The following is a 139332-nucleotide window of genomic DNA, read 5'->3' as shown; positions in this document are numbered from 1 at the left end:
TGTGCCTGAAGAGCCACAGTTCAGTTCAGTTCAGTCGCTCAGTTGTGTCCGACTCTTTGTGACCCCATGGACTGCAGCACGCCAGGCCTCCCTGTCCATCACCAACTCCCAGAGTTCACTCAAACCCATGTCCATCGAGTCTGTGATGCCATCCAGCCATCTCATCCTCTGTCGTCCCCTTCTCCTCCTGCCCCCACTCCCTCCCAGCATCAGGGTCTTTTCAAATGAGTCAGCTCTTCACATCAGGTGACCAAAGTATTGGAGTTTCAGCTTCAGCATCAGTCCTTCCAATGAACACCCAGGACTGACCTCCTTTAGGATGGACTGGTTGGATCTCCTTGCAGTCCAAGGGACTCTCAAGAGTCTTCTCCAACACCACAGTTCAAAAGCATCAGTTCTTTAGCGCTCAGCTTTCTTTATAGTCCAACTCTCACATCCATACATGACCACCGGAAAAACCATAGCCTTGACCAGACAGACATTTGTTGGCAAAGTAATGTCTCTGCTTTTTACTATGCTGTCTAGGTTGGTCATAACTTTCCTTCCAATGAGTAAGCATCTTTTAATTTCATGGCTGCAATCACCATCTGAAGTGATTTTGTAGCCTCCAAAAATAAAATCAGCCACTGTTTCCCCATCTATTTGCCATGAAGTGATGGGAATGGCATGATCTTAAGATGCCATGAACTTAGTTTTCTGAATGTTAAGCTTTAAGCCAGCTTTTTCACTCTCCTTTTTCACTTTCATCAAGAGGCTCTTTAGTTCTTCACTTTCTGCCATAAGGGTGGTGTCATCTGCATATCTGAGGTTAATGGTATTTCTCCTGGCAATCTTGATTGCTGCAAGCAGCCATCTGTCCCCCAGGAGGGATGACCTCTCTGGGTGGGCCCCTGCCTCCCTGGACTCCTGCCTGATGGAGGGAGGCGTCCATGCTCCCTGGCCTCCCTGGGGCCTGGAAGAGAGGACGGTGTCCGCTGGAGACGTGTGAGCCCTTCCAGTGCCCCCTCAGGTCCTGCCCCCTCCCCCAGGTGAGTCCTTGAAGCCCCCACCTTGTCACGTGCAAAGGACCAGCCCCCACCAGGAGGCAGACGCAGGCACTGTCTGCCACTACGGTTACTCAGACACCACCGGGAGCAGCCCACCCACGGGGCTCCGGGCTGCAGGCCTCCGTCGTCAGGATGACCGCTCCCCTGACACCTGCAGCTGAGTAACCACGCGGATGGGATGGGGCGGGCCAGCTCTCAGGCGCTGCAGCTTCTTGCTTCCGAGGAACCGCAGCGGCTCCCGCACCACTGTATCCTTTTCTTGCTCCTCCTGAGCTTCTGTGGTTCACTCTGCATGTCTTCCGGCCTGTTTTCCAGTCACCAGCTGTGTCTAAACTATTCTTAAACTGTTCGCTCAGTTTTCAAGTTTTGCTTACTATAAATTTTTAAATGTAGTCTGGGAAATTCCTTTCTCATAATTTTTAATTCTCTGCTAAATTCTTCATCTCATCTTCTGGACTTTTTTATCCTTAAACGATGCTGCAAATCCTGTTCTGAGGTCTATCTCTGAGCAGCACTGGTCTGGAACTCCGGGGTTGCCCTTTCTACTGCCTGTCGTCTCTCCCATTTACACCCCTGCGTGTCTGGTTACTTCCTTTTTGTCTGACTTTCTATTTGCAGTGTTTTGGAAGGAAATTTTGAGGCCAGAACGATGTCATGCTCCTCCAGAGAAAAGATGAGCACGAGTGCCGGCAGCCTTAACAGACAAGGCAGGGACCTTCCCGGTGATCCAGTGGCTAAGACGCCCGTGCTTCCCCTGCAGGGACCTGGGCCTCACCCCGGTCAGGGAACTGAGATCCGGCATGCCGCACGGTGTGGCCAAAAGGGTAAAAAAGAAAAAAGATGAGGCAGCCAGCTAGGAATCGGACGTGATTTTTATCGACTTTCTCTCCACTCACTGTCGTCTCCGAGAGACCGCATCGCAGGCGTGAGTTCTCAAGCTGCGGGCTTCTCCTGCGGCAGCTGGTAGCACAGAGACGGCTCTGAGCCTGCGGACGTCAGAGCAGTAGCCACGTCTCATGATGCCAGGTGCTCCCACCTGGGAAACGCCACCCGATGCCCGGGGTGCTGGAGCCGCTCTCCGTGGGTGAGGTAGCGGGGGACGTAGCTGGGGACGCCGTGTTTCTGCTTCCTGGCAGCCTGGTGGGGGATGGACTGTCCTGAGAGAGGACAGCCACCCCTCCAGGACAGGAGCGAGATCGTCCCTGGAGGAGCTGGGGACCAGCGCAGATGAGGTCTCAGCTCCCACCGTTCAGCACTGGGTGCAATCCCAGGGGTTCAGCCTGATAAGGAGCCGCTCAGGCCTGACCTGGGTGCCCTTCTCTCCAGGCTCTGCGCTGACTCAGAGCCCCCGCCTCTCACGCTCAAGGCTGGTGAGCGCTGGGCCGGAGGGCCCACCAACAGAGGAAGCAAAGCTAGTCTCCCCGTCGGAGCCGGGAGCTGCCTACGAGCTATGGGACCCGCCACCCACCATGCAGGAAGGGTGCTTCCCCGGATGCCAGACGTTCGTGCGGAACCCAAGACAGCCAGGCAGGAGGGGCCACCCGTGTCTCTGAGAACATCCGGAGCCCTGGGGGTCAGTGCTGGGCTCTGGGCTCGGCCCCTGCCTTCCAGGGCGCCCACATCCTTCCAGTCTGCTCGTTTCCATCACGACTTCTGCGCTGTTGGCCCCAGGGATCCCCAGAGCAGAACTCTCTGCCTCTCTCCTTCAGACAGCAGCCTGTCCTGCCAGAAAATATTGCATCACGCTGGGTTAGGTCTGCTGAGAAAATCTCAAAAAGCCACTATGGGGCTCCAGATCTCTCTCAACACTTGACTTACTTACAAAAATCAGAAGTGTGTGAAGAGCCAGCTGCAGGGAGGGCTGGAGCACCAGGGCGCAGAGGGCATCTCACGTCCTGCAGAGTGATGGAGGTTTTTAACGTAACATGAAAAACCTGATGCCTTCCTGATGGCCTGGATATTTCTAGCCGGAAACGCACGCTTGGTCTCGGACCTGCCACCTGGCACACTTGTGTCTGTGTATCAAGTTGACCTTTCTTGATGCTTCGAATGGGACTGGGAGGCCCGGTCCGGGTGCTGAGAGTGGGCCCACACGCCATCCTGCCCCAGACACAGCTGTCCTCTGGACACTCCAGAAGGTGACCCCCCGAACCCACACAGCGTCCCCAGCAAAGACGAGGCTTCAGAACCATCCAGCCTGCGTCCACCCTCGCTGAAGGCTGTCCGTGAGTCAGTACCTCCAGGGCCCCATCCAGGGCTCTCGGCTGGGACGTCCCTGGGAAGATCTCCTGAGATGCGGTATCCCCCCTTTGTTAGACACTCGGACAGGAGGGGCTTCCCCGGGAGGTCCGGAGGTGAAGCATATGCAGTTCTACTGCAGGGTCACGGGTTTGATCCCCGGTGGATCCTGGCGCCCGCCGTGTCTCCCTGAGCCCCCGTGTGGGGGTTCCCGGCCCAGGCCCACCCCACTGCTGCCTTCCCAGCTCTTCTCCACAGGCCCCCCACAGCCACTGACCCACTGACCCTACGAATGCGTCACTGTCCAGCCTCCTCCGGGCACCGGCCTGGAAGGCCTGGGAGGGCGGCGTACCTTCCAGGGCTGCAGAGTCAGAGGACCCGCTGTGGGACGCACCCGCGTGGCTGCAGACAGGGTCTGGGCTGTGGGGGTCAGCCCCACCCAGGGGGCGGGACTTCAAGGCCTGAATACGGGGGTTGGAGGCCACTGGAGCCCACCACAGAGGTCGTGCCGCGTGGGTCTATTTCATAGAGCTTGAGATCAGACAGGACTCCCCTCCGGGAACAGTGTTTACAGAAGCTCTGCCTCTGAGGGTTGGGGGCGTCACTGGGGGGTGGTGGTGAGTGTCCATGCCCTGAACCGGCCGACCCTGCAGGCCCACAGACAGGCGTGAAAGCCCAGCTGGACACTCAGCATCCCTGCGCTTCCCTGCTGTGAGTGAGTTACACGTCGGTTAGACATGGTAATCAGAGCCCGTGGCCTGGTGAACGCCCAGGACAGGGGCGCTGGGGCTGGCAGCCTCGCAAGGACCCCTGGCCTTCCTGGCCCTGCGGTGTGAGGAGGGTCTGTCCACATCAGTGGAGAGCCGTGAGCTCAGGGCCCTCCTGCAGGTGGTACCTGGGGGCCATGTGGGGAGGCTCTGAGACCCAAAGATGCCGGCCAGACCCCCCTGCTGCTCCACATCCAGACGCCCACCTCCCACCCCAGCCAACTCCCGACCCCACCCCAGACCCGATCCAGAACCACCCAGAACCTTCCAGAACTCCAGACCCCACATCCGTCTTTGGTTTGTAAAGCCTGGGCTTTGGGGGTCTCCGGGGGCTCAGCCCCACCTTCCCAGCCCCTTCGTTCTCCAACTGACACGGTTGGTGGGAATCCAGCGTGAACACAGCGAGGTAATCCCTGGGCCTTCAGACAGGTGGCCAGGGACAGGATCTCGTCCCGAGAGAGGGCAGGCCTCAGGGGTCACAGAGGGTGCCCGGCTGCCTCGTGATGCCCCATCACAGGGAGGGTCGCCAGCCCCATCGCTTCCCCGCCTCACCCCACATCCTCCTCCTCACCCCGAGGAGACTGAGCGTGGGGTTGCAGGGCAGGGTGGGAAAATACGGGTCACGGGGACGGGGAGGTCTCCGAGCCCAGAGCAGAGGGGTCGGAGGATGGGCAGTGAGGCTGCAGCCGCCTGCATGAGCCTGTGGTTCTGAGGGTCCCAGCAGGTCGGCATGTCCCATGTGGGATGTGGTCCCATGTGCACATGTGGAAGGACGCCGGGTCAGTGGGCGGGGGCAGTGGGGAATGTGGGGCTCACTCTGCCCAGAGGAGGCAGCCGTCCTGAGCGGTCACCTCTCCGATGCCGAGCAGGCTCCCCGAAGTGTGGGGGTCTGGGTGTCCTGCAGCCACACGGCGGCTCAGAGACGGGTCCTCCGCCCATGCTGGAGGCGGGGGTCTGCGTGGAGGTCCTGCTCCCTTCGAGGCCCGGCCTCGTCCCCCCTGACGGCCGCTGTGGCTCCGGTCCTTGCCTGTGTCTTCACGTGGCCCCCCGTGTGTCGCTAATCCCTCCTGCCTCCCTCCTGAGGATGCCGGCTGCGCGCTCAGGGCTGACCAGTTAATCCGGGATAATCTCCTCGTCCAGGGTCTTTACGTTGGTCACATCTGCTGAGTCACAGTCCTGCTATTTGAGGAAAGGTCACATTCACGGCTTCCGGGGACCGGGGCGCGGATGCGATGGGCTGGCGGCTCCCAGCCGTGAACCATGGGAAGACAGCTCTGCACGGCGTCAGGAGCCCCCGGGGCCGCCGGAGGACACTAGGTGGCCTCCAACTCCCCAGGGAGGCTGGAGGGTGAGGTTTGGATCGTGGGCTCCAAGGGGAGGAGGAGGCCAGAGCCCAGTCAAGGTGAAGGCCCGGGATCAGCCTGGACGGGAGTTCCACCTCGGCCCCTGGGCCCTGGGGACCCCCAGTGACCCGACCATTCTCCCTGGAATAGATCCTACTCCACGTCTAGTTCTCGGCTGTGTGTCGAGGGCTGGGGGCCTGATTCCCGGAAGCCCTGGGCTGTGTGGGCCCTTCACAAGAGGCCCAAGTGGGGTTCCTGACCACACCACGTGGAGCCCAGGTTAGGGCCGGGCTGTGGGTGACGGTGCCCATTCAAGGGTAAGGGATAAAACCTGGAGGCCGTGGAGACTCAGGGGTCCCCTCTGGGGGACCCCAGCTCTGCAGCGGGAAGAGGCGGCCAGAGAGGGGAAGGCCCGGGGAGCCGACCTGCCCCCACCAGGCCCATCCCTGGCCAGCGGAGCTTCACACTCTACCGGAGCTCCTGTCTGCTGACTACTGACCACAGGAATCTGAGTGGTGGCGTCCGGGAATCTTGGGGCCACCGGGATGAGCTGCACTGGTTTCTGAGGGGGTCGCCTGCACCATGAGCCCCCAGGATCGTGTTCCTGAAAAGCAAGAAGGGTTTCAGATGCAGGAAAGCCACATGACAACCTGGTCCTGGCTCCAGCTCCAGCGCCCATGGAGACAAGATCCCCGGATGAGGATGGTTAATCTTTGAAACACATGTTCTCACCCGTGGGTCCTGGATCTCACATTTCTAGCAACATATTTACTTTATTATCAGAGTCTTAAAGCACACCTTCCCTCTCATCGCCTCTGGGCACGGCCACCTGAGGCCTTGGAAACAGGAAGAGCCTTGTGACAAGGGTGTGCCGGGAGCCTGAAAGCTGCCAGCCCCAGGTCACAAAGGACAAGTGGCCACGAGCCGCGGTAGGAGCCCTCAAGACTCTCTCCTTCCCCGAAGGAAGCCTCGCCTTCTCTCAAATCCACCTGACCCTTTATTTATAAAGTGTGAGTGGCTCTACAACTTCCAGGCTGTGTTTTTCCCCCATATGTTAGTGAAACACAACAGAAAGATTAAGTTCCAAAACACAGAGATACTTAACTCACTGGAGGGCAATACCATGTTCAGGAGGGGACATGTTGTGTGACGTGTCAATTCTATAAATTCATTGTGATCCTAATCAGAATTTCAACACAATCAGGCCCCACTCACATAGAAGAGCAAACTACAGCAGTGACTGAGAAATACTTGAAGTGTTTCCGCTTCGAAAGAAGAAACATTATGAAACTGCGCAGTATCAGCTCAGGCCAAACCAAATAAACCCAGGAAGCAGATCGTGTACGTGTAAGAGTATACTGTGTGGTTGATGTGGCTTCCAGATCCGTGGAGAAAAGACCAGTCATTTGGTCAATCACATTTGGAAAAATGACTGTTTCTTTAGGGGAAAAAAAGCATAAAGATTGCATCCCAAAGACAAATGCCAAAAACTTTAAGGTGTGAACATTGGAAAACTACACTTGTATCAGAAGCAAATAAAAAGCAGCGGGTTTACAACCTTTGAGAGTTAGGACCATCTTTTATCAGATGCTAAAAACACATACACAGCAAATAGGATGATTGAAAAGTGGACCACCTCAAAGTTTGAGGCTTCTCAGTTACACAACAGATTAAGTACACAGACCAGGATGTCTGGGGACTTAAACAATGAGACTCATGACCCAGAAACTGTAAAAACTTGGACAATCCAAACAGAACAGACAACAGGAAGACAGGTCAGAAGCAGACTCTCAGAGGAGGAAGTCGTGATGTAAGCACTGAGAAGACACTCGGACTCTCCAGGAAGTACCACATGAGTTAAGACCACACCGGCCCAGGCTGCAGTCACGGGGTCTTTACTCAGGGCGGGGGTGGTCTGTGGCCGACCCCTTGTTGCTCCCATGGAGTCCCTGATGCCGAGCTGGGGCCTGGCCTTCCAGGACAGGTCATCTCCCAGCTCCCCTGCACCCGTGCGGCCACGTGGCTGGTCGTGGCTCATGAGCCGAGGGGAGGCTGTGCACCCCTAGGCTGGTGGCGTGGGGGGTCTGCACCCACATCTTCCTTGTTACTGGTTGGTTTCTTGGGGGGACAGGCAGGCTGGAGCTTGAGCTCAAAGTGGACCCGCTGGTTGATGACGGTGGAGCCATGAACAGAGTGGGGACAGGACCCCACCCACCCCGACCATGAGCCGGCCCAGCAGCCGCGCCAGCCCTGTCCACCCGGCTTCGATTTTACAGCCCCGCTGTTTGTAGCTTTCAGTCCACAGCCGCTGAAGTGAACCCTCGCTGCGGGGAGTGCACATTTGTCCCCCAGTGGAACCCCCACACACACTTTCCTCTATGATCCTTGGAAGGTCCCATGTGGAGCCATCCCTGAAAATAGCCCCTCGGGGAGACAGCCAGGCTACCCACGGTCCAGAGACCACACTCAGGAGACGGCACTGGCTGTCGGGGGCAGGAGCTGATGACCGGTGGCACGTCCGTCAGGCTGAGGCCGCCGTCAGGGTGAGTGACGGATGCTGGGCTGGTTTCATCCTAAAGGGTTACGGGGGTGTCGATGTTGCCTCTGGCGCAGGGCCCCACATGGGGTCTCTGGATGGACCAGCTCGTGTCAGCCTAGGTGGGAAGGAGCCATCAAGCGGGGCCGCTCTCGCCCAGGAGGCCTCCTCGGAGATGCTGGGCGCCAGCCACTCCGGGCCCCCCGTCTCCCGGCTCTGCTGGACGAGCCTCGGGGCGTGGCCCCGGCCGCCTTCCACACGGAGGGTGAGCGCGCAGGGGGGCTCCAGCTGCTCCTTTTGCTTCCATCCCTCGTTCCTGGCAGCAGCGATGGTCAGGATGGAGTATCCATCTGTCTCCTCACTGGAGCAGGGGAAGGCCGGGTCCCTGCTGCACTCCCAGGGGCATTTCAAGGCTGGACAGCCTGGTAATTTCATTAAACTGACACAAGAGAGTTCATGAATTCAAACAGGCTCATCTGTCTCACAGAGCGACTCACCGACGCTTCTTAACTTGTCAGGAGCTCAGCGGCCAGAGCCGCCCCACCGGTGGGTCAGGGCCTGAGGCTGGCAGGCGCTGGGCTGGCTGTCACCACCATCGCCAGGGGGGCCACACCCCCGGGACTCGGCTGGAGCCGGCCAGACCCTGCCTCGCCAGCCGAAGCCTGGCCATCTGTCGTGGAGCCAGGACTGCGTCCGGTGAGAAACCCGGGCCAGCGTGGAGGCAGGTGCGGGTTTGGAGGGAGAAGCTTGCTCAAGCAACCGAAGGTGCACGAGCACCCAGGGGATAGCCGGAGCAAAGCTCCCCGGAGCGCGCCCGTGATCACAGGTCACAGGACAGGCTTCTGGAAGACACGTGCTTGCTCTCGCTGGGCGGTGGAGGCAAGCGGGCATGCCGACCGTTTCACTAAATCGTCGTCGTTAAAACAGCACCTATTCCCCTGCATTTACCACTCGACTCCTCCTTTCTCCCCAGCCAGGATGTCGGCAGGACACTCTCCCCCAGAGCAGTGCGGGACAGCGGTTGGGGGGGCGGTCTGTGTGACCCCCACAGGGCTGCTCCCACGCTGCTTGGTCCTGCCTGCCCGCCCGGCGTGTCTAGTTATGAACAGAAGCTGGAAGCCAAGGATGGAGGTCTCCCTCACGTCGTGCCCACCCAGCCTGGGCTTCTGCCCCACGCCCCCCGGGGACGCTGTTCAGTTCTCACGTCCCAGCGGAGGCTGTAGGAGAAACGGGCCAGGAAGGAGAGGAGTGTTTAAAAGTAAGAAGCTTTTAAGGAGCTCTGGGCCATTCATGTTTTGAAGGAAATGAGGGTGAAGCTGCCAAAACGCCCAGAGGCTGGCCTGGGCCGGGCACGGCAGGAGGGACTCACATCACCCACTACCCGGGGCTGGGGCAATGCCGTCCCGGCTTCACATAGCAGAAGGTGTGTGCCAGCCATGGCCTCATCAAACATCTGCCCTTGACGCGTGAGGAAAACTCCGAGCCAAGAGGAGACATTGATTCATCACTTAGCAAATAAGGCAATCGATTGAAACAGGTCTGCCTTCACCAGGAGCCCTTTGAAAGGACAGCAGTGTAAAGTCCTGGTTGGTTGTGAAATGCTTGTTGAGGCGGTATGCACGCATTTAAGGGGAGCTGTTTATATAGCATTACTATCTCTTAAAGACAATGTGTGACACGTGACCGCCAAGTCGTATTTAATCCCGTATGTTCTGCGGCCGTGCCAGCATAACCAGAACCCCAAACCAGCATGTTCACAGGCCCCACCGTCTGGCCGCCCCCCGGCCCCTCCGGGCCCTGTCCCTGCCGACACGGCTCAGCCAAGCCAGGACGCAGGCTGGCGCGGGCTCCCAACGCCGCACCCCTGAGACCCGCCCCGTGTCGAGCACGTCTGCAGGTCCTTCACACATCTTGCTGTGCTCACCCACCACGTTCTCCATCCACTGTGCTCTTAACGGGCACTGGCGCTGGGTCCAGTCTGGGGCCGCGGACGCCGACGCTGCTGTGGTCTGTCGGGTACACGCCTCGGAGCGGCATCGCGGGTCCCCGTGTGCTCCTGAGCGAAGCCTCAGGGGGGATCCACGGTCTTCCAGCTCCAGCCGCTCCACCCTGGGACCATCACTTACTATTTCTGCTCTTCCATTTCAGCCATCCCCGTGTGGAGCAGAAATTGTGGATTTTGGTGTAAGTGAAGCGTCCCCGCGTGTGTTTGTTCTGGAAGCCCAGTGTTTTTCTTTTTGGAGTCCCACGCTGCGTCACTTATTGCAACTTTAAGTCCCCTGGGACTTCCCTGGTGGTCCAGTGGCTAAGACTCCAAGCTCCCGATGCAAAGAGCCCAGGACTGATTCCTGATCGGGGAACTACAGTCTACATGCTGCAACTAAGACCTGCCAAAATAAATAAATCATTGTTGTTGTTCAGTTGCTAAGTCGTGTCCTACTCTTTGTGACCCTGTGGACTATAGCACACCAGGCTTCCCTGTCCTTCACTATCTCCCAGAGTTTGCTCAGGTTCATGTCCATTGAGTCGGTGATGCCATCCATCCATCTCATCCTCTGTCGTCCCCTTCTCCTCCTGCCTTCAGTCTTTCCCAGCTTCAGGGTCTTTTCCAATGAGTCAGTTCTTCACATCAGGTAGCCAAAGTGTTGGAGCTTCAGCCTCAGCATCAGTCCTTCCAATGAACACCCAGGACTGATCTCCTTTAGGATGGACTGGTTGGATCTCCTTACTGTCCAAGGGACTCTCAAGAGTCTTCTCCAACACCACAGTTCAAAAGCATCAATTCTTCAGCACTCAGCTCTCTTTATAGTCCAACTCTCACATCCATACATGACCACTGGAAAACCTATAACTTTGACTATATGGACTACTGTTGGCAAAGTGAAGTCTTTGCTTTTTACTCTGTCTAGGTTGGTCATAGCTTTCCTTCCAAGGAGCAAGCATCTTTTAACTACATGACTGTAGTCACCAACCACAGTGATTTTGGAGCCCAAGAAAATAAAATATGCTACTGTTTCCACTTTCCCCCTGTCTAATTGCCATGAACTAAATAAGTCCTCTGTCCAGGAGCAGTAGTTCTCCAACTTTGTTCTTCCTCAAGATTATGCCTGTTGCTGGCCTTAACTGATGGCTCAGTGGATACCAATTGGCCTGCCAATGCAGGAGACGTGGGTTCCATCCCTGGTCCAGGAAGACCCTCCATGCCTTAGTACAGCTAAGTCCGCTTCCCACAGCTACTCACCACACAGCTACACACTAGAACCCACCCACTGCAACTACTGAAGCCTGCCCACCTACCGCCCGTGCTCCACAATGGGAAAAGCAACCACAGTGAGAAGCCCTCGTACCACAAGAAGGAGGAGCCCCCGCTCAGAGCAACTGGAGAAAGCCTGTGAAGGTGAAAGCCGCTCAGTCGTGTCCGACTCCTCGCGACCCCGTGGCCCATACAGTCCATGGGATTCTCCAGACCAGAATACTGGAGTGGGTGGCCTGTCCCTTCTCCAGCGGATCTTCCCAACCCAGGAATTGAACCGCGGTCTCCTGCATTGCAGGTGGACACTTTACCAGCTAAGCTATCAGGGAAGCCAAAAAGAGAAAGCCTGCACAGCAACAAAGACCCCGAGCAACCAAAATAAATAAATAAGATTATGTCTACTACTGACTCTCAACATTTCAGTATATTTTTCAGAAATATTTCATCGGTGTCACATACATGAAATCTGCTAAGATTTTCATCAGTATTATAGTTAGCCTATAAATCACCCTGGAGAGAATTTATATCTTTAAATATGAAGAATCCAATTCATGAACATGGTATTTCTCTCTATTCTTTAGGATTTAAAATTTTTTCTGAATAATGTGTTAATTTTTGTATAAGATTTTGAGTATACTTGATTAGATTTTTCTTGGTTGCTTTTAGTGCAGTTTCAAATATTTAAAAGCTTTTTTTCTAACTGTTTCTGCTAGTATACAGAAAGACAACAGATTTTTAAATAATTCCTAAACCTCATTTTGTATAACACTTAAGTTTACAGAAAAATCACACAGAAAGTACACAGAGTTCTCATGTACTCTGCTCCCACTGACCTACAGCTTCCTATTACGAATACCCTGCATCATGTGGAGCCTCGGTCACACGTGATGGGCCAGGACTGACGCACTGTGATTCGCCGAAGCCCGTGGTTCACACCGGGGTCTGCCTGGTGCTGTGTGCTCTATGAGTTTGGACAAATGCACAGTGACCTGCACACAGAGTGGTCTCCTCGCCCTGAACCTCCACTGCTTCCCGCAGCTCGCCCCGTCCCCACAGGCCCTGGCAGCCACTGATGCTTTTATGTTCCCACGGTTTGCCTTCTCCAGCACGTCCTAGAGTTGGCATCATGCAGTGTGTAGCCTTTCCAGACTGGCTTCTCTCAGTAACACGCATTCAGGGTTCCCCCATGTCTTTTTATGGCTTAATAGCTCATTTTTAAAAGCAGTGAATAATATCCCACTGTCTGGATGGACTACAGTTTATCCATCACCTACTGGCAGAAACTGTCCTTGGAAACACTTAGTTACTGATCTTTTGCCATCTGTTGTCTAATGTAAAAAAAGCAGGCTGTGTTTCTCTAAAGGGAACCTCTAATTCAGACTCCGATCAAAAAACCCAGGTCCCCAGTCACCCCGATGGTTACGTCTTAGCGACACAGCAGCTGTCAGTCACACGGCCCCTCTGAACCGCTCTTCATCTCCCATAAAACTCCTTCCAGGTGTGAGAGGTCGTTGCTGAGCCAGGAAAGATGCCGGGATTCTTGGCCTTCGGAGAAGAGGAATTCAATCTGGGGCCAGTGACGAGGCTTGATCACTCAGAGCTTCTGTGTAATAAAGTTTTGTTAAAGTATAAAAGAGAGAGAGAACGCTTCTGACATAGACATCAGAAGTAGCAGAAAGAGTCCCCCTGCTCGTCTTTAGCCGAGTGTTACAGAGCTACCGGCAGTCTGCTAATTAGAGAAAGAAACGGTCTCAAAACTCAGAGAGGCACCAGGCCCTCACCCACAACATTCTGAGATAACGTGGGCACCAGGGGAGTCGTCCTGGGCCATCAAACGATTAACATGAGTCTCGAGGAAAGGCAGGTTTCCAAGCAAATGCAGTCTCACTAACACGGCTAAAGAGCAAGGTATGAGTAAAACATACTGGTTTGCCAAGTTGGTTCTGAGTCTTTAAGTGGAACCAACTTGAAGACAGAGTCTAGGGTAAACATATAGCACATTAACATAGCTTAAGACAAACATCTCCATGAGAAAAACGCACTGGTTAGCTCAAGGTTTGAGAAAAGTTAAGTTCAGGTGGAGCCAGGTGTCATAGGGAAGGGGAAAAAATCTAACACCTGCTTGTTTCCTCCTGCCCTTAAGATAGAGAGAAAAAATGTCTGACCTTTGCAGCCTGCTTCCTCAGCTTGGAGACCCCTGGCCTTCCTGCCTGTTACCCTCTCAGGGCGGCTTTCCCTACTCTGAGCCGGGTGCTACTCTCAGTACGGACCACATCCCTGCCAGCCCTGAACACACGTGTTGGTCAGCAAGAAGAACAGGGAGAAAGTGGGCAGGAGCCAAGTGGGTGCCCGGACACAGCCCTCCGCTGATTAGACGAGGCCCACCTGGGGAGGTGCACAGACTCACCTGTTCTCACCCAGAAACACCCAGAATAAAGTCGGACCGAACATCTGGCCACTCGGTGACCCAGTTACGTCACACTGCGTGATGGTTCACGGGAAGTTCTGGCTTCCATCTGGACGCTGTGCTGGTGGCGGAGGAGGAGCTCGAGGTTCCTACAGAGGCCACTGCAGCCGCCCCAATGGGACGCAGCCGCTCGCGTGTCTGAGGCTCCAGCTGGCTTCCTCCAGTTCCTCCGGGGCTTCTCCTCCTGGTGCCCACTGGCACGGATCTGAGGTGGAGCTTGTTCAATTGTTGTTCCATCACTCAGTCGTGTCCAACTCTTTGCGACCGCATGGATGGCAGTACGCCAGGCTTCCCTGTCCATCACCAACTCCCAGAGCATGCTCAAACTCATGTATGCTGAGTCGGTGATGCCCTCCAGCCATCTCATCCTCTGTTGTCCCCTTTTCCGCCTGCCTTCAATCTTTCCCAGCATCAGGGTCTTTTCCAATGAGTCAGCTCTTTGCATCAGGTGGCCAAAGTACTGGAGCTTCAGCTTCAGCATCAGTGGGGGGCTTACAGGGGGAAAACTTAGAGGCCTCCAGTGCCAGCCTCCTAATAGTCCCTCCCTACCTTCTGGGGAAAGTTGGCCTAAGGAATATTTCTGAAATAAACAGACAGCCCAGGAAAGGGGCCAGGCCGCAGCCACCTCTGAGCATGACACGGTGCCCCTGAAACCCCAGGTCTGAGCACTTGAGGGGATTTCTCTCCCATGAGTCACGCTCCCTCACCCGTGAAACAGCTGATGACCCCCCACCCTGCTGTCAGGTCTCCAAGGTAATGTGTACAGCAGCTTGCAGACTCCAACAGTTTGCTGTTGCCAACTTTATCATTATGATGAAAAACTTCATCAATAGATCTAAGAAAGAAATGAAAAATGTTATTCAAGCCAAACTGAGAATTATAACCTAAGAACAGTCTCTCTGGGACTTCCCTGGTGGTCCAGTGGTTAAGAGTCCGCCTTGCTAAGCAGGAGACAATGGGTTTGATCCTTGGTCGGGGAACTAAGATCCCACATGCATCCAGGCAACTAAGCCCACGTGCCTCAACTACTGAGCCTGCGAGCTCTGGAACACGTGCCTCACAACTAGAGTCTGTGCGGCTCAACAAAATATCCCACTTGTGCAACAAAAACCCAAGGCAGCCAAATAAATAAATACATAAAAGGATCAGGCTTGATCCGCGCCAGGACAGGGGCAGAGCTGCCAGCCTGAGTTCTAGGAAGATAGCCCTGGACACTGCCCTTTCGTGCAAGGGATGCCCGGGAAGCCAGTGAACAAAGAGAGACACCTGCTGCCCAGATTTTAAGTTTGTGGGTGGACCATCACCTTCACAGAGAACGCTCCCGAATAGAAGGGATAAACTTTCGAGCATGTTTCCCCGGGGTGGGGGTGGGGTATCCATCACGGGCAGGTCTGGGAAGTAGCCCCTAGCCACCTCCTCTGCCTCCACCAGCAGCACCCCCAGATCTGAGGTTTAGGGTCTGCCCAGTTCATCTGAAACCCCACTCCGTGTGGCCCAGCCTGAAGCCCGGGGCCTCTCCCACCAGGGAGGACAGCCCAGGCCTGGTCAGGGGTCACCGGGGCCCCTCAGGCATGGAGCCCTGGGCGCTACCTTCCCAGCAGAGCAGGTCAAGCCACTAAACGGGTGCCGTTTCTAGCCCAAGGGCAGGACCAGAGCTGGGGGGTGGCCTCCTCCCCACGCCCCACACGCTGGACGCACCCACATCCTGGGCGTGGTCAGCACACAGCCGGGCACTGCTAGTTCCCAGGGGTCAACTGACCTCTGACAGCCAAGTTCCTGTTTGCGGCACAGACACTGGGGGTGGGGATGGGAAGGCCTCTCTCCAGGGACCCACAGCCCCTCCCCCACAGTCCCACAGCCCCGCCCCAAGCCCGCAGCCCCGCCCCCACAGCCCCACAGCCCCGCCCCCAAGCCCACAGCCCCGCCCCCAAATCCGCAGCCCCGCCCCCACAGCCCCACAGCCCCGCCCCAAGCCCGCAGCCCCGCCCCCACAGCCCCACAGCCCCGCCCCCAAGCCCACAGCCCCGCCCCCAAACCCACAGCCCCGCCCCCAAACCCACAGCCCCGCCCCCACAGCCCCACAGCCCCGCCCCCACAGCCCCACAGCCCCGCCCCCAAGCCCACAGCCCCGCCCCCAAACCCGCAGCCCCGCCCCCACATCCCCACAGCCCCGCCCCCACAGACCCACAGCCTCTCCCCCAAAGCCCCTCTCCCAAACCCACAACCCCTCCCCCAAACCCACAGCCCCACAGCCCCGCCCCCACAGACCCACACCCCCCCAAACCCGCAGCCCCTCCCCCACAGCCCCGCCCCCAAACCCACAGCCCCACGGCCCCTCTGGAGCCGAAAGGCCACACCGACCCACGCAAAGGCCCCTGGCCCCGTCCGCAGACAGGCTTCAGGCCGCTCCTAGAGGAAGCCTGTGGTGACAGTGAGCGCCTGCTGGGAAAAGAACTACAGAAGCACCGATTCTGGGGCCTCTGTCCAGAAACGGCCCCAACACCCCACAGGGAGCGCCGCACTGCCTCCCAGCTCCGCGGGGCGCAGGCGGCTCAGAGGCCCGGGGGGCGCGGACCGCGCTCTGCGGGCGTGGCGTGGAGGCGGGTGCGGAGCGCCGGCTGAGACAGCGGCACGTGGCCTCACCGCCGCGCGGTCTGGATGCCGCACACCCGCTGCACGTGAGGGTCTTGCCTCGTGCCCGCCCACACCCGCTCCCACCTGGACACAGACCCTGCTGTTCAAGGCCCCCTCTGCCCGTCTTTGGTGCGGGTCAGCCACCTGCTGCCAGCCAGGACCCTGCCTGTCCCCAGGGGCCCCTGGAGGCCCTCCCGTGGCCGTGCAGGGCTGGCCCCCAGGGCTGTTAGGCTTTGCGGCCATGCAACCTCTGCTGTGATCGCTCACCCCCTGACGACGAGCGGAAAACGGCCTCATCCCAGCAAAACCTCGCTTGTGAGGTGTGACCTATGAGGCTGTCTCTGCACGGACGCCCAGCCGCCACGCCCGCCCCCCTAGCTCCACCCGAGGCCTGTGGGCCCTTGCTCACCACCAACCTCCCACAGCGACTTCTTCCTGGGGGCAGCCCCCCTGTGCAGGTCACACTGTATCTGACCCCCAGGTCACAGTCGGAGCTCATCAGGAACGTGCTTCTGTGTCCCAGGATGGGGAGCTGAGGTGCAGGAAGGGGGTGTGGAGGGGTGGGGTGGAAGCCAGAGCTCTGTCTGTTGCAGATGTGTTGGGTCGGATGCAACATGTTGAGCAGGATGCGACGGCCACACCTGCCTACAGTTTGGAAGTAAAATGAGCCCCTTCTGCAGACACTAAAGAACCCGTCCATAATGCAAGAGACACAGGTTCAATCCCTGGGTCGAAATAAAATGACCCCTTCCCCAGATGGTAAAGAACCTGCCTGCAATGCAGGAGACCCAGGTTCAAACCCTGGGTCAAAGTAAAATAACCCCTTCCTCAGATAGTAAAGAACCTGCCTGCAATGCAGGAGACCCAGGTTCTATCTGTGGGTCAAGAAGACCTCCTGCAGAAGGGAATGACTACCCACTCCAGCATTCTTGCCTGGAGAATCCCTTGGACAGAGGAGTCTGACAGGCTACAGTCCATGGCGTTGCAAAGGGTCAGACACAACTGACAGACTAACACTTTCACTTTTCGCCCAGCTTGGGGCTGTCCGGTTAGACGGCCTGCGTGTGATTTCCTCACGGGCCTCAGTCACTGGCCCTGACCACATCCTTGCAGGTACATGACCCTCAGGTAACCTCATTCCATCGAGAGCACAGGGAAAGGTGGCCGACCTGCACAGTCGTAGACACGGGTGGAGTGGCTGCCCCGCCCTTTGCCCCCTGGCGGTCCTGGTTCAACACAGACCCTGTGGGTCCTCCCTGCTCCCCCTCCTACACCCAAAAGCCCACCCTGTCCTGGACGCCCCACGAGCAGAATCACAGGCAGGCAACTCCGAGAGGAATGACAAGGAAGATCACCCTGGAAGCAGGTGAAACGTTGTGGGGAACCAAAGCTGGCACTGTGGACAGGCTGGGGGTGTTTGTATCTCAACATGCTTCCCGCAGGGAACATCGGAGAGCCGTTTTCAGGAGGGAGCTTCGGATTCCAGGGCTCAGAGCACGGAACTCTGAGCAGCCAGATTCAGAGCTGGAGCTGGTTCTGCCAAGATCAGCCCGGGAGGGGCGAGGGGGCACGGTGAGCTTATGGTGATCTTCCCCCACCCCCCAGTGCTCCCGCCACATGGACACACCCGGCCCACCCACCCCACCCCGTTGCACACGCCCCTTCCACTTCCGGCCGGCGCCCTCGTGAGCAGAGACGGGATGCTCTCAGCTGCCCCCAGGACGCTGCCCCTCCGTCCCATCCCTAGGTGTGAAACCTAGACCACAACGGGAGACCACAGCGCGCTTCCCACAAGCAGCGGGGCGGGCCTGGCTTTCGGCAGCACTGTGTTGGTTTTTAAAAAATAGGAAACTTTACGGAGCTGTTACTGCACAGTTGTATCATCCTTGTTTTGACAGAAAGGACAGCTTTCAAAGTATCTTGTCCTATTTAACTGAAAGCCTCCCACGCTAGACCGTCCTGGAGAAAGTCGCAGCCACATGGATGCCACACGGGGCGGTCAGAAAGGAGTGGCCGGCAGGTAAATCAGAAGCGATGGGGCCTCAAGCCCATGGGGGTGTTCTCACCAGCCCCCCGGGCTCTGCCTTCCGGGGAGCCTTGAAAGCACGGTGAAAATCCTCACAGACGTCAGGGCGGGAGGGCCCGGCTCTGTAACCCCGCAGAGGAGGACACCGAGGAGTGGGTCCCCAGCCTGGGTCAGGGGCTCAGGGAGCCCACCTGGCCTGCGCCCAGGTCCGGAGGCTGGGTCTGCAGGGCTGCTGCTCTGCACGTGGACTGCGCATCATCCCCCGCCTCCACAGGCTCCTGTCCTCCCATGGAGCCCACCCACCTCTGGAACACCCACCTGAAAACCACTCAGAGCCGTCCTGCAGCCGCCCACCCTCAGAGAGGCGGGAAGGGGTGAAAGTAACTTGGGATGAAAAGAGAAGAAGGAAGGAAGGAGGAGGGGGGGAGGGGAGAGGAGACGTTGGCAGACAAGCCTCAGCACGCCCCAGCCCTGGCTGACCGCCCGCAGCTAGCTCTGCCCCACGCGGTCCGGCCGGGCATCACTCTGAGGACAGGGTCCCAGCGGAGCAGAGGAAGAACGCCCTCTCTTCTTGCTGCCCCACCGAGTTGACAAGGGGGCCCAGCAGCCTCCGCCCCAAGAGAAGCGCTGTCCCCTCCTGAGAACCGAGCTTCATTGACTGGACATCCGGGCCGCCCAGAGAGGCCGGACGGTGGCCGACAAGACCCCTGTGTTCTAAGGCCGGTCATAGCAGGACCCCATCCGGGAGCCAGCCGCAGCCCACCCGCTCAGCCCCACGTGTCCGCCGCTGGCGCCCTCCCGGCTCTAGAACCCTCCAGACACGCCCGCGCCATCCGGTGAGGAACAACAGAGCTTCCTCCGCAGCCCTCATGGTGGGCTGTGCCTGGGACCCACCGCGGGCGGCAGTCTCACCTGCGCGGGGCGGGGCGGCGCGGGGCGGGTCCCCCGCGGGCGGGTCCCTCCCTCCCGGGCGGGTGAAGAGCAGGAGGCCCAAGCTCACTCAGCAGGTGGCTGAGGTCCAGGCATCCCGGGACACCCTCCTCTCGGGGTCAGCAGACACCCGCTTCCCTCCACGCACATCCAAACAGCAGAGGTTTCAAAGACAAAAGAGGACTGAGAACTGAATGCCGCGGTCACACAAAATCCGCAGGGCTGGAGCTCTGCGCCGGCCACGCCCCGGCCCCGAGTCTGGGGGCCTGTCACGGCTGGCACACGAGTGCCCCCTCCCTGAAAACTCCACACTGACGGAGCGCCTCGGGAAGGAAAAGAAAGGTGGTCGTGAATTCCTCGGTGCTGGAGGCAGTCACGGGGCAGGGTCCCCTCCTCGGGGTCACCCGGTGAACCAGAAGAGTGTGCCCCCCGGCCCCGCCGGGCTGACCTAATTACGGGGCTTCCTCTCGGTCCATCTGCAGTCCGTCCCCGCAGCCCAGGCCGGCCGTTGCGAGGGCAACAGAGGCTTTTTGTTGAGCCTCGGTTTCCAGGGCTGAGCGGGGCTCCCACACTGAGGGTCTCGCTCCGCAGACCGTGGCCGCCTGGCAGGCATCCAGCGGGGGACAGAGGGGTCTGTGTGCCATGCTGGGTCAGCATCACAGCCCAGCCTCGGCGGGAAGGCGGGGCAGCCGTTCCCAAAGCCCTGGCTTGTGTGAATGAGGTTCCTTTTCCCTAAGTTGCCAAAATGTCGTCCACACTGAAAGCTCACTGCCAGCCAGGGTCACCGCAGTTCCATCTAAAATTAAAATACCGCGGAACCAGGAGCTGGTTTTCTTCCTCTCCTTCAACAAGGCCACATGGAATAACCGAGACCAAACCCTCCCCGTCGGAATCACATTTGGCTGAGAACCGTCTGTGCCAAGTGTCAGCCTGAAATAATCCATCTGCTGACATTACAAACCCCGTGGAAGGCCGGGGACCACAGAGGTGCTGACGCCACCAGAAGCACAGCCCCGGGGAAATGAGATGAGCGTTCCCTTCAGTTTTGCTCTGAAAGGGAAAGAGCTTGGCCACAGAGCTGCATGCAGACGCTGCGAGCCATCCGACAGCCTGCCGTCAGCATCTTACCTTCAAACAGAAAATAAGATCCGAGGGCGGAGAGTGAAAGTATGAGACACCATAGTTTCAGTGTCAAAAGACGGAAGCTCAGCGCCTAGAGGTCACATTCCTCGCTCCACACGCACCACGGGTGTTCTCAGCACCCGCCCTGGCCCGGGGCCCAGCCTCATGCCGCCCACCCCCACCTCCCATCCTGTCCCCACTCTCACCGCCCCCGCCCGCAACCCGGGTCACTATGTCCCTTCAACTTTCAAAGCGGTGCCTCACCACCTGCCTGTCTACTCGTCGGGGTCCACTCCGTGTCTTAGAAGGCCCCCGAGTCCCATCCCAAGAGCTGCTGGAACTCCTGGCGCCCTGCCCTTCCTCTTCAGTCCTAACCCTGTGACGGTTTGGTGCTTCTGGAAAAGAGGACAGTCCCGCTCGGCTCCAGCGCCCAGGCTCTGCCCGGCGGGCCCCGGCGCCAGCGCTCCGGGTTCCCCGCCTGCGGCTCAGGGCTCCCCGCCAGCACCTTCCCTCACCACCACCCTCTTAGAGGGACCCTCGCGTCTCACAGTTCCCAAACCAGGCGCTTCTCGGCCAAGGGCTCCCCTGTGTGTTCCTGCATCGCACGCAGGGCGCGTGCGTCTCCGCCGACCGGGTGTCTGCGTGCTGGCTCCCGAGGGGCCTTCCTCCCTCCGAGCTCCACAGCCCTGCTGGCTGGTCGGTCCCCAGCACCGCCCCGCCAGCCCCTCTCACGCCACCTCCTGGGGTGCGTCTCCCGCGTGTCCACCGAGCTCCAGCATCTCCTCATCTCTCCTGCCCCGTGGGTTCCCCCTCCAGGCAGGGTCTGTGCTGGGCTCTCCCCGCTCACTTTTCTTTCTCAGAGCCACGTAGACAGTCTTTACGTTATCAAACAGTGCGGACCCTTTTCCAGTGATGCTCACTGTCACTATTTTTTTTTTTTTTTGCCATGTTGTGGCTTTTATTTTCAGCAGGTTTACAGTGAAACTTTTAACATGCTGTCTTTTTTAATAGTCTGTTTTTACTTATTCATTTGGCAGTGCCAGGTCTTAGCTGCGGTGTGTGGCATCTCGTTCCCCAGCTGGGGACAGAACTTGGGCCCTCTGTGCTGGGAGCGGGAGCCTTAACCACTGGCCCAGCAGGGACGTCGCTAGAATGTACGACTTTGTCTCAGTGCACTGGTGTTGCTTTGGCTGGTGCTTCTCCTGGACTTATTCAGAAATCCTCCCCTACCGAAAAGTCAGGAAGGTAATCTCCAGCTTTTTAACTTCGAGGTGAGTAGTGGAGTGGTGTTAGTCACTCAGTCTTGCCTGACTCTTTGCAACCCCCCATGGACTGCAGCCCACCAGGCTCCTCTGTCCATGGGATTTTCCAGGCAAGGATACTGGGGTGGGCTGCCATTTCCTTCTCTGGTGGATCTTCGCAACCCAGGGGTTGAACCTGGGTCTCCTGCAAGCAGGCAGATTCTTTACTGACTGAGCGACCAGGGTCACACTCGCCACAGCTGGTCACTTATCCACTTGTGAATAAGCATAAGGAGAAGGCGATGGCAGCCCACTCCAGTGCTCTTGCCTGGAGAATCCCATGGACAGAGGAGCCTGGTTGGCTGCAGTCCATGGGGCTGGTACGAGTCCGACACGACTGAGCGACTTCACTTTCACTTTTCACTTTCACGCATTGGAGAAGGAAATGGCAACCCACTCCAGCGTTCCTGCCTGGAGAATCCCAGGGACGGGGGAGCCTGGTGGGCTGCCGTCTGTGGGGTCGCACAGAGTCGGACACGACTGAAGCGACTTAGCAGCAGCAGAATATACATAAAGTTCACCGTTTCAACCACGGCGAAGTGGACAGTTCCGGGGCGTTTTGTGTGTTCTCAGCCCGGCACCACCACCACAGGCTCTCTCTTCAGCCCCGCTCACGCGTCTTCTAATCCATTTCTTCAGCGCGCCTGGCCGAGCGTCTCCCGAGGGCCTGGCAGACGCTGGAACAGCCGGTCAAGGACACACACACGCCTCCCTGTCCGCAGGGGCCCACCCCCCGAGGGCCCCCGTCAGTTGTGGGAAGCAGATGCTCGGAGGACCCGGACGGCCCCCGAGGGTCGGAGATTTGTCTCCCCACAGCTGTGAGGTGGAGTGTGGGGCCATCCCCCCAGCCACGCGGGGAGTCGTGGCAGCCGCTGACGTCTCAAGGAGCCTCCCCCAGAGAGGAGCTGGTTAGAGCCGCTGGTGACAAAATCTGCTCCCCGCTCTCAGCAGGCATCCAGTGCAGGTTCCTGATTTTCTGGAGCAGAGATGAGAAGCAGATGAGCTGGTGAGGAGGCCCTGGGCAGGCAGGGATGGCCACCGGGCCCGCGCTGAAGGACTCACCCCGAGGGCACAGGCGGGCAGTGGCAGTCCCCTGGCCAGCGCTGAAGGGCTCACCCCGAGGGCAGACGGCTGGTTGGTTGGAGACTGGCTTCCAGGGTGTCGACGTACCCTGGCGGGAGGGCCAGCTGCCGGGACAGCCTGGCCCTGGGATCCCGGGACGGGGACCGTGGGGCCGGCGGCGGACGCCCCGGGCACCTCTCCACCTGCAGCTGGCGCATGCCCACAGCACAGTGCCCTTGGCAGAGCCGGGCAGAGGCAGACTCGGCCTGTGGGGAGGCCGCCCGGCTCAAGACGCACCCTGGGCAGAAGCGTGGTGTCAGGGGATGACTCAGGACCAGCTCAGGGCGCCAAGGAAGAGCCCCAGCTGGCCAGCCCCCTCGCCCACACCTGGCCCGGTCCCAACATCACTCCATCCGCCCTCAGGCGCCACTGTTTTTAATGGGTCTTCTACGCAGCGGCGCGAGACCCGTTAGATGTTGGAGACAAAGCTATGGAAAGATGCCCCCGCAGCAGTGGCCTTGCACAGCCCGTCCCACCGGGAGAGGCTGTCCAGGGTCCCCGGGGCCCTTCACATGCCCGCTCTCAGGACTGGGAATAGGTGGCCGCTCTGTGTCTCCTGGGGCCTGGAGTTCATGCAACTGTAGGCCCTTTCTTAGAGATTCCCAGCTGGTGCTAGCAGTGAAAAAACATGCCTGCCAGTGCAGGAGACGTAAGAGACGCAGGTTCAATACGTGAGTCGGGGAGATCCCCTGGAGAAGGGAGTGGCAACCCACTCCAGAATTCTTACCTGGAGAATCCCATGGATGGAGGAGCCTGAGTCCCTTGGACTGCAAGGAGATTGAACCAGTCCATCCTAAAGGAAATCAGTACTGAATATTCATTGGAAGGATTGCTGCTGAGGCTGGAGCTCCAATCCTTTGGCCCCCTGATGGGAAGAGCGGACCCATTGCAAAAGACCCTGATGCTGGGAAAGACTGAAGGCAGGAGGAGAAGGGGATAACAGAAGATGAGGTGGTTGGATGGCATCACTGACCCAATGGGCATGAGTTTGAATAAACTCCAGGAGATTGTGAAGGACAGCGAAGCCTGGCGTGCTGCAGTCCATGGGGTCGCAAGGAGTCAGACACAACTGAGCAACTGAATAACAATGCACTTTCTTTAAGGAAAAAAGTGTAAAATTATAACAATAGATTAGGGGTGACACTGAACATTTGTTAAAAGTGAGCAAAGGAAGAGTGGCGCGTCACAAACATTTTAAAGCCGCAGGACAAGGTCTGAATGAAGGAGGAGCCTCCCATCCTGGGCCACAGGCCCTCCATCCCACTGGGGCACCCCCGGGCCACAGAGGCCCCGAGACCAGCCAGGCCACGGTCACAACAGTTCAGGGAAGCTTCCTTCTGCCTCGCGTGTCCTGGGGAAGGGCTGCCCTCTGACCTCAGCTGTGCGACCTTCTCACCTGGTCTCAGATTCCAGCTCGGCCAGGTCCCGGGTGCCCGCGGGCAGCAGAGAGTGCCTGCTTGGATCTTCGTCCTTGGGGGGCATCACAGAGGCCCGCATGGGTCTGGGGATGGGGAGTGAGGAGGTCCTGCAGCAAGCGGGACCTCACCCGGGGAGGGGGCACCCCCCAGGGCCCCCAAACTGCAGAGGATGCTCTGGAAGAGGAGGGGAGAGGGGCCCTGATGTCTGAGGGTGACGGTGCCCGGCATCCTGGGTACGGACGGTGTCCCGGGCCAATGGACACGAGCGCCTCCTGGGGAGGCTGTGCCAGTGGGGTGGGCCCCGGGCAGAGGCCAGATCCTCGGTTCAGCCAGGATCCTTCCTGGCTGAAGGAGGAGGAAGAGGGCTTGCTTCTCCGACTCAGGCGCGCCCTCACCGTGTGGACAGTTAACGCGAAGCTGTCAGCGCAGGACAGCATTGTCGTCACGGCAGGGAAGACCTCTGACCCCCTGCAGCCCCCTCACGTGCTCCGAGGCCCACTCCCCTCTGCCCACCGGGGACCCCGGCCCCTACGAGGCTTTCAGGTCCTTCCTCTCAATCTCCTCAAGCTCAGTCCCCAAGGGAGGGATGGATCCCTGGGTCTGGCGCCAGCAGCCGGCTTGGAGGTAACCCCGTGTCCCCCATGTCTGCCCGCTCCATCTTCCTCTCTGGGGCTGTGTCTTCTCTGTGAACCCCGTCATCCGCCCTGTATCATTCCATCCGTGTCCCGCAGCCAGACCAGACCTCCGAGCATCCCTTTCAGGCCTGGCGGAGAGGAAGCTCACTGGCTCTGAGGATCTGAAAGGGACCAGAGGCAACCTGAGTGTCCCTGACGGTAACGAAGCGGTGATGTGGTGACACAGAGGATGAGATTGTGGCAGAAACGTGCGGATCCAAGACGCCGTGGGCTGTTGCACAGTCGATCGAAAGAGAACCTGCAACACGAATGAAATGGTAACATGTCCACAGACTTCGTCTTCGATGGAATCTCTTGTCACTAGAAACTCTTTACTGCTGAGCTAAAAGAGCTTTTTTAAGGATTAAGAGAAAGATTTAGGTTGGAGCCTAAGAAATGTGTCGTGTGCAGCACGGAGGCGCTGACAAGCAAAGAGGGAATGGCAAGGATGTCACAAGGGTGGACACAGCTCGGCCCCTCTCACGGGGGCTCTACATTTGAACTTCGGAGACACTACAGGACACTCTAACGCCCCCTGCGGCCCCAGGGGCCCCGTCCCCGGCCCGTCACCCGATGACAGGCTCCCTGCAGGAAGCCCTCGGGCCCAGGAGGTGGCCCCTCTCCAAGCCCTGCCCCTGAGGATGTAACTGCTTAGGCAACAGCAAGCCCCTGCTCTACATCCTTGGAATTCAAACTCACTGGGCACCCTCTGGGGGTGTGGGGAGCCCCACTGCATTTCCCAGCTCGGGAACCCCGTTTCACACTTCACGCCTGTGAGGTTCGGCAGTGACTGCAGAAACGCCTGGGGGAGCTGGCCGGGGCTGCACCTGCCCGCACTTCAGAGGCAGGGCCTGTCACCACGGCCCCGTCTGGATCCTGCAGGGATTCTTCACGGATGATCAGGCACGTGGGACGCGGGTCCTTAACCCCGGGTCACGCTGCGCGCCCCGACGCGCTGCATGCCAGGAGTGAGAAAAGGCTGTAAACCGTTTGGCTGAAGTCACTTCATGAATCATCAACGTGACGGTTTAGAACAGTAAGCGACTCGTGAACACTTCATGAGTCCCTGTGCTGCTGTGCCCGGCGTTTCCCCAGATTTCCTGTTAAAAAGGAAAAAGACAGAGGACCTTACTGCCCACCTCGCTGGATTCAGGGTCACGTGATTTCAGACGTGGAGGCGGCTCTGGACACCCCGCCCCGCGCCACCTCCCCCCGCCCCCCGGGGTCACTTCCTCGGAGCAGGACCATTCACTTAGTGATTTCCTCCTCCGTGAGCCTCCCAGCAGTCATCACAGAGCAGGCAAGCGGAGAGGCAACCCTCCCCACACCCAGCCCCAGAGAGCAGGGCCGGAGCCAGGATCCAGGCAGACGGAGCACAGCATCCGTCAGTCACACGTGTGAGCCAACGGCTGAGAGTAAAAGTCCACGTCCCATTCAGAGACAGGAAACCAGCACGATCTAAGCTGATAATCAGTTCAGTTCAGTTGCTCAGTCGTGTCCGACTCTTTGCGACCCCATGCACTGCAGCACACCAGGCCTCCCTGTCCATCACCAACTCCCGGAGTTTGCTCAAACTCATGTCCATCGAGTTGGTGATGCCATCCAGCCATCTTATCCTCTGTCGTCCCTTCTCCTTCTGCCTTCAATCTTTCCCAGCATCAGGGTCTTTTCCAATGAGTCAGTTCTTTGAATCAGGTGGCCAAAGTATTGGAGTTTCAGCTTCAACATCAGTCCTTTCAATGAACACCCAGGACTGATCTCCTTTAGGATGGACTGGTTGGGTCTCCTTGCAGTCCAAGGGACTCTCAAGAGTCTTCTCCAACACCACAGTTCAAAAGCATCAATTTTTCGGTGCTCAGCTTTCTTTATAGTCCAACTCTCACATCCATACATGACTACTGGAAAAACCATAGCTTTGATTAGACGGACCTTTATTGGGAAAGTAATGTCTCTGCTTTTTAATATGCTAACTGCTTCCCTGGTAGCTCAGACAGTAAGGCATCTGCCTTCAATGCAGGCGACCTGGGTTCGATCCCCGGGTTGGGAAGATCCTCTGGAGAAGGAAATGGCAACCCACTCCAGTACTCTTGCCTGGAAAATTCCATGGATGGAGAAGGCTGGTAGGCTACAGTCCATGGGAACGCAAAGAGTCGGAAACAACTGAGCAATTTCACTTCACTTCAGGTTGGTCATAACTTTTCTTCCAAGGAGCAAGTGTGTTTTAATTTCATGGCTGCAGTCACTATCTGCAGTGATTTTGGAGCCCTCCAAAATAATAATAATATGAATAACTTTATAAAAAGACGACAGAACATCAACCCAAATGATTTCTGAGAGGCTACGGTGTAGACACGGACCATGGTAATGAGCACTGGGCAGCTCCCAAGCCAAACACAGGCCATGATCTTCCACCTTACGAGAAAAAAACGTCCACGTGGTCGGTGCAATGCATGAGAAAGACTGGGCTTCAGGCTTAGGTGCGGGGGTGGCTCCAGCTTCTGCCGACCCTAACAGCACCGTTAACCACCAGCTTCCCTGGAGCACAGCCTTTGCCGAGCTTCCACATGAAGACGCTACTTGCAGAAAGAGCCCTGAGACACAGCCTCTCACGGACCCCGTCCGCTTGTCCGAGGCTCCCCTCGTGGCAGAGGCCTGCACCCCAACTCTCGGGCAGTGGGAGGCCGGGCTGGCAGCCTCGTTTCCGAAGCCTGGGTTGGCGAGGAGAGCCACACGTCTAAGTCCCGTCCCTGTGCTCACGTGCTGGGGATGGGCGTCCAGAGCAACGCGTGCGTGTCGCACGATGACAAACCCAAACTGAAAACAGAGCCTGGAGGGCACCTGGGCAGGGCGGCACCCGCGGGACCCCGTGCGGACGTGGAGGAGTCATTTGCTCAGAGAGAAGGTGGGAGATGCCCAGGGGCAAGCCCCGCGCCGCGTCTCCTGTGGGAGCAGAGACTCTCTCCTAAACAGACGGCGTCAGCGCCGCTTCCCCCGCGGTGGAGTCAGTAGCAAAAGTCACATCTGACTTCCCACAAAACCCCTTCTGCGTCTAGGACCCGACTCTCAGAGAACTGGGGCCGACTCCCTAAGCTTCACGAGGTGCTGGACGCTGTGTTTTCCTCGCCTGATCGAGACAAACCTGCCGAGGATGCAGCAGCTGCTCCTGCCCCCCTGAGCGCCCACTGCTACGTGACAGGAGCGCCGGGGCTGGCAGGCCAGCCTGACGGGACCTCGGGGGCCTCAGAGGTCCTGCTGCGCCAGGCGCCTTCCAGCCCCTTCCAGCTGCCCTCGCTCGGGCCTCACAGAACCCCGCAGAAGGGTCCAACCTCATCCCTACTTCACAGACGAGGAAGGATGGGTAGGCAGGGTGGGGGGTCCTCCCCAGGTCAGGGCAGACCCCACGCTGCTGTCTCTTCACAGCAGAGAATGTAACACCTGTGATTGAAAAACACTGGGGACTTGTGCCAGCTTGTCCCCACAGTGGAGTCACCTCTGGTTACGAGAGGATTTCCGGGATAATCCTTTAATTCTGAATCTGGGTGGGGGGAGGTGACTCGCTGAGACCGAGGCCAGAAGGCAACCCTGCCCGTGTCGGGAGGGTCTGCCCTGGCCGAGCAGACGGACGCAGCCGGCTGCTGGGGAAGCCTCCTGTGCAGCCCGAGGACGACGACAGCAGAAGGACTGGGTTTGCAGCACATGTTCTAGACGGAGGCCACGCTCGAATCACAAGACGACACGGAATAAGTGCGGCTTCAACTCTGACTAAACGCACTTTCCGGCAACCCGGGCTGCTCGCCCGGTCACACGCTCAAAGCCCTGACTCAGAAGTCCTTCTCAAACACGGGAGTCACTTTCCACCTCTTGTCTCAGGAGCCGCACCCTCTAATGAGTCTTGGCGATCAAGAGGCTCATAGAAGCCCTCTGCTCCAGGTCAAGTTCCCAGCTTAGCAATTTAAGTGCTGAGGATGGGAACCCGGATCCCGCTGTGACCGACACTCCAATGTCAAGGAGCCAGCTCGGGAGATGTTCTGGGACCAAGTGCTTCCGCTCAGCAGGACGCCCTGTTTGCTGAAGCAAGAGCCTCTTGTACCAAGTGAAGTCCAGGGCTGCCATGGGCGCCAGTGCACTGGAGAGGGGAGTGCAGAGGGTGGTGTGTGCAGGTACATGCATGCACAGGTACAGGCATGCGCAGGTACAGGCATGCACAGGTACAGGCATGCGCAGGTACAGGCATGCACAGGTACAGGCATGCACAGGTACAGGCATGCGCAGGTACAGGCATGCGCAGGTACAGGCGTGCGCAGGTACAGGCATGTGCAGGTACAGGCGTGCGCAGGTACAGGCGTGCGCAGGTACAGGCGTGTACAGGTACAGGCGTGTGCAGGTACAGGCGTGCGCAGGTACAGGCATGCACAGGTACAGGTGTGCGCAGGTACAGGCCTACACAGGTACAAGTACAGGCGTGTACAGGTACAGGCGTGCGCAGGTACAGTCGTGCACAGGTACAGGCGTGTACAGGTACAGTCGTGCGCAGGTACAGGCATGCACAGGTACAGGCCTACACAGGTACAAGTACAGGCGTGTACAGGTACAGGCGTGCGCAGGTACAGGCGTGCGCAGGTACAGGCATGCGCAGGTACAGGCGTGCGCAGGTACAGGCGTGCGCAGGTACAGGCATGCACAGGTACAGGCCTACACAGGTACAAGTACAGGCGTGTACAGGTACAGGCGTGCGCAGGTACAGGCGTGCGCAGGTACAGGCATGCACAGGTACAGGCGTGCACAGGTACAGGCGTGTGCAGGTACAGGCGTGCGCAGGTACAGGCATGCACAGGTACAGGCGTGCACAGGTACAGGCGTGTGCAGGTACAGGCATGCGCAGGTACAGGTTGTGAGCAGCACGTGCAGGGTGCACCTGTGCCCACTCCTCCAGGCTGACAAGGGAATACGGCTCCACCACCTGTGCAAGAGGCCTTGCTGAGCACCGGACACCCCACACTCATGTGCCCGCGAGAGGAGTACAGGGAGGGCGGGGGACGGCTTGCATGAACCCCACCTCCACCCACCGGGCCTGAGTGGACGGTGTCCTCACCTCCCGACTCACTGCTCTCCTCCTGGGCCTCTTTCCAGACTTCCTCAAGAGTCCACTCCTCCTCCAAGAACTCCCTGACCCTCCAGCAGGAGATGCTTCTCCCTTCCTCAAGTTTCTGGACCTTTCCGGCACCTCTTTCCCCCATGCACCTGCTGGGCCCACCTGTGACAATGCAGGTGTTACCCCCGGCTGGGGGCAGACCCACATTCACACTCCAGGCTCCCCCTCCCAGGCAGAGCTTGGGACCTACTATGTGCTAGTTAGATCAAGAGTATGAAGATACATGTCACTGCACCTTCCAGAAGAAACTTTCCAGGTCTCCAAGTGAGACTATTCTCTTTCAAACAATATTATATAGCCAAAATATCTCAGGAGCTGAGAGCAAAGGAGGCATATTTCTTTGAGAAATATCTCCTGAAGCCTGACAGTGTTCGAGATCTTTGAAATGAATACAAAGATTGAGGAGATGTCAGACCACCCAGTGAAGGAGGCCCTCCTGAAGGAAAGCAGGGTGGTCTTTGGGGAGTGAAGTGGTGTGGGAGGGGGTGACGGAAGCCAGGCCAGAAGGTCTTACAGGAGCTGGGAAGAGAAACAACAAGGGGATTGGAGAGGAAGCAGGAGAAGCCATGTTCAGAGGGGCTTAAGGGGCTTCCACATCAATGCACAAAGATCAATACCTAAATCTATGTCCACACGGAAAAGATCAAAAACACATCTCATGGGTTTTGCTTAGGCTTCATTTGTGTGTGGGGGGGTTTTTTGTGTTTTTTTTGGCCTGGGTTTTTTTTAGTCCAAGCATCTATATTCATTAGGATTAAGTTTATGTGCAAGTAACAGAAAAATCCCAAACAATAACTTCAAGAAAGAAGCTTACTTCTTCTCACAACCATAACTGCCAGCAGTAGACACAGAAAATTGGGAGCATCCTTCATGTGGTCCAGGACTCGGGTTTCTTCTCTCAGATTGGTCTGCTAGCATGCAAAAAATTGTTCCATGTCCCAATATGGATGCTGTGGCTCCAGCCATTACACTCACTTTCCAACCAGGAGGAAAGCACCCTCTCATTACATTCACCCTTCAAGTCCCACAAATCTTGTGCTTGCATCCCATATGCTGCCAGAGCTTATAGTGATCACAGCTAACTGGCAGGTAGGCCAGGGAATGCAGTCTTTACCCTGGCTGGCCAAGCTTCCCTCTGAAACGTGTGTGTTCTATTGCTAAGGAGCTGAGGATAGGTATGGCCTGGCCTCTGCCCCCTCCTCACAGTGAATTGCCTCCTTCAGGAACATGCCCTTCTTCTGAAACGTGAGGTCTCTCTTTGCAACTTCGACTATAAAAATATTTCGACACAGTATTTCTCGATGCCAACTGGAAAGAAATACTGTAAGCAATTTTTCATAAAAGATCACTCCTTTGAGAATATGTTTTCATATTTTGCTTTTTTTGACATTTTGGGAAGCAAAATTACATGCAAACATTTGTTCTGCAATTGCAATGTGTGAAGAAGCTGTGCCTCTGAGTTTCAAAATCTAGATTGCGCCGAGGCCCACAGAAGAGAGCATCATCTCGGCTCATGTTCCAAACTGAGGCGCACTTGCTCAGTGCCAAAAAATGGAACAGGTGATGCTGCTAAGGGGGAGGGTGTAGTGATGACAAGACAAATTCCCAGGGCCCTGCATCTCTGAGAAAGAGGCTTCTGGTCGCCAGCTGCAGCATCAGCGTCACCCCACATGGGCTGTAAGTGCTCACGTGAATATTAAATGACAGCTGAAAGCTACACATAAGATGTAACATCATGTCAAGGATCCAGATCCTGACTTGAGGTCCAGGGTCTTTATCTTTGAGGAAAACGGTCTTGTCTGGAATCCGCGTGCTGTAGAGGCAGGACCTCTCTCTGGAAGGCCACCTGCAGAGACAGGTGACTCAGGACACGGACCACCATGGCACGTCCGCTGGAGGAAGCAGCTTCGGCCTTCACCGGCCCTGGCTCGGATCTCAGCCACCGTCTCTTGGGCTGCGATTTTCATGTTTGTGAAATGGCTCTGACCTGGTCCAGGTGAGAGGTACGTGGAGGAGGGGCGGGCGGGAAAGAGAGGCCAGGAGGGATGAGGGAGACTAGGGAAGGTGCTGTCGGGGTGGACAAGGCGGGGGGCACGCCAGCCCAGAGAGAGTGCGCAGACACTCCAGGGGCATGTAGGGGGCCGAGCGGGAAGGCTGAGGAGGAGCAGAGTCAGTGGAGAGATGCGCTTGAACGTCCAGGCGCTGAGGGACCGGGGTGGGCCAAGTGGGCGGCGGGAGCAGCTCTGGGAGGGCGGGCAGTGCTTTCAGGGTGCTCCCGGGTGGAGCCGCTCCTGCCCGTGGGGCCCACAGTTCAGAGAAGGCGCCTCCGCCGTCTTGCCGCCTCCAGAGGTCCCGGGATTGCCCAGGTACCAGGGAGCAGCCGAGCTGCGGGCACCGAACCAATACAGTGGGACCGAGACGCTGGTCAGGCCGGCAGCCCCCGGGCAGCCCGGCTCTGCCCGAGACAGAGGCTTCCCGGGCCCGTCCTTGTCGCCGCCAGGTCTGCGGGGTAGGAAGGGCCCGAAGGCCGTCCACCCAGAACCTAGGAAACACCGAGGGAGCTGTGTTTTTTGAGGAGACATCAGCTAATGTCACTTCCTTAGTGCGGGAAAGCAGTGTTTTCCTTGTTCCCATATTGGATTGTGGTCTCCGAGACTGAAATGAGTACAGAGAAAACGGCTGTCTCCACGGAGCACTAGACGCTCGCAGGTGCATGCGAGAATTCTCGGCTGGCTGACATTTATCAGCCTCCTGTGTTGACAGGGGGCAGTCCCCAAATAGGTAATATTTTCTTTTCTTCCTTCAGGTTGCATCAGTGTCAAGTTGAATAAGCACAACAGGGGCTCCCTCAGGGCCTCAGAAGCCCACCCGCCCGCACCGTCCCCTTCTGCCCCCTGCCCTGGGGAGGGGTCCTGGGGAGGGAGCCCCCTGGCTCTCGGGGGGTTTTGCACCCAGACACCTCCTCACTCTGAACACACCGAGGGCTGGATGGCCGGTGGGTGCCCGGGGCAGCTCCGGCGGGCGAGATACGTGGTGGAGAAACTAGAAACACTGCCGTGAGCCGCGCAGCTGGGCGCGTTACGGTCGGAGGTGTACGGAAAACGCTCCCAGAGGGATCACCGGGCGAAGGGAACAGGGAGAGAGCGTTTGGGCGGGAGCTGTGGTGACCCCAGGCCCCAGAGCAGGAGGGGCCCCCAGACCCACGGCAGAGCTCGCCCGGGCTGGCGCGCCCCATGACTCCCCGAGCCGCCTTCTCGGGGGCTGGTGCCGAAAGGTCGCTTTGGGTCACGGTCCTCTTCGCTGAGCTGCTTCCACTGAGGTGACCACGCCCAACCTCCAGGCAAGGAACCCCGAGCCCGACCTCGGCCGGTGACGGAGGGGACGCCCGAAGGGCCACGCGGAGCCAACACAGGCTGGATTCCACCCTTAGCATCCATCCATGCATTTTGCCAAAAATGCCCCGAGATTAGCTGGCTGCAGTGGGCTGGACTGTCCCTCCCCCCACCCCCACCCCTCAGAACGACGTATCCAGGTCCTGACACCAGGTACCCTGGGAGAAGTGTGACCTTATTTAGAAACAGTGTCTTTGCAGATGTAATTAAAGTAAGACCTCAAGATGAGACCCCCCTGGGTTTAGGGAGAGCCATACATCAAGGCATTGGAGACCCACAGACTCTACCCTAGAGCTATAAAAGAAGCTGAATCTGAGCTAAAAAACTCGCAGAAAGGAGGCTGCACACCCGGAGGACTTCACGGGAAATTCCCCCAAACTTTCAAAGAAGAGATGATACCGACTCCATGTAAATGCTTCCAGGCTTTCCAGAGACCTGAAAACCCTGTCGAAAGGCTGGCGTCACTCTGGTCCCAAACCCAGACATGGACGTTACAGGAAAGGAGGCAACAGCATTTGTGAATATGGATACAAATCTTTAAAATGTCTGCGAACAGAAGCCAACAGTGTAAGAAAAGGACTGTCTGTCAGCCTGTGCGGGAAAAGACGGCGCTGTCCGCCGTCACCACGTCTACCCAAAGTCACACTCGTGAGCCCAGCAGTGAGCGAGGAAGACAAGACGCGGAGCAGTGAAACTTTCCTCATTTGCAGAGAACGTGTTCTGTTTAGCAGAACAGAGCCTGTGAAGAAGATGCTAGAACCTTCGAGTTAATCTAGTTATATCATGACCCAGAATCTGTACGAGCAATAAATTGTGTTCCTATGCACTAGCAACAACAATCAAGAAGGACACTTTCCAACAAGCATTGCCCGTATAACAGGGAACTGTGTTCAGTATCTTGTCTTGTTGTTCAGCCGCTTAGCTGTGTCCTGCTCTGTGCAACCCCACGGACTGCAGCGCACCAGATTTCCCTGGAGCTGGCGCAAATTCATGCCCACTGAGTCGGTGATGCTGTCTAACCACCTCATCCTCTGTTGCCCCTTCTCCTTTTGCCTCCAGTCTTTCCCAGCATCAGGGTCTTTTACAGAGAGTCAGCTCTTCGCATCAGGTGGCCAAGCATTAAAGCTTCAGCTTCAGCATCAGTCCTTCCAGTGAATATTCAGGGCTGATTTCCTTTAGGATTGACTGGTTTGATCTCCTTGCTCCAAGGGACTCTCGAGGGTCTTCTCCAGCAACACAGTCTGAAGGCATCAATTCTTCAATTATTGGGGAAAAAATCAGAAACTAACACAATATTGTACATCAGCCACTGTTGTTCACTCGGCCACGATGGGTGATGTCACCCAGACGGTCCCAAAACAGAAGCACAGGTGCGCGGTGGACTGCTGACAAAGATACAAAGGCAGGTCTGTGGGAAAGGACAGCTTTTACAATAAATCATACATATGCCAATAAATCACGTACGCCATGTGCAAAAACATGAACCATCTCGCATCACACAAAAAAACGAGCTCATGGGGACCTTCCCAGGTGCCCAGTGGTTGGGGACCTGCCATGCAGTACAGGGGTCTTGGGTCTGAGCCCTGGGCGGGGAAATAAGGTCCCTGTTAATCACGGACATTTTTAGCTATGACATTAAAATGCAAGATTCACTTAAAAATAACAGATTAAAAAAAAAACAACCACCACCACCATGAAGGACAGAACTTAAAATAAGAATAAATATGATCAAGCAGGAGCTGTCCAGAAAAACAACGCTGCTTTAAGGTTGGAATATCAACCCCTTTAATTCAGCATATTAGGAGGACTAAGGAGAAAAGATATGATAGATCTTTGACAAAATGACAAAAATTCTCAGCCTGCTCCAGCTGGGACTAGAAAGGAACATCCTGGACTTTACTGAAGGTGGCCGTGAAAACCCTCGGCTGAGGTCGAGATGGGACGCGTTTCCCAGGACTGTCGACAAGGCCCCACTGCTGCTCAGCATCGCAACCTGACGCTGCAGTCAGTGAGGTGACAGAAAATAAGAGCAGAGGGCGCCGTGTTTGGAGGGGAAGGTAAAACTGCCGCGACTCACAGGGAGCGTGGCCGGGAACGGGGAAGTCCTGCAAACACGCCGTCAGAGCTGGTCAGTGAACTCACCAAGGGAGAAGCGCACAGATTAAACACGCAGACTTCAGCTGCGCTTCGCTATACTGCGCCATCACTGCCGGGGCCCAGGTTCATCCATGCTCTGAGAACTAGGATCTCACAAGCTGCAAAGGGCAGTCAAGAAAAAAAGAAAAGAAAGTCCCATTTACAAGGGCATCAAAACATAAAACACTTAGGGGCAGAATTAGAAAAACATAGACAAGACCTATAAGTGATAAGCAAAAGCTATAAAACACTGCTGACAAAAAGAAAACCTAAATCAGTGACATATATACCATGTTCAGGGACAGACAACAGTATTACTCAGATATTGATTTTCCCAGATTAATCAGTAGATTCAACAAAAATCTCATCAAAACCCCCCAGCAGATGTTTGAGACATTAACAAATTGATTGTAACATTTATAAAGGAAGTGAAAGGCTCTGGAAGAGGGAAAACAACCCTGACAAAGAGGAACAAGTTTGCAGGACCCACGTGATCTAATTTCAATACTTACCACCACGCTCCAGTGATCAAGGCAATGTGATGTTAGCAAAGGTTGTCGGCGTACAGGTAAACGGGACATGGGGTCCAGAAATGAACCCCAGATTCACGCCAAAAGTTGGCAAGGTGAGTCAAAGGGACAGGCACGGTCTCATCAAGAAATGGTGCTGGATACGCCGAGAGAAAAAAATGCAAGCGTCCGCCTCCATCCCCTCCGCAGGGCCTCACAGGAGAGCAAAGCATGAGCCATCAAAGACACACATAAGCCAGGCTTCAGCAAAATTCAGAGCATCCTTCTGAAGAACGTTGCTGACACCCAGAAACCACGCCAACGCTCAGGGGCTCGCTTCTTCTTGTGAGGCTGTGGTTTTCCTGGGAGGTTCGTGCGCTGCACAGGCCGGGGTCCCTCACTCAGCTGTGACGGTGGGGGAGTGGGGGGCTGCAGGAGTCAGGGCCCCTGACTAACCTCACTCAATCTTCAAGGTCAACAGTCAGTACTGTTCCTTCATGTGAGTCAGGAACAATTAGAAAAACGAATAAGAAACAAGATTCCTTTACTTTACAACTGCAAAATTACAACATATCCAGGAATCAGTCTAAGAAAATGCAGAATCTTTATGTAGAAAAAATTTATATGCTATCAAAAAATTAAAAGAAGACCAATATAAATGGAAGAATAATCATACTGTTGAAAGATAATGCTTAAAGTTGCAAAGGGTCTGTATCTTTTGCATTAATTGTCTTTTAATACAGATACTTTGATGTCTTGTGGAGAAAGAAATGGCAACCTACTCCAATATTCTTGCCTGGAAAGTCCCCTGGGCAGAGAAGCCTGGCGGGCTACAGTCCACAGGGTCGCAAGAGCTGGACACGACTGAGCGGCTCAGCACACGTTGATGTCTCGGGGCCCGGCTGACCCTGAAGGACCACCCTTAGGGCTACTTCCGTGGGGTCATCCTTCCAATGCAGCCGGGCCAAGCCAGAGCCCACACCCGGCCCTCCGCCACAGGGCTCAGACTCGCGGCCGCTGTCACAGCCAGCGACAGTCCACCGGGACGAGTGCCAGGACCCAGGGAAGTGACCCACACCACCCAACTCTGAGCCTGTTCACCCCACCCGGCCCGTGCCCGCCCACGGGCACCACGAGGGAGGGACTGGCCCTTACTTTCTCCTCGTCCTCAGCCTCCTGAGCAGCTTCCCGGGGGCCCTGAGGCTTGTCACCACTCCTGTCTCCGGGGGCCCCTGGGCCACGCTTCTTCCTCCAAGCCCGTCTTCCTGCATCTGTGTATCTTACCAAGTATAAGACAAAGTCCAGGTCCCCTTATAACACATTCTTACCAAAGTAATATAAACACTTCATTCAATTCAAAACAAAACTGTCAGTGGGAGTTTTGGGTGACTGCATAAACTGATTCTATGTTGTTCCAAAGCTAAGTCCTGTCCCACTCTTTGCGACCCCATGGGCTGCAACACACCAGGCTTCCCTGTCCTTCACCATCTCCTGGACTTTGTTCAAACTCAAGTCCATTGAGTCAGTGATGCCATCCAACTGTCTCATCCTCTGTCACCCTCTTCTCCTCCTGCCCTTGATCTTTCCCAATATAAAGGTTTTTCCAATGAATCAGCTCTTCCCATCAGATGGCCAAAGTATTGGAGCATCACCTTAAGCATCAATCCTTTCAATGAATATTCAGAACTGATTTCATTTAGGATTGACTGGTTTGATCTCCTTGCAGTCCAAGGGACTCTCAAGAGTCTTCTCCAACACCACAGTTCAAAAGCATCAATTCTTCAGCGCTCAGCTTTCCCAACTCTCACATCCATACATGATCACTGGAAAAACCACAGCTTTGACAACAGGGACTTTTACCGGCAAAGCGATGTCTCTGCTTTTTAACATGCTGTCCAGGTTTGTCCTAGCTTTTCTTCCAAGGAGTAAGCGCCTTTTAATTTTGTGGCTGTAGTCATGAAACCGATTCTATATTTGGATGGAAAAACTAAGCTCTATGAATCATTAAGACAGCTCTTCTTTTTTAATTTGGCTGCACTGGGTCTCAGTCGTAGCACGTGGGATCTTCACTGCGTCACTGGGGATCTCTCGCCGTGACGTGCAGGCTCAGAGGTTGCGTGCAGGTTAGCTGCTCTGCAGCAGGTGGGATCTGTTTCCCCACCAGGGATCGAACCTGTGTACCCTGCATTGGAAGGCGGATATTTAACCACTGGATAGTCAGGGAAGTCCCAAGACAGTTCTTGAAACACCAAGTGGAATTCCTCCTACTGGGGACCACAGATAGAGAGACTAGAACGGTGTGGGACCAGCACAGGAACAAACCAACGTGGTAAAATAGAGCGTCCAGAAATAGCTTTATATAGACACTTCTGTTCGCACCCAAAGCAGGACAACAGTAGGAGAGACTGATCAATGGTGTTGAGAGTACCCGCGTTCCAGGCGGAGAAGAAAAACCTGTAAATGGGTGAGAAACAACCCCGAAGGGCAGAACTAAAAACAAACACTGGAACAAAATGAAAGGACCTCTCTTCCTCTTCCTTAAATAACTCTAGAATTCAAAACATAAGCAAACCCCCACCCCCACCCCACCCCCCAGGAACAGGCGAGGCCCGCGAGCGAGCGCTCGGTGGACCTGGAGCCAGAGGTGGATCGCCTCCGTCTCCAGCCCGAGCAGGCACGAGCAGGCAGCGGCAGGACGGAGCTGCGTCCCCAGAGCACAGCCAGCGCCCCTGGGTCCGAGGGTCCTGGGGGTCCCAGGCGACGGGCTTCAGTGGTTCAAGGACACACCAGGCGGTTTCACCAAAACCGAGAAGCGAGGGCCCGAAGATAAGATAGTTGAGGCTTTTCTTCCTCGTCCACCGAAAGGAACTGCTGTAACTGCCCAGCAAGAGCAGCTTCTCCGACCAAGCTTCTGCAAACTTCCAGCACAGCATGAGAATCGGAGCCCACCTGGGAGCAACCAGCGTGAGCTGGCGAGCTTCCCGGCCCCCGCCCCCGCCCCACCCAGTTCCCAGCTCCCTCACGGGGGACCCTCACCCCCAGAGGCTCCCCCCAATCCCTTCCCCTGATCTGGGACCCTTCAGGGTTTCCACCTCCCCTGTATGGGGCTGGCTTTCTGCCTCCTCCCAGACCTTCCCCAGGGAGCCTAACCCCCTGGATCCTGACCCTCCTCCCCAGGCCTCCACCTCCTGCCTGCTCCTCCAGCCAAGCTTCCCCACTGCCCACCGCAGGCGGGTCTCCACCGTATCGACAAGCACGGAGTGGCCACCCCAGCTCTATCCTGGCCGGTCCTCCCAAGGGGATGACCCCAGACTCACGCCTCACTCCCCAGCCCAGCGCTGCTGGAGGGCGGCCCTCCACCCTCCCCAGCCACTCGGGGCCAGCAGGCTTCTGCCTGTGGTCAACAGGGATGCGCCTCCGCTCCCTTCCCCTCCGCCTGCCCAGACCCTTGCACTGTCCCAGCAACCATCCCCGCCGTCAGAACAATCAGCAACTTAATGTCCAGGAGGTCATCAGAGGGCTGCTGGCCTCAGAGTGTCCCGTGTCCAGCAGCATGCCAGGTCCAGCATGGCGCCCAGGGCTTTTGTGTGGTCAGTCACTGCTCCACTGGCCTCTTACAGGTGTGACTCCCGAGATTCTGAGGAGTGGTCACTCACCCAGGCAAAGCGTGAGGCTTCAGAGAAGCCTGGACCCAGCCTGCACTTTGCCTTCTGTACTAACAACTCATGGGACACCAGGGACTTCAGGGGGGCCCCTCCCCGCAGCGTCTCCCCATGGAAACACAGGAGGGCCGTCAGTACGGCGAGTCTCCACCACGTCACCTGGTGACGGCACCCGCTGGGTCATCAGAGGGCCGACCACTCCCTGGCTCACCGCCCAGGCCCAGAGGGGCCCGGAGCCCCGGCCTTTGCAGAAGGCCAGCCAGGCCGGACTGTGGTTTCAGGCGTCCACATGCCCGCTGGTCCTTCCTCATCGTGCACCCACCGCCTGGCCCTCTCCATCTCCTGCTGTCTAGGCCGCAAGGACAGACCTGCAGAAATGCAGCTGTTCCTGACACTAAGGGTCTGTGGCGACTTTGAAATGTATAGATTTTGAACAGGGTGTACTTTGCATCTACCCCAGTTAGCACTGCGCCCACCATGAACCAGGGACCCCAGAGTCCCCTCTTCACCCACAAGGTCATGCCAAGAACTAGAGTCATTACCCCTTCTCGAACCACTGGGTCCGAGTCAGCAAACGCCTGGACCCTGTGATCGGAGTGGACCCCAGGCGTCTGGGATGAGGCCTGCCCTTCGGGGCTGCTGGTCCGCAGCCCAGAGCCGGGCAGGCAGGATCAAGCAGCGCAGCGGGGCGTATCTGAGGAGGACCGGGGCATGCAGCGGACCTCACACGCGCGGCCTTGGCAGGCGCGGCCCAGCGGTGTTCCTCGGGGTCCGAGCGGACAGCCCGGAGGCTCGGCGCCCCCAGCCCGGGGAGCGAGTGCCGGCCGCGCCGGCCGCCCCCACGTGGCTGCACGGCGCCTCCTCTCCCGGCCGCGCCCCGGGTGGGCGCCCTGAGCAGCGGAAGGGGACAGCGTGGCGGGGACCCAGGGGGCGCGTCCCTGTGGTCCCGCCGCCGCTACGGGCTCTCGGCCAGGGCCGCGGCGCCGCTCGGGACCCGCCCCCAGCGCCTCGCCGAGCCGATCCGGAGCCGGGCCCCGGGCGCCGAGCGGGGCGGGGCCAGCACACGCCCCTCCCCGGCCCGCCCGCCGCTCGCCCCCCGCCCCGCCCGCCCACGTCATGCAGCCTCCCCTCCCGCGCCTGCGCGGCCGCGCGCCCGGCCCGCTCCAGCCGCCGCGCATCCTCGCCCCGCGCCCCGCGCCCCGCGCCCCGCGCCCTGCTCCGCACCCGGCCCGGCGCCCCGCGCCCCTCGCGGCGGCCGGCGCGGCCATGAGGCTCCGGGGACGCGATCCTCGCGCCGCCCCCTCCTCCAGCGCGGGGGCCGGCGACGCGCGGCGGCAGGCGCCCCCGGGGCGGAACCCTTTCGTGCACGAGCTGCGTTTGGGCGCCCTGCAGAAGGCCCAGGTGGGTGTCCGCCGTGAGCCCAGGCCGCCCCGGGCCCGGGGCCGCGCCGAGGCTCAGGGATGCGCGGCCGGAGGGGGCCGGGATGGGGACCTTGGGCGCGGCCCAGCAGCGCGCTCCCCGGGGCCCGCGACCGCCACCCTTCCCTGCGACCCGCAGGGCTCATCGCCCGCCGTCCGCGCCCCATCCCCGGTTCCCGCCACCGGCGCCTGGAACCTGGCTCCGCATCCCCCTTCCCCAGGTCCCCGCACCCGGCTCGTCCCCCTTTCCCCGATCCCTGGACGCCCCCCCGTACCCCTTTTCCCTGGCCCTGCTCCCCGGCCTTGGAGCCACTCCCGGGTGGGTGGACGCCGCGCGGTCCTGGGTCCCGGCGCCCACTCCCGCCGCGTGCAGGCCCCGCGCCGACCGGAGCGGCTCCCCCTGGATGTGAGTTTGTCACTTGATGCGCTTGGTATGTGGGGACCTCGCTGGTCCCCAGAGTCAGTGCAGCAGCGGTGGGGGCGGACCCTGGGGTCCTGGGGTAACTAGCAGAGGGGTTTGGGGGGTTTCTGGCCTGCCCCGGTTCCAAGTTGTCCTGGGGGATCCTGGTGCTTGTCTGGGGCCTGAATGGGTTACACACGAGCAGGTCCAGCCTGGTGAGCAGTCCAGGCGCCTGCTCTCGCACGCTCTGCCTGTGGGCTGCTCTAGCCCTGACTGGGGGGCGCTCAGGGGCGCCCCTGACCATTGGTCCTGCCTCCCCCCCCCCCGACCTGGTGGGCTGCTTCTCTGCCCTGGTGGGACCTCCGAGTGGACTGTGCGGACTCTGCTTGTGAGCTGTGTGTGCCTGTCTGTAGGACTGCTCACAGGCCGGCCTGTCTGTGACTCCAGAACTACCAGTAGGAGGAGCAGAGAGTTCTGGTTATCCCCGGTGATCTAGCTGGTGGGGAGCACACCTCCATCCGTGACAGAGCTTTTTGTGGGGAGATTGGGGCTTTTAACGTGTAGGGTAATTCATCTGAAGTAATGTTAAAGTGAAAAGTTCTTGAAGTCAGTCTAAGGTGGTCATTTCCCCAGACACCTGCCTTTTTCTCTAACTGCCAGTTCGGCGGGCCTGGTGATTGTCAGTGGGGCAGAAACGGCAGATTGCAGGGCGGGGTCTGGGGGGGGACAGAGCGGCAGTCCTCCTGGTGACGTGCAGGGACAGGGCTGTCCCCGCTGGCTCTGGGGCCTGTGCCTGCCCTTGTGGTCCCTGGCGCCTCCCTCTGGGAGTTCTGGGGTGAAGTGGCCCCCTAGGAGGGAGTCCCCTCCGCCCTGGGGGCCCTCATCCGTGTCCCTGCTGGCTGCCCCGTTCCCACAGGTGCCCGGAGGACAGCTCTGTGCTGACCGGGACTGTGCTCGCCACCCCCCGTGGGGTGGGGGGGGTCCTCGCGAGAGCCAGCTGGCTGTCGAGGGGCAGAGATGAGCACCGTGGGCCCCGGAGGCTCCGGCCTGGCCCTTCTCCCCGGCCTGTGGCTGAGGTCCGGGAAGAGCAGGCAGGTCGTGTTCTCACCTCCGGGCAGGGCAGGCATCCTTGGTGCGTCCCTGGTTGCCAGGCAGGGTTGGGACCAAGTCCGTGTTTCTGTCCAGAGGCCTGCGGCGCCAGGCCTGATGCGGGGTGTGCGGTCCACGGACCGTCCCCGTGCCAGTCCGTGGAAACGTTCTGCTTTTCGCCAGCGGCATTCCACACGGCTCTTCCCCTTCGTGTGCTTAGTTGTGGTGGAGTTTGCAGAGCCGACTGGCCTGTCCGCGCAAGGGCAGCCTTCCTCCCCAAATCAGCGCATAAACAGATCCCTCGATGTCCAGGACAACCCAGGGCCGCCCGGAAGCTCGCCTGCCTTCATGCTGAGTTGGGACCGACCCGCCCGGCGCCTGTGTTTACCTGTTGGCCTTTGCTGGGGGGAGGGGCTGCTGCCTGTCTGGGGATTAATGACCCCTGTGCCCATCTGTCACTTAACAGCAGATTTGGTGAGGAGCTTAAGCATCTCTTAGGATGGAAAACAGCAAGTTGAGATCCGAGAGCTGTGACTCGTGGGCCGTCGGGCCCTCGCGTGGAGATGGGGTAGCTTGGCAGTCGGGCAGTGGTCTTTTGCACCCGCCCCCAGGTCTGGGGACTTCCCGCTGGAAGCCCCAGGCGAGCACGCCCCGCAGCTCTGATACTTCCCCATTTCTGAGCCCCTGCACCGGTGTCGCGGAGAGTCTACTTCCTGGACGGCAGCCTGGTTTCCCAAACACCCTGGAACTGGGCCCCAGGGGTCACCAGGAGGGTGAGTCCAGGGCCAGGCCTGTCCGAGGGCCCTGCGTGCAGCCTGATCACCCAGGAGCGGGTGGTCTTGGTCTGATAACAGAGCAGCAGCAGGTATCTGGGGGCTCGTCTGGATGCAGCGTTAGTTGGGGGGGGCCCTCGGGGAGGGGAGTGGGGGCGCTCCACTCACCAGAGGTCTGATTCACATCTGCGGTGGCCCCCGTGCCCCGCCCCCACGGGCACACAAACCAGGCCCCGCCCTCTCCCCCAAGTTTGGGTGCTCCTTGCAGGAGCTTCCCCCACCCTGGGCAACCCGTCCTCCAGCCCCTCCTGGGAACCCCAGGCCCTGCCTGGTTGGGGCGGAGAGGATGGGTGAATGAGGAGGTGGCCTGGCCCGAAGCCCGTGTTCTCGGAGGACTGGTGATACAGCAGCTGGGAGAGAGGGCTGGGGGCCCCCTGGGAGCGCATGTGTCCCGGGGCAGCACGCCCCGCAGCACGCCCCTGGGGGTCGGAGAGGCTCGGCCCTGAGGCCCCGTCACCTTCTGACAACAAGGAGCGCGGCCCTGAGAACCGAGCAGGTGAACAGTCGGGCAGTGTGCCCTCCTCCAGGCTCGGCCCTGAGGCCCCCCGTAATCTTCTGACGACCAGGAGCGCGGCCCTGGGACCCGGGCAGGTGAAGAGTCAGGCCGTGTCACTGCATCCAGGCGGGGGCCGAGGCCAGGCCCCGTGCTGTCCATGGATTCCAGGCCGCGTGCACTGGCTCCGGGCAGATGTCTGACCTGCCCACTTTCTCCTCTGACCCGCCGGGAGCCTCCTGCGACCCGAGCGTCATTTTCTGCAAGGGTCCGCAAGTGAAGCTGAGCTGTGGTTAACGATGAGGAGTGAGGAGGGGGTTCAGGGTGGCGGGCCTCCTCCGTTCTTTTGTTTGGCTGTGCTGGGTCTTGGTTGCAGCCCGTGGGATCGTGTTCCCCACCCGGGGATGGAACCCGGGCCCCCTGCATGGGGAGCATGGAATCTTAGCCTCTGGACCACCAGGGACATCCCGGGGCTTCTCCATAGTCAGGCTACTTTGTCCTGGCAACCCGCACGAGGACAGTCTTCTCTTACCCCCGCTCGCATCTCTGAGTGCTGAGCTAAGCACAGTCAGCCTCACTGCTCCTTTAAAAAGCAGGGTTTTGTCCCCAGGAGTGGACCCCACCCACTTCTCCCCGCAGGCAGGACCGTCTGAGGAGGTGCCCGGGCTGCGGTGCCCGGTGTTCTCAGCAGGGCCCCCACAAGCCCCTGTCACCCAGCTGGACCTGCCCCCCACCCCGGGGCCGTCACCACACGGACAGGCAGGGCCCCTGTCCCCAGCGGCCCGTCCCCAGCGGCCCGGCCCGAGCGGAGTTATCGTGTTCACTGCAGCCTCAGGGCTGGGGTTTCTGAGTTCCGTAAGCCCCTCTGCTCGGTGTGAGTTACTCCAGAAGGAGCCCAGAGGCAAGTGTGTGTCAGGAAACCCCTTGTTGAAACGTGGTCCCGCTGTGTTCCCCGGAAGCCCTCCTCGCCACCCCGCCATCCATGCCGCTTTGCAGTGTTTGCTCATTCACACAGTGCTCTGAGCTTAGACCACCTTCCAACCTGTGAGCCAGTGTGTGTGTGTGTGTGTGTGTGTGTGTGTGTGTGTGTGTGTGTGTGTGTGTGTATGTCACCGTGGCCGAGCGCCCCCCTCACTGCGATCTCAGCCTCCCCCCGGGCCTCTGGGCCTCCCCCCGGGCCTCCGGGCCTCCCCCCAGGCCTCTGGAGCGCCCTCCTTGGGCAAAGTGTCCTGGGTGGTGCTTGGCAGGGCTCCTGGGCAGGGGGGGGTGTCTGGCGGCCTGGGGCCTTAAGAGTCCTTGTTTCCGTCTTGGAGCCGGAGGAGTGACTTCTTTTCCCTAACACATGAGTTGTTTAAACACTGTTTTCTGGACCCTCCCATCCTGGGGGGACACACAGCCGGGCTTTGCCACAGGGGGCTGCACTTGGGGTCCTGAGGTCCGGAGCGGGTCGCCCGGCGGGCCCCAGCCCCGGCCACCCTCGGAGCCCACGCTCGCAGGGCAGCCTCGGTGCCAGGACCACAGGGTGCTGACGGGCTGGGCCAGCCTGGGGTGGGGGCCTCTCCTCTGGGGTCCGTTTGCCCCCCAGGCCGGCTCTGGAGGACGACACTCCCTCGTCCAGAACAAGCGGCACGACCCCCCTCCGTAGCAGTGGGTGTTTCTCCCCAGCGGGGAGTCCGTGGTCACTGCTGCACCCCGCCCCGGCCCGCGGGTCCCTCCAGCTGGACGCCTGTTCCCCCCTCCCGCCAGCTCCCCTCATTCTGCTGGCCGGGGGGCCTGCGACCACCCAGCGTGAAGCGGCCATGTGGGATGTGGGAGCCCGCTCCCCCCAGTTTCCCCACTGCCCCCAGAGGAGTGGCCGCCTGGCGGGGGTCGGGCTGCCCGAACCCCTCCTCCCACTGCCGTGGCCGGGGCCCCAGTGTGCCCGGTGGGCGCGACGTTGCTGCAGCCAAGGGGGCCGAGCGGGGACGTGGGGGGTCTGTCTGCTACTGGGAAGTCCCCGCCTGGGGGTCACCTGCAGCCGGGGGGGTCTCGCTGCTGCGATCAGAGCCAGGATGTGGTTGGGGGGAAACTCCTTGCCGTTGGGGGTGTGGGCAGGATGTGGGCCTGGACCCAGAAATTTGGTTCGGCGCCTCTCCAGCCTGTGGGGGTGGGGTTGAGCTGGGAGGTCCTGGCGGGGAGGCTCCGGGTACCTGAGGGCGGGTTGGTGTAGGGCGTGCCCAGCTGGGAGCCCAGGACCCAGGGTAGGGGGCTCCCACCCCTGCCCTCCTGCTCTGGGCAGGGGTTTGCTAAACAGGCGAAACCCGCAGGAAAGGCTGCAGGTCCAGAACTTGGAGATTCTACTCAAACCCCGAAGGAAGGGCCCTGCACAGCAGACATGTCCCACAGCACCCCGAGATGATGGGGGGAGGGGCTGGTCCGAGCATGTCAGGCCCCTCCTCTGCAGGCAGCTCTGTTGCTGGGCTGTCTCTGCACCCCCATCCCCACCTCCCATTCCCACGGCTCCTGCCGCTGCTGGCCACCTGCCAGGGCACCCACTTCAGACCGTAAAAGTGTGGAAGGTGTGTCCTTAGAGCCCCGAGGGCAGGGATGCCGTCAGGGCCTCATAGGTTGGTAAGCACGGCCTCCGGCGCTCAGACCCCAAGGTGCCCAGCTCCCCCCAGCCCCCTGCTCCCGCCCCCTCAGGGAGACGATCCCTGAGGCTGCGGGACACCCTGGGCCAGAGCTTCTGACATGTCTGTGAGACATGAAGCCTCCTGCATCCATTTCTGCAGGTGAGGCCACGGACCTGTGATTCCAGGGTGTCCTGGCCGCACCGGCCAGCCACCTGTGGAAGCAGCTCAGTGGCCTCTGCGCCTCTGAGCCCCGTCTCTGGGGGACTGTCAGGCCCAGGAAGCCGGCTAGCCTTCCTCCTCCTGCCCGCCCGCCCTCCTGGGCACGGGCGATGCGGGGTGCTGGGCTCGGGGGACCGGGCAGCCTCAGGAGGGCTCCAGCCGGGGGTTAGCTTCACTGCGAATGTCGCGCCCAGAGGGGGCAGGAGTTGAGGTGACAGTCACCAGGGCCTTGGGATGCAGGGGTCCTGAGAACCCAGAGGAACTGAGATTTTGTGCAGAACTTGAGTGAGTTGGGAGAGGAAGGAGAAGGCCTGAGGAGGGTGCAGGCAGAGCCTGGAGGCCAGGCCCACGGGGGCCCTGCCCACCCACTGGCCCGCCCGCTCCTCCAGGCCCAGCCCCACGTGGAGAGTTCTCCCCTTGCTCCTCACATACTTCCTTCCATCTCTGCTTAAATCCCACCCGTTATTATTGTAGAGAGCTTTCTCAGCTGCCCTGGAGACACGAGTCCACGTGGCAGGCGGCTGGCTCATGGTGGCCCCAGGGTTCGCTCCCGCGCAGGCTCCCGTGTCCCAAGCCCTCCAGCCTGGCCCGAGGGCTCTGCCGGCCCCTCCGTGCCTCCAGAGCTGCCGTCTCTGCTGCAGTCCCCCGGACGGCCCCAGCAGTCCCACCACGCTGACTGCAGACCCTGGGGTTGCTTGCCTGACTCCTTTCCCCGTGGACCGTGGGCCCTGCTGCCCCCGGCTGCCTATGGGGTCCGGGAACTCAGGACCTGTATGCGCCAGCCCTCTGAAACCATCGTTTTGGGGCCGTGGGCCAGAGGGGCAGGACTGGCAGATGTGAAGGTGTGATCCCCCCCGCCCCAGACCAGTGGCCAGGGCTGCCCCCACAGCGACCCCACCATCAGCTGCCGCGTGCCAGGAGGGGCGCATGTGGTCGTCCAGGAAAGCCGCTCTGCGGTCTTCTCTCCTGTGGGACAGGTTTGTAAACTCCGTGAGTTACTGAAAGACACCCGTTCTGTGGAAGCCTGCAGCCTGGGCAATCTGCGCTGAGATTTGAGTTGAAAGCTCTTGAATAGAGTGACTGGGATGGTGGGGAAGCTGAGCCTGCCTGAGGGTTTGAAAGAAAAAATAGCTCTTTTAGAAAAGCTATATTTAATTTTAGATTTGAGTGGGAGAGCTCAGAAGAAACAGCTTCTGTACACAGTCAGCATGGGCTCTGAAAGGAGAGTTTTCCCGAGTGGAGGCACAGGTTATCCCCGTAGACACACAGCAGGAGGAAAACCCGAGGTCAGAAGACACTCACACCTTAGTAAGAAAAAGACGGTGAACCCGGTGTGAGTTTGGGCACAGGATTCACCTCTATAGCAGACCCCAGAGGAAGCTCAGATCCCAGCAGGCATAAGGTGCCCGCTCAGCAGGGGCCGGGACTGGGATCCCTGGGCCCCACTGGCCCTCCCCCCCACCCTCGCTCACTGCTGTCCTTGGGCCTCTGGCCACACTCGGCATTTTGTTTGACAGTAAAGGAGAGCCTTACCTGGAGGTCAGATGTGTGTGTGATGAGGTACAGCCAACAGCCTGGGTTCAGACTGCCAGCTCTTTCTGTTTCACTCTTGTTTTCACGTGTTTGAACTATTCGAGTTACTTGTGAGGACTGCTTGTTTGCTATTTGAAAGCAGGGTATGGTTTGAACTGGAAGGCGTTTTACATTTAATAAAGGTGTTTTTACAGACGGGGCAGGCAGAGGGGAGGCATCTCCAGGTCACTTTGGTGGGTTTGCACCTCACTGTCGGGTCCCCCACTGATGCTCCTCCTTTGCTGCTGTGAATTCGGGGGCCTGGGGGTGGGCAGTGCCAGCGGGTGGGACCCCTGGGACCGCCTTTGTCACTGTGCCTCCTCGCAGGAGAACAGTGAGGTTAGCAGACATGTCGCTCTTCTCTCACCGCTGCGTTCTTCAGACGAGTGTTTCCGAGGCTTTGCCCACCTCCTGCCCCGCAAGGCTGGGGTGCAGCCCCACGCTGCCAGGGCATCAGTGTTGCCTTGGCACTTTTAGCATCTTCTGTCCACTCTAATTCAGGAGTCTCAAAAACAGCTGGCTTTATCAGTTTTGATTTGTTTCTTTTTTAATATAAAGCAAAAGTGTTAGTTGCTCAGTCATGTCAGACTCTTTGCGACCCCATGGACTGTAGCCCGCCAGGCTCCTCTGTCCATGGAATTCTCCAGGCAAGACTGGAGTGAGTAGCCATTCTCTTCTCCAAGGGATCTTCTCAACCCAGGGACTGAACCCGTCTCCTGCGTTACAGGTGGATTGTTTACCATCTGAGCCACCAGGGAAGCCCTTTTTATTATGAGTAGCAGCAAAAAAAAAAAAGGTGAATTCCAGATAAGGCTCCTGTGTTTGTCCTGCGTGCTTCGGAGATCTTTGTGCAGAATTTGCGAGTCTCGTATCTAATCTGCTCCTCTCGGGACAGCCTTGAGGTGCCCATGACCAGCTCCTGGGGAAGCGCATGCCAGCCCCGGAATCCACGGCTCGCTTGCCTTCAGCACTGATCCCTAACCCCTGCTTCTTTCCGGGGGTGACCTCTGCCCAGACCACAGTCCGTCCATGTGGGGAGTGGCAGGTGACTCCTCCGGTGTTTGGAGAAGGGCAGGGGCTGGGGGTCTGGCCCCTCACCCTCTGGGGGTCTGGCACGGCCCTTCCCTGGAGCTGATGGGTGCGGGGGTCGGGAGCCCCTGTGGCGCTTTGGGGAAGGCACCCCCTGGGAGGTACCAGCCTAGGGGAGGGGACCTGGGGCCCGAGGGTGACTGCAGCCCCGCGTGCAGGGCGGGGAGGGGTCTGGGCTGCACCTTGGGGTGGGGGGGATGGGATTCTGAATTTGGGGACAGAGCTGGGAGGGGTAGGAAAGAAAGGTATTAAATATGATGCCCAAGTGTGTGTCTGAGGAGCTGGCGGGGCGGGGGGCCCTAGGATGCTGGTTTGCGGTGGGTTTCCAGCGACCCTGTTGATGCCTCTGGAGCCCAGGGCAGCTGGGACAGCAGTGTAGGGACATGGTCCCCGTCAGGCCCACGTCCTGGTCGTGCGGGTGCTTGCTGGAGGGAGGGGTCCTATCCTGGGCTCCCCGGGCGGTCGCTCCTCAGACCCCGGCTTGGCTCTGATCAGCCTCCCTGGCTGGCCTCAGCCTCCCTGCCCATCAGAGCCCGCGCACTGTGGGTGCTTAACCCTGAGGGTGGCCCACACTCCGTCTGCCTGGAAAACCCGCCTCTGAGCCCCGCTCCCCCGGCAGCCTGAGTGCTGGGCGGGGCCGGGCCTGCTTGCCTGCGTCGCACACGTGGTGCCCGCACCGTGTGGGAGGGGGCTGACTGGGGGAGGCTGGTGTGTTTCTGAGCCGCTTCCTGGCGTCCCTCGAGCTGGTGAGCTGCCCCCGCGGCCCCCCTGCCCATCCTGGATTTCCTGGCCAGGAGCCGGGTGGGGTCGCCCGGCTCCTATGTCCTGGGGCCCTGTCCTCCTGGGCTCGGGGAGACCCCGGGTCAGGACGCCTTCTGCCCTCCATTCCTTGGATCCGAGCATCCTAGAGGCGGGCCCAGTGTGCCCCCGGCCCCCATGTTGCCTGTGCAGGTAGCAGCCCCATTCATCCAGGCTTCACCTGCCCCCACCCCGGGCCCCCCGGCCAGGAGGGGTTGGCGCCCTCCCTGCATGTCCACTGAGGTCTGCCATCCTTGGAAACACCAGTCCAGGCTGTGAGGTCGTCCAGCTGGCTTGCAGAGTCAGTCCTGTTTCGTCTCTTACCCGTTCCCCCAAGTGTCACGTTGGGGGGTGTCCTCTGAGGCCCATGTAGCTGGTAGCTCTTCCCCGGGCTGGTCCCTGGCGTCCGTCATGCAGGTGACCCTTGCTGCACCTAGCCCAGTGCTGACCCCGAGGTCTCACCTGCTGCACAAAGGCCCCAGGGTCCTCAAGCCTGGGGCCCAGCCCTGAGCTGTTGCTCCGGGAGCCCCAGGAACACGTGGCCCCGGCTTTCCACTCAGCGTCCACAGCGAGGCTGCGCTTTGGCTGTGTGAGTCCAGGGCCGGCGTGTCTGTGGTCCACACCCACCTGTTGGCTTGCGGACCCGACCCACCGCCCGAGGATGGTCTGTGGTGCCCACAGGCAGATCGAGTGCCCAGTACGTCAGCTTCTATTTCTGTCGCGTGCCGCACAGAACTGCTAAGAGCAGAGATAAGGGCTGGGGACATGGGCGCAGGGCCAGCTTCCGCAGCCAGCGGGCCTGCGTGTGGTCTCGCTGACGTTTTCCTCTCATCGTGGGAGGAGTGCATTGCCCTCCAGCCTCTTGGAGGTGCGTTTCCCTTGGGATGGCGGGATTTCCCCACGCGGTCACGGCCAGCGCTGAGTGGGAAGAGGCCTTCGGGAGGGTCTGCCGTGCCCGCGGGTCAGTGCGCTGATGGGCATCTGGGGCAGCACCGGCCCCCCTGTGCATCCTGACACGTGTCCTGTCAGGGTCCCACGCGCTGACTGGGGTCCCCGGTGGGGGGGGCAGGCACTGGAGGACACAGCCCGCATGGTGCCCTGGGGCCTGCCCTCCCCAGGAGAGGGCGCGGGTCTCTGCAGAGATCTTGTCTCATCGGTAGTACATGGGTGATGCCAGTGACCCCGGCGGCCTGGGTGGGGGGGAGTGCTCCCCGGGCAGGTCTGAGCCGGGCGTTGGGACTGCGGGAGAGCTCCGGACCTGTGGGTTCCACACACTCACCGTGAGCTGGAGGGCGTTTTCCATCCAGAACGAACGTTGTCACTTTCATGGTTCTTACCATGAAAGGTTCTTACCACTTACACAGAGCCAGTGTTTTTGCTTGGGCGACCAAATCGAAGCGCCGCAGGGGAGTGGCTTCAACAGCAGGAGTTTGCCCCTCCCCACCCTCAAGGCTGGAAGTGGAGATCCAGGGTTGCAGGGTTGGTTCCTCCCGAGGCCTCTCCCCTGGGTGTGGTGGTCAGCTGTCTTCCCCTGTCCTCACATGCTTGACCCTCTGTGCGCCTCTGCGTCCTGCCTGCCAGTCACGTGAGATTAGGGCCACCCGCGTGACCGTGTTTACCTTAATCTCTTCTTTAAAGACCGAGCTCCAAAGACCGTCACATTGTAAGGTGCTGGGGGTCACAGCTCAGCCCCTAACACCCCCCGCCTCCGCACCCCCCACTGATGGTCTTTCTGGACCCACTGGCCCCGCTCCCTCCAGCAGTGATCTGGAAGCAGTGCCCCGGTGTCATCATTGCGCCTGTAAAGATCCCGCGTGTATCCGCATCTCAAGGACAAGGACGTCCAGCGGCCACCGTGCGGGCGGTGTCGCCCTTGAAGGCATGGTCCTCTCCTTGGCACTGGGGACGGGCGCTGGGCTCGGCCAGCAGCTGCCTGGTGCTGACTGTGCACGGCCCGCACCCGCACGCACACTCTGTTCAGGGGGTTTGGTTTTTTTCCCGCGCTTGTTTGGGGTGTCTGTGTTTGCTGCTGTGTCCTGTCTTCCGTATCTTCTGGAAACCGATGGCCTGACCTAGAGCTGGAGGGCTTCCATTTCTGTCAGGCTTTCAGGCTACTCTGCCTCTGAGCAGGACCCTCGGCCGTGTGGCCGTCCCTGAAGGGAGGGCTCTGGACACACATGCCAGCCCCTCGTGGGCACGCCCGCCCACCCCTCGGCTGGTGCCACAATCAGAAATGAGTCTCCTAGAGTCACCCAAAGGCAGTCGGTGAGGCTGGGGTGCGTGTGTGTGGATGTGGGCCTGTGCCTGTGTGGTTCCCCCCACACGTGGACTGTTCCTGTGTTCCTGTGGCTCCATCTGCGTGGGGCCCTGGGTCCTTTTGTTGGTAAGTGGGGCCCCGGGTCTGGATAGGTCATCACCAGGACCCGCTGTGCCAGGACTCACGGCGAAGTGTGCTGGCTGAGAGCGGGCGATGCGCCTGCCGCTCTGGGTTAAACGGCTGACTGACCACACGGACGTGCTGGGAACATGCATGCCCAAGTCTGTTCTTGTTGAGCCCATTTTGTTTTGTTTTTTTTTAACACCAAAACCATTTTTTGTCGGGGTGTAGCCACTTAACAGTGTTGTTCAAGGGGAACAGTGAAGGGACTCAGCCATATGTATCCATGTATCCATCCTTCCCCAAGTCCCACTCCCACCCAAGCTGGCACATAACGTTGAGCAGAGTTCCATGTGCTGTGCGGTAGGTCTCTGTTGGTGATCCATTTTAAATACAGCAGCATGTACATGACATTGGGACAGTTTCTCCTGAGCAACCTTTGATAGTTCCCACCAAGTAGCTCAGCCCAGACCCTGAGTGCCTGCCTTGTATGGCCCCCAAGAAGGGTGCCCACACAGTCGACTTGCCACTTTTGAGGAGAGTGGGCTCCTGATGATGGCGGCGGGGCAAGACTGTGGTCTGCGCCTCAGGAGGGAGGTGGGTCCCAGCTTCTCAGGAAGCCAGGCTCTCCTGCACCTGGAGGAGGTGCCCACCTCCTCCAGGCAGTCTTCACAGCCCAGCATGCTTCCTGCCCGCCCGACCCTCCACGGAGCCTAGGCGGGTCTGCACCTCAGGCCACGTTCCCTCTGCACCTGCCTGTCCTCCTCTGTGGGTGGGGGCTGTGTGGTCACTCACACGTCCTCTTCCTGCTGGCTGCACAGCTCAGATGCCAGGCCCGTGTCTCCTTAGGCACACAGAGTGGGCGCAGGGTGCATTCTCCATGGGGCAGACATGCTCACGCGTCACGTCCATGGGAGTGACCGGTGAGCCCTGTTGCATTCAAGACGCTGTCTGCTCATTAACCAGCAACTTCAGCAGTGGCACTTGTCCCAGCTTTGGGGCTGCCCCTCCAGGCCTGGTCATCACCCTCTGTTGGTCCAGATGGACTGGGGTGCTGCCTCTGAGCCCCTTCAGCCTCAGTCCTCAAAGGCCTGAGCTGTGTCGTTCCTCTCTGTCACTTGGAGGAGCAGCCGTCCTGGGTGTGGCTGCACCGTCTGGGCGTGTCGCTGTGCACCCGTGAGCGCGCTGAGCTGATGGCCCACGCAGCCCCTGTCCGCTGCCGCCGTCTGCTCGCGCTCTGGCACAGGCAGCAGCTTGAGGGTCCATTTGTGGGGACACACAGGGGACTCCCCAGGGACCCAACCGTCTGCACCCTGGAGGGGCTGGCAGCACAGGTCGTAGGAGGAAAACGTTCGCAGCACAGTCCCTGGCGGGCCCTGGACTGTCTCCTGGGCAGGTAGCCCGAGAGGCGGGGCCAGTGGCAGAGGAGGCGGGGCCAGGCAGACCAAGAGGTGGGGCCAGTGATCAAGAGGCGGGGCCAGGCAGCCCGAGAGGCGGGGCCAATGATCAAGAGGCGAGGCCAGGCAGCCCGAGAGGTGGGGCCACTGGTCAAGAGGCGGGGCCAGTGGCCGAGGAGGCGGGGCCAGGCAGCCCGAGAGGCGGGGCCAGTGATCAAGAGGCGGGGCCAGGCAGCCCGAGAGGCGGGACCAGTGATCAAGAGGCGAGGCCAGGCAGCCCGGGAGGCGGGGGCAGTGGCTGAAGAAGCGGAGCGTCTGCCTTCTATTTCTCTGCAACGAAGTTACAAGATAATAGCAAGGGTGCAAAAGGATATAATATTTAACCTAAAATTTAACGGGAAAGAAAGCCTATGTTTTAAAACTAGTGGGGTTGAATTTAAGTACTTATAGAAAGTGGCGTTTTCTGTGTGAATTGGGGGAGATAAGGTATTTCTGAAAATAATGCTCCAGGCTCTTCCCTCAAGAAGTTAGAACAGCAGAGTAAATATGAGTGGAAGAGAGAGGCGCCTGTGAGGTCCAGAGTTCATACGGCTGGATGGTCACAGCAGACACGAGGGACAAGCTGCACGGGTGGTTCTGTGAGCAGGTTAGTAGAGGAGGGGCGAGTGTGTCCTCTCAGCCTGAAACGTCTTAGAAGCACAAATCGCGCGAACCACACACCGGGGATCAGGGCAGGGCTCGTGTAACTCCAGGGCAGCGGCTTCACGCGATGACCCTGACGGTGAATGACGGGAAATCCACTGGGAAGAGCACCTGCCAAGGACCCGCAGAAACTTCCTCCCAGGTGAAAACGCTGAAATAGCTCCAGAAAGTGAGAAATCCAGGTAAACAGCTTGAAAGCATGGGAGCAGCCATCGGAACGCTCCGTAGGAATTCCCCCAACAAGGCGGGCTGGTGTCTGGCATGTGTCCTGGCTGCAGGACTCCCCTGAGGACGGCAGGGTGGAGGCGGTGACCAGGCTGGCCTTCCAAAGGCGTGTCTACAGACTCAGCGAGGCCTTCAGAGAGGTGCTTCCCACTGCTGGAGCCGAGGCTGTGACAGAAAATCCGTGAGTCATGAGGACAGCGTGACAGACGAGCACATCATCACCCCGCAGCACACGGGGATGATGTGCAGCAACGTGCACCCCTTCATGTTGACCCCAGAACAGGACCCTTAGAAATGTGGGATGGGGGGCACCTTCCCACTGATGTGGTCCTGGACCGGGACACACCCCCTACTTAACAGGAAGCGTGCCATGACGGAGCTGGGGTCACCGCCCCTGTTCCACCTTGTGCTAAACCTGGAGGTTCGTCCGGGGGCCTCCGGCTCCTGGAGGGCAGGGAGAAGCAGTTCAAAGTCACTGTGGTTACTGAGTACAAGTTACCAAGTGCAAGTTACTGTGCTTGCTTTGTTGTTATGAACAGAGAGCGGGAAGGTGAGGAGTAAAGTGAAAAAGCCATTAATCTTGCAGACATCTCCTGGAAGGGCCAGTCGTGGGGAGGGCTATGTTATTTCCTTCCTTCCTGTAGCCTTCCACAGGTGGGCAAGGTTCCGCGAGTCAGGCCCTTATGTGTGGACAGAATCCTTTTAGTGAACAAAAGCAACAGGAAGCAAAGGTTAAAGTAATAAAACAGGTCCGACGGGGTGTCAGGATTGGCTCCCTTAACAGCAGCACGTGGAGATGGGCCACACCGGCTGCGGGCAGTATAGGACACTTCTGGCTGTTGGGCACCCGGAACGTGGCGTGTGTGATTGAGATGCGCAGTGTCTGGATCCCCGGACATGACGGTAGAGAAAGTAAAGTGGCTTGTGCACACTTTGTCCTAAGTGCCTGCTCAGATGATGGAATTTCAGGGGTGTTGGCTTAAATTAACTGCGTCTTGAACTGATTTCATCACCTTTGTGTTTTTAAACGCGGCTGCAAGAGAAAGTAAAATGACACAGGCGGCTTGTGTTGTATTCCTGTCTGGAAGCGCTGGCCTTGATGGAGACCCCAGGGATCAGGGAAGGTGGCAGAGACCAGTGCGGGCGGGGGGTGGGGGCGCGGCAGTGAGCAGCTCAGACTTGGATCTCATCCTGCCTCTTCTGTCTCCTGTGTGCCAAACCCACATATCTCATGTGCATATTCTTGTAAATCATCAAAAATTGCACCTGTTGCTCATGAGGCTGCGCGTCTTAAGTCTTTTCATCACTCCGCCCCCTCCCCATTTTCTAATCAGGCCCCCTGAAATCAAGTTCATCACAAAACTCACTGGTCCTGAGCATCCCCTTCCCCTCGCCACGTGGATCCAGAGCGTCTTTTGTGCAGAAGCGCTGGACCTCCCGCACAGCTGCCCATCCACTCGGCCCCTCCTGACTCGGCCTCCACTGACCCCGTGTGTCCACCCTCACTGTTCCCCCCAGGCTTGTGGCTGTCCCCCTCACCTGCAGAGCCTCCCCTCCCCACAAGCCCCAGCCAGCCTTTCCTGTGTCCTCTGGACCAGACCTGTGGCTTTGGACGCCCCATCCCTGCTGGGCCTTTCTCCCATCCCTGACTTCTTGGGGCTGTGAAGTCCCCTGGTCCCCCTCTCCCTGCGGTCTAAGCCCTCTTCTGGCGGCTCTGTGCCTCCTATGGCATGTAAATGTGCCCATGTTGGGGTGCTGAGAGCAGGGGGCTCCGGCGGGCTGTCTGCTGGGATGGGCGGGGCCGGGAGTGGGCGGGCTGTCTGCTGGGATGGGCGGGGCCGGGAGTGGGTGGGGCTGGGAGTGGATAGGCTGTGGGCGGGGGCCGGGAGTGGGTGTGCTGTCTGCTGGGAGTGGGCGGGGCTGCGTGCAGGGGTGGGCGGGGCCGGGAGTGGGTGGGGCTGGGTGGGCGGGGCCAGGAGTGGGTGGGCTGTCTCCTGGGAGTGGGTGGGGCTGGGGTGGGCGGGGCTTTCTGCTGGGAGTGGGCGGGGCTGTGTGCTAGGATGGGCAGGGCCGGGAGTGGGTGGGGCTGGGTGGGCAGGGCCGGGAGTGGGTGGGGCTGGGTGGGCGTGGCCAGGAGTGGGTGGGCTGTCTGCTGGGAGTGGGTGGGCGGGGCCGGGAGTGGGTGGGGCTGGATGGGCGTGGCCAGGAGTGGGTGGGCTGTCTGCTGGGAGTGGGTGGGCGGGGCCGGGAGTGGGCGGGGCTGCGTGCAGGGGTGGGCGGGGCCGTCTGGGAGTCGGCAGGGTGCCCATCTCCAGGTCGGCCCCTGTGCAGGCAGCTGGGGCCGGGCGGGCCCGGCGTGAGGAGCCCGGGGGACAGCCCCCCGAGTGACCGTGCCCTGCCCGCAGGTCGCCGTCTTGACGCTGACGCTCTTCCCTGTCCGGCTGCTGGTCGCCCTCCTCATGATGCTGCTCGCCTGGCCCCTGACGCTCGTGTCTTCGCTGGGACCCGGCGGGCAGGAACCGGAGCAGCCGCCGGCGTTGTGGCGGAGGTGAGTCCGAGTCTGCGGGGCTCCGGGGCAGTGGGGGGTGTCGCAGGGCCGTTTCTCCGTGGCTCAGTCCTCTTCCCCGTCCCGGCACAGGCCGCCTTCCCCCGCTGCGCCCCTGCCGCCCCTGCCGCTCCTGCTCAGAGGCTCCTTCCAGGACTCCGCGAGCCTCTTAACCGCTGTGCGGTGTCCCGAGCACAGGCTCCCGCGTGTTTCCTGCCTGCAGCCCCCGAGGCCGCGTGTGGGCTTGCTGCCCCGGGTTTGCTCTCTGCTTTTACACCATGGACGGTGATAAACCACAGCTTCATGTAGATGGACGTGTAAATGCAGCTTAACTAAAGCTCCCATCGGGATCCGGCAGAACAAAATGAAGTCACAGCCTTTTCTTGTGTTAAATACCTAAGGCTGTTCCTTAACTCTCTTTGCTGGGCTTCCCTGGGGGTTCCCTGCCTGCAGTGTCTGAGCCGCAGGTTTGATCCCTGGGTGGGGAAGATCCCCGGAGGAGGAAATGGCAACCTACTCCAATATTCTTGCCTGGAGAATCCCATGGACAGAGGAGCCTGGTGGACTACAGTCCTTGGGGTCACAAAGAGTGGGACAGAGCAAACACATGCAAAAGCTATTCCTTAACTAACTCTTCACTGTTAGTGAAGGGAAACAAGCCAGTGGAAGGATTTTCCTGGGTGTTTTCAGTGTCTTAGAAGACACTGTTCCTGTTAAAACCAAGGTGTTCACCACCTGCTGTGTCTATATCTCTGATCCATCCTGAGGGCCCTGGGATGGTTTATTCAAAACAGATTTGTTATTAGCTTTATCATTAATTAATAATAAAAATGTTACTAGTTTAGACGAGCCCACAGTCCAAACATGCCGCTACCTGTTCTGTGAATGAGGTTTTATTGGGGCTCAGTGCTGCCCACTCATTTCTGCACCAGCCCAGGCTGCTGCTGTGCAGTGAGGATTCCTGTGGCCAAGGCCAAGGGCCCACACAGCCTCAGGTGCCTGCTGCCCCGCCCCTAAGATTTACAGACCAACTCAAGTCCCTCCTGTCTCTCCCGCTGTCTGATGATGCCCTAAGAGGCTGCGAAATTGGTGTCTCTCCTGGGCCTTATGTCTACGCTGCCCACGTGCCGTGGTCAGAGCAGCAGTTACCACGTGCAGGGCAGAGATAGCCAGTTGCTAGTCCAGGGTTTTCTGAGCCGTGGATGAGCACCGCGCCTGGGGGACCCCTCACCCCCCTCGCGGCATTTCTCGTCCGCAGACCGTCCCCAGTTTCTAGTGAACCGTGGTTATTCTTCCTCCCTTGAAACCGGAGGCAGGTGTAGCCGGCTCCACAGGTGTGTCCCAGCACATCTGGGCCTCAGAGCCTGCCTGGTGTCACGGAGCTCTCCAGAATAAATGAGCAGGTCCGTGAGTGAGCGAACGAGAGCGAACCAGAGGGGGACAAGGGAGCCAGGCTTTCTAATCTTTTTGGAAATCATACTTTACCTTGAGAGTTTTTTTTAACTAAAGTATGAGGGAGTAGGGAGTGAAAGTCTCTCAGTCGTGTCCGACTCTTTGTGACCCCATGGACTACACAGTCCATGGAATTCTCCAAGCCAGGATACTGGAGTGGGTAACCTTTCCCTTCTCCAGGGGAGCTTCCCAACCCAGGGATTGAACCCAGGTGAATTTGGTACCAAATGTATAGTCAAGGAAAATAAATCCAGGCCAAAAAGGAATCAGAATTTCAGTTTCTCTGGATTGAAAACCTACAGAAACCAGAGATTTTGTAGTTTTTACCCAGAAGGAGTGATTTGATAAAAGTATCTTTATTCCCTGTTTCCTTCCTCCACCCGGGCTGGGCTCCTTTCCCTCCTGTTCTCACCTCGAATGGCCTCCGAGTCTGTCTTTTCACATAGGTGCCTCGGGGCTCCTTGCATTTCCCTGTTCTGACTCCCTGTGGCTTTTCTTGTCTGCAGTGATGCACTTGATCTCATCGGGTGATAAGTGGGCCACAGCCAAGTTTAGTTCCAGCAGCCCACTTCACAGAAGCATCGTGTATGTGTGTGTGTGTGTGTGTGTGTGTGTGTGTGTGTGTGTGTGTGTGTGTGTGTGAGAGAGAGAGAGAGAGAGAGAGAGAGAGAGAGAGAGACAGGCCCATGATGTGTCCCACGTGCAGAGACATGGGGTGGTTTCACGGAAGGTCTGGGTGTTCACATCCACAGAGACTGAGCATCGTTCTGAGTGTATGCTGGTGTGTGTGCGTGTGTGTGCATGAGTGTGTACAAATGCGTGTTTGTATGCCTGCGTGTGTGCGTGTGTGTGCACAAGTGTGTACAAATGCGTGTTTGTGTGCGTGCGTGTGTGCGCGCGAGTGTGTACAAATGCGTGTTAGTGTGTGTGCCTGTGTGTGTGCGTGTGTGTGCACGAGTGTGTACAGATGCGTGTTTGTGTGTGTGCCTGTGTGTGTGCATGTGTGTGCATGAGTGTGTACAAATGCGTGTTTGTGTGTGTGCCTGTGTGTGTGCATGTGTGTGCATGAGTGTGTACAGATGCGTGTTTGTGTGTGTGCATGTGCATACACGTGTTCGTGTACTGGCATGTACCCCAGCAGCACGCACACCTACCTTGTGTGGCTCTTCTGCCGTGGCCTCCATCGCCCGGGGAAGAAGTCGGGTGCTCTGGGCCTGTTGAGGTCAGAACCCAGCCCTGAGGGGCGCCAGGCGGCCGGCAGGTCTGGGGCCCCGGCTGGGCAAGGGTGGCGGTCAGGGTCACCATGGGCTTCCCTCACATGTGGCTTCTTGAGGTCACCTGCATATCCGCCTGCTATGGGAGGTCTGACCTTTCCTTCCTGTATTGTCTTTTTCCGTTTTATGGAATTTCCAGTTTTATGCTGCCTTTTACCAAAAGAATGATGAGCCCTGAGCGTAGCCTCAAAATTCTCTGTCCCCAAGGTCCCGCAGCCACGGCCTGGGGGTCGCTGTCCCCCCGGGACCTGGGGCCCTGACCCCAGCTGGTGCGTGTCCCTCTGCTGCTCTCTCGGGCGTGGTCTGCATTCCCTGGGCCTGTTTTCTTTTTGTTTGTTTGTTTTTCATCCAAGATTTCCTGGAGTATCGGATTCTCATCTCAGAAAGAAGATGCGTGGAAGGAGCTCGTTCCGTTTGTGTCTGGAAGTGTCTTTACTCTGCTCTGTGTGTTGGTGGGTGTTGAGTTAGGTGTAGAACTGACTCAGCGCTTTCGTGACACGCTGCTGCCTGCAGCTTAGATGCTAGAAGCCCACTTGTTCCTCTCTGGAAAGTTTCGAAGTCTCTGTTGTTGGAAATTTGGAAACTTTTGAAAGGAGATTGCATGAATCTTTTTTTTTTTCCTTAACAAAGTGCATTCTGGTCAGCGCCTTGACGTGGTGCTGGGACTCTGTGCCTGCCTTCAATCCGAGAAGCTGTTTTCTTTGTGTTTTATAGTTCTGTCTTGGCTTTTTCTGGCATGTTCTGGGAGGTTCCCTCTCCATTTTCCAGCCTTTCTGGGGAGCTGGCATTTCTGCAGGAGACATTGGATGTTCACACATGCTTTGTTTTTCTTGTCCTCGGGACGATTTCAGAGCACCCTGGCTCCGTAATGTACTGACGTGTGTGGGTCTCTTCTGACGCCTGCCCTGGGGTCTCCTCGGACCTTCCTCTTCCGCCCACACATCCGAGTCTAGGGCGCCTCCCTGTGTGAGGAAGGGAGGACGGTGGGGGCGAGGGCGGGTCCCTGCCCTTGTAGATCTGCCCCCGGCCCCCTCCCCGGAATGGCTCTGCATCTCCAGTGTGAACGGTGCCCTTGCCGCAGGAACGGGGTGCTGGCGCCAGCTGGGGTTGGCGTTGCCCCTGACGGGGCGTGGGCGGCAAGGCACTGTCCCCAATGGCCACGCTTCTGTTGCAGGGTCGTGGACGTGCTGCTCAAGGCCATCATGCGCACCATGTGGTTCGCGGGCGGCTTCCACCATGTGGCCGTGAAGGGGCGGCGGGCACTGCCCACTGAGGCCGCCATCCTCGCCCTGGCTCCACACTCCTCCTACTTCGACGCCATCCCCGTCACCATGACGATGTCTTCTGTCGTGATGAAGGCAGAGAGCAGAGACATCCCCATATGGGGAAGTGAGTGAGCCCCCCATCCCGCTGGGGGACTGAGCCCCATCCTGCTGGAGAGAGTGACAGCCCCTAACCTGCTGGGGGAGTGAACCCCCTGCTGGGGGAGTGAGCCCCCATCCTGCTGGGAGAGAGAGTTCCATCCCCCAGGCCTCAGGGAGTGAGCCCCTCATCCTTGTGGCAGTGGTCAGCACCCCCCATCCTGCAGGGAGTCAGTGAGCCCCACCCCTCAATCCTGCTGGGAGACTGCCCCCCACCCTGGGGGCACCGACACCCGCCCTGCTGCTGGCTGGTCCAGGTCACGTGACGGCAGACGCGTCTGCACAGGTCCCACCCCCGTGAGCTAGGCCCAGCACCTTGACCTCTGTGTTATGATTTCTTCTGATATTACTGTGGTTTTCATTTTTTATTAGCACACAAGTACCCTCAACTGTGAGATGTTAAAGCGCTCCTTCAAGATCTAACAGAGCGTGTTGCGCTTAGCTCACAGAAGCGCTGGACGCTGGGGCTAGCTCAGAGTCTGGGCCGGGGGAAGCTTCTGGGCTGTACCAGTCGCTGGGCTCACTGCCTCATCCTGCGTGGTTCCACCAGACCTCCCTTTCTCCCCATGGCCCTTTTTAGCAGCGTCGGGAATAATCAGTGAGGAAGGATGAAATAGTTTCAATCGCATGAAAAAGCAAACTGTTTCAAGACATGTGACAAAATATCACTGAGATGCGCTTAGATTTTTTGAGTGCTATGGACCCAACTAGGTAGAATTTTATTCTTTTTAAAAATGTTTTCTTTTCAGTTTTGTAAGACCTCCAGGAAATAAAGGTCATGAAATATTATTGTTTACAAATAGCAAAAATACTCAGAAAAGAAGCTCACAGCCCATCTTGGGCTCCATGAGGGGTGGCCCTAGGGCAGAGCAGGTGGAAACCGACCACTGTGGCCTCACCAGCCCGGGAGGGTAACCGACTTCCCCGGCCTCCACTTGCCGTCGGGTCAGAGTTTCTCTCCTGAGAAATACTTCCCACCTTTAAATCCTTATTCAAGGACCAGCGTGTTGGTTGTCACCATCAGCTTCGGTCAGGGAGTCCTGAGTGCGCTCCTGCCCCCACAAACACACACTCACACACACACACTCTCACACTCACATTCTCACACTCACTCTCACACACTCACATTCTCACACTCACACACACACTCTCACACACTCACATTCTCACTCACACACTCACATTCTCACACACTCTCACACACACACACTCACACTCACATTCTCACACTCACACACACTCACATTCTCACACACACACACTCTCACACTCACATTCTCTCACACACACTCTCACACACATTCTCACACTCACACAGACACATACTCTCACACACTCACACAGACACACACTCACACACACACACAGACACACACACACATTCTCACACTCACACACTCTCGCACACACTCTTGCACGCACACACACACACTCACACACTCACACACACTCACACACACACTCACACACACACTTGCTGGGGGCTAAGAATGGAGTCTGTTTCTTTTGTTTTTAACCATGCACCTTGCAGGGTTTAGTTCCCTGACCAGGGATTGAGCCCATGTCCTCAGCGGTGACAGCACAGAACTCTCACCTCTGGACCCCAGGGAACCCCTAAGAAGGGTCTTCTGTGTCCTGGAGTGGGAACCGAGCACCGCGGAGCCTGGGGTTTAAAACGATAGGAACGTGTGTTTGCTCAGCGTTCTGGGGGCCAGACTCCAAAACCCAGGTCTCAGCAGGCTGGTCTCAAAGGAGAACCCATCCCAGGCCCCCCCACCCCGGTGTCCGCTGTCCTTGCCCTCCTGGGCGAACCCGGCTGTGGCTGTGTCCCCTCGCCCTTGTCTCCGTCATCATCTGGCCATCTGTCCTCCTCACGAGGACACCAGTCCTTGAGCAGGGCTCACCCCGTGCAGTGTGACCTTATCTTGACTTGGCCACATCTGCAGAGGTCCTGTTTCCCAGAGAGGTCAGCCACAGGCCCAGGGAGGTCAGCCACGGGTCTAAGGAGTTCAGATATGTCAGCTGCAGACCCAGGGAGGTCAGCCGCGGGTCCAGAGAGATCACCCATAGGCCCAGGGAGGTCAGCTATGGGCCCAGGAAGGTCAGCTATGGGCCCAGAGAGGTCAGCTGCGGACCCAGGGAGGTCAGCCACAGGCCTAGGGAGGTCAGCCGCGGGTCCAGAGAGATCACCCATAGATAGGCCCAGGGAGGTCAGCCACGGGTCCTGGGAGGTCAGCTATGGGCTCAGAGAGGTCAGCTGCGGACCCAGGTAGGTCAGCTATGGGCCCAGAGAGGTCAGCTGCGGACCCAGGGAGGTCAGCTGTGAGCCTAGAGAGACCACCCATAGGCCCAGGGAGGTCACCGAGGGCCCGGGGAGGTCGGCCACGGACCTGGGCTCTCTGGCTCTTCCCTCAGTGACGCAGGTGACCGAGGGCTCTCCAGTCCGGCGGGTCAGCCCGTCTGCCTCTCTCCCGCCTTGTCGTCTGTGGCCCGCAGGTGGTGGGGCTCCCAGCCGTCCACTGAGGCTTCAGTGCCGTCCCTGCTCCCTTGTGGCCGGCACAGCCCGCGGGGAACCTCCGGGGGGCTCACCGCACCGCGGGCCGCCCCCACCGCCCCCACCCCGCACGAGCGCCCCGCCCTCTCTTTCAGCTCTGATAAAGTACATACGGCCGGTGTTCGTGTCTCGGGCAGACCAGGACTCCCGCAGGAAGACGGTGGAGGAAATCAGGAGGCGGGCGCAGTCCGGCGGGAAGTGGCCACAGGTGGGCGGCCTGCACGGATTTACTCCGAAAGACATGAACGTGGGGGTCAGAGGGGAAAGAGAAACCTGAGAGCCAGACGTGAATTCCCTGGAGACTGGACTCATTGTGTTTCACATTATTTTTGATAAGTGCAAGCCGAAGAATGTGCTTGTATATCAGGTATTTTTGGTTCTGTCATTTTAAAAATAAGAAATGGGGGAAAATAATTTTCACATGCATCTGAAGTTCCCAAGTCATCTTTTACGTTCTCCGTCAGAAACAGCTAGCTGGCCTGGCTCTGGAGTCAGCGGCCTCGTGCCTGAGTAGGGTACTGGGCTGCGTCCACTTGCTTCTCAAAGCTCTGAGCTTGCCCGGCACGCTTCGGTTCCCTCGGGGCACCAGGAAGGCTGGCCTGGGCTGTGGGGCAGCATCCTCGGCCAGAGGTAGCCGTGGGTGCGGTGTGACCCCTGCTGTGTACACATGTAGTTTTTCTTTTCTGCTGAGCCAACCTCGAGAAGCCGGAGCCCCGCAGGACTCTCTGGGTTCTGGCTGCTCAGAAAACAGTGATAGCCTTGCTGTGGCCCCCTGCCCACGGACAGGCAACCCCTGGGGGGCTGTGCTTCCAGGGTCCCGGCTGCCGCCCACCCCCAAGAATGGCATGACCCCGCCTCCTCCATTCAGCTCACCTGCCTGACCCAGGGTTGGACCAGCCCCCTGGAGCTGGTCTTTCCTCCAGGGCCCAGGGTTGAAAGCAGCATTATGGGCTGTATTTTCCAGCACGGGGGGGAAGCTAGCTTCCATCCCCCTGCTGGGAGTCAGTGCGAGTCAGAGAGATGGGAGATTCCCGTGACAAGGCGTTACCTTTGCTGCTGGTTCCGAGGGTGTCTGCGTTGCTGGCGCGGCCCCGGTCCACGAGGCCCGTCCTCAGCCTCACGCTTCCCGCCCGTGCGCCTCGTCCTGCCTGTGCCGTGGGCTGGCCCGTGTCTGTCCCACGCGGCAGCTCCGGAGGGCGCTGTGCGTCCTGCCACTGGAGACGCGTGCTGTTTGTGTGTCTGCGTTGCTTCCAGATTTTAGTAAAGCCAGCAGTCAGAGGGGGAATTCACGAATGCTTCTGTCTGCCTCTTACCTTTCTCCACTGAATGCGATTGAAGTGCCTGAACCACTTCACGCCCGGAAGAAGCAGGTTGGGAAGTTGGCCCCTGAACCGGCCCTTTGATGCTGAAATTTTTTTTTCCCTCTCATTTCAAGATAATGATTTTTCCGGAAGGCACCTGCACCAATAGGACGTGCTTAATCACCTTCAAGCCTGGTATGTAGTGCGCTGATTATCTCTCTCTGCGAGAAGGGGGGGAGGGCCCTCACTCCCGGCAGAGTGCCTCACCCGGAGGTGCTCTCATATCTGTCTCCTGCGACCTGGGGTTTGGTCTGAGCGTCCACAGCTGGCCCCCAGTGACCTCTGACTGAGAAGCCCACTCTGTGCTGAGACCCCCGGGCCGTACGGCGGGGGACGTGCTGCCGCGGAGATGAGACGTGTCCCTTCTCCGCCCACAGGTGCGTTCATCCCGGGGGTTCCCGTCCAGCCCGTGGTTTTGCGGTACCCGAACAAACTGGTGAGTGCATTCTCCTGGGCACACAGGTCCCGCGAGTGTCCTGGGCCTGAGAACGGCCCGGTGTTCCAGAGCGTTCCCCCGCACTCGCTCCTGAAGCCCTGCGCTCGTGGGTCAGAGTCCTGGCCCGTCCTTGAGCCGGACCTGTGGGTGTGAGATCTTCCCCCCACCCGCCCGTCTCCTCGGCATCTCTGCCACCCAGTTCACACTCGGGACATTTTAAAACTAAGTCCCAAAGGCTAGAGAGCGGGAGGGAGCGGGGTTAGCTGCCTCCGCTCTCGGTCCTCCGGGGGCACAAGCGCCCTCTTGACGGTGCTCTTGGCAGAGCCCAGCTCGGCTTCCAGGGCGAGCCCTGGACGAGGCCTCAGGCCCCGGTGCCCGTGGGCGCCTCTCCCCGGCCGCCCCATCTGTAACCCGCCCTGCCCCAGGCTGCATCCTGCCTCTGCAGGGGTGTGCAGCTCTGGGGTCCCTGCCTGCCTGGTGCTGGCTGCGAGAACCTCCCTGGGGGACCCGAGGTATACTCGCTCACACGAGCTCCCTTGGGAGCTTTGTCACGACAGGTCATGGCAGGGGGCGGGGGGCTGGTTCAGATGTGGTGGGATCCCTCTGACGTCTGTGGGCCCCGGAGGCTTTCAGCGCCCCTGCTTCCGAGCCGGGCCCGTGGGCCCCAGGTCTGTACGCTGACTCCATGCCCGCCGGTGTAGACGGACCCGGTGTCTGAACGCCTGTAGAGCCGGCAGCCACGTGGGCTGGTGCAGCCGTCCTTACGGCCCTGAAGAGGCTCGCCCCTTGGTCGGTTTCTGAGAATGAAGATCTGTCACCGACCTGTAGAGCTCTAGACTTCCCCCTCTCCAGTTTCTTCCATCGGCTCGTTTGAAGCAGAGCGCTGGGCGGCTCTGGGAGGAGGGTGGTCGCGGAGATGAGGGGCTCCGTCGGGACTCACGGCTCCTCTCCTGCCCCCAGGACACCATCACGTGGACATGGCGAGGCCCGGGAGCGTAAGTCAGAGCCCACGCTGTCCTCCCCTCCAGGCGCCACCGAGCTGCTTACTTTAGGGGTCGCCGCGCCGGCTGGCAGTTCAGTCTGGCTGCACGAGGCGGCCTTCCCCACACCCGGGATCCTGGGACTGAAGTTGATGGTCCTCCCCCCGGCGGGAGGGGAATGGATTCCTCTTCCCACCTGCGTCTGTCCGCTCGCTGGTTGAGCGCACAGCTTGACCCCGGAAAGAAAGGGGGCGCACGGGGGCCCGGGCGCCAGTGTGTGCTGGTGGTGGGGGGGGCGGCCCTCCCGGGGCCCCTGGCCTGCCCGAGTGGCGGAGGTGGCATCGCCAAGGCTGATGGGTGGAGTGGGAGGTGAGGGGCTGGGGGAAGCTGGGAGAGAATCTGGGAAGGGGGTCCTTCAGGTTCCTGGCGAGCTGGGCTTGGAGCGGGCCGTGAAGAGGTGGACGGTGGTAGGGGTGCCACGACTTCGGGCCTGGGGGTCCTGAGCCAGAGGCCAAGCAGGGGGTGCGGCCTCGGATCACGGCAGGCCGGCATGGGCGTCTCTGAGGAGCTCAGCCTTGTCCTCAGGGCTGCATTCCCTTTGAGATTCAGGCCCAGAAGGCTTAGCGCCTCCTGGAGGCCAGCCTGCTCCGGGGCGCCCTCTGCAGGGGGGCGGGGCGTGGAGACCCGGCGTCAGAGCTGCAGGAATTGAGGCTTCACCGAGCTGTAAATTTGTTCACGTTTAAGGTTGAAAATCCTGTGGCTGACGCTGTGCCAGCTTCACAATCAAGTGGAAATTGAGGTTTGTCTGGATGCGGCGTTACACAACATCGTGTCGGAGTCTGTGCTGACGTGATGTTTCACAGTGTTGCATTATGTCATGTTAGGGGCTCCATAGACAGAGTGTTACCAGGTTAGGTCTATAGATTTACGACGTCACATCGGGATCTCTATGGACCTGATATTACACATGATGCTGGTATCTGTGGGAGGTTACAGGTTATCTGTCTTGCTTCGAAGGCTCCATTTCTCATGGCTTCGTAGAGGGCTTCCCAGTGGTTCAGTCAATTTGTGTCTCTTGTGTGACCTTTTATCCACTCAGATAGCATTTTAAATATCCGCAGGAAGCTAAGCCCCTTGTTCCCTTATTATGGTTAGCGTAGCTTGACAGCATATAAAGTTCGCACACAAGCAGTTAATGATTCTCTTGACTTACATTTTCACCTGATGCTGACGTGGCTGGCATCGTGCCACTGAACTTATCACACTCTTGCCCTCTGTTGAATGTCTGGTCAGACCAGGCGAGCTGCCCACGAGCCTTCAGCCCGTCTCCAAAGTCCCAGTACCCGTGCTCTCTGCTCAGATAAACATGCCACATTCATGCAGCCTGTAAATTTAATCAAGTAGATGAGGAATAGAGTCTGTTTTCTTAAGAGTGGAATTCACTTGCTACTCCTACATCTGAAAAATGGAAGACTAGTCTTACACAGCGTAAAGCTTTTCATTTGCTGAGTAACGCTGAATTTACACATGATCCCGGCCTTCAGCCAGGCTTTCCACTTCAGTAGAAATAAGCCACTTAATAGAGGACTGAGCTGAAAGGGCCGTGGCCCGCGTCCAGGGGCGGCCGGCCCACAGCCCAGGAGGTTTGCTGTGGCTCGTCTGCTGGTGGCCGGGAGGCAGCGGCGGGGCGGGTCTCCGGGGAGGATGCTCTGTTTCAGCCTGGTTTCTAATTTTAAGAGTTGAAACTGTGTGGCTTTGTGACGCCGCTCTGAACTCCTTCCTGTGTCACTCTACAAGATGCCAGTGCTGAGGTGGAACTGCTGCAACTTGCAGAGTTTTTAAAAAGGTAGCAGTGAGAGCCTAGAGCCTTTCCTACTATGGAGCCTGGCCCAAGGCATGGGACTTACATACACAAAACACTGTGAGCTGCAGTCACACAGAGACCCGAGTTCCTGGGGCGATTTACAATGCAGTAGCTGTCCAAAAGCTGCTGAGAGCCTCTCAGATGAAACACGAAACTGAGACCATGAGAAATGGGAGCACATGTATGATTCTTCTGCATCTAAAGACTGAGCCCCCGGGTGAAGTTACCGCTCCATGCCCTGACTCCTGTGTCGAGGGAGTGGTGCTCCTGCTGAGGCAGGCAGTTTGGGAGTGTGCACACGTGTGTGGGTGTGGGTGTCTGTGTGTGTGCACACACGTGCACCTGCTTGAGCAGGAGTGACAAGTCCAGACAATTCCAGTGGAAGGTGCTCTGCCAGCCCTTGCTCTGTCAGGGTGGAGGTCGCGTTGTGGTGGTGATGGCGGATGGGGGAGTCCACACTCGTGCCAGTGACCGGCTTCTCTGTACGCGCAGTTCCTTCCCGTGTACACGCCCTCGGAGGAGGAGAAGAAGGACCCTGCCCTGTATGCCAGCAACGTGCGCCGCGTGATGGCAGAGTGAGTGAGCCCCGCGCCACCCCGCCCCCCAGCGCCGCCGGGTCGGGGCTCCGTGGACGCCCCAGCGCCCGCGGCCTCCCCGGCTCTCATCACTTGGTGACCTTGTCCCCAGCGTCCTGGCCTCGCTGGGGACCAGCCGGCAGCCGGGGCGGGCGATGGGTTTGAACCAGCCTGGCCGAGCGTCAGCCAGAGTGCGCTTGGCCGCACGCCATCTCCCCGTCCTGTCGGGGGGCGTTTCTGCTTGCTCAGCCTTCAGAGGATGGGTCATTGCCCCCGAATTCTCTGCATTGCAGCCACCGCTGTGAGCCAGCAGTGCCCGCGGGGCTGTGTCCGTGCGTGCGCGTGGGGACGGGCCGCGGGGCCGTGGTCACGAGCGCATGGCGGGCCTGGCCCGGCACGTCCTGGCTGTCCTCCTCCTGGAGAGCAGCCCTGAGGTTCTTCCTCCGCAGAGCGCGGGTTTTGTGCAGTTAATCCCATGGTGCTTAGAGGACGGCGTGCCTGCAGCCAGGAGCATGCCCGCCTGAGTTTCCCTGCAGCCCCTGGCTGGTTTCGGGCCCTGGCAGCCTCACCCCAGACCCCAGGCGTTCAGCCTGCCCACACGCCTCAGAGCCTTCAGCGCTGGGAGCAGAGTCTGGGGGGAACATGCCCCCAACCCGGACCCCCAACTCTGACTCTGGGACACAGAGCCGCCGGGCAGCAGGAGGCGCTCAACTCTCAGCTTTTGGGAAGTCAGGGCAGTGAGGGACCCTGATCAGCCCCTGGACAGATATACTATCCACAGAGTCAGAGGCCTGACAGTTTGAGTGTGATTGTTTTTTTTTAGTTTATATTCAGTAAATTAGCTATTAAAAATCTTAAGTACGTACCCTAAGGAAACTTCTGTGCTGTCATACGGTCCGTGTTGGCTCAGTGGGAAAGGACAGATACCCATCGGGTCCTGTCTCGCCTCACGGCTGCAGGAGGATTCCAGAACCGTGAGGGTCCCACCCAGAGTCCCACAGGCTTTGCAGGCAGCCTGGGGACCCTCCGGACCTGCAGCAGCTCTGGCTCCTGTCCCCACACGGCCAGACCTGAGTGCTGTTTAGGGGAGTTCAGCAGCCGCAGAACGGAGCCTTCAGAGTCCGCGCCGTGGCAACCGGGAACCCCAGCCATATCCTCGTACCTGCCAGGGGCAGGGTCCAGGGCCCTCAGAGACCACAGTCCAGGGAGGCTCACGCGCCTCGCATGCTGCCCCCGTGTCCTCGGATGTGGGACCTTGGATCCGGAGGGCCGACTGTCCCGCCAAGATGAGCGAGAGCCCCCTCGGTTACAGAGACGGGGTTGGCAGGGTCGTTCTCGATACCTGGTAAATCTCCTACTGTGAATGCACTTTCCATAAACGTCAGGAGGAGGCTGCTTTCCATGGAATCTGAGACAGCCTGTGGGATGACCGGGTCCCGCCTCCCTCTGACCCCAGGGTGGTGCCAGCCTGGAGAGCAGGGTGCTCTGCACCCCGAAGGGCGGCTTCCTGTCCCTGAAGGCACCAGATGCGGGCTCCGTGCCTCGTGGGCAGAACTGCAGAGGCACCAGGCTGAGCCGCGGCTGGGCAGCCCCAGGCCCCAAGTCACTGACGTGTGGGGTCAGCTAGTCAGCCTCTGTGTTTAGTGCCGACTGTGGTACTCCCTGTCATTGCTGTTATTTTGTATCTTGCCTCACCGCTTGCCACATGGGATGGTTCCCTGACTAGCAATCGACCCCAGGCCTCCGCAGTGAGAGCGCCAAGTTCTAACCTCTAGGCTGCCGGGGAGCTCCCCGAATATGCTCTCCACGCCTCTGCGTCTAGAGCACTCAGCGCCCAGTGGCTCCTGTTAAAGGCTCCTGCGTGGGGGTGGGGGGTGTTTGCGGGCTCCGTGGGCACCTCATCCCACCCTGCAGGCTTAGGGGCGCCCAGGGGGAGGGTCAGGGCCTCCGACCTCCCTCCAGGCCCAGCTTAGGACCCTCCAGATGTGGCTTCTGGGGGGACCGACAGGAGGGGCCTCACTCCGGCGGGGCTGGAGGTAGGCCTGCGGCTTTTCCCCGCATCACTCCCAGGTGGGAACGGCCGAGGGAAGCCGAGTCTGCCACCTGCCACTGGGTGGACGGGGCCGCCTGTGTCCTTAGCCCCAGGACAGTGAAAGTGGGACTTGGCCAGTGTTAGCTGCATGGCCCTCCATCTGAGCCGGCTGGGCTCACGCTCAAGAGGACGCGCCCTCCTTCCAGGCCCAGCGCTTACGCCAGAGGACTCACGGGGCGCTGCCTGCCCTGCCTCCTAGGCTGGGGGGTGGGGGGGCCCCCAGAGCAGCTCGTCCCCTCACACGTGCCTGTGCCCTCATCCGGCTTTCACACCCTTCTGATGCTGCGGGGCTTTGCCCCCCGATTCCTTTCTCGCAGCTGAGTGCCGGCACACCCCGAGCCGCGCGGACACACCGGGGCCTTTGCCTGGGGAAGCCGCCCCTTTCTCCAGCACTCCTGCGCCCCGCGTCTCAGCCAGGGGGTCGTTCCTGTTCTTGGGGAGCTGGTTCTCTCCATGACTCTCCCCTCCACCCTGACCACCACCTGTATTCTTATCAGCTTCTACTTTTAATGTGTAACTAAAGCTTCACTGAGGCTGCAGAATGTGGAAACCTAAGCAGAAGTGCCACTTAGGGTGCAGACAGCTTGGGTCGTGCGGAGGGCAGTCTTTTGTTAAAAATGCACGCGTTTGGGGGACAGACCGGTCCAGGGAGCTGCGCCCCCGGGTCCCGGAGCAGGAAGCAGGACGTCTGAGTCGGCAGGCTTCGCTGTCGCGTGGGTCTCCGCCGCCTGAGCTGAGCCTGGAGAGCGTGCGAGAGGGGCCGGGACCCTGGACCTCTGCGTGTGACGCTGCTCTTCGGCCGCTCCCTCCCCGGGACAGACCCCCTGTTGCCCGGAGGGCGGCTGACCCGGCCCCTCCTCTCCCGCAGGGCCCTGGGCGTCTCCGTGACAGACTACACGTTTGAGGACTGCCAGCTGGCCCTGGCGGAAGGCCAGCTCCGTCTCCCCGCCGACACCTGTCTCCTGGAGTTTGCCCGGCTGCTCAGGGGTCTGGGGTGAGTTCCCTGGTCCTCGCTGGCGGGCGCTGAGTCGAGGCGGCCGTCTCTCAGGCACCTGGGACAAAGGCGTGAGACCGTTCAGAGGGCACAGGCTACATATGGGCCCCGCAGGGTTCCCACCCGGGCACTGATGACAAACCCAGAGGTCGCAGGCGGAAGCCAGTTGAAATGATTAACGGTGCTCTTTCTGAGGTTTGGGTTATTTTTTCTTTTTTGAAATGCCAGCATCATTCCACACAGAAGTGTCTTAAACCCTGAATGGCTGGCCTGACTGTCTCTTTATGGACGGCCTCCCCGCCCCCAGCCCCGCCCCGCATCCTAGGAGGGTCGGTCCCAGGGTGGGCCCGCGCACCGTGGGGTCCCAGAGCTTGGGGTCGGGGGCACAGTTGGCCCTCAGGCTTCTAGACGAGCCCCTTTTCCCGAGGACTGACTGCTGCTCTGTCTATGAATCATCTTCAGGGTTTGCTGGGCCTTAAGACATAAAGCTTCCATTTTCAGCATTCTGTGACTTTATTGAAAACAATCCTCCCCTCATTTTTTTTCTTTAGACTAAAGCCAGAAAAACTTGAACAGGATCTAGACAGGCATGCAGAAAGCGCCAGAATGAAGCAGGGCAGGAGGGTGACGCTCCCTGAGTTCGCAGCACAGCTGGGGGTCCCCGAGTCCGAGTCGCTGGAGGACCTGTTCTCCCTGTTTGATGAGGTAGGGGTGGCGGGGGACAGCTGGTTTTCCCTGGGGGCAATTGTGGAAGCAAAGGAGAGACCAGCCTTTGTTGCCCATCTTCCTAGCCACCCTGTCTTTTGGAGTGTTTTGTCCTGTGCTGTCAAATGCAAATAGAAATTTGGCTTTTAAGTCAATGTTTGTTGGCAAGCACGCCTGTAGTTGGGAGAATTGAAGCAGGTCGCTGAAAGACCCCTGAGTCCACGCGTGCCCTCGGGAGGTGGCGGGGCCCTTGCTAACGGCATCTGTCCCCAGGGTGGCGGCGGGGAGGTGGACCTACGCGAGTACGTGGTCGCGCTGTCTGTCGTCTGCCGGCCGGCCCAGACCCTGGACACCATCCAGCTGGCGTTCAAGGCAAGTGCGGCACTTCTGCGACCTTAACGTGGGGTCGGGGAGACACGGGCTCGTCCAGCCTGATAGACACTTTGCAGTCCCTTAGGACATTGGGAAGTTAGTCGCGTGCCGGCTCTTTTCACGTGAGCGTGTACCAGCCATTGCTTGTAAAAGGCCCAGAAGCGCCTCTGCCCAGTTCTTCCTGGATGAGAGCCCCGCTCACCTTCCCGAGTCCTGCTGGTGCCGAGCAGGACCGCTGGGCCGTCTCTCCCCACACAGCCTCCCCGTCGGCCTGCTGACCGGAGGGAAGCAGGGCATCGAGGCTGAAGAGCCACCAGCCCCAGTGTGACTCCGGGCCAGTCTGCTCACGAGGCGGGCAGTGAGTCTGGGAGGCGGGGAAGGGTCATGCTGGGGTCCTGGCCCACCTGGATCCAGCCAGCGGCCCTGAAGGCGGGTCTCGTGGGGTCAGTCTGCTAGGATGGAGCGAGGCAGGCCTTGCCCACCGAGAGACAGGCTCCGTCTCACACTAGCGAGACTCACGGACCTGCTGTGTGTAGGTCCGGGGAGCCCTTTCCCTCACTGGTGGAGAACGCCCTCTCTGCCTTCCAGCCCCAGCAGGCGTTCCCCACGGCTGGGAGGGACCCCACAGCACAGGGCGGCTCCACCGGTCCCGGCAGAGGAGTTGACGGGCAGCATCAGTGCTTGGTGGACCAAGACCAGGAAAGCCCGTCTGCGTCCTCTGGCCTCAGCGGGCACCTCTCAGGGCCCATGGCCCCTGTGCCAGTCCCGCCCCGTCCGGCGGCCCCGCGGCGGCTTCACTGACATGGCTGGGTAGAATCTGCCGTCACGATGGCGGCTGGTGGGGGGGCGGGCAACCTGCTTTCAGCACAGCAGCTGAGCATGAGCATGAACTGCTAGGGCGTCCACCCCGGGCCCAGGTGCACGGCCGGGGGCGGCAGGGCTGCCTGAGCGGCTGACCCGAGGGTCCCGGTGGTTCTCCGCAATGGCCTCCCCTGCAGGGACTGCCCCTCCCGGGCTCCCCGGAAAGCGGGCGGCCCCTGTGTCTGGCATCCCTACAGGGGGCCCGCGTGTCCTGCTCGTGTGGACGGCCTGCCCCACCTGAGGTCAACAACCCACAAGCTCCCCCTCCGTTCCCACCCACAGCTCAGGATTGGGGCATGTGTGAGCAGGTGCGGGGCAGGCGGCCCCGAGATGTGGTGAGGAGGGTCTGCGAGGTGCCCTGCCCGGGGATGCGGACACGCCTGTGGCTGTCCCCCTGGGCTGATGGTTGAGATGCAGCATTATGGCGGAGTTCAGGCTCCCAGAGACCCGCGCCAAGCTGGGGCTTCCCCAGAGCAGCGCTCGCAGGCAGCGTAACGTACTTCTGCGTCCCTTGTCTCCACCTTCTCTCCTACCGTCATCGATTCAGTTCAGTTGCTTAGTCGTGTCCAACTCTGCGACCCTGTGAATCGCAGCGCGCCAGGCCTCCCTGTCCATCACCAACACCCGGAATTTACTCAAACACATGTCTATCGAGTCAGTGATGCCATCCAGCCGTCTCATCCTCTGTTGCCCCTTCTCCTCCTGCCTCAATCTTTCCCAGCATCAGGGTCTTTTCAAATGAGTCAGCTCTTCGCATGAGGTGGCCAAATACTGGGGTTTCAGCTTCAGCATCAGTCCTTCCAGTGGACACCCAGGAGTGATCTCCTTTAGGATGGACTGGTTGGGTCTCCTTGCAGTTCAGGGGACTCTCAAGAGTCTTCTCCAACACCACAGTTCAAAAGCATCAGTTCTTCAGTGCCCAGCTTTCCTTATGGTCGTCATCATGTGAAACTGCAGATACGGTCATGGTACAAACCCCGCCCGCTCAGGAAGCTGAGGGGGGCAAGCCGGGGCCTGGTCCTCCCGTCACAAGCCCGGTGCCTCCTGGCCTTTCTCAGACAGACGGCAGGGTCATCTCGGGACGCAGAGACAGACGTCCCCTCGCTTTCGGCGTCACAGCTTCAGGCCTCAGGCCCGCTGGTCCCCCTGCAGCAGCTCTGAGCACGGGCGGGTGCGAGGCGCCCGCGGGCCGGGCTGGACTGTGGGGGTCTGGAGGCTGCAGAGAGGTTTGTCTGCAGGTGGTCTGGTTTGACGCATATAAAGAGTGAGATACGAGGGGACCAGGCCAGGGGTGGAGCGGGCTGGGCCCCGGGGGCGGTGGAGGCGGCCCTCCAACACAGAAGCGCCTGGCGGCTGGTCTCCCCACTGCGGAAGGCTGTGTGAACCGGTGGCCCGCTTATCTCGCTGACAAAAGCCAGTGAGCCCCTGGGGGCGCCGGGCAGGACCCAAGCTTTGCCTGACCCAAGGAGCAGGCGTCCTGCCCCGGGGAGCCCGCCTCCAGGCAGGAGGGTAGAGTGGACACTCCAGAGGTCTGGGGGTCCAGGAGCAGCTGGGCCTGGGGGCCCCTGGCTCTCAGTGGGGAGCTGAACCTGCAGGCGGCACGGGGGACAGCCCCCAGCTCTGCCACAGCCCCGGTCGACCTCGGGGGTCAGGGGGCCTCCTCCAGAACCAGGCAGGAGGGGCGTCGGGAAGGTCGGCTGCAGAGGGATGGCGGCTGCAGGTGGGTCTCAGCCCGGTGTAACCGGGGCTATGGCTGCACCGGCCCGTGTGGCCTCACTGGTTGCAAGGCGCCCGCAGCGATGTCCGTCAGGGAACCCCGAGAGGACAGGCCCATCACCCTCAGGTCCTGGAGGGCCCATGGCGCAGGTATAGCCAGGTCACGGGGAGAGAGTGGGTCAGGCTCTGCCTTTGTGGGGGGTAAGGATGGGGCCTGGGGCTTGGGGATTCATTCTTCAGCGGTGAATTCAAAGCAGAAGGGGGAAGTTAGAGGAGGGAGAGGGGGTCACTGCGGTGGTCCGCTGTGTGGGTCACCACGGCTCCTTGGAAGGGACCTCGGGGGCTGGGGCCCGGCCTAGCTCCTCACTCTGCGGTTTTGCCAGTGACCACGCGTCACGGCCGTGGTGTGTTCACCCAGGGGGACGTCTGAAGCAGGCGCCTCGCAGGCAACGGCCGAATGCCAGGCGATTGCGCTGCAGTGCCCGGAGCACGTGTGTGGTGGATTTAAGACATGAGAGCGGAGAACTGAAGGCCCGAGGGTTGGGTCGTGGAGCTGGGCGCCAACAGTCCGGACTCTGTGGGCTCCAGCGGTCCCGACCCTATGGGGTCCGGCCCAGCCCAAGAGCAGGAGCAGCCCCGGGCCGTGGGGCAGGGGAGGCCGCTGGGTGACACCCGCCCCGCCCCGCAGATGTACGGGTCACAGGACGGCAGCGTCGACGAGCACGCCCTGTCCAGCATCCTCAAGACCGCCTTGGGGGTGGCCGAGCTGACGGTGACCGACCTCTTCCGGGCCATAGACCAAGAACGGAAGGGCAGGATCGCGTTTGGTGAGTGGCCGGGAGCCGGGGAGGACACCCCCGTGCGAGGTGGGGCGCCCCACTCCCCTGCCCCGCCCCGAGACCGGGCAGGCTGGGGCGGGGCTCCCTGCCTCCTCCGCGGGTGGCTAACGGGCACGTTCCGCGCCTGGCCGTGAAGCAGATGCCCTCCCCGGCGTCTGCCGGGCGGAGATCAGAAGGTCCCTGGGGCCAGGAGGGGTTCCGCCCTGACGCCGAGGGCACCTCCTCTCCGGGGGTCTTGGCCCTGGCACCTGTCGCCACACCCGGTGGGACGGCTGCGCGCCTCGGGCGGGAACCCACCCGGGACGAGGCCTGGGCTGCAAGGGCAGCAGGAGCCTCCGAGGGTGGCGGGCTCATCAGAGGATGAGCGGTAATCTCCCTGAGGTAAGAGCAGAGTTTGCTCAGGAAAGGTCATCGCGCGCCTCTTGTTTGGCTGTGTTAAATCGCAGCCAAATGTCAGGAGCAGCCCCGGGCCTCGCCGTGGCTGCGCACGCCTGCGGTAACGGGGCTGGAGCCGCGGGGAGCGCGGGCTGTCGCGGCTCTGAGCCCCCGGACTGCAGACCCCGTGGAGGCTGCTCCCACCGGCCGAGGGAGCACGGGCGCTTCCCTTCGGCCGCCTGGAGCCTGCGGCGCCCCGGCCCGGGGCTCAGAGCGTCGCCGCGCCCCCAGGGCGCCCCACCCCGAAGCTGGGACCCAGTCACCGGGAGACAGCGCAGGCCCCGCGGGGGCTCGGGGCCGGCGCGCCCGGTGTCCCAGGGCACAGCCGAGTCCGTCTCAGGACGCGGCGCGCCCGGGACGCACCCCGAAGTGACCCTTCGGTTCCCCCAAAGCGGGCGTGGCCGAGGCGCTGTGGGGGCCGCCCGGGTCTCCGCAGGGACGAGGGCGCCGCAGAGAAAGCAGGCGCGGGGCCTCCGGGGCGTGCATGCAGACCCCAAGACGCCCCCGGGTGTGAGGGGCGCGCCCGGGAGAGACGCCGGGCTGGAGACCTTCGCCCCGAGCTCTCAACCGAGGTGCCTGTGTCTCTCCAGCCGACTTCGAGAGGTTCGCGGAAGCGACCCCCAACTTCGCGGAGGAGTACCTGTACCCCGAGCAGACGCGCCTGCGGAGCTGCGCCCGGACGCCCCCGGCTCCCACTCCCAACGGCTTCTGCGCCGACTTCAGCCCCGAAAGCTCAGCCGTGGGGACGGAGCCTGTTCGCAAGAAGCTGGACTAGGGCGGGGTCCGGGGAGACCAGGCCTGTGCGCGGCCGCCAGCCGGCCTCACTCCCGCGCGTGCTGCCCCTGCCCTGCCCTCGGGCCGGGCCGGCGGACCTTGCGCGCCGGAGGGAAAGCCACGGCGGCTCGCAGGGCGGCTCCGGCCCGCTTCCAGGCAGCCGTTGGGGCCCGCGGTTGCTCTGTCCTCACCTCGAGCCCCGGTTCTGCCCCATCCTCTCCCTCGGGCCTTCCGGTCCGGTCCGGTCCTCCTGTCCCGGCAGCGCGGGCCGGCGGCCTCCATGGGCACTTGAAGGCGGCGCTCCCGCCCGCGTGTCGATTCCAGCAGTCCCCGCCGCCCTCTGCGGAGGAGGGCAGGGCCGCCGTCCGATTTTTAAACGTTTCTATATTTGCAGGAGCTCATGAGTCTTTTGTAAACTTCATTTAGATACTTCAGGAAACATTCAGCCTTTTTTTTACAAGAAGAGAATCGTTTTTCTACTTCGTTTTCCTTTGAGGGTCAGAGGATATTTATTTATAGGCCTTTTTTTGATAGATCCCGGGGCTCTTTGGAGCTTTGAGCTGACCTTCTCTCCAGCCCCTCCCATCCAGGCAACCCCCTGCCCCGCCCCTGCGTTGGGGCGCCACAGGCACCCCGTCTGGTGCTGCCTTCCTGCAGCATCAGCCCTTTTCAGCCCCACTGCTCTTACACCAGCTTGGGGTTTCTGTTCTGGGGTGACCGGATCCACGTCACCGAGTGCAGACCGCGACCAGAGCCCTGAGCGTGGGGAGGGGAGGCCGGACTTGGTGGACACCAGCGGGGGGCTCCTATCTCCCCGGCTGGCACCCCGAGGGCACCGTCAATCCCCCGGAGGCTCCACCAGCCGCTGACTCCCCCCAGCACCCCCCTTTTGCCCCAGGTTTCCCAGGGCATCAGGAGCCAGAGCAGCCTCAGGGAAGGAAGGTGTGGGGAGCAGGTGGTGGGTTTCAGGGAGACCCGGGGGCTGGGGTACCTCTCTGTGCCCGGAGGTGGGGGGCGGCAGCTCTGGCCTCAGAGAGGGGCTCCAGGGGCCTCCTTCACGGTCACGAAATCACCTTGATTCATTTCCTCAGGACGTGATTAGAAACGTCTCCTCAAAGCACAATGACAACCACACGGAGTGTGTTCCCGGAGCACGGCCTCTGGGTTTGTTTGGGATTTTTTTTTTTTTTAATTTCTAAGGCGATTGGATTTTCTCTTGGGGCCATCGCCACGGAAAGTGACCACCAGGGCTGGAGTTGCAGAGCAAATATTTACTGACTTCCTGAGGCTCAGAGACCTGCATGTCGACCGACAGATGGACCGGCGTCAGGAAAGAAAACCCCCGTTCACTTCTGTTCATTCCAGAGCCCTCCAGCCCGCGCTGGGCAGGGGCCCCTGACGTCATTCCAGGGCACTGGCCCGCTGGACACAGAACTTCTAGCACAGCCTTGGCGGCGAACAGGACTGAGGTCGTTCCATAGCGTGCATGAAGGTTCCTCTTTACAAGACAAAACCCCGCGCCCGGCCATGAAGGAGGTGAACGAGCCAAGATGTTCTGAGCAGGGGCGTCAGCCCGCGTCTGTGCATGAAGGGATTTTGAATGAAACGCTGCTATGCGTTCTCAGGAAAAAATCTCTGATAAACAGACCTTGAATGGATGTTTGTTCCTCCTGATTCTCTTTTCTCTTTCGTAGTGACTTAGGGTCGTGGGTTCAGAGCTGTGAATGTACAGAGCTCGGGGGTGGATGCCCCGTGCGTGGGACTAGGAGCTGCGAGGGGCCCACCGCCTGCAGGGGCCCCCTGGGTGCTGGGGGTGGGGGGTGGGGCAGGCAGCTCCAAAACAACCAGAGGTTTTCAACAGAACGAATAAAACATAACGTCTTAAATGCTCGAGGATGTATTTTCTTATGTGTGTGGTTTTTTTTAGAAAGACAACAGCAGACGTGACTCAAGCTGTCACAGGAGCGCCGTCTGGCTGAGGTTTCTTGGTGCTTTTCTAGGAGGCTGGGAAAGCACGCTCCTTGAAATTCTGTAGGAAACACTCTCTGGGTAACGGGAGGGTCTGGGTGTTTCACGCTCACATGGACAGCAGCGGACATTTCCCAGAACTCAACCTCCTAGGCTGTTTGCAGACCTGCGGTGTCAGTTTCTATCCTTCCTCTGTGAAACCCACACCTTCTTCGCACGCTGTTGAGCAGAGACAGTCAGGGACCTTGAATTCGGGCCCATTGAATCAGTAAACATTTAGAAATAGAAGGAAGAGCTGAGGTACTGCAGCCCCAAAAGCCAAACGTCATGAGTCTTGAACACGGGGTGCTGCCGAGAGCAGCAGGCGCCCGGTGACCACACTATCCATCCCTGCGGCCACGCGGTGTCCATCCTGACCTCCCTGTGAGGCAGTGACTCCCGTGATGTCATAGCCCCTCCTCCACACGTTCGCTTCACTTCTGCTGAGAAAGTGGGGTCCCACTGCCTCCACTTCCATTCAGGGGAGTTCTTCTTGTGCCAGTGGACAGCATCAGATGCTCTGTCACGTGGGAAACTAGGTGATAAAGTTCCCACTCACCACCACTGCTGTTCCCGCTGTAAAACGAGAGGATGTGTATGTAGACACATGCATGCACATTTGTACATGCATGTGCATGTGTGTGCACGCACGTGTGCACACAGGTACCCACACACATGCACGCACACATGGGCATGCATGTGTACAAGCATGTGCACACACATGCACACGTATATACACAGGGACATGTGCACACACCTCTGTATGCAGGCATGTGCACACCCATGCACGCACACACGCATGTCCATACATGTGTACACGTGCGCGCACACATTTGTGTGCACATGTACACAGACATGCACGCGCATGCACACGTGTGTCCACATGCATGTGTACACACATGCACACAACCATACACGTACACTTTCATGTGCACGCACACATGCCAGTCAAGAAAGCAGTCACTCGGGCACTGCAGTCCTGTCTCCCGAGGCTGGTGTGTGGCTGAGACTGGTATTCTCTGCTTCCTTCCCCCACCCCCCCCCGCCCCCGTGCCATGGTCCCCACATACCTTGACCAGTCAGGTCTTTCCCAAGATAAAGGAGTCACATTTTCTTTCCAGAGCACCTGGAGCCTTTGTGGTCTTGCCTCCACTGGTCACGGGATCAGCTGGGAAAGAGCTGAGAGGTGCCCAGAGGGTCCCCTGCCCGCCACGCTGTCGTTAGCATCTGTCACAGCGCCCCATCCTGTTGCCTCACTGGCAGGAGGACCCCCAACAGCTGTGACCACCTAAGCTTGCAGGGCAGTGGCCCCACCATGTCCCTAAGTAGGAGCATCCCAGCAGGGGGAACTGAGCCCTTGAAGACGGATGATCCTGGAGCGGCAGAGAAGTTTCAGGGCAGTGACAGGTGACCCTCACTCACTGTCCCCAGGTGCCTCCCCCCCAACGTATCCCCACATCCCCGTCTGCCTGCGTAGCGCCTCTCCTGGGACCCACCAGGTGGACGCTCGGGGAAGGGAGAAGAAACTGACGCTTCTGCAGAAGTGCAACGCCAGCCCCGCTCATGTTTCCCAGCCACTGTGCACCACCTGGCCCCCAAGCCCCACAGGCCGGACACATGTCCAGCGGACGGTGAGCCAGGACATCCCCAAACAGAGCCACGCAGGCCCCTGGGGTCATCAGGAGAGAAGAGCTTCCCCTCAGCTCCTCCTGACCCCCCACCCCGTGTCCCAGGCGTGGGCCCTGCCAAGATCAGCTCCACACACACCCGACATGCCACGGGCACCCCGTTAGGACCGACTCCGGCACTGAGGCGTCAGACGCTGACCCTCCGTCCATCAGGCCGGTGCTTCTGGTGGGGACCTGCTCAGAGTGCCAGGCTTCCCTTGCAGTGAACGTCCCTTCCCGACATAACCCGAGGTGGGTGGTCAGCGGTGGTGAGCTCTGCCCTCGGTGCTGGAGGAGGCTCGGAGATGGGGGCGGGGGACAGGGACAGCATTACGACAAGACAAGCCCTTCCCCTCCAGGACAGGAGGGGCCGGGGGGCGGGGGGTCTGGCCACAGCCACGCCGGCCTTGGCTGCTCTTGGCTCAGCTCTGGGTGGGGCGTGTGCATCACCCCACCCCCTCTGTCCCTTGTCATCCGTACTCGCTGGGTTGGCTGGAAAGAGAGGCCACAGCCACCACCCAGGTCCCACCCTGGACGGGGTACCTGAGATGCACGCTGTAGGGCAAACACCCTGAGCCCCTCGTGTGCGTCCGACGGAGGAGGCCGACCCAGAGCAGCACTAAGGGTCCCATCACAGGAGACGCCAGTCACAGAGAGGGGTGTAGGACAGAAGAAACATTGAACAAATGTTAGCCAGACTTCTCCCAGATCTATCAGCTCAGACAGCCAAGAAGTTCCATTAGCCACAAACAGAAGAAATATAACAAAAACACTGCAAGGCTCATCACAAAAGGTTCTGGAAGCCGCTGGTAAAGAGAACCTTAAAGGCAGCCAGAGAAAAAGAAAATACTGCTGTGGAAACAGGTAAGCACGGGACACACGTGGGGACCCGACTCTGCAGAAAAGACGAGTGTTACCTGAAGCGGGGCTGTACACACTTAAAACGCAGGTGAGCCTCCAGAGAAAGCAAAATAAAACCAGAGGGAGGACTTCCCTGGTGGTCCAGTGACTAAGGATCAGTCTGCCACTGCAGGGGACACGGGTTCAATCCCTGACCGGGGAAGATCCCACGACCGTGGGCAGCTCCGCCCGAGCACCAGGACTACGGACGCCCGCGCGCTAGAGCAGGCTCTGCAACGAGAGCAGCCAGCGCGGTGAGAAGCCTGCACGCCCCAACTCGGGAAAAGCCCGCATAGCAACAAGAGGCCCAGCACAGCCAAAACTAAATAAACAAAAAATAAGCAAACTTTTTAAAAAGCATATTGGTATAACTAATAAGCCTATAGTAGAAATAAAATGGAATATTTTTGGATAATAATTTCATCTAAACTAAGCAGAACAGTAAAGAAAAGAACAAAGAACAGGTAATACGAACAGAAGACAAACAGCAAATGGTAAAATTAAATCCAACCACACTAGTAATTACATCAAATACAGACCCAAAACTCCTAAAGGACAGTTGCTAGGCCAAACTAAAAAACAAACGAAAAATTCTAACTATATGCTATTTAAACACATACTGAAAGTTAAAAAACAGGAAATATATGTAATATGCAAACATAACTCTGAGACAGTAGATACGGCAGGATTAATACTGCACTGAGTGACCTTTAAGATGAGGAGGATTACGGTGTCAAGGCAAACACCGCAGCTGATTAAGGGTTCAGCTCCCCAGAAGGACCAGTCATCCTAAAGGTGTGCATCCCCAGCAACGCAGCTCGGAATGTGCTAAGCAAACACTGGCAGAATGAACAGAGGAAACAAATAAATCAGCAAAGAGAGCTGGAGATTTTTCACATAATTCTTTCAGTAATCGATAGACCCACCAAGGAAACAAGCGCAATTATGTAGAAAATGTGAACAACCTCGTTTAACAAACTTAATTGCTATTAAAAATGCACATGAAGCAGCTGACAAAACAGACTCTTTGCCTGGCTCAAGGGTAACTCTCATTAAACCTCAAGACATTTACGGCCGGCGCTGTCTGTCCTCTGATCAGCAGGAAGCCTCCTGTTCCAGGGGCAGAACCCAGCTCCACGCTCTGACCACACACGTGTCTGGCGGGTCTGCGGGCCGAGGGTCGGTCTCTGTCATGGGGTCGTCAAGAGCTGCTCAGGCTCTGATTAGTTCTTTTCAATAACAGAAGTTAAGGAGTCCACAATTTCGCTTCTGGTCAAGATGGAGGCGCAGTGGCTGGTTTCACCTCTGTCCTGGAAGAGGTGATCAGTGCAAACTCAGATGGGTTTTGCCTGAACCATGAGGAAATCGTAGCTCGTCAGCCAAACACAATGCTGGTCCCAGCACACAGAGCTTACGAGCGAGAACTGAAAGAATGACCAAACTCTTTGCAAGGAGCTTGCCTGCAGCCCAAAGTTCCAGAATATTCAGCACCCAAAGGGTCAAGTTCACAACGCTCTGCCTCCCATCACAGGTCACGTAGGTGCAAAACTCCAGGCAAGATGACCTGTCATCAACAGAAACAGACCCAGAAGTGACTCAGGTGATGGAATTAGTAGATGAGAGCATTGATGATCACTACGCAAAATCGCTGGACTCTGTGTTCAAATGCCAGCTGGAAGCAAGGCTGGCCATGGTGGAAATGCAAAAGGTGTCTTTTAAAAGACACAAATCTGGACTTCCCTGGCAGCTCAGCGGTAAGGGACCCACCTGCCAATGCAGAAGATATGGGTTCCGTCCCTGGTCTGGGAAGACCCCACAGGCCCCGGAGCAGCTGAGCCTTTGCACAGCTATTGACCCAGCGCTCTAGAACCCAGGAGCCTAAACCACTGAGCCCACGCGCTGTGAGCACTGAAGCCCTGGCGCCCACGCTCCAGAATGGCAGACGCTCCAGAGAGAAGCCTGAGCCCCACAAACGGGGAAACCCGCACGGCAGCGGGACTCAGTACAGCCCTACGTAGATGCAGAGACAAGATGTAAAAAGACAGATCTGAACTCTGCAGACGTGAGCCACAACGTCTGCAATGCAAGACACCCCGGCTGGGAGGAAGGGAGACTGACCTCACAGAAGGGACGGCAAGTGGCCTCGAACGGCAGCAGCAGAAGCTGGCCAAACCAAAACAGAGGCAAGAGGCAAGATGCTCCCGAGCATCCGTGAGCGCAGGACTTCACGTCGCCCGACAGACCTGCTACTGGAGTCCCCACAGGAGAAGGGCGGGCAGAAAAGTATGTGAATAAATGCTTTCCCAAGTTGGATACAAACTATAAAGCCCTGGGTCCAAGAAGGGTAAGGATTCCAAGCAGGAGTGCCATGGAGGAGACGCACCAGGAGCATCGCAACCAAATGCTTAGACCAGACGAGGAACAGACGTCAGCAGGGCCAAGAGCTCAGAGCCACAGGTGAGCAGAGAGGGGGCCGCACCCCGCGGCGTCCCCGGAGCAGAGCACGCTTCACGCAGCAAAAGCATCTCCTTTTTAGTGTGTATTTCCTTTTAATTTTAATCTCTTTTAACAACAACAACAACAAAAAAGAACCCAGAGAAAAACAAAAGTGTTTCTAAACTCAAAAGCTGGAAGAATCCATCGCCAGCGAGCTGGCATACCTCACGGCACAGTGAGAATGCAGGTCCTCAAGCCTGAAAGTGACCCCGCTCCGGACTCGGGCCTGCGGGGGCTCAGCCGGAACCACGTGGGGGACAGAAGCCCTGCTCCTCATTGTTCAGAGCTCTGTCCCTGGTGGTTATCTGAAGCAAAGGTGATGATGCATCCCAGGGTTCATGACACACAGGTGATGACAATGTGACAGTGGCCGGGAGAGGTGACAAGCAGCAGCCCCGGGTCGGCGCAGAGGCGGCGTGCAGCGGCGTCACGGAAAGGAGACACCGGAACAGCACAGCAAAGAGACACGGCTCAGAGTCCAGCAGAGGAGGCAGACACGGACTCAGAAACAAAACTCCCGGCCTGAAGGACAGCAGAAACGTCGGTAAAGTGGATGGAGGGCACGGTGCCGTACGTGGTGGACTCAACCCAACTGTTTCAGCACCACATTAAATGTAAATGGTCATGGACCCTCAGTGATCAGCGGAACTCATCAGATAGGATGTGAAAGTGAGACCTGACCACGTGATGCCAGCACACCTGTCACAGATACCCATGGGCCAAAGGAAAAGGGCGGCGCCAGCCGCATCAAGAGAAGGCGGGGTGACGTCAGTCTCAGAGCCCACGGTCTGAGCGAGGTCATGCACGATGAGGATGTCGCTCCCAGGAGGACGTGGGGACCCTAAGGTGTGTGGCTGACAAGAGGGCTTCCCTGTGAACGACACACGTCGGCAGGACCGCAGGGACGCAGAGGCCAGCCCACACGGCTGTGCCTCAGGTTCTCAGCACGTCTCTCTGCGGGACCCACAGGACAAGGAACGAAACTGACCTACACTTTACACCACGGGAGCGTCAAACGGGTCCTACACACAAGGGCGCAAACTAAAACTTAAAACTCTCAGAGAAAAACTTAGGAGAAAAATTTTTGCAATCTTGGGTGAAGTAAAAATTTCTCAGATACAGCACTAAAAGAAGGATTCATTTAAAAAACTGGTAAGTTGGGCTTCATCAAAAGTAATAACTTCTCTTCTTCAAAAGACTCAATTAAGAGAATGAAAAGACAATTCAAGATTGCAAAAGATGTTTGCAAGTCATCTATCTGATGAAGGATTTGTATCCAGAATATATAAAGAACTCTCAAAACTCAACAATTGTATAAGAATCTAACATAACAAGCGGGCTTCCCTGGTGGCTCAGAGGGTAAAAAATCTGCCTGCAATGCAAGAGACCTAGGTTCGATCCCTCAGTTGGGAAGATTACCCTGGAGAAAGGAATGGCTATCCACTGCAGTATTCTTGCCTGGAGAATCCCATGGACACAGAAGGAGCCTGGCGGGCTACAGTCCATGCGGTCATAAAGAGTCAGACACGACGGAATGACTGACACTTTCACATAACATAACAAACAACCCGAATGTGCAGAAGATTTAAACAGCCACTTGACAAGAAGTGATGAGGATGGCAGCCACACACAAGAGGGACTGCAAAACACTTTATTCACTAGAGAAATGCCAGTTTAATCTGTCCCAAGCTTCTACTGCACGCGTATTACAATGGCTAAAATTTAAGCATTTAAATCAAGTGGCCATTCTAAGTGTTGACAAGGACACAGAGCAAGAGAGACCCTCATATACAGTGCTCACGGAAACGTCAAATGGCATCACCACTTGCAAAACAATTAGTTTTAAAAAACAGTTAAACACACATCTACACAAATGGCCCAGCCATCCCACAGCTAAGCTCTTACTCAAGAGAGATGGAAGCACATGTCCACACAGAGGCTTGTGTGCAAGTGTTCACAGGCGTTTTATTTGTAAGATCCAAACGTCCGTCAGCCGGTGAAGGGGTGAATAGATGACGCTCTATCCATAATGATGGAATACTAGTCAGCGACAAAAGGAAATCACTGACTCAGGAAACAGCACAGATTCAACTTAAATACGCCGGAGGGAGGAGGGGACGAAAAAAAACAGTCCTTATGGTGTGGTGCCATTAATATAAAATTCTAGGAAGAATAAAGGGTCTGTAGCTGGCAGACAGTGGTTGCCTGAGTTGGGCGGGATAAAGGAGGATACACAGGGGCATGAGGAGGTCTGAACACAAGGAATATTCTCCTCACAGTGCAGTTCTGTGACCACAGAAGCCTCCCAAATTGTGCATTTCACGTCCGTGCAGTCATGGTTCATCGATTAAACACCAATAAAGCTGTTTGTAAAGCAAGGGCATGAACGGCAAGATAATGACAGAAAATAAGATCAGCTCTATGTGGGTGGCTGAAATGTCCTGCAATCCTGGTTTTCTTTCAGCAGCGTTTTGGCTATCCTGAGTCCCTGTACATTTAGGCACCAACTGGTTGAGCTCTTCAAAAAAGCCAGTTAGAATTTCGGCTTGAGAAGAATTGGCATCTCCGTGACACTGAGACTGAAGATCATGGATGCGGTCTCTCCACTTCCTTCAGGCTTTTAGTTCTTTAGCGGTGTTTTCAACATTTGTGTCTTGCACACACATGGCAGTTTGCTTTGGATCCTATTCTAAATGAAATTATTATGAGTTTTATTTTGCGGTAGCTTGCTACTGGCGCACAGAAACACAACTGATGTTTGTGTATCCAGGGACCTTCTAACTTCCCTTGTTAATTCTAGCATTTGTCTTGTAGATTCACTCAGATTGTCTCCATAGGTGATTACCTCATCTGCAGATAACGCTCTTATCATCAATTTCTCAATTTCTGTGCTGTCTCCACGATACACTAGCCAATAAGGCCCACACCTCTGGCTCTCCCCGCTTCTCAGCTCAGGGTGCCCTCCTGGGGTGTCTGCCGCCAAGAGGATTCCCCTCCCTGCCTCGCTGGCGGGGCCAGCACACGGCGGGACCCACGTCCTTCTGCGGCCACATGGTCGTGGGACGGGCCCTGCCGCGCGGGGATGGCTGACGGAGCGCCACCGATGGGGAGTCTCTGTCCCGGCTGGACAGGTGGGCGAGCATTCCAGCTGACGGGGCTCGCTCACCTGGGGACGGGAGCTGTGGCTCGGAGCATACTCACCCCAGAGGAGAACGAGAGCTTCCTGCAGAATGTTCTGTGATTCCCCCAAACCCCCAAGGTGTGCACTGAGCCCCTGCAGGGCTGCCAGAGGCTCCACGCGGCACCCTCGTCTTCCGGAACCTTCCGCGCCCCATGGGTCCGGCCAGGTCCCTGCTTCTCGGAGTGTGGTCCGGGACCACCCGCAGCTCATCCCCCCGCAAGTTGTTCGGAAGGCAGGCCGCCCACCCAGGCCTCCAGCCCAGCTGAAGGGGTCTCAGGATGAGCCCCGGCTCCACGGCTCCCTCTGGGGGAAGCCGCTGGCTCCGGGCTCCCCTCAACACTGAACCTTGGAATAACTCGGGCGTGCGCCCGCCACCCGCCTCCTGCGCGGTCTCCGCAGCTGCCGGCACGCACCCCGCCCAGCCCTAACCCTCGGGAAACGCGGTCCTAGGCTCCCAGCTTCCGGCGGGGGCGCCCGGGGTGTGGGGTGGGGGGCGCCCGGGGGTGTGACGGGAGCGGGGTAGGGCCGGGCGCCCGCCGGTGTGGGAGAGGGGCTGGTCCCGGAGAAACTCGGGAGGGACCGGGCGGCGACTTCTCACCCCGGAGCCCGCTCCTCCCCACGCCGCCCCCTCCGCCCGGCGCCCTCGGGCTGCATCGCGGCTCTTCCTTCTCCGCTCACGTGCCTCTGTCCGCCGCGAGAGGCAGGACGGCGGGGCGTCCGGGCGCCCCGAGGGCAGAAGGCTGCGAGCAGAGAACCCGCGCGCCCTGAAGGTCGCGCCTGAAGCCGTGGCTCTCTGGGTCCTCTTTGCACCGTGTGAGGGTGGGCAGCGAGCAGAGAGGGGAACAGAGGCCAGGACACTTGGTGAAGGTCGTGCGAGCCCGAGAACCTGGGGTCGGGCTTCAGGCGGGTACCGAGTCCTGCCAGCCCCATGGGCACCGACTCTCCGAGCCCCGGGTCAGGAGGGGCGGGGGAGCCGCACACAGATGACCCGCGGGCTCCGGGCCTCAAGGAAGGCGCAGCCACAGAGCGCTGGCCCCCTCCAGCACTTCCCTCCAAGGCTGGAGGGAAGGAGGCCTGAGCTAGGGCCCTGGCGTCCTGCCAGCGCCCTGGGAGGGGGCATCCTCTTCCACCCTCCAGCGGCAGCACCCCGAGAGGCCCTTCTTCCCTGAGAGCATCAGCTCGCCGGAGGCCAGCTCTCCTGCTCCGGCTCTGTCTGCCTCCAAGTCTGCACGTCCTGGCCTGAGCTGCGGGACCACGTGTCCTGTGGGGGTGTGCGCGCTTAGCCACCCAGTCAAGTGCGATCTCTGCAACCCCGTGGACTGCAGGAGGCTCTGACAAGTTCTGAGCTGCTCCCCTGGAGAATGGGCCTGTTGTTGTTTAGTCACTAAGTCCTGTCTGACTCTTTGCAGCCCCATGGGCTGCAGCACACCAGAGCCTGTTAAGGTTCCTCTTTGTTGTGGGTTGAACTGTACCCCCAAATTCAGATGTCAAAATTCTAAGCCCCAAGACTTCAGAATGTGGCCGTAATTGGAGGTGAGTTCTTTACAGGGGTTGTCAAGGTAAAAGGAGGCATTAGGGCAGGCCTGATCCAACATCACACACACACTCACACGCACACATTATCCCCTGTGAGCGTACAGGCAGAGATGGGGTGATGCTTCTACAAGTCCGGGGTCCAGCAAACCCTCAGAAGCTGGAGGAGTCTGGACCAGACTCCCCCCGCCCCCAACCCTTTGAAGGTGCAGCCCCTCCAGGACCTTGATCTCAGACTTCTGGCTCCAGAGTCAGCCCTGGCGGCTGGAGCAAGCCAGTCACATAAAGTCTTGGCGGGGACCAACCCCGTCACCTGCATGGCGACTCCTGAGCACTCTAGCTCTTCCCTCTGAGCTTGAGGGCGCACGCGTCCTTCCAGCCAGGCACCTGCTGGCCTGTGTGGCTTGGGGACAGACCAGCATGTCCCACGCTGCTGACCTGCTCTGCCCCGTCCTGCCCCGTTCCACCACCCTCACCTGCAGGCGGCCTTCTGATGCTCACATAGAACCTGCATTCATCCACCAGGGCTCCAGCCTCTTGGGAACCTCAAAGGCACGACCCTGACATCAGTGCGTGGCCTTTGTCCTTTGTGGGTGGGGCAGCTGTGGGAGGGCACCCACGTGGCCCTCCGAAGTCGGGGTGCTGAGACAGGGCCACACCCAGCAGCGACCTCCAATGGGGCAGAGCCACAGTGGGGACAGTGGCCTGGCCACAGGCCACCCCCCCCCCCCCCGGGCCCTGCGGCTGCGGCTGGTCCACGACAGACGGTGAGCGACTGCTCAAGGGTCAGCAGGACAGGACTGAGTCACCATCACCCGTGGAGGCCTCTGAGCCAGCAGCAGTCACTCTGAAGATAAACTCTGGGCCAAGTTCCAGTGAAGGCCGGCTGTTTAATCAGCTCTTAACCCCACAGGTTCTCCCTGCACAGGTGCGGGCCGGGGGCCGAGGGCGTACCCCGCCCAGGATGAGGCAGGCGCACCATCAGGCATCCAGCCTTCTCAGTCTTCTGCGGCCAGGCAGCCGGCCCGGCTCCCTCAGTCACTGCTCTCCGGCACCCCTGGGCCCCTCATCCTGAGGCCGGGCGGGCGTCAGCACCCTTCTCCTCGTGCAGGTTAGCGACGCTGTGACGGGCCACTCCTGTCTGGGTCTGTCTGGCACAGGGGCGGCAGCCCCGTCTGGGTGGGCTCGGGCCGTGGTTGGCCCCCACGGGGATCACCCGCCTTCCCAGGTCTTTCCATCTAGTGTGTGTGCTTGCAGACATACACGTCTGAGCTGGCTGGTTCCACCCCGTGTTCCTGTGACCCTGTCCATCAAGCCCCAACCTAGGATGCCTCTTCTTTCTCGAAACTCACGAGAGTCTGTAGGCAAACAGCCTGCTGGGATGGTCACTGGTCCTCACAGGTTCAAGGTGGTGCATCACCATCTCATGAAATCCCTGTCATCTCCCTGCATGCACGTCCCCCAATCCATGCTGATGCCCTCTGCCCGGCCCAGGATGGTCCTGGAGGGTGGCTCTGGCGGGATGAGGCCCCAGCGGGGGCTGAGCTCTCATGAATGGGGCCGGTGCTCTTATAAAGGCGGCTCCAGAGCGCTTCTGGGCCCTTCTGTCCTGGGGGGACTCGACTCTGTAAGCCACCCAGCCTGAGACATCTTTGTTACAGCAGCAGGGAGGCTGGGACGTTGAGTGTTGGGCTCTTCCCTCCTGCCTGGAAGGGTGGTTCCTGCCTGGCACCAGGTACCAGCCCCTGGTGGGGAGGCTGCGGGAGGGGCAGGGAGGTGTGGTCTCTGGGATGAAGCTGGAGCCCTGGGCATGGTGGTACTGAGGAGCCAGGGTGGTGTACAGGCCCCGGCAGAGGGACAGTGCTGAACAGGGACATGCATGTGGCTCAGAGCGGAGAGCGGGTGTGGACGCCCCCCTGCAGGGGCCGCGAGGTGGGAAAATCAAAGCTTACACGGAGTGGGAGGGGGAGAGGGAGGGTGGCCGCAGGGGCTTGGGGGTCCGGGAGGGCTCCTCCTTATGCAGAGCCGGGGTGCCACCTACCTGGACGCTGTCCTGCACCTGAGGGTCTGGGACCTGCTTGGTGGTTTGGGAACGCCGTCCCTCCACGTCCCGAATGTACAGTCTTGCGAGGGGTCATCTCGGCAAAGATCCCAGTCCGCCCGGTCAGGGAGCAGGTATTGACCGCTGTGGTTTCCGGCCGTCCTGGAAATTGTTTTCCGATGCAAGTGTGATTCAAGCCCTTTGGTTCCAATCAATTCGCGCTCCAGGTCGGCAAAGCGCGGGGACGCTTCGCTCCTTGCCCGACGCGCGGACACTGGGTCCTGCGCAAGCGTCTCTCGGGCCACAGAAGGATGAGCATCTCCGCAGTCCCGGACCGGACAAGGATCGGGTACCTCGCCTCCCGGGCACACAGCCGGAGGAGAGAGAGCGGAGACTGGGCGGGGTCTGAGCCTGCCCCCCAGGGAGAGGCCGGGGTCCCGGCAGGACCCCCGCTCCCAAGCCGCCCCAGCTCTAGAGGGAGATGTCCCCAGGGCGCCAGACAGACCTGGAAGGGGCGGCTGCGTGGGGAGGAGGCGACGGAACCGAGGAGAGAGCTCCAGACGACTGGTCTGGGGAGCGGGGTGGGTACAGCGTCAGAGTGGAGGCCGGTGCAGCAGCGGCTGGGGGAGAGGAAGCGGAGGGAGGCAAGACCCCCCTCGGTCCCGTCAGCCGCCCACCTCCTTCCCGTCGCGACTGCCCTTCCCGGGTTTCACTGGGGCGGAGCAGTGGGTGGGCCGAGGGAGACCCAAGCTCCAAGCTGATGCCGGTGCGCGGGGCAGCTCTGGGGTGCAAGCTGGGGTGGGAAGGAGACGGAAAAGCGCCCTTCCTGAAGAAGGAAATGGCTACCCACTCCAGTATTCTGGCCTGGAGAATTCCAAGAACTGTATGGTCCGTGGGGTCGCAAAAAGTCGGACACTCTGAGCGACTTTCACACTTGGTCTTGCGAGACCTGGGACCACAGGCGTCCTGGGTCCCAAGCGCCCCAGGCCCCAGGACGCCTGAGGCCGCGGGCAGAGCGCGCTGCGGGCCGGGGGACCGGCGCCGCCGCCCAGACTCCGCCGAGGGTTCCCGCGGGCGGGGTGCCGGGGCGCGGGGCGCGGCCGCGCTCACCCTCCGCCCACCGGGGCGGCACGGAGGCGGAGCCAGGGCGGGCAGGCGCCCCCGTCGGCCGGCGGGGCGGGTCCCGGAGACAAGATAAGAGCCCTGAGCGCCGCGGGCCCGGAGCTGGAGCTTTTGCGGACGCCTGGTGGCGGGTCTCCAGTGGCACAGAGGCTGGGCGCGCAGGTGAGTCCGGGCCACCCCCGTGGGCTGCGCCGCGCACCGGCGTCCCCTGAAGTCTGAGGCCGAGGGCGCGGGCCGGGCGGGAACCGTCGGGGCGGGGTGGGGGGGCCCACAGGCAAAAGTCGCCGACAGTTGGGACGCACATCGCACTGCAACAGGGCAGCCGGCCATCTGAAGGTGCGGTGGCCGAGAGGTGTGAGCCCGAGACGGGGCGCAGGGCTTGTGTGTGCTCCCAGTGGCCCCTGCCCCAGACTAGGAGAGGGCGCTGGGCAGGGGGCAGCTGTGCCTGGCTTCCCTGCCCGACTGGCTCCCTGAGGCCGGAGCCTGCTTGCTCCCTGTTGAACTAGACCACTTGGGCAAGCGGCCCCCAGATCCAACCCCGGGTGATTTTCTCAGTGTGGCTTTTTCCTGCAGGGTTTAGTTTTTGATGTCTAAGATGGGGCAGGGATGCCCAGGGAGGTGGGTTGTGTGCAGGCTCGGGCATGCAGGCTGGCTGTAGGGGCCGACTGCAGCTCTGTTTCTGCCCTGGGCTCAGAACCACGCTGCCTAAGCACCACGTCTTGCTTCCTGTGCCCAAGCCTGGCCTGTGAGGCCGTGGCTTCGGGCCTGAGGTGAGCTCACCCCAAATGCTGAGCCGGGGTTTCCCCGGCAGGTGGTCTCCGGCCCGCCTGCGAGGGCTGCAGTCAGAGCAGTCCGCTGGGGTCTGCACTAGCCCCGCCCACTCCCCTGGACCCGCAGCAGGCCAGTGCCGCTGCTCCTCCCCCCGAGTCCCTTCTGTGCTTCTTCATCCGTCTCAGGAATGTGCTGTGATGAGTTGTGTTGTGAGTTTCTGTTCAAACTCAGATGCAGAGGAAAGTCACCCCGTTCCCGCTGCCTCCTGCTTCAGAGTGTGTATGTGTGTGTGTGTGTGTGTGTGTGTGCACACCTGCGAGTGTGTGCAGTTGAAACATCCAGACGCCAGAAGAAGTTATGTTTGAAGTTGCCCACCGCCTTGAGGGCCCACCTTGCTCTCCGGCGTGACTGTGTGATTTCTTCCATCCTCCCTGACTCACTACCGAGAGTGTCGTGAAGGTGACTAGGAAGTGATCTCCCGCATGAAGCCCCTCTGCAGGAAATAGTCCTGTGAGCCCAGTAAATCCCAACCGCATGCTGCCATCCCTGCCTGGGCCGTCCAGGGGCCACAGTGGATGTGGATGTGCAGCCGTTCCTTGAAGGAGACTTTAGTAATCGCTACTTTGAAACTTTGAATTCCTGTGGGTGACCCTGGTTTTAAAATTTGCTTTTGAGTTTGGTTGCTGAGTGTAAAGAATGAGTGTGCACTGTTGTGAAGAATGACTATGGAAAACCATTTGAAGATCATCACATTACGACGGCAGTGGGGGGGTGCGTGGAGGTAGCCTCTTGCGTTATTACTAAAACCACATTAGAGGTGACGCCACCCTGCACCTTATGGAATGGACTGGGGGATGGGGAGCGGGGCAGGGGTCCAGGGCCCCCACGGCCTGTCTCCCAACCCCACGAGGGGTGTAGGTCATCTGCTCAACCCGGCTTTGTCTCCTTAGGTGCTGGGACACCTTGTTTTCTGCCCCCAAAGAAACGTCTGGAGAGCCACACCTCCCTGCTCCCCCACCCGGTGCATCGTAGTCTGGCTGCTAAACCCGTGCATCCCTGTGTGTGTTTATCTTTCATGCTGGCTGAAGACCGAGAAGGCGGAAGCACTGGATTCCCGAGTCCAGGAGGCCATGAGTGAGGGCAGGTGCTCTGTGGCCCTGATGTCTTCCGTGGTGGCTCCAGCCGAGGAGGCCAATGCCACGGGCCCAAAGGCGGTGGAACTCGTCCTGCTCAAGGAGCAAAACGGGGTGCAGCTCACGAACTCCACCCTCCTCAACCCCCCGCAGAGCCCCACCGAGGCCCAGGATCGAGAGACCTGGAGCAAGAAGGCCGACTTCCTCCTTTCCGTGATCGGCTTCGCCGTGGACCTGGCCAACGTCTGGCGGTTCCCATACCTGTGCTACAAAAATGGCGGGGGTGAGTCTGTCCGCCTGCTCTCTGCCCTCCCACCTGAGGGCGCTGGAGGCTGGGCTCTGGGGGGGGGGGGACGCGGCGGAGCGGGGCACATGAATGTCCCGGAACCCTACAGGGTAGCGCTCAGAGCGGTCTCGTCCCCTGACGGTTCTGTCCGGTTGAGGATGCCGAGGCCAGGAAAGCAGGAGGGAGGCTGGAGGCACTATGATTCTGCCTTCTGTTTCCCAAAATGGCCTTTACTTTAGAAAATTCTCCAAGGCCCAGAGAACGACCTCTTTGACCGACCCGCCCAGTGCTCACAGTATGCGGCAGCCCTTGTGCTTGGAGCCCCAGGATGCCCAGGGAACGTGTCTCCACCCCTCCCCGGCCCCTGCCTCACCTGCACAGCCAGCCCTAGAACTGCTCCATCTGGGTTCAAGGCAGAAAACTAAGAAATGGGCCTGGGTCACCCCCAGAATCCAAGCTGAGAAGCCAGTTGGTTGGTGCTTGTTTCCCATGAGTCTCCTAGACGCTCCCACCCATCAGGGTCTTTCCATGCCCCACCCTCGGGGCTTCAGGAGGCTTCCTTGGGGAGGGTCTGCCAGGGCACCCGTGAGCAGCTGGGCATTTCGGAGCAGGCACAGAAGTTGATTCAAGACAGGCAGCCCTGTGGGGTCTCCCTGCCTCCCCTGCCCCTCCCAGGAAGAGCCATGGCAGAACCACCCTCCCGTGAGGCAGAGTGAGACAGCTGAAGACGGCTGAGCTGGTGGGGCCCCGATCTCTGTGCTCAGAGCGCAGTCGCCTGGAGAGACCCCAGCCCGGCGGCGGCACCTGTCAGCAGAGAGCTCTGCCGCAGCCCGACGGAGGCAGGCTGGCTTCCTGGGGGCCAGGCTGCGCTGGACCCCAAGGATCCACGGCTCAGGAGGACAGACATCCCCATGGAGGAGAGAGAGGGGACCCAGGGCCGGCCGGGCGGAGAGCAGACAGCAGCGAGGAGCAGAGCAGCACCTGGGCTGGGCTGGTCCGCTCTGCTCCGGGGCCTGCGCGTACCTGGGGGGGCGGGGTGACCGCGGTTCCCAGAGGGATGTGTCAGGGTGCGGTGACAGGGGGGGCCACGCACAGAGGCAGGAGGCCCAGCCCCCAGCCTGCAGGGAGCTTCGAAGAAGGGTGGCAGCGGTCGAGCCCGGGACACGTGTGGACGGCGGCGCGCTCGCCGGGCTGGCGCGTCCTCGGGTCCAGGCTGAGCGTGCTGTCGCGTCCCCAGGTGCCTTCCTGGTCCCCTACCTGTTCTTCATGGTCGTCGCCGGCGTGCCGCTGTTCTACATGGAGCTGGCCCTCGGGCAGTTCAACAGGGAGGGGGCGGCAGGCGTCTGGAAGATCTGCCCCATCCTGAGAGGTAACGGGCGGGGACGCCCCACCTGCCTGGCAGAGGGTGGGCCAGGGTGGGCCAGGGCGGGGCCAGGGCGGGGCGGGGGGCGGGGCGGGGGGCGTGGCGGGGCATAGGCCAGGGCGGGGCGTGGAGCGGGGGGCGGGGGGCGGGGGGCAGGGCGGGGCATGGGGTGGGGCATAGGCCAGGGTGGGGCGGGGCGTGGGGCGGGGCATAGGCCAGGGCGGGGCGTGGAGCAGGGCGGGGCGTGGAGCAGGGCGTGAGGCGGGGCGGGGCGGGGCGGGGCGGGGCATAAGCCAGGGCGGGGCGTGGGGCAGGGCGGGGCGTGGACCGAGGGCGCGGGGCGGGGCGTGGGCCCGCCACGGCTGGGGTGGTTGCGCACTTTAGTGCCAGTCTCGCTCTAAAGATCGGTCTCGACCGGGGGTTTGCGAATGTGTGTCCTTGCTCCCAGGCGAGGCCAGCCTGCAGTTCCTGGCGGGCGTTGTTTTGCCAAAGCGCTAGCATGGTAGAAAAGGTAACACAGCCTCCGATCTGTATCTCTGTGATCTGCTGTCTGTCGTCTGTGTTAGTTCACTGGGGCTGCTATACAGAGTGGCTTAAATAGCAGACGTTTGTTGTGTCGAAGTTCCGAGGTCCGAACCCAAGGTGCTGGTTGGTTCCTTCTGAGGCCGGGGGAGGGGGGCCTGCTCCCAGCCTGCTGCTGGGGTCGTGGGGGCCATCCTCTCCCTGCGTCTTCACGTGTGTCTCTTCATCCAGGCTCCCCTTTTTATGGGGACATCAGTCTCAGCGAGCTAGGGCCCACCCTGACTTGATCTTCCTCTCTAAAGACCTTGCCTTCAGTAAGATCACAAATTCTGAAATACTGGGGGTTACTAAAACTTCAGCAAATGGATTCTGGAGGCCGCAGTCCAACCCATAGCACTGTCTGTCCCCCACCTGTGTATCCATCCACCAGTCTATCCTTAGGTCTGCCTCTCATCTGTCTGTCACCCGTCTGGCTATCATGTATCGGCCATCTATCATCCGCCTGCCTACCAGACTTATCAGGTCTGTTGATCTACCGTCTGTCTCTCTGTATCTGCCGCCCTTCTGCCTCCGGGCCGCTGTGCTGCTGCTGAGGGGCAAAGCCCACGTCCCCTGGGAGCCGCGCCAGGCCCGGGTGCCCTCCTCACTCTGCTGTGACCATGAGCAACCTGGCCTGCCCAGAGACAGGTTGTGCACAGCCCTGGGGTCAGAAGGACCAACGCCTCAGGCCACTCTCCCTGGGACACAGAGCTGGGTCTGCTCTGGCGTTTGGTCAAAGGCGGCTCTGAGTTCCCCAGACCACAAGCGGAGGATTTGGTGTACAGAGTTGTCACCTTCAGGAGATCTCCAGCAGCCACCGATGGCCAGCTCACCGCCAGGGAGCAGCTTCCAAGAGGCGCTTGGAAGCCACGTGGCTTCCCGACTCTGCGGCTGCCGGGCGAGTCCACCGTGAGCCAGCTTCTCCCGGGGAGCGGAGGGGACAGAAGTGCAGTGAGGAATTGTTCCCCGAGGACGGGGTCCACCCTGGAGGAGGCCTTCAGAAGGGACAGTGTGGATTTTGTCATTGCCGCTACTGAGCATGTCTTCTGAGAGGGGCCGTGTACCAGGGCCTGTCTGTGCTGTGTGCTCAGTTACCCCAGTTATGTCCGACTCTTCGTGACCCCACAGACTGTATACAGCGCGCCAGGCTCCCCTGTCCGTGGGGTTCTCCAGACAAAACACTGGACTGGGTTTCCATTTCCTTCTCCAGGAGATCTTCCTGACCCAGGGATGGAACCCAAGTCTCCTGTGGCTTCTGCATTGCAGGCAGATTCTTTACTGCTGAGCCACCAGGGGAATCATTCCTGATACTAGATCTGTTTAATGTCTACACATTAGTAAACTGGAGTCACTCTTTCTGCTTTCAGGGTAGGAAGAGTTTTAATGAAGTGTCCTGAGCAGGAAAACAGCTTCTCCTAAGGGTCAGAAAACCTTTGACAAACCAAGACAGCATATTGAAAAGCAGAGACATTACTTTGCTGAAAAAGTCCCTATAGACAAAGCTATGGCTTTTCCAGTAGTCATGTATGGATTTAAGAGTTGGACCATGAAGAAGGCTGAGCGCCAAAGAATTGATGCTTGAGAGTTCTTGGACTTCAAGATCAAACCAGTCCATCCTAAAGGAAATCAGTCCTGAATATTCATTGGAAGGACTGATGCTAAAGCTGAAGCTCTAGTACTTTGGCCACCTGATGTGAAGAGCCAGCTCATTGGAAAAGACCCTGATGCTGGGAAAGATTGAAGGCAGGAGGAGAAGGGGGCAGCAGAGATGGTTGGATGCTATCACCGACTCAATGGACATGAACCTAAGAAAACTCTGGGAGATGGTGAAGGACAGAGGAGCCTGGCATGCTCAACCAAGGGGTCTCAGAGAGTCAGACACGACTTAACAATTAAGCAGCAATAAACAAGGAGGGTTAGACCCACAAAAAACAAGCCAAGGCACTACCTGCAAAAATCACCGTGGAATGGAAAAAAAAAGTCACCGTGAAGATAAGCTCCTCCTGGACACAGGCAGGCAGGACAGGGCCGGTGCCCACGAGGTCCCAGGATACTGATGCCCAAGCCAGTCCCAACAGCAAAGCTGGGAAAGAATGTGGAAATGAGAGAAGTCTCTGTGGAGCTGGGTAAACTGAACCCCAGCAGTGGGACGCAAGAGCGCTTGTCCACCACCAGACAGGACCAGCTGTCCACCATGGGATAGACGTGCCTCCAAAGACTGTTCGCCCCTCCGTTCTACTCCAGCGGTCAGGAGCACTTCAGTGACTCTCCCAAATTCCAGGTCTTGTGACCCTGCAGAGGTCTCTCTGACATGCCCTGGGGACTCTAGGTGGTCAAGCATGACCCTGGGAGACCCTGGATGGTCATGCATGGTCCTAGGTGATGTTAGGTGGACCTAGATGCCTCTGTCTGCCCTGAGTGGCATGGGGGAGGGATGATTAGTAAGGTGGCTGTGAGTAGCCTTAGATGACTGTAGGCAGCCCAGCTGGGTGGGGCTTGTCTTGGAGGCCTGGCTGGTCCTAGATGAGCCCAGGTGGCTGTGGGCGGCCATGGAGACCCTGGTCATCCTTCCGTGACTGTTAGTGGTCCCATCGGGCTCTGGGAGACACAGGGTATTCCTGAGTGACCCAGGACGGTCTTCAGGGCACTATTGGCAGGGGTGGCCCGGGGTGTCCTTGGGTGACCCTGAGTGGCTTGGGGCAGCCTTCGTTGACTTGGTGTTTTGTATTCTTGGGTCTCCCTAGATGGCCCTGGGTGGCCCAGGGCAGTGGTGAATTTTTCTGATGGTTTTATTTGGCTGGTGGCCCTGGATACCCCTGGGTTGAATTGTCTTGGTGACTCAGGGTGGTCCTAGGGGACCTTATGTGAGCCTGGGTGTCCCTGACTGGCTGTGAGTGATGGCGGGCAGGCAAGGTGGCCCCTGGTTCTCCTGTGTGTCTGCAGGCGACCTCGGGTACCGGGGTGTCCCTGGATGGCCATGCAGGTCTGATAGGCCTTAGATGGTGTTGGAAGGGGTGGCCCTTCCTCCGAGACAACGGCGGGACCCCCCCCTATCGCTCGTCTCCGGGCGTGTTTAGAGGCACTGCCTGGCTGCGGGAAGCCAGGTGCAGCTGTGTCCCGTAGGGAGGGGCGCCGCTGACGGGCCGCGCTCTCCCCCAGGCGTGGGCTACACCGTCATCCTCATCTCGCTCTACATCGGCTTCTTCTACAACGTCATCATCGCCTGGGCGCTTCACTACCTGTTCTCCTCCTTCACCACCGAGCTGCCCTGGACGCACTGCAACCACACCTGGAACAGCCCCCGCTGCTCGGATGCCCGCGCCCCCAACACCAGCTCTGGCCCCAACGACACCCTGAGGACCACGCCCGCTGCCGAGTACTTCGAGTGAGTGGGGTCTCCTCAGGGCCACGGTCCCTGGGAGGGGAGGGTGCCGGCCCGGGGTCACCCGCTGGTCTGTGCTGCCCCCGGGCTGCGGGGAGGCGCCTCCCCAGCCTGTGTCTCGTCCCACTCCCCGGGGCTCTTGAGAGGCTTCTTTCTGACCCCACCTGCAGCCACTCAGCTCCGCTCCTGGGGGAGACCTCGCAGGAAGGGGGACTGGACAGGCCCCCCCACCCCCCGGGCCAGCTGCCCTTCCCCACGTCCTGAGAGAGGCCACTTCTCTTGAGAAAGGCATTCACAGTAACTACTGCGGGCGCCTCAAGTTCCCAGTGACTGCGATCTTCCTTTAGGACTGAAATCCTGGTTGGGTACAGTCTGCTCATGTTTCTAGGTAGAAATGAGTGCATCGACAATTTAGAAAAATGAACCTCAGCCCAAAACATAATTCCGGTTTTAATCGCAGATGGGCACAATTTCAAAACTTGTTTTCAGGTAGGAAACCGTGAGCGTAAACACAAAGGCCATCTCACTGTGAAAGTGAGAAAGTCTGTCCTGGAGGAGGCGATCACACGTCCGGGGCAGAGCCGCTGGCAGAGGGGCTTCCAGAGGACCCCTTTTATCAGCAGCCGGCAGCCCAGGGTGCTCCATGAGGGGCGGGCCCTGTCCCACAGCGTCAGCAGAGCGGGGTGAGACCCCAGATGTGCAGGGCAGGACCGAGCCCTCGGTGTCGGGAGCATCTGTCGTGTGGGTGTCGGAGCGACCCTGCCCGGGGGACGAGCCAGTCCACAGAGCCTGTGGACGTCTAGGGTCTGAGGTTGTGTGTTCAGATAGTCGGGGTCTCGTGCTCAGCTCTGGGGGCCCCACGTGGGGAACATGTCTCTAGGACTGGCCGCTGTGGAAGGCCACAGCGATGGGCAGGGACGCAGTGCCAAGGCTTTGGGTGGGGGGCGCTGGGGGCCTCCAGTGGGGGCCAGGTCCTTCCTCAGAACTTACCAGGAGCAGCATGGCTAGCACGTGGCTGGTGTGAGGTGGGACCTGTTTAGTTTTTCAAAAGAGGCTCCTTTCGGTGGTTTGGGATTGCAGGTGAAGACGTCTGGAAGGAGGGGAGGGGTGTCCGCGACGGGGAGGTCAGAGGGTCACTGAACGCCCGCCTGCCTGGAGAAGGGGGTCCAAAGCTGGGAGGGGAGGGCCTGGTCTCCAGGAGCTCTCAGCAGCGGCCAGTGGGTTTCCGAGGAGGGCTGGAGACGGGGGTCCGCCTGGGGTCGTCCCCGTCAGATCCGCCTGAGAGACGCTGGGGCAGACTTCCCACGGGAAACGGAGACCCAGTACCATCACCTGGGTGCGTGGTCAGGATCAGAGTGACAAGCAAGCCAGAGGTGGCGGGTTCCTCCAGGAAAGGACGGCAGAGCGTCGCCAGTCACTGGCCCTCTGAGGAGCCTGCTGCCTGCCGGCACTGCCGCGGGTCCCAGACTTAGGAACGTCTCATCCACAGAGCAAGGCCTGGGCTGCACGTGTGCTCCCCGCGGTCTGCTGAGCCCTGACCTGGTCTAGCCTTGACCTCAGTGTTAGCCTGTGATGGCAGGGAAGGGACCAGAAGGGGAGACGGAGGGGGCCCTGCCCCAGAAGGGGGAGAGCAGACGGGGATACCGGCAAGTGCCTGGGGGCCCCCCCAGACCCCACCCCGTCCCACCACTCAGATGTCTAGAGGCAGCTCTCACTCGAGCTGGGTTTGTGTTTCACCAACAAAACCGCGGCTGAGTTTCCAAGCTGGAGTGTTTCCTACAGTTCTCAGATGGATTTTGGTGCTGTCTAGAACGTTCAGAGAGCTGTCAGAGATGTGGACTGTGCCAGGTGAGGCCATCTGGGGACCCTTAGGGGAAGGGCATGGCTACCCACTCCAGCAGTCCTGCTGGAGAGCCCAGCGGGCTACAGTCCACAGTGTCACAGAGTTGGACACAACTGAGTGACTGACACTTTCTGCACTTTCACCTTTCGTTTGGGAGGTGCTGAAAAAGTTGATTTATGTAAGTGATTTTCATATGAGAAAAATAGAGGGGAAAAAATTGACTAGTCAGTGATTTATTATTGAGAATGCTAAAAGGAGAGAATATATGTGATAGCTGGATTAAAAAAAAAAAAAAGAGCTGACTAGGGCAGTCTGTTTGGAAATCCCACCTGGAATAGAAGGCTTGAGATGGAAAGCTACCCGCCCCTTCCCAGGAAGGGCTGTCAGCAGGAACAGACATCCAACCGTAGCTGGAGGTGATCCCGGGACGGAGGCGCAGCCTTTGAAGGTTTACAATGCAGTCAAAGATCATTAACGACACAATCAATTATTAAACCACGCCAAGAATACCCCCAGGTGATCCCACTAGCAGTGAAGACTGAGTTTCCCTGAGACAAGCTCCAGTGACTGTCAGGTCTGAAAGGGTTTTCTGGAATTTAAACTCTCCATATAAAGCCTGGTGGGCTACCATAAAGGCCAAGATAGTTAATACAATCACGAAGTTGTGAAGCTGTAAGTCCTACAAAGTGCGAGCAGCCTTCAGAAATCCCAAAATAAGCCCGTGTAACTCCAACTCCATCAACACTTATTAAAACCACCTTCACCTACTTTCTAATACACACTTGTTGCTGTGCAGTCAGTCGTGTCCAACTCTTTGTGACCCCATAGACTGCAGCACGCCAGGCTTCCCTGTCCATCACCAACTCCCAGAGCTTACTCAAGCTCATGTCCATTGAGTCAGTGGTGCCATCCAACCATCTCATCCTCTGTCGTCCCCTTCTCCTCCCGCCTTCAATCTTTCCCAGCATCAGGGTTTTTTCCAATGAGTCAGTTCTTCGCATCAGGTGGCCAAAGTATTGGAGCTTCAGCTTCAGCGTCAGTCCTTCCAGTGAACACTCAGGACTGATTTCCTTTAGGATTGACTGGTTTGAAAGCTATATATTTAAAGCTACAAACTTGCCTCTAAGAGGCCACTTTAACTGCCCCCGTCATGTTTGACACATTATGTTTTCATTTTCACTAGTTTAAAGTGTCCCCTTGTCTGCCTTGTGATTTCTTCTTTGGCTCACAGGAGATGTTTAGAAGCTTGTTCTTTGATTTTGAAATATTTGGAGGTTTTCTAGGTACATTTCTGTTATTGACATCTAACTTAATTCTGACTTGGTGAACTATTATATTTTAAAACTTCATTATTTCTAAATCCACTGAGGCTTGTCTTCTTGCCCAGTATGTGGTTTATCCCTGTGTGTTCCACGTGCACTTAAAAACAATGTGTTTCCTGCCGCTGATGGGTGGACGTGTCAGCTGGGTCATGCCCGCTCGACATCCTTACCCTCACCTTGTCTGTCCGCCGCTGTGACAGGTGTGCTAAACTCTAAACTGTAGCTCTGCATTTGCCTGCTTCTCCTCACAGAGACGGTAGGCCTGTGTCTCCACTAGGGCTGGGGGCCTGGCCTTTCTGGAGTGGGGACAGGGGTCCCCAGGCAGTCAGGCCAGGGCCTTGCTGCCGTGCCTTGCATGGCAGGGCAGGTCTCTGGGCCGGCCAGCCCCTGGGCGGGGAGGCAGCCCCCAGGACCCCATCCCCTTCCTCCGTAGGCGCGGCGTGCTGCACCTCCACGAGAGCCAGGGCATCGATGACCTGGGCCCTCCCCGTTGGCAGCTCACCTCCTGCCTGGTGCTGGTCATCGTCCTGCTCTACTTCAGCCTCTGGAAGGGTGTGAAGACGTCCGGGAAGGTGAGGGGGCAGGGCTCGCCAGGTGGGGAGTGGACAGGGGGCCGTGGTTGAGGAATGGTGTCAGGAGAGTGGTTTCAGCACAAGGGGAATCACAACAAAATATCTGTGCTGATGAAGATATTTCGGTCATTGTCTGGGTGCCCAAAGTAACGATCGCCCAAACGCACCCGTCACTTGGGCTAACACTCCTAGTCATGTTCCAGCCCCCGGAAGCCTTCCAGTGCTGCTGTCCTCTGCCTCACCCATGACCCAGAGTCCATCTTTCACATGTGATCCACGGGCACATTTGCACAATCAGTGAGATGTAAACCATCCGCATCTCACTCATGGGAAACCCAGCCACTGCTGCCTACAGCCGCGGCCCAAATGCAGACAGAGAAGGCCCCTTCCCTGCCAGACTGTCCTGTTTCAATCCCCGGGAGAGACACACAGGAACGAGGGTACTGGGCGGTCCCGCTCCAGGGGTGTTTGCTGAGCTGACACCCTGGGACTGTCCGGGACACCGGGCTTGCCACTCCAAGGCCCTCTGTCTGAGCACACGCCGTCAGGGTGACCCTGTGCCCAGCCCTGCCCACGGCGGCCAGCGCGGTCGGGTGACGCGTGCTCTCCCCAGGTCGTGTGGATCACGGCTACCATGCCGTATGTGGTCCTCTTTGCGCTGCTCCTGCGAGGCGTCACTCTCCCGGGGGCCGTGGACGGCATCAGAGCGTACCTGAGCGTGGACTTCCACCGGCTCTGTGAGGCCTCGGTGAGTGCGCCCTCCGCTCACGGCCCGTCCAGCGGGGCTGGCAGGGCGGGACGTTAGTCCCTGCATCTCGGGCAGGAAGCGCTTTGCGTGGGGGGACCTGCCCCGCCCAGCAGAGTCCACTGTCCAGGTGAGAAGGGGCCGTGTGGGCAGAGCACGGAGCCGAAGGGCCCAGGGTAAGAGGACTAGGGGCAGGGGTCGCCCCGGGTTCTGCAGGGAGAAGCCAGGGCGGCTGCCCCGTGGCCTCCTCACCTGGCCGTCCACTCCCCGGAGGAGCCCTCCCGGGCCCTCCGACGAGCACCTGGGGGTGGGGGTGGGGCGCCGTCTGTGCCCAAGGGTGTTGTTGCCCAGCTGGACCGAAGCCCGAGCTCTGGCCCCGGCATATCCTGAGCTGGGCTGAGGTACTGGCTTGCGTGAACCAGGCCCACCGCGGGGAGCCAGACTTTGTGGTCAGACGCCCCGATGCCCACACAAGGTGGTGATGTGACCATCTCGTGAACAAACTCAGTCCACCGTCCGGCTGCGGGTTTCCTCAGCAAAGGACGACATCACCTGGGCTGAAATACCAGGGCTTGGCGGGGCAGTGGAGGGGGGTGGCCGGGGAGGAAGAGAGAGAGGAAGAGGCGGCAGGGCGACAGCCCCGGGGGGTGGGGGTGGTCACTGGTGGGAGAAGGGGCCATTGGAAATCCAGGTGGACCACACTCGGGCAGCTCTCTAGACATGGGGCCCCAACAGCTGCCCAGGGAGACTGGGTCACTGGGAGGAGCAGTCTCGGCCGGGGCGTGGGGGCCCCACGCTGCCAGGTTGTGAGTCAGGGGCAGCGCTCATGGAGGGGAGGAGGCTCCATGGGGTGGAGGGCTGTGGGCAATGGGAGCAAAGTGGAAGAAGGGGCAGTCGGCAAGGCTGTGAGCCCCCAGGAGCCCCGGGGGAGGGGAGATGCAGAGTGGAGGCCGGACACTGAGGAGCAGAGAGAGGAGGGCGCCTTGGCCACGGGCCCACAGGCCCACAGGGGAGCGCAGCCGTGGGCGGCCCCGGGGAGCCCCCCAGGCAGCCCACCTGTGAGACCCGTGAGAGCTGCACGCGTGTCTCCATGGAGCCAAGGGAGACGGACACGGGCGGCTAGGGGAGCGTGAGGTCAGTGGGGGTCCCGGAGCCGCACCGCAGAGCCGGGCCCAGGGAGTCAATGCATCAGCGGAGTGTCGTCCTCGGGAAACCCCGCAGTGGGCGAGGTGTGCTGGTGGGAGGAGGTGGCCATGGCGTCAAAGGCCGGGTGGGGGGTGACCCGGAAATCAGAGAAGAGTCAGGTGTCAAGGGGAAGAATGTGCAGAACAGCTATCAGCCATGTGAACAGGTTCGTCTGTGAAGCAGAAGGAAGTGGAGACCAGAGGTTGGCACAGGTGAGGTTGATAGGCAGCTGGATAAGACAGACAGACAGCAGAGTTCAGGTGGATGGATGACAGGGAACAGGCAGGCAGACAGTGGATGGTGGATGGATGACAGATGTTGGTGGCAGACAGTGAGGAGCGGGACTGCCCTGAGTGTCCCCTCCTCTAACGTTCCGTCAGCTTGGACAGGAAGGGACAAAGTCAGAACAGAGCGGTGCACAACCCCTGGGTTCCTGGGAGCCGTTGGGCCCAAAGGCCAGGTCCCTGCACCCCCAGCTCAGAGGGCAGAGCCATTCCTGTCCCCCCACAGGGTCCTGACTGACCTTTGCACTGCCACATCCAGGACAAGGCAGGGGCTGGGCCTCACCAGCTTGGTGGCCGTCCTGTGCTGTCCCCTGGGCTGCTCCAGGCCCAAGTGCTGCCTGGACACCCTCTCCCCGGGCTCAGGGTGGCCTCCCTCAGAGGCTGAGCGGCCCTGGCATCTTCCTGGGGGCTGGGCAGTGTGAGGGCAGGTCCCATTAACTCCCCTGGGATGTGATTAGGGGCTGGCTCAGATTGGGGTGCAGGCCCCCAGCACCTTCCCAGGCTGTCTGTCCCCTGGGGGTTCAGAGGTGGCAGCTCAGTCCAGGGACCACAGTGGGAGGCCTGGCCAGTGTCCTCTCTGGTCCAGGCCAGTGGGATCGGAGCAAGTGGTCAGGGCAGAAGGACCATCAGCTCCGTCCCCTCTCGCGTCTCTGGCGCCACAGACCCTGTGCTGCTCTGACATAGAGACGGACCTCCATCTCCTGGGGGCCATCTGTAGGTCTTCATGGGGACGAGGGCACCCCCTTTGGGGTCAGTGCCCCTGTCCTCGGTCATGTCCAGGCTCTCAGCCATTCATCTGCAACTCTTAAGCCGCCCTGCTGGGCAGGTGGGGTCTGGGCTGGGACCCACACTGTGCTGTCCTGGGGAGGGGGGCTCCATCGCAGCAGGGGGAATGAGTCCAGGCAGTAAAGGAAGGGCCGGTCTGGGTCGGCCCCAAGAGGCTGCCCGCGGGTCCCAGGGTGGGCTGTGGGCAGGACCCAGGCTGCGTCCTGGGGCAGCGGTGAGCAGAGGCCTGGACAGATGGCCGGGAGGTGCCTCTGGGTGGGTGAGCCACACGTGCTAAGGCTCTGGGGTGGCCACCAGCCACAGAGGACCTGGGACTGCAACAAGGCAGGAGCCCCCAGTCCCCGGGCCACCAGCCCCCGTCTACAAAAGCCTGCTGCCCAACTACCAGCACCCTGACCCCCTGCCCACCCAGCCACCCCAGGCCTCGAGCTAAGGCCTGGTCATGCTATTCTCAGTGCTGGGGTGACCCAGAGGCCCTGGGCGTGCTGCCCAGAGGACTGAGCCACACTAGTCCTGGTGTAAGGGCTCCGTGTCCAGGCCCCTCAGTGGGTCATGCTCAGGCCAGCCGACCTGTGTCCCGAGTCAGGGGCTCTGGAGTCACAGCTGGGGAACCCGGCCCACAGGTCTCATCTCAGGCTGGGGGACTTTGGGAACAGCCCTCAGGACCCACCCATCCCCATCTTTCACGCAGCGGGCCTGGCCGATCCCCGAGGGCGGGTGTCCGCTGTCCTCCTCACCCCCGCCCCAGGCTCTGCAGGGCCCAGGGGCGCCCACGTCATCATCCCCGGGTCATAGGGTGGTCTCTGCACCACCTGACCCGAGCAGGTCGTGTCCGAAGTCTGAAATCGCGCCTCGGTCCAGTATCGACCACACGGCCTCATTTGTCACGTGTGTCAACCGCCTGATGTCTCCTCTGCCACGTCCAGCGAGCGCAGAGCCTGGAGCCACGTTGGCGCCACGGGCCTTTCTGCGTGCCGCAGTGGGCTTCCGCGGGAAGGCTGGGAGGCGGGTGCTGGGTGGGGGCACCAGCATCACACAGCCCTGTCGTAGATCCCTGCTCTTACCCGGGTCATGGGCCCACTGAAGTAACCTCAGGCCCCGCACCGGGACGCAGCCCCCTTCTCCTCAGGCCCTCTCAGGTTTATTCCCTGAGGGGACATTTGCTCACTGACAGTGATGCCAAGTTTAAGTATGACTGTTCCTCAGAGCCCGTGGCGCTGAGGGCCCAACCCCTGACCCCGCCTCTCCCCAGGCTGGCCATGCCCCACGGGGACCTCTCTGCACGGGGACGGCTCACCCTGCTCCGTCTCCCCTCGGGGGCCTCTCCCTGTGGGGCCACTCACCCCGCTCCATCTCCCCACGGGGACGGCTCACCCCGCTCTGTCTCCCCACGGGGACGGCTCACCCCGCTCCGTCTCCCCTCGGGGGCCTCTCCCTGTGGGGCCGCTCACCCGGTCTCTCCGCTCCTGCAGGTCTGGATCGACGCGGCCATCCAGATTTGCTTCTCTCTGGGCGTGGGCCTTGGGGTGCTCATCGCCTTCTCCAGTTACAATAAGTTCACCAACAACTGCTACAGGTGAGCCCCGGACTCTGAGAGAGGCCTGTGGAGTCTGGCGGGGGCGACTGTCCCTGACTTTGGGAAACTCTGTGTCCCTGGGTGAGGGGAGGGGAAGTGAGCTGTGCTTACAGCCCCTTAACCCGAACATGGAAGTGAGACGGGAGGCGACAGCCCAGCGCTGGTTCCTGCTGAAGGGAGGCTTTGAAGCAGGAAGACTCTGTCTCCTCCCTGGGGGAGGCCTCTCAGGCCCCCCCAAACCCCTCCTCTGCCCGGCTCAGCCGCCCCATCCTCCCAGCATCCACGGTCCGGCTCCTCACCCCTGTCCCCCACAAGGAAGGACCTGTGCGTGTCCCCACTCGGCCTTCACTGAGGGAGCCGGGGTTCCCGGGGCGCCCCAGACCCCGCGGAGCCCCCCGCAGAGTCAGCACCGGGACAGGCAGGAGCGCGGCCGTGGCACGTGCCAGAGCCCCAGCAGCCTGCCAGCCGGCGCGGCCCGGCCCAGGAGGACCGGAGCGGCCTGCAGCCACTTGCTGGATCAAAATCCTTCTAAAAACACAGAAAGAATTTCCTCCGGGACTGCTTTCTTTGACCTTTGAGCCAGTATTTGTTTTCTTTCATATCGTGAGGATAAAAATGCAGTTAAAAATACAAAGGCAGTGTGCGCAGCAGAATGGCCAGACTGACCCCTACCCAGAGGTCCACACAGAGGTGGCGTCTGCATGGCAGGCCAGACAGCGGCTCCCGAGCTCACCCTGTGCCCCCCCGGGTCTGTGAAGGTCCTTGCTCTCGGGCACCCGGGGGGCTGGCCCCGCAGCACCCCCTCCCTGCTCTGAATTCTCGGCCCTCAGAGTGGGGTCCCCAGGCCAGCAGCCCTGGACCCCCAGGCATGCAGAGGGAACACAGCGTCGGAGGCCCACCAGACCCACCCCGTCAGCACCTGCATCTTAACAAGTCTCCTGGGAGGCATCTCCAAGCCCTGCCTGGCAGCCCTGTGGGTCAGGGTGGGGAGCCCGTGGTCACCTGGGCTGCCCACCGGAGCCCAGCTTTGCCTGTGGGATCGTCTCGCCATCAGCGCCGAGTCGGGAGTCCCAGGACCCCCTTGGTCCCCAGGCAAGCGTTGTGGCCAGCGCCCAGAGCTGCTCAGCAGGGGGTCCAGGTGGGAGGCCCACCGCTGTCGCCGGGCGCCAGCCTCCCTCCCGCAGGGCAGCCCAGGACAGGCTCTGGGGTCACAGGAGGGGCCGGCCTGCCCGTCTGGGGAGCGCCCCCAGCCCGCCGGCACCAGACAGCCAATTACGAATAATGACGGGAAATTGCAGCGGCGCCCGGCCGGGCTGGGACAGCGTGTCTTGTTCCTGCAGAGACGCGATCATCACCACCTCCGTCAACTCGCTGACGAGCTTCTCCTCCGGCTTCGTGGTCTTCTCCTTCCTGGGGTACATGGCCCAGAAGCACAGCGTGCCCATCGGGGACGTGGCCAAGGACGGTGAGTGGTGAGGTCCCTGCCCGCCTGCTCCCGGCCGCCCAGTTGTCAAGTGCTTTCCTGGAAGCTGAGGGGGATGCGCGCGGGCGCCCAGGGCGCTTCCAGGAGCAGCTGACGCAGCAGAGAGCAGGGTACCTGGGCGCCCGGCACCCACCGCCTCCATGCACTCCCAGCTCCTGCCCCCTCGGGCCCGCCTGCTGGACGTCCAAGGCCGGGTCGAGGTTGGTCCTCAGCCCAGGGCTCCTCGCCACTGGTCCTGCAGCCACTCCGGCTGCAGGGTGAGGATCCGGTTCCCTCCACCTGGTGGGGGATGTGCAGCCGAGGGCTTGGAGCCGTTCCAACCGACACAGACGCCAGACCTTGGTGTGGTCAGCCAGAGAGAGGCTGGGTTGGCTTGGACGCCAGCAGTTACTCTGTTCCGAAGCTTTTCCCCCAGCCCTCCAGGGGCCTTGGCATATACACATGGGAGTAGGGTAATAGCAGAGAAACCCCCGGAGTCTCTGGCACACGGTGGCGACAGGGACCCCTGTTCCCAACCTGCTCACCCAGCCGACGCGGATAGGAGTGTCCGCAGACGAGGGGTCAGCGGAGGAGAGTGGGCAGCAGTCGTGGGCACCGGTGACTGGCGACACGTGGGTGACATGGGGAGCAACCTCGCCAGCAGGAAAGGACTGGGGGCCCTGGCCCAGAGCAGGGTGCTGGAGGGCTCTGATTGCTGCGCCCCTGGGCATTCCGTGCAGGGGGACGGTCTGCTGGTGCTAGATCCTGGGTGGAAGGCATGACTGAGGTAGTCTGGAGCTGGGTCAGTCCAGGACATGGGCCCAAAATCACTGCTGGCCCCACTGGCCTGCAGGGTGCTCCTCTCCTCCTGGGTCTTCTTACTCTTGAGCAGGAGGATGACGTTAGCAGAGCAACCAAGGAGAGCAGAGGGCTGATCCCACCGGCGCCCTGAGCTCTCAGCGGGTCAGTCCATCAGTCCATCTGTCGAGTGTGGGAGCCCCACTTGGAAAGAGTGGGGGACAGAATTTGGAGCCGGGCGGACAGGCTCCTCTGAGTCTGGCAGAAAAGCTGGGGACCCGGATGAATTTCCACGTGCTTCCAAATCCACTCTTTCCTCCAGGAAAAAAAATCCAATAAAGGCAGGAAAGGGAACCTAATGCAAATAAGGACGGAGCAGTGGAATTTACTCACCGTTGCATTTATGCATTTTCACCGGCTTTTGCCCTTTATTATGATAAATAGCAATAGTTTGCAAGAATCCCCATTAACCCCTGAAAGTTAGCTGACTGTCTTCATTGCATTTCCCAGAAAAGCAAAGTAAATGTCATTTATTGCTCTAATTCTCAAGAAAACAGGGGGAAATATTAACCCAGGAGCAAAAATGAGAGGTGAGGATACTGGCCTTAGTTTAGCCAAGCTGATGGGCATCTTCCAGGCTCCTGGCGCTTAGACTTTAGGGCTTTTCAAACCATCCACCTGTCCCGCCTGCATCAGAAACTTCACTCTTTCCTGCGGTGTTGGGAGCCCCAGAGGCCAGGTCAACACCAGGGCCCCTGACAGATCTTGGAGGTGGAGCCTGGCTCCAGTCTTTGATGCCCTAGAAGCATCAGTAAGTGCCCGTTCCTATCGGCTGATGCCTGACCCAGGCCCCACTGAGAACGGGGAACCAGCAAAGTGGTGAGTTACGTGCATGAGCAGGCTCTCAGAGGCCACGCAGCACTTCTTGTAAAAGTAATCCTGAAAGTGATCAACTGGCAGTTTCCTGTGGGGATATTCTTTACTCTGGGGTCATTTGCAGTCAAAGTGCCCGAGTCCTGACGGCTCCCACCCCTCCCCACCTCCACCCAGATCCCACCTGCTGGGGGTGAGGGAGCTGGCATGGCCCCCGGTGTCCCCACTCCCAGGAGTGGGTCTGGGAGACAGTCCGAGGGGACAGAACCACGCCGTGTTGCAGGGAGCACGTGGAGAAGGCGCGCTAAGTTGTGGCATCTCTGTAACAGCACGTGGTTTTTAAAGATCACACTTTAGAGTCGTATGCTGGCACAGAACAGAATCTACCGTGTGGGCTGCCTGACCGCAGCGAGCGTGAGTGTGAGTGTGAGTCTGTGAGCGACAGGCTCAGGAAGGCAACCGGGAGGCCCCCAGGGTCTGGAGGGAGGAAGCACAGGCCCCCCGGGCAGCCCCTCCCACCCTCCCCCTGCTGGGGTGCCCCCTCCTGTGGGGTCGAGGGCTAGTGGGGACGGAGCAGAGCCCTCGCTCCAGAGTCCTGGGCCCCGAACTCAAGGAGAGAGGGCTTTGCAAGGAGAGCAGTTTTTGCACCGCCTTAGGGCCGGGTTGTGGGTGGGGGGTACCTGGAAGGTCAGCGGGGGGGTAACCGGAGGGTCTGCTCTCAGGGCCGGGGCTGATCTTCATCATCTACCCCGAGGCGCTGGCCACGCTTCCGCTGTCGTCCGTCTGGGCCGTGGTCTTCTTCGTCATGCTGCTGACCCTGGGCATCGACAGCGCCGTGAGTGATCTCCACGCTCTGCGTGCCCTGGGGCCCCACCGGGGACAGCCAGCTCACCTGCCGCCCTCGGGGGCCGGTCAGCCTGGAGACCCCTGGGGCCCCACAGTTCCTGGGGAGGGCTCTTCAGACCAGCTCTACCCTGCTGCCCCTGGGAGCGGGGCGAATCCCGGGCAGGGGAGGGGGGAGTAGGGTGCTGCAGGAAATGGGGGCCACACAGCACCCAGCGAGGCCCGGCCTGACTCCAACTTTGCCTGCCCTGTGGCCACCGGCATGAGGGGGTGCCCTTTCAGGGTTGGGGGGGCAAAGGCTCCTGCCTGGCCCACTGGACATCCATCCTGTGGTGGCCCTGTGGGCCCTGGGGAGGCAGACTCCCTCACGCTCCTCCTCCACGCGGCCTGCTGGGGACCAGCAGCTGAGATCTCAGGTCCCGTGTTCCCCTCCCCCCAGCTTCCTGGAAGGAGGAAGGAGCCCCCAATCCCTCCGCTGTGAAAGCTGCTTCTCCCAGTCAGCCTTCTCACCCGCCCCCTGGGTGGACACCACCCGTGGTGGGCAAGTCCCGCCAGCAGCACTTCCCAGAGGAGGTGGTCCCGAAAGAGCAGGGCAGAGGCTTCCTGGAGGCCAGGCTTCCTGGAGACACCCGCCCTGGACAGTGCTGAGAGTCAGGAAGGCCGCGTCAGTGAGGACACACCCAGTGGCCAGGCCAGGCCTCTTGCGAACAGAGCTCAGCTGTGCCGTGGGGCAGACGCTTGCTTAGAGAGCCGGGCTGAGCTGAGCCTTTGTGGCGACGCAGGGGGTGGTGTGACTCTGGCCCCGCAGCTCCCCACCAGAGGGCGGGACGCCAGCCCGGTCCTCTGTCTCCAGCGGCCATGTCGGGGGGAGCAGCCCGTGGGGGCCAGGGGTGCTCTCTGTCCCCCAGACCCCGTGCGGCTCACGGCTGAGCACATGGGTGGAGACGCCTATACGGGGGAGCAGCCCTTGGGGGGGGTGCTCTCTGCCCCCCGGGACCCCGGGCGGCTCCCGGCTGAGCACGTGGGTGGAGACGCCGCTGGCGGCCCCCAGCCCCCCGCTCTGTCCCGGCTGCAGATGGGCGGCATGGAGTCCGTGATCACCGGGCTCGCCGACGAGTTCCAGCTGCTTCACCGGCATCGGGAGCTCTTCACGCTGCTCATCGTCCTGGCCACCTTCCTCCTGTCACTCTTCTGTGTCACCAACGTGAGTGCCTGCGCTGCCCCAGACGCGGTCTCAGGAGCACCCGCTGCCGACAGAGCGGGGCACCCCCCTCCCCCACGAACAACTCGTGGCCTGTGATGACCACCCGTGGGTGTCCGTGCTCACACACACGGTGGCCTTGAGTCAGGCAGGGGGGCGCCCACGGTCACTCAGAGCCCCCGCGGTCGCACGCAGGCCCCGGGCGCCTAAGGGCCTGGTCTCCTGTGTTTCAGCACCTGGATAGCTCCCTGCGAGGCGCCCTTGGGTTTGTGGGGCAAGAGGGTTGGGGGGCTTCCCTGGGGGCTCAGCCGGTAAAGAATCCACCTGCGATGCAGGAGACCCTAGTTCGATTCCTGAGTTGGGAAGATCCCCTGGAGAAGGGAAAGACCATCCACTCCAGTATTCTTGGGCTTCCCTTTGGCTCAGCTGGTAAAGCTGAGACCTGGGTTCACTCCCTGGGTTGGGAAGAACTCCCAGAGAAAGGCAAGGCTACCCACTCCAGTATTCTGGCCTGGAGAATCCCATGGGCTGTATGAGCCATGTGGTCACAGAGTCAGACACGACTGAGTGGCTTTCACTTTCACCCAGGTTTGGGGCAGGTCTCTCCAGGGGCGGGGGCACAGGGCCCAGGGCCCCCTTCATCACAGAGGCTCTGCCGTGGCTGGCACTTGCCGGTTTTCATCCCTAACTGTACCAGAAACCCTAGAAAAGCGGGGGAGAGGTTGGTTGTTTTGTAATAGCCAGGTTCCCAAGTGGCTGCTCGTGGACTGAACTTCAGTTTCTTTCCTGAGTGACACTCCATAGAGAGAAAAATAGAAGGTGTCTGTAAGCTGGCACCTCAGGCCAGGCTGATGTTTTGGGAGGAGCACTTCTGTGGGCAGGCGTGAGTGCCGGGCACCCCAAGCTTAGCGGGTGCTCCCCTCCGTCCCCCTGCCCAGGGCGGCATCTACGTCTTCACGCTGCTGGACCACTTCGCGGCCGGCACGTCCATCCTCTTCGGGGTGCTCATGGAGGTCATCGGGGTGGCCTGGTTCTATGGTAAGAACGGAGCCCTCAGTGGGACGGCGCGCTCCCACCGGCAAGACCAACGGCTCTGCTGGCGTTGTGACCGGTCAGGCCAGCATCCTCGGGTTGGTCACTGTGGCACCCAGCGGCCCTGCGTCGTGGGCAGCGTGGCATCAGAGCAGGGCTTGGCCAAGGCTGTTCGGTTGGATCTGTGAAGGCAGTTAGCTTGGACGGCACCCTGAAGTTCCTCCTGGGAACTCCACACAGGGCACTCAGTGTGACCCTGGGCTGGGCCTGGAGGAGGAGGGCGCGCTCGGCTCTGGGTGCCGCTGCCGGTGGAGGCAGTCTCTGCGCCCCGCTGAGCAGAGCCCCGGCACCAGGGAGGCAGGGGAGCTGGCTGAGGGGGCGTGTCACTGGGCACGGGTCGCCAGGGCCCTGAGCTGATGGGAGGGAAGAGACAGCAATGTTCAGTGCATGCGCCAACGCTCAGTCTCAGGCCGGAGCTCCTGACTCCGCACGACGGCTCCACCGGACTCCTGACCCCCCTCTCCCGGGTCCAGCACTCATCTGTGCGCTAGGACTGCGAGCCCCTCAGGGTGGGGGACCAGCTGTCGGCAGGTCCACCGTGTCCTGCGTGTCCACCGTGTTTCCCTGGGTGTCCTGATGAGGTCTGACAGCGGCAGAAAGCCGCCCTGCAGAAGCTGTGTCCTTCCCGGCCCGCCGCCCATACCCCTCCCCGGGCTAGCTCTCCGTTTCTCTCCCGGAGCTTGGGTCCTGGTACCGCTTGGCTCACCTGACCAGGCGTCCTTGAGGACGTTCGCCATGAAGGCCCAAGATAACAGGCACACTGCTTGCACGTGCGTGCGCTCCGGCCAAAGCCAGAGGTCTGTGCTGTGCAAGAACCGCAAGCTTGAGGCAGCCCTGGTGCCACGTGAGGGGTCATGGCCTCTGCTTCAGCCCTAGAGTTATAACCTGAAAAGCACTCTAGCGTTGAGAGGCTTAATCGACAAATAGTTCGTATTCCAACAACGTTTTTCCAATTACATTTCCTTTTCTACAGAAAAGGGAAATATCAGCCTCTCTGTACTTTCATTGACACCTGGAGTCAATACCTAGTCTACAGTTTTAGATTGTAATTTCCCCAAATCAGTCCTGAATGTCCATTGGAAGGACTGATGCTGAAGCTGAAGCTCCAATACTTTGGTCACCTGATGTGAAGAACTGACTCATTGGAAAAGACCCTGATGCTGGGAAAGACTGAAAGCAGGAAGAGAAGGGGACGACAGAGGATGAGATGGTGGGATGGCATCACCAACTCGATGGACCTGAGTTTGAGCAAGCTCTGGGAGATGGTGAAGGACAGGGAGGCCTGGTGTGCTGCAGTCCATGGGGTCGGCAAAGAGTCAGACACAACTGAGCGACTGAACAATGACATCCCAAAATAAAACCTCAGAGAAAGAGAGAAAGTGCCTCAAAGGTATTCAGCAGCCATGAGCATCGCAGAGCTGGTGGAGGTCCAGGAGAGAGGGCCTTGCCGCGACCACATGCTCCCCAAAGCCTCTGAAGGCAGAGACCGGGCTTTCTGCAGACAGCAGTTCACACCCAGAGCACGCCGGCCTCTCAGTGCCCTGAGGTCCCTGTGGTCTCCGGATGGGCCGGCGTGGGAGAGGCTGCCGGTCCCGGAGCTGCCCGAGGGGGCCCCGGGGGACACCCCATCTCTGCGGGCCTTTAGGTTCAGCCTCCACCCCGCTTCCTCACTCCCCCTCTGATCCGAGGTCTGGTGATGGGGCCGGGTGTGAAGAGGGAATCCTGCGTGGAGTTGTCTCTCTGATGTCCCTGTGTGTGACTGTCCGCGGGGCGGGAGAAATCAGCGTGAGATCTGGAGAAACTGGCTCATCCAGCTTCTAGCAGGAGCTTTCCCTAGCATGTGATGATTGTGTATGTGTAATGAGATATAGTTCAGCCCTAAACAGTGGGACACTCGGACAGCTGCTCCTGCGTGGGTGAGCGTGCAGGACGCTGTGCTCGGGGACACGAGCCGGTCACAGAAGGACAAATCCCCCGGGAGTCCCGGGAGGTCCCTGGACGGGCCAGGGTCACAGAGGCTGGCAGCAGGATGGGGAGGGGCCGGGCCTCGGCTGGGGAAGGTGAGGAAGGCCTGGGATGGTGGCGGGCATGGCTGCACAGATGACGGTGCTTCAGGCCGCTGAGCTGTGTGCGCACGGTGGTTAGCACGGAAAGCTTCAGCTTACGTATGTTTTACCGTGATTTTTGTAAAGGAAAAAAATGTTCATTACAGAGGGGAGGCAGGGGTGGCCGTGGGCCTTGGGGAGGAGGGTGGGACCCCACAGGCGCTCCCTTGCGGCCGTCAGTGAGGCAGGGTCACCCTGGGGGCGTGCACGGGCGCGGGCGGCGTGACCCCCCAGGCAGCCTGGGCAGCACCGTGCGCCGGGCTCTGGGGGGCCCTGTCTCCGGGCGGGCCGCGCTGACGCCCTGCCTGGCCCCCTGCAGGTGTGTGGCAATTCAGCGACGATATCAAGCAGATGACCGGGCGGCGGCCGAGCCTCTACTGGCGGCTGTGCTGGAAGTTCGTCAGCCCCTGCTTCCTCCTGGTGAAGCCCCGCCCCCTGCGCCCCCTCCGCCCCCTCCAGCCCGCCCACCCTCTGCCCCCTCTGGCCCGCCCACCCTCCGGCCCCCTCCCGCCTGCCCCGGGGCCAGCGGGCGCGCAGGTGCCTGAGGCTGGGGGAGGGACTCCCCGCTGTTACAGAACACCCCCCAGGGGCGGGAGTCCGCAGGCCGGAAGGGCGGGCTGGCCCCCCAAACCCTTGGGTCTCCTGAAGCCATGGCCCCCACCCTGGGCCCACCAAGACAGCCGCGCGGGCGGCAGGGTGGTCCTCACCCGACTGAGGCCTGTGAGCGGCTCTGCCCGGAGGTCGTCAGCCGCCCTCTGCCTGGAGGCCGGGGAGGGAAGTCAGCCTCGGGGTCAGCGGGTGCTCGGCCGCCAGGCGGGACAGGAGTGGACGGGGTTCACACAGTGCGGCCCGGGGCTCCCCGGCACCTGCAGTGGCTGCTTGTGGTCTGGGCTGGGCCGAGCAAGCTCAGGCTCGGGGCAAGTACCCCTGTGGCCTGTTGCGTTGGAACCCGGCCGTGCGTCCACACCACGGCTGCAGGGCCGGGTGGCCGTGGCCAAGTTCCGGTGGCTCAGCACCCCTGACTGTCCCCCTTACGCAATGGGGCCGTCCAGCCCTGAGCACAGGGGCCAGGCAGATGGGGACCAGCAGATCTCAGCCCCCGCCCCCACCCAGCCAGCCCAGCACCCCGGGTATGAGGGGACGCGGGCAGCCCCGACCCCCAAGGGCCAGCAGGAGAGGACGTCGAGCGGAGGCGAGGCTCTTGGTCCAAGCCCACTCAGGGGTCACCGCTCCTGCTTCCAGACAGCGAGGTGTCCCGCTTCTCCCCACGTGGTAACCCGGGGATTACAGGGCAGCGAGAGAGCCCCTCCCATCAGCCCTGAGACGCAGGGGGATGTGGCCCCCAGCGCCGGGCCCGCAGCCCCAGGCCGTCGTGTGGGGGAGCCTCCTCCAGAGTCCCCGCTCGGGAGCTGGCCCCAGCTGCCCCTGACCCTGTTGCTCGGTTTCAGTTTGTGGTCGTGGTCAGCATCGCGACCTTCAGGCCCCCGCACTACGGAGCCTACGTCTTCCCCGAGTGGGCCAACGCGCTGGGCTGGGCCATTGCTGCGTCCTCCATGTCTGTGGTCCCCATCTACGCCGCCTACAAGTTCTGCAGCCTGCCTGGCTCCTCGCGGGAGGTGTGTACCTGCACGGGGCCCCCTCTCCTGCTCTCCCGCCCGATTCGAGGCTGTCGGCGAGGTCAGGTGGGAGTCACAGGCCTACTCCCACTGGCTCGTCTCGGACCAGCAGGAGAGTCTGGAGTGGGCGGTGGCCATGCTAGGCATGAGGGCTAACCCGCCACCGAGACTCCACGCCCAATCCTGGTTCCCTCTGGTCGGCCTGGACTTTGCTCCAGGCTGACCTGGCCGTCAGCCCCTGCCCTGCGCGGCGGTCACCCCGGGCCTGCCCACTGCGCTGGGCCGGCACCCACGGCAGCCCCTTCTCTTCTAGAAACTGGCCTACGCTATCACGCCCGAGACGGAGCACGAGCGGGTGGACAGCGGGGAGGTGCGCCAGTTCACGGTGAGTGCCGCGGGGCGCTCCTCCCGCCCCAGGACGCCGCCGGCGGCCACAGGCGCTGCCGTGGACACTGACTCAGACACCCTGCGAGGGGCATGGCTGGGCGGGGTTAACGGACAGAGAACCTCACTTACGGACACTGCAGGGTGGCTGACTTGGCGCAGGACTCACTGCTCCAGCTTTGTCTTCTGTCTCCTTCCTTCCAACTCTGATGTCTTTATTTCTTCTACTTTCATTAGTCCACTCTGTCACACCTTAACTAACTTCTTAATTTAGACCCTGGATCGTTAATTTTCAACCTTTCTTCTTTCCCCACATAAGCATTCAAGGCTAAGAATTTCCCACAAAATACCCTGGTGGCTGCACTCCATAGCTTTTAACATAGCATTTTGTTTATTATTTAGTTCTAAACATATTTTAGTTTTCGTTGTGACTTCTTCCACCCATGAGTAGCTTGTAACTCTGTCTGAAATCCCCAAATACATGGGGATGGTCTATTTTTTTTGTTATTCATTTCTAAATTAATTGTATTGTGTTCAGACACCTTTTTACCCGTTCTTTGAAGTCTGTTAATGCTCCTTTGTGGCCAAGTACCTACCCAGCTTTTATAAATGTCGCTTGTATCTTTAGATGAGATGTCTTCTCCAGTTGTTGATACACAATTCTCCTTCTGTTCGTTAGATCAGGCTGGTAACTGTGTTGTTCAGATCTTCCACGACTTTGCCCATTTCAGCTCTGTTCGGCCATCAGTAATCAGGAGACGTTTACGGAATATCCTACCATGAAACCATATTTGTCCATTTTCCCCTGTAGTTGTACTGGATTCCACTTTATCTGACCTGAACCAGTTTTCTGGGACTGACATGGGCTCAGGGTTATCAATCTTCCTCGTAACTCAGCCTGTCCTCTCGCCCTTGAGGTGCTTTTGCTCTTAACGTCCTTTTTGTCTAGAGGATATAGCTGCACAAGGTGTCTTTAGAGTTTACGTAAAACGTCTTTTGTAATCTTTTAACTTCCAACTTTGCAGTCATCCTAAAATTTAGGTGTCTTTTGCAAACCTCGAATACACTGAAATATTTTAGTCTGGCAATTGGGCAGATTAATCTATTTACCTTTGTTGGGATTACTGATATAGTTGGGCTTGATTCTGCTATCTTTTTAACTCTGTTCCATTTTTTGATGTTTATTTTTCTCCTCTATTGTCTTTTATGATTGATTTTGGAGGATTTGTTTTCTTATTCTACTCTTTCCTCTCTATTTGAAACTTACATGCTTTATAAATTTTATGCTTGTTTTTAAACTTGTACTATGTGTATTTCTTTTAGGACTTTTTGATGCGGGCCGTTTCTAAGTATTCACTTGTGCGGCTGTGTGTGGCCTCTATTTGCTGACACAGCTCGGTCACGTGGGGGCTTTCGCTGCGGTGCACGGACTCTCTAGTCGTGGCAGGCGGGCTCCAGAGTGCACGGGCTCAGTAGCTGTGGCCCCCAGGTTAGCTGCTCCACAGCCTGTGGGGCCTTAGTTCCCTGACCAGGGACTGAACCCACGTCCCTTGCGTTACAAGGCAGGTCTTACCCACTGAGCCACCAGAGAAGTCCCTGTAACAAGCATATTTCACTTCAAGTATAGAGTTAAGCATTATATGAACCCCCATCCTGATTATCACAAGGACTTAAATTTTCCTCCTATTGAGTAATGATACTACTAATAATTTTGGTGTTTAGTCGCTAAGTCGTGTCTGACTCTTTGTGACGCCGTGGACTGCAGCACACCAGGCTTCCCTGTCCTTCACCGTCTCCTGGAGCTTCTCACTCTTGTTTGTTGAGTCAGTGATGCCATCCAACCGTCTCATCCTCTGCCGCCCTCTTCCTTTTGCTTTCAATCTTTCCCAGCATCAGGGTCTTTCCCAGTGAGTGAGCTCTTAATTAATAATGAGCTATCGTTAGCCAGTGTTGCATTTATGTCTCTTTTAACCCGCAAATTAGGCACTGTTGTTATTGTTATCGCTGTTTTCTCCAGAAACTCCTCTGGACGAGTGTGCACGTCCAGTGTTTATTTATTTGTTCACTGTACATTTTGGCATCTACATCTTTCCTTGCAAGATCAATTTCTTGCCTCTCAAAAAGTATCCTTCAGACAGTCCTCTAAGGGCGTGTTTTTTAATCTGTTTATTTTTAATTGAAGCATAATTGCGTTACGGTATTGTGTTGGTCTCTACCAGCATCGTGTATCTGTGAGCGTCTTTACTTTGCCCTAATTTATGACAGTTTGTGCAGGCATGCGGTTCTCGGTTGAGTCACCGTCTCTCGGCATTCTGACGACAGGGCTTCCCCACCTGTCGCCCCACAGTCCTGCTGGGACGGGGTCTCCTGTGGGCGGGGTCTCCGTGTCTGGTGGGCGGGGTCTCCATGTTCTGTGGAGCGGGGTCTCCTGTGGGCGGGGTCTCCTGTGGACGGGATCTCCTGTGGGCGGGGTCTCCTGTGGACGGGGTCTCCATGGCCTGTGGGGCGGGGTCTCCATGTCCTGTGGGTGAGGGTCTCCTGTGGGCGGGGTCTCCATGTCCTGTGGGCGGGGTCTCCATGTCCTGTGGGTTGGGGTCTCCTGTGGGCGGGGTCTCCATGTCCTGTGGGCGGAGTCTCCATGTCCTGTGGGCGGGGTCTCCTGTGGGCAGGGTCTCCATGGCCTGTGGGCGGAGTCTCCATGTCCTGTGGGTGAGGGTCTCCTGTGGGCGGGGTCTCCATGTCCTGTGGGCGGGGTCTCCATGTCCTGTGGATTGGGGTCTCCTGTGGGCGGGGTCTCCATGTCCTGTGGGCGGGGTCTCCTGTGGGCAGGGTCTCCATGTCCTGTGGGCGGGGTCTCTGTGTCCTGTGGGCGGGGTCTCCATGTCCTGTGGGCGGGGTCCTATGTCCTGTGGGCGGGGTCTCCTGTGGGCAGGGTCTCCATGTCCTGTGGGCGGGGTCTCCGTGTCCTACGGGGCGGGGTCTCCTGTGGGCAGGGTCTCCATGGCCTGTGGGGCGGAGTCTCCATGCCCTGTGGGCGGGGTCTCCATGTCCTGTAGGCGGGGTCTCTGTGTTCCCGGGACCATCCAGCTTCCTTTACCTTTGGGGCTGGTTGCAGTCTCCCTGTCATGTGTCTGAGCACAGATTTCTGTTATTTGTATTATTACAAAACTGTTATAAGTAGTTTTATTTGCGTATCCCTCCCAGAACATTTTGTGTGTCCGGGGTCTGTAAATTCTTATTGTTAGTGAGTTCTGGGAGTTTCGCAGCTGAGTGTTGAACCTCGCCCCTCGCCTCTATGCAACCGTCCTGGGCTCTGTATGTGATCGTCTCCCTGGCCCCTCGGGGTCTCATCCCCTGCCAGGCGTCTTTTAGGCTCTGTGTCCAGGTGCTCCATTGTGCATTGGCCCCCACGTGGCTGTTTCTCATTTATTTAGCCACATGACAAAATACACCCTTGTGAACGACCGTGCAAGCCCCGCCTTGACAGCAGTTCACACCCCCCTCCCTGCCCGCCTTCCTCTGCCCCTGGAGTCAACACCGTCTCGATGCAGCTGGTCGTCTCCTGGGCCTTTTCGGCTGCGCAGTTATGTGCCATCTGTGGGTACCGCTCGATTCCTGAGAAGTGGACTGTTTGGTTTCCGTCATTTCTAACTTTATTGAAAGGGCTCCATGCTGAGTCCTGGAGCTCATCTCTCCACTGAGCGTGGTCGTGCACCAGGATTCATGCTTCTTATACACACAGTCCCCCGAGCCTCTTGGACCTGTGAGCTTACAGTTCTCAGCGTATTTGGAAATATTTGCTGTCATTTCTTCCATTTTTCCTGCCTCATCACCTTCAAGGGTTCCGGTTACACACTTTAGGCTCTTTAATTCTCTCCCTCTGTGTGTTTCATTTCACGTGCTTTCTGTTGCTTTTAGTTCATTAGCTTTCCACCTCGGTAAAGCCCTATCTGCAGATAAGCCCACCCGGCGGATCTGTCATTTCACACGCAGTAGTTTTCACCTGTAGAAGTCCACCCTGGACATTTTATGTCAGTCATGCCTCTGCTTACCTCTCTGGACGTGCAGTGCAGGTATGATCACTGTGCAAGGCCTTCATCTGCCAGTGTTAACATCTGTGTCTGTTCTGGGTCAGCATCAGTTGACTTTTCTCATAAGATGTTGAATTTTGCTGATGCCTTGCATGTCTAGTCATTTTTAACTGAATTCTAGATATTGTGAGTTTTACCACGTTACAGCCTAGATATATTTGTGTTCCTTTATATATTCTGGGGGCTTCCCTCATAGCTTAGTGGGTAAAGAATCTGCCTGCAATGCAGGAGACCTGGGTTCAAGCCCCAAGTCGGGAAGACTCCCTGGAGAAAGAAATGGCAACCCACTCCATTATTCTTGCCTGGAGAATCCCATGGACGGAGGAGCCTGGAGGGCTGCAATCACTATGGTCACAAGAGTCGGACAGGACTTAGCGACTAAACCACCACCAGATATTCTGGGGCTCTGTTCTGGGTCATGACTGAGTTACTTGGAGACACTTTGATCTCTGGGGTCTTGCTTGTGAAGACTTGTTAGGTGGGACAACCGCAGCATAGGATGTGGGGCTCACCGCGCTCCTGATACTGGAGCAAGACCTTGGGGAACACTCTAGTCAGTTCCCTGAGACCCCTGAGATGCTGCCGCCTGGCTGTGGGGCAGGCTCAGCCCCCAGTCTCTAGGTTTGGGAAATGTTCCCCGAGTCCTGCTGGGAGGGTCTCTCCGGCCTCGAGTGCCTGAGCGTTCAGCTGAACCCTTGTGTCCCCGTGTGGATACCCAGGGCTCTGAGTGCTGCGCCCGCCCCTCTGGAGCTCCATCCTGTGGACTGCAGCCCCTGGGGCTCTCCCACGCTCACCCCATCTCACTAGCCCCTGGGTTCACTGCCCCCCCGGGCTCCCCGCCCCACGCTGCTGCTGGAAAGTCCCTGGAGGCTGCAAGAGGGGGCAGCTGGATGCCTCATCCTCCTGGCCTTTCTCGGCGTCTCTGTCCTTTGTCATCCAGTCTCCTGCTGTCTGAAAATGCATTACATATATATTGTTCATTTTAAGTGGTTTTGGATGGTGGAGTCTATTAGGTCCCCGTTACTCCATCTGGACCAGAAATACCATTGTTTCTCCTTCTTTTTGGCTGCGCTGCGCTGCCCAGCTTATGGGACCTTACTTCCTCATCTAGGGACTGAACCCAGGCTCTCGGCAGTGAAAGCCCCAAGTCCTAACCACTGCACCACCAGGGAGTCCCTGGACCAGGAATCTCTTTGTCTGTCTCTCTGGCCATTCTCTCTGACACTGCCCGCCCACCCCCCGTGCCCCCCGCTGTGAGAGCTCCATCACCTCTGACACTGCCCCGCCCACCCCCGTGCCCCCACTGTGAGAGCTCCATCACCTCTGGCACTGCCCCGCCCGACCCCCGTGCCCCCACTGTGAGAGCTCCATCACCTCTGACACTGCCCCGCCTGACCCCCGTGCCCCCGCTGTGAGAGCTCCATCACCTCTGACACTGCCCCGCCCACCCCCGTGCCCCCCGCTGTGAGAGCTCCATCACCTCTGGCACTGCCCCGCCCGACCCCCGTGCCCCCACTGTGAGAGCTCCATCACCTCTGACACTGCCCCGCCCACCCCCGTGCCCCCGCTGTGAGAGCTCCATCACCTCTGGCACTGCCCTGCCCACCCCCGTGCCCCCACTGTGAGAGCTCCATCACCTCTGGCACTGCCCCGCCCGACCCCCGTGCCCCCGCTGTGAGAGCTCCATCACCTCTGACACTGCCCCGCCCACCCCCCGTGCCCCCGCTGTGAAAGCTCCATCACCTCTGGCACTGCCCCGCCCCCCCGTGCCCTGACTGTGAACGCTCCATCACCACCCCTCCGGTGCCCCTTCACTGGCAGGGGCCTTGTTCGCGTCTGCTCGGGAAGCAGCCTTGGCCTCTGAGCTGTGCGGTCTGTGGCCGTGCCCCCTCTAAGCCGTGGCTCACACGGCTGCCCAGCTCCCTGAAGGCCGCCGCTCTCTGGTCCAGGGGCCGGAGCTGGAGTTTCTGGCTCCTGCTGCCCACTGCTGTGTTTCTGGTGTCCTGGTCTCTGGCACGCGGCTCAAGCTGCCCCTGTGGGACCTCTGGGAGGCCTCTTCTCCCTCCCAAGAAGGTTGCCTTGGGCTCGTCCGTGGCTGGGACAGAGGGCCGCTTCACCCCGGGGCTGGGTCCCAGCTGAGGGTCCCCCGTGTGCCCCCCACCCTGGCCTCAGCACTGGCCTGAGGTCACCACGCAGCCACCGCCCCGGCCCGGCCCCTGCTGCTCCGTCCCCGCCAGGCCCTGCCCTCCAGCGGCCTTTGGGGCTGTAATGTGTCCTAGGCCGGTCCCCAGAGGGCGGGGGAGGGCCCTGCGGTGGAGCCGCCTCTCCCCCCGCCCCACCAGAAACAAGCCCTGCACGTCTTTGTTTGGAAATGCTTACAAATACTCAGTTCTTGCCATTTAGAGCAATCGAAGGCTTGTGCTCAGAAACAGGCTGAACTAACAGCTGGGTAATCACAGACGATGACATCTGTGGACAGCTAAATAGGGGCCTGTCCACCTCACCCGTCCCCCGAGCCGGGAACGAGGCCGCATCCCGCACCTGCGGGGTCGCACAAAGCAGCCGGCACTGCGGGGCGTGGGGCTCCCCCAGGGGCGGGACTGGGGGCCCCAGGAGAAAGGCTGCGGGGCGCGGGGCTCCCTTGGGAAGGGACAGGACCGGAGGCCCCAGGAGAGAGGCTGTGGGACATGGGGCTCCCCCGGGACGGGCCCGGAGGCCCCAGGATGAGGCCACCGGGGTCCAGGGGGATCGCGGGTTGCGGGCGGGCGGGCGGGCTGGCTCTGGGACCCTCCCAGGCCTGTGGCATCTGGTGTCTGCCCACAGAGGAGGCCACGGCGCCTGGGGCCGCAGGGCCGTGTTCTGGCCGCTCAAGGCCGCCATGCTCTTTGTGAAGCGGTGACTTGCCTCCAGGAAGCGACGGGGCGTCAGGTCTGTGGTGCCCAGGAGCCACCCTGGTCCCCGCCCCCCCAGCTACGGCAGGGCCCCCAGTCCGGGAGCCGCCTTTGTCCAAGGGGCACCTCACTTCGTGTCCCAGCAAACCCTGTTTCCTTTGCAGCTCCGCCACTGGCTCATGGTGTAGGCGGATGGAGGAGGAAGGAAGACCTGCTGGGCGCCGGCGGCGAGGATGAGGGCGAGGAGGGCCGCCCCGGACACGCACGCGTCTTTCCCTGGACGGGCCGCACCCTCTGTGCCCTGGGGGCTGACCCGCCGTCCACCTGTCGCTGTGTGACCCCCTAGTCTGTGCTCATCCCGCAGGTAGAAACGACTGCGCTGTGTTCCGTGCGTTAGAGCCGCCGCCTGCCCCCCGCCCCCCGCCAGCCCACCAGGGCCCCCTGGAGCTCAGGCCGCGCTGCTGGTCCGAGTGTGGAGGAGAAATAACAATAATTATAGGTTACGGGTTCTCAGCTGAGAATCCCAGCGCTCGCAATAGCTTCCTAGACCCTCTGTTTTGCTCATATTAAAAAAGCCAAGTGTCATGTGTGGCCTTCTTGTGCAGCCGTGAAATGGGAGAAGCCACACAAAAGGTGATGCAGCATGTCCACACGCCCCACATCACATGGGTCCAGTCCGAGCCCCACGGGCGGGGGCCTGGGTGGGAGGCGGAGGCGCTGCCTGTTTCCTTGTGGCTGAGAGAAGATTCGGTAAAACCTGTGTGGACCCCCACTGTCCCGCCTGACGTGGGTCCCAGTCAGCTCGCGGTCACCGTGCCACGGACCCCCAGCCACAGAGAAGGTGAGCTTGCCAGGAGCAGGGGTGCCCCTGCGGCTTAGCCTGGACCCCCCCAACCTTAGGAGGGAGGCCCCGCCGGAATCTCGGCTCTTGGAGGCGCCTGTCTTGGCAGCCCAGCCGCGGCTCTGTTTTCCTTAGGGAATGGCTTTCAGAGGCGCCTTGAGCCGGGGGTCAAACCCACGCTCAGAAGGCAGGGCAGATTTCTGAAGCCTGTTGGCCGACACTGTTGCTGAGGTCGCTGGAGAGGATGTCAGGCTCTGGCGCTGCCATCCACAGGGCGCATGGCCGTGGTCCAGGGATGCCCTGCTGGCCACGTGCCCGGGGCCACAGGGAGGCTGGCGGACAGGCCCACGTAGCCCTCTCAGCCGTCGCTGGGAGCGGCCCAGGCCTGTGGAACCGGCTGCTCAGGGGAGCCACGGGTGGACTGGCGCGCGGGTGCGGGTGTGGCCGGGAGGAGTCAGGGCCCCGTCCTTCCCAGGAGGGCTGAGCACTCGTAAAAACACCCGTGGTGTCTGCATCCGTCTGCGTTCACGGTGGCCTCTTGTGTGCTTCTACCAACAATAAAGAAACCCGCGGGAGACGGCCAGGGCTGTGTGGCCGCGTTCCTGCCGGACGGCGTCTCATCCAAGCAGCCGCCTCGGGCCCCAGCCCCAGACCCCCTCCCTCGAGAACCCCCTTCACTCACCTCCGCCCGCCTAGAGGGCACACAGCCCCGTCCTCCCAGGTCTGCTGGGCTCAACCCGACCCACCCGTGGCCCCACTGCTGTGTCCCCCTGTCCCCCCATCTGTCCTTCCTCTCTCTCAAGCCCTCGTCTGCCCAGGCAGCTCCCCTGCAGGCTCCCCGGGGGTCCAGACCCCGGCCAGGCAGGCTGACCGCGGCTACTGCCCAGCCCGAGCACCTCTTCTGGGGACACGACACCAGAATCCTGAGTGGCTCCCTGCCTTGGTCCCTAAGGATCTCTCGTCCACTCTGGAGAAAGAGGTCCTTCTAGACGCCCGTCAGCTCTGGCCACAGCCCAGAGAACAGCCCTGTGGTTTGTCATTCTGCTCGGATGTCACCTCTAGGGGTCTGCTCTGACCTCTGCTTCCGGGTTCTGCCCCTGGTCAGTGCTCATGAACCCCCACTCTCCCCAGCAGGTTCCCATGGAAGGGAGAGTGCTCACTGTCTCCCCAGTTTGAGCAGGAGCTCCCCCAGGAGCAGGGGCTGAGCTCGTCTCGTGCGTTTCTGCCAGTGTCAGAGCTGGTACACAGTGGGCATGGCACTCGATTTATATTTACAGATGAGTGAGTTAACAGGGAGGGGGTATGGGTGGGTGGGTGGTCGGTGGGCAGATGGATGGTCGGTGGGCGGATGGATGGGTGGATAGAAGGAAGAAATGGAGAAAGGAGGAAGGAAGAGGAAAAATGATGGGTGAGTGGATGGATGATGAGTGGACAGATGATGGAGAGATGGATGAATGGATGGATGGAGGGCTGATGGGCAAGTGGTTAGAATGATAGATGAATGGTGGATGGATAAATGGTGGATGGATGGATGGATGACTAGATGCATGGATGGATGGGTGGATGGGTGGGTGGATGGATGGATGGATGGGTGAGTGGGTGGATGGGTGGGTGGGTGGATGGATGAATGGGTGAGTGGGTGGATGGATGGATGACTGGGTGGGTGAATGGATGGATGGATGAGGGGGTGGGTGGATGGGTGGGTAATTTGTGTGTACTTGAGTGGATGGACAGGTGGGTGGATAGGTGGAAATAGATGGTGGAAGGTGTTCTATTACATCTAAAGGCTGTCATTTTGGTCCAGTCTCACACACCCCAGTGGGGCTAGCCACCTGAATGCTGCGTTTGATGTCTGTTCTCCAAGGGGAGGTCATGCTCTTTAATACAAGTGAAACGTGTCAGTCTTGAAACACCTGAGTACGTGTTTTCTTCCGCTCTGAGTGGGTGCGGAAAGGCCGCCTGCGCCCCTGCTCTGTCGACGGGAGGCCTCGGTTCCTCCATCCACACTCCGCTTCGCCATCGGACAGATGCGCTTTGCCCAGTGACCTTTAGAAACAGTCTAGGTGTTACAGCCCAGAAAAGCCATGTGATTTTTCCTTGGAGAGGAGCATTTTAATAAAGGCTGGGCAACAGTGAAATCGGTGATTTAAAGGGTAAATGGATCCCTCCGTGTTTGGCTTTCCTTGGTTTTGCTCCACAGTCCCTGCTTAATCTCTGTAGGCGCACCTGACCAGCATCTTTACCCATCTCCTGGTCATGGACAGCAGGAAAGGTCACCTTTTCTGAGACGGTTAATTAGCAAGCCCCATGTTCCATGGTCCTCCCCGGAAGATGCTGCCGTGTCCTGACCTTGAGAGACCAGCTGGCTTCCCACCTCCTGCCCCCGAAGGACCCCAAGGGCCCGGATACCACCCACAGAGCCTGAGGCACCGGAACCTCCCAGCTGCCCTGGGTCCTGCAAACCAACCCCTCACCGCGCATGGGTACCAGCTGGCCACATGGAAGGTCCATTCACCTCTGGGAAAACAGAGCAAACGCTGACAGTCACCCTGGCCGCCTCCCCACCCTCTGGCCTCAGGTGACAGACAGGGCCAGGCGACTGGGCCGCCCCTTCCCAGCGTCGCGGCCATTCCACAGGATGGGAAGCATCCAGCCACCCTGATTTAGTGGGTCTGGCCTGACTGGTTTTTTTTTTCATTTTAACAAAATAGAAAATATCAGAGTCGGTTACCCTGACGGGGGCAAGCTCTGCTTTGTGAAACGTGTTTCAGGCATGTACCTTATCTGCCTGACAGCATCAGAGAGAGAGAGCTGGAACGCCAGAGGCAGAGGTGCTGGGATGGGGAGAGAGGCAGGCCCTGCAGGTCGGGGTCAAAGGCGACCCCGCAGTCCCCTGGCCCTGCAGGAGGCCCATGTCTGCAGCCCCCTCTGCGTCCCTCCTCGAGTGCCGGCGGGCAGCTTCCACGTACACAACAGAGCTTAAGAATCGAGTCCATATCGACTCGGCGCTGAACACACTTATCTAGAATTTGAATAATTTTACTTATTCCAGGAGCTAAGTTCCTCTTGTATGTGCTAACGCATTTCACTCATGCCTAACTCTTTGTGACCCCACGGACCGCAGCCCTCCAGGCTCCTCCGTCCATGGGGTTCTCCAGGCAAGGATACTGCGGTGGGTTGCTATGCCCTCCTCCAGGGGATGGTCCCAACCCAGGGATCAAACTCCAGTCTCATTGTTTCCTGCTTTGGCAGGTGGGTTCTTTACCACTAGCGCCACCTGAGAAGCCCAAATTCCTCTTTGCTTCAAGTCATTTGTTGTGTAGGCAAGAGTTCCGTCAGAGGGGACATTTCTCTGGGTTAAAAGTCGCCTGCTTCTGTATTTACACAGCGGTGTGCTTGACTAGCTTGATCCTGCTGGATCAAAGGTTAATATCTGGAGCAGTTTTTCAAGAAACATATTCAAAGATGGTATTACGATCCATCAGCTCTTAAATGCTCTTATATCCTTTAAGCCTTGTTCACACAGAAACTCAATGTAAAATTCTAAACCGTTCTACTACACCAGAGAAACCTTAGAGCTGGAAGTCTCCTGCAGGTCCAGCTCCCCGGGGAGCCAACGAAACCCCCAGGAGGGTGACCCTGTTGGCCTGGGTGCCCCAGGCTCCAGCTCCGGGGATGGGGCCAGGCCAGCTCACCCTTCACTTCCCGGCAGGGACCGTGGCTGTTTGAGGAGGAAGCTGGAGAGGAAGGTGAGGGCGGGGCTGGCCCAGCACGCAGCCTGGGTGAGGGTCCCGACCTCCGGGGCCTCGGTCCGCCCACCTGCTGCAGCGGCCGCTGAAGGGGTTAAAGTGTTAGGATGAGGGAGGTGCTGAGAAGCCCAGCCTGGCCGGTGACAGCGTTGTTTCCTGCGGCTCTCAGTACCCCAGATGGTGAGACGACGCTTTGTAACTGCTTCCCGGTGACGGCGGGCACAGAGAAAAGTTGTTTTCCATCCAGTCAATTGTTCGTTTTTATGGCTCTGTCTGATGTCGGAAATACTAATGGATCTAACCCTTATCTGCCGGGTCCCCCCTCTCTGAGCGCGGCACCGCTCCCTGTGGGCACGTGGGGACGCCGGGCACTCTGGTGACATCTGTGGTCCCCACGTGGACGCAAGCGCTGGGTCCTTGGGGGCGAGGGTGCGGCCTCGGCCAGGGGGGCCCTGCCCATGCATGGAGCGTCGCCGACCGCTGACCAGGATTGAGGAGGGAGCGGGTGAGGCTGGGCGCTCGTGGGTCCAAGGCGCGGCCCCCGCTCCACCCTGCGCTGAGAACGCTTGCTCAAAGCCTTGCCTCCAAGAGCCCGCCCCTCACACTGCGACTGGGAAAGGCCCAGAGGCGATGCCCCGGCAGGATGCAGGGAGCCCAGCGGCATCTCCAGCCCCGAGGAACCCTGCAAGGCCTCTGGGTGCAGGTCTGAAGTCAGGTTTAAACACCCGCTCTCTGTGCTAAGACTCTTCAGCTGGGGAAAAACCTGAGACCTCCTGGTTCTCAGGTGGAAGGAAACATCCCTGTGTTTGGACTCAAGTCAGGAAACTTCCTTGTTTCAGGAAAACAACAGACTTTTTACCAAGAAAAAAAAAGGCTTTCAAATTAAAACTGCACAAAATGAGATTTACGTGAAAGCGGAACTAGGAAATTCCAGGGGACCCCGGGCTGCAAACAGTCTTTACGTTAGAGCCTCAGACAAGACCCCCCAGCCCGCACACCGGCCTCCCACCCAGGACCGGAGCAAACAGGGTCAGAGATCGGGAACCCCCACCCCGGAAAGGCCCTGGCTGTCTCCGAGCCGCCAACCACCATCTGGCCCCTGGGGTCCCTGCGTGGCTTCTCCTCACGTCACCAGACCCAACACGCACCTGCCTGGCCTGCCAGGGGTCCCTTCACGGTCCCCCCAGGAGGGCGTGGCTCCCACCCCCCACCCCACCGCCCAGGTGGCCCCACCAAAGCCCCCACCCCGGCCCTGCAGAGGTCTTCACCCCCGGGCCAGGTGGGCCAGGACCGGCCCCCGCCGTCTCCCACTGCCCGTGGAGCAGACCATGGGACCCTCTCCCCTCCCCACACCGCAGGCCTCCTCTGTTCCTGGGGTCCTGCCGCCCCAGGGGATCTGCAGGCTCTGACGGTCTGGCTCGTGGAGACGTCCCACCACACAGACGCCCCGGCCAGAGCCACCCCGGGCAGCGACGCGGTGTGGGCACGGGGTGGGTGGCGGGGACCGCAAGGCCCACGGGTGGGGGACAGACAGCGGCCCAGAGCTCAGGAGCCTCTCCCAGACACCCCGAGAGGCAGGGCTGCCCACCCACCCTCCACCCCATGGGGTCAGCTGCCCCGGGTACAGCCCGACCCCGGGATGGGGGGACACATCACCCACCCACTGGGATCAGCCCCTGCTCCGGGATTGAGGTCGAAGACCAAAGGTCACGATGTGACCTGCTCCCTGCGAGGTGCCCACACCCCACCTCCCAGAGCTCATGCCCTTGGGTGACCCCTCTACCCACAGCCCCCACAAAATCAGCTGCTATTTCTTTAGTCGCTAAGTCATGTCTGACTCTTTTGGGACCCCATGGACTGTAGCCCGCCAGGCTCCTCTGTCCATGGGGTTTCCCAGGCAAGAAGACTGGAGTGGGTTGCCATTTCTCTCTCCAGGGGATATTCCTGACCCAGTGTTCAAACCCGGGTCTCCTATATTGGCAGGACACAGCAAAAATGAAGGGACAGACCACTGAGGCCTCGACCCCCGTTTTTCTGGAATCTCCTCCGCGGTGAGATTGGAGCTGGCCCAGGGTCACAGGCTGGCGAGCAGCCGGACGCCAGCAGCCAGCAAAGCGAGTCCTGAGCCCACTGCCCTGCGGGTGGCCAGGGCGCTTAGCCACGGTCCTTCCCCAGCAGACCTCAGCCTGAGGCCCTCTCCTGCCCCAGCCCCCAGCCCTCCTAAAGCAGCAGAGGACACGCCACAGGCCAGCGGCTGAGCAGCAGGAGCATGAACCCCCGGACTCCGGGGAGGCCAGTGGGGTGCTGCAGCAGAGGAAGGACTCACAGGGCAGGGGGGCCGTGCCTTTGAGGGGGCCCGGGGGGCCGCCACCCTTCCTACACGTGGGCTCCAGAGCAGGCTGGGTCCTGCGAGCCCGTGAGCCCCCGGCCCAAGGACTCAGCGCACAATGGGTGCATGGAGCTGGGGCTGAAGAAAGACAAGGGGCCTCACGGAGAGGTGGGGCCTGGACACTGGCTCCCCGGGATTTCCAAGACCCCACCCCCACCTCTAGTCCTCCCCCTGGGGCTGCGCTTGTTTCCCCAAACTTGTGTTGAAGACCAAACCCCAGGCCCCCGGGCGTGCGGCCTGTTTGGAAGCAAGGCGTCTGTGGCTGGACCTGATGAAGCTGAGGCTGCCCTGCAGGGGCCAGGTCCCCATCCGGTAGGACTGGACGATTGGAGACACACATTCGCAGGGAGACGCCATGGGGAGGGGGCAGAGCGGGTGATGCTTCCCCGAGTCCAGGCGCCACAGACGCCGGCCGAGCAGCGAAGCTGGAGGGGCCCTGGGCCGCAGTCCCCCTCGGCCGCAGAAGGAAGCCACCGCACCGACACTGTGACCTTGGACTTCCAGCCACTGGGACAGGACACCCACATTCCTCATCCCTCTGTCCAGGGAACACACACGGCCTCCTGCCAGGCGCCAGCACCTGGGAGGGGCTGCAGAGACGATGGGGCCGCAGACAGCCGGGCCAGGCCCCGGGGACTCAGCAGGAAGACCCTCAGCCCAGCAGTCACGGCACATGCACTCACGCTGCCGTGAAAAGAGGCCGACGGCCTGGGGGGCAGCAGGGGGGGGCGGTCCCAGGACAGCAGGCGGGCCCAGGACGGGATGTTGCAGTGACCCGCTGAACCAAGAGGGACACCGGAGTGGGGAGGCCGCGCGGGCGCAGACACGGGCCCGTGTGGCTGGCACAGCCCCTCCTGCCCGCCCTGGGAGCCCCGCCGGGAACACACAGGCTGCGAAGCAGGGGTTGAGGGCCGTGTGCCCCAGCCTGCGGGTTGCGACCATGAGTGGGTGCAGGAACCAATGCGAGGGCAGCGGCTCTTTCTTTCAGTAAATCAGAAAATGCCACGTGCACTCGTGCACGAGGTAAGGTTGTTTCAGGAGGCTTCGTTCCGTTACCCACAGGCGGGTCCTGTGTGCGCCAGGATGAGAACTAACCTGCTTCCTGCCAGGAGCCGGGTCGACATGACTCGTGCACACATCCGTGTCCTTCCTGGGACGCTGGCTGTGCCTGGGCTGCAAGATGGCCCCAGAGCCCTTCACAGCCGGCGGGGCCAGAGCTCTGGAGCTACATGGCCATCGTCCTCCCGAGCAGTGGCACAGGGCTGATGCTGGGGCCGGGCCTTAGACCCTCACTTGTCACAGATGCCCACTGTGCGTGCCCTGGGCAGGCGGCACCCACCTAACCCTGCACAGGACCCCAGGGCCAGCCCACTGCCCCACCCTGGGCAGCACGGGTGTCCAGGGGAAGGGAGAACTGCCACCAAGATCACTGCCGGCACAGTCAAGAAAACAGGTCACATGGTCAAGGGCGTGGCTGAGGTGTGTGTGCACATGTGTGGATCTGCATTCACATGCATGTGTGCAGGCATGCAGGGGTGTACACGTGTGTATATGTGTGCTTGCATGTGAGCATGCGGAGGCATGTTGGGTGTGTGCACACTTGTGTGGATGTGTGCTCACATGTGAGCATGGGTGCTCATGTGAGCATGTGCAGGTGTGTGGGGGAAGTGCTTGTGTGTAGGTGAGTGCTCACATGCGAGCATGTGCAGAGGTGCAGGGTGTGTGCACGTGTGTGGATGTGTACTCACATACAAGCCTGGGTGCTCATGTGAGAGTGTGCAGCCATGTGGGGTGCGTGCTCACGTGTGAGCATATGCAGGTGTGCAGGGTGTGTGCTCATGTCTGTAGATGGGTGCTCGTGTGTGCAGGCATGTGAGGTGGGTGTGTGCTCATGTGAGCATGTGCAGCTATGCACAATGTGTGTATGCATATGTGGATGTGAGCTCACACGTGAGCATGGGTGCTCACATGAGTGTGTGCAGGCTATGGGTACACACATGTGGGTGGGTGCTCACACATGTGGGTGGGTGCTCACATGAGCGTGTTCAGGGTATGTGTACACACATGTGGGTGGGTACGCACATGTGAGCATGTGCAGGGTATGTGTACACACATGTGGATAGGTCCTCACACGTGAGCATGGGTGTTCACATGTGTGTGCAGGGTATGTGTACATACATGTGGATGTGTACTCCAACGTGAGCATGGGTGCTCACATGAGCGTGTGCAGGGTATGTGTACACACATGTGGATGGGTGCTCACACGTGAGCTTGGGTGCCGACATGAGCGTGTGCAGGGTGTGTGTACACATGTGGATGGGTGCTCACACATGAGCGTGGGTACTGACATGAGCGTGTGCAGGGTATGTGTACAGACATGTGGATGGGTGCTCACACGTGAGCATGGGTGCTGACATGAGCGTGTGCAGGGTGTGGGTACACTCATGTGGATGGGTGGTCACACGTGAGCGTGGGTGCTGACATGAGCGTGTGCAGAGTGTGGGTACACTCATGTGGATGGGTGGTCACACGTGAGCGTGGGTGCTGACATGAGCGTGTGCAGAGTGTGGGTACACACATGTGGATGGGTGCTCACACGTGAGCGTGGGTGCCGACATGAGCCTGTGCAGAGTGTGGGTACACTCATGTGGATGGGTGGTCACACGTGAGCGTGGGTGCTGACATGAGCGTGTGCAGGGTGTGGGTACACTCATGTGGATGGGTGGTCACACGTGAGCATGGGTGCTGACATGAGCGTGTGCAGGGTATGTGTACACACATGTGGATGGGTGCTCACACGTGAGCGTGGGTGCCCCCATGAGCGTCTACAGGGTGTGTGTACACACATGTGGGTGGGTGCTCACACGAGCGTGTGCAGGGTTGTGTAAACACATGTGGGTGGGTGCTCACACGTGAGCATGGGTGCTCACACGAGCGTGTGCAGGGTGTGTGTACACACATGTGGATGTGTGGTCACACGTGAGTGTGGGTGCCCACATGAGCGTGTGCAGGGTGTGTGTACACACGTGTGGGTGGGTGCCCACATGAGCGTGTGCAGGGTGTGTGTACACACGTGTGGGTGTGTGCCCACATGAGCGTGTGCAGGCTGTGTGTACACACGTGTGGGTGTGTGCCCACATGAGCGTGTGCAGGCTGTGTGTACACACGTGTGGATGGGTGCCCACATGAGCGTGTGCAGGCTGTGTGTACACACGTGTGGGTGGGTGCCCACATGAGCGTGTGCAGGCTGTGTGTACACACGTGTGGGTGTGTGCCCACATGAGCGTGTGCAGGCTGTGTGTACACACGTGTGGATGGGTGCCCACATGAGCGTGTGCAGGGTGTGTGTACACACGTGTGGGTGGGTGCCCACATGAGCGTGTGCAGGCTGTGTGTACACACGTGTGGATGGGTGCCCACATGAGCGTGTGCAGGCTGTGTGTACACACGTGTGGATGGGTGCCCCCATGAGCGTGTGCAGGGTGTGTGTACACACGTGTGGGTGTGTGCTCACATGAGCGTGTGCAGGCTGTGTGTACACACATGTGGATGGGTGCCCACATGAGCGTGTGCAGGCTGTGTGTGCACACGTGTGGGTGTGTGCCCACATGAGTGTGTGCAGGGTGTGTGTACACACGTGTGGGTGTGTGCCCACATGAGCATGTGCAGGCTGTGTGTACACACGTGTGGATGGGTGCCCACATGAGCGTGTGCAGGGTGTGTGTACACACGTGTGGGTGGGTGCCCACATGAGCGTGTGCAGGCTGTGTGTACACACGTGTGGATGGGTGCCCACATGAGCGTGTGCAGGCTGTGTGTGCACACGTGTGGGTGTGTGCCCACATGAGCGTGTGCAGGGTGTGTGTGCACACGTGTGGGTGGGTGCCCACATGAGCGTGTGCAGGGTGTGTGTGCGCACGTGTGGGTGTGTGCCCACATGAGCGTGTGCAGGGTGTGTGTGCACACGTGTGGGTGTGTGCCCACATGAGCGTGTGCAGGCTGTGTGTGCACACATGTGGATGGGTGCTCACATGAGCGCGTGCAGGTGTGCAGGGTGTATGCCTGCACCGTGTGGTACTGACTGGGAATGCAAGGTGCTGGATCTCCTCCCCGTGGACCTCGGAACAGCAGCCAGAGAGGGGCCATGAGGCTGCACAGCAGTCACAGGACGTGCCCACGAGGAGGGAGGACCCAAAGCTTCCACCGATCCTGCCCGCAGCGCCGGGCTGGGCGCACGGCCACACGGGCCGTGGGGGCCTCCGCAGAGCCGCCCAGTGGGGCGGGCGTCCAGGCGGTCACCTCTGAGCCCAACCAGGCTGCCGGCCGCCCTCTGTCCACCCTGAGCCGCTGCCACTCGGTGAGGTCAGTTCAGTTAAAGCTGAACGGCTTGGCTGACCGGGTGCAGGTGAAGCACAGCGCACGCAGCCCCGCCATCGGCCCAGAGCCCAGCACCTGCTTCTGCCCCAGCAGACGGGTGCCAGCACCCCCGAGCCCAGCCTGAGTCCCCCTCAGCGCCCCTCCCTGCAGGCCCGGCTGACCATCCCTGGGCTGAGGGCGTTTTGGGCAGCCCAGGAGGGTGGGTAGGTAGGTGGACTCCTTACCCTGGCCAGCCCGGGGCTCTGCAAGATGGTGTTTTGACCGAGAACCGGAAGACGTAGAATTGTGCCCTAGTTAGGCCATTTGTTTTGCACAGAGGTGAGTTAGCAACCCTGAAATTGCCCGGTGTTTATTCTAGACTTGGGCGAGCAGGGGTAATCAGAACGGCTGCATAATTTGCAGGTTCTGTACAAAATGAGAACACGGGGCCCGTGTTCAAAACTCGTTAAGAATTTCGGGATGGTATCAGCAGAGCCGTGAACAGGCCCCTCCGAGCACGGCCCTGGATAATCCCTGGAGAGTCTGGGGATGAGGCCGCAAGTCAGGCACGGGGAGGCAGGGGGACAGGCTCCTGCCCCGCCTGGGGTCCCCACGTGCTCTGGGCTGTAACACAGACACATGTGTCTACACACACGTAGGTGGGGCAGACCTGGGCCCCGGTGTGTGGGGGAAGCATGTCTGAGCTCTGGTCTGAGAGGCGTGGCACCCAGGTAGGCCCTGAGCCCTCCCAGAGTTCAGACTACAGATCCCAAGGGCCTTGTCCTGCGAGAGGCCTCAGGACTCCCTGGAGAAACCGCTGGTTTCAGAGCCCAGACCCAGGAGGCAGCAGCGAGCAGGAGTGTGTCCTGGGGCTGCAAGGGGGGGGCGGGCCGGGGGAGGGATAGACCCCCCCAGAGGGTTCCCAAAGGCCAGACATGGGACAGATGATCAAGGAACCACAGTAATGACCATGGGAATGACGACCCTCTGACACAGCCCAGGCCGCCCCGACAGGCCCCACCCAGGCCCACGACCCCTACAGCCCCAGGGGTCAGAGCTTCACCCCACTGGCAGGGGGCTCACACCCGTGTCCCCTACAGTCCACAGGGTCACAGCCTCACCCCACGGGTGCAGGACTCACACCCACGTCCCCTACAGCCCATGGAGGTCAGGGCCTCACCGCACGGGTTCGGGGCCCACACCCACGCCCCCTACAGCCCCCGGGGTCAGGGCCTCACTGCATGGGTGCATGGCTAACAGACACCAGCTGGGAAAACACTCCAGACAAGGAAGAGAAGCCCAGCGCGCGTCCCGTCGGCAGAACTGCGGCTCACAAACAGAGAAGGGCCAAGGGATGCAGAGCGGCCGCTTGGCAAACACCATAGCGATTGCGTTTCAGGTCAGAAATATCAGGGATGTAAAACCTGGGGGAAAATGATACTGAAAAGTGAGATGGTCAGCCTGCCCTAGAGCCATCAACGGGGAGGGAGGGGCTTCAAGGGGGAGGGAGGGGCCTCGGGGGAGGGAAGGCCTCAGGGGAAGGGTGGGGCCTCAGGGGAAGGGAGGGGCCTCAGGGGAGGGAGGGACCTCAGAGGAGGGAGGGCCTCAGGGGGAGGGAGGGGCTTCAGGGGAGGGAGGGGCCTCGGGGAAGGGAGGGGCCTCAGAGGGAGGGAGGGACCTCAG

At 59.8% G+C, this 139332-nt stretch overlaps 2 protein-coding genes across 2 annotated transcripts; both read left to right on the top strand.

Annotated features, from left to right (window-relative positions):
* The first annotated feature begins 40911 nt into the window (after positions 1-40911).
* Positions 40912-80089, top strand: LPCAT1 (lysophosphatidylcholine acyltransferase 1). The gene is made up of 14 exons (XM_065905567.1): positions 40912-41129; positions 57358-57500; positions 61398-61612; positions 64294-64406; positions 65634-65694; positions 65937-65995; positions 66956-66990; positions 67720-67774; positions 69332-69414; positions 72375-72500; positions 73052-73205; positions 73479-73577; positions 76843-76981; positions 78019-80089. Exons 1-14 carry the CDS (start codon positions 40995-40997, stop codon positions 78201-78203), a joined length of 1602 nt encoding a protein of 533 aa, XP_065761639.1. The 5' UTR covers positions 40912-40994; the 3' UTR covers positions 78204-80089.
* A 13121-nt stretch (positions 80090-93210) lies between these two features.
* Positions 93211-126888, top strand: SLC6A3 (solute carrier family 6 member 3). Its single transcript, XM_065905415.1, is given in 16 exon segments — positions 93211-93311; positions 95009-95336; positions 96577-96708; positions 100423-100648; positions 104244-104382; positions 104996-105130; positions 108855-108958; positions 110299-110423; positions 112814-112926; positions 114010-114138; positions 115074-115173; positions 117652-117752; positions 118781-118948; positions 119262-119310; positions 119313-119333; positions 126479-126888. Coding segments are annotated over 15 exon segments (2010 nt in total). The 5' UTR covers positions 93211-93311; positions 95009-95050; the 3' UTR covers positions 126661-126888.
* The last annotated feature ends 12444 nt before the right edge of the window (positions 126889-139332 follow it).

Source organism: Muntiacus reevesi, chromosome 14 (assembly GCF_963930625.1).
Source record: "Muntiacus reevesi chromosome 14, mMunRee1.1, whole genome shotgun sequence".
NCBI lineage: Eukaryota > Metazoa > Chordata > Mammalia > Artiodactyla > Cervidae > Muntiacus > Muntiacus reevesi.
Note: the sequence above shows the minus strand (reverse complement) of the source record. Positions and strands in the feature narration are given on the sequence as shown.

Excerpts from the sequence above, each read along its gene's own strand:
- LPCAT1 (XM_065905567.1), top strand. The coding sequence starts at position 40,995 with ATGAGGCTCCGGGGACGCGATCCTCGCGCCGCCCCCTCCTCCAGCGCG. Across the intron at positions 73,206-73,478 it reads TGTTCTCCCTGTTTGATGAG|GGTGGCGGCGGGGAGGTGGA; the intron begins GTAGGGGTGGCG and ends ATCTGTCCCCAG. Across the intron at positions 76,982-78,018 it reads GAAGGGCAGGATCGCGTTTG|CCGACTTCGAGAGGTTCGCG; the intron begins GTGAGTGGCCGG and ends GTGTCTCTCCAG.